Source organism: Mauremys mutica, chromosome 4 (genome assembly GCF_020497125.1).
Source record: "Mauremys mutica isolate MM-2020 ecotype Southern chromosome 4, ASM2049712v1, whole genome shotgun sequence".
Taxonomy (NCBI): domain Eukaryota; kingdom Metazoa; phylum Chordata; order Testudines; family Geoemydidae; genus Mauremys; species Mauremys mutica.
The window spans coordinates 136500021-136642841 of record NC_059075.1 but is presented as its reverse complement, the minus strand read 5'-3'; the positions used below and the strand labels follow the sequence as shown (position 1 = coordinate 136642841).

Here is a 142821-nt window from a genome sequence, read left to right as displayed (position 1 = left end):
TTGGCATTCAATATTGGAGGCGTAGCTGGTGGGCCTCAGCTGGTGTAAATCAGTGTAGCGCCACTGAAGTCTAGGAAGCGATGCTGATTTACACCGGCTGAGGATCTAGGCCTGGGCATTTATATTCAGTTAAAAGTTCATGCACAGAGACAAACATTGCATTGTTTGGAAAAACAGCGGCATCAGCCCCGGTGTCCTGGGCCAATTCCAACTCGGGTGATTATTAACTGCCCACTTAAATGCCCCTGGGCGTTTCATTCCCACTGTACAGCATAATGCCGCTTGGTGATCTTAAACAGCTAATGCATTTCATCCCAGCTCTGCCCGCCTTTCAGCAGCAGGTAAAGCGATTCCTGTGTCTGCATAGAACCAAATCCTCAGCAGTGCTGAGCATTTGCTAAGTACCAGCAACCTTTGCTGAAACCAATCGGACTATGGATGGGAGGCAGGCACTCAGTATCTCCCAGGATTTGGTCTGTGGCTGCTGAAATCCTTTGGGAGGAGAGCCATTGGGGAAAGGGCTGATTATCCTATTGTCATTCTCCTTTAGGGGTGCTGGATTGGCATGGCTGCTGCATGGGCTTGAGTGCCGTCTGAGTGCATCGCCTCCTGAATCCCTGCGCTTGTTTTTGGAATGTTCCTCCCACTCAGTTCTTTGTAATCAAACAGTCCTGGAACATACCTGGAAGAAGCAGCCAAAAGGCATCAAATGTTGATGAGACTGTGCCAGCTAGAGAAGCTGCAATTAAAACAAAATGATTAATTGCAAACAGTGAGTGCGTATAACGTTCCAGTAATAGGAGCGGGGATAGGACATGCATGGGGCCCATAGCGCTTCCGCATGCACCACGGCAGATTCACAGCAGCATTTGTCTCATGGGGAAGGAGGGAATGGATCCCCTATTGAGCTGAGTGCCCTGTTGGCTTCAGAGATATGAGATACTTGGCCAGAGCGTTCCCTGTTGGCCAGGAAATGGAGATGGTTTGCTAGGACTTATCCCTGGTTCCTGGGACGTCTCATCAGCTAGTGTCCCAGGGCAGCTGGATGCCTGGGAGTAATTGCCTTTGTTTAACCATTCCATAGGCAGGAGTGTGGCGCAGTGGACAGGGTGGGGGCCTGATAGTGGAGACCTGAGTTCTAGTCCTGGTTTTGACCAACATGGTCTAGTGGTGGGAGTCCTGAGGTCTGGGTTTTCATTTCAGCTCTACCACGGACCTGCTGGCTGCCCTTGAGCAAGTCATGTCTCTGCTTGGTGCCTCGGTTTCCCTATCTGCAGGATGGGGATAATCATAGAATATCAGGGTTGGAAGGGACCGCAGGAGGTCACCTAGTCCAACCCCCTGCTCAAAGCAGGACCAATCCCCCACTAAATCCCTAAATGGCCCCCTCAAGGATTGAGCTCACAACCCTGGGTCTAAGAGGCCAATGCTCAAACTACTGAGCTATCCCTGGTACTGATGTTTTTTGGAAAGCGCTTTGAACTTTAAGGATTTCTCCAGCTTCCATGTAGCTTCCCTTGTGGTAGAGAAGAGACAGGGCTGGGTTGTCACAAATATAAAGGGGATTTTTTATTGAGGTTGCCGGACACAAAACAGACCCTGGAGTTCTCACTGGCTCTCCAGTGCCTGGACTTAACAGCCTGTGCTGTCTGGTGTCACCTCACAGGGTCTCCTTAAGTCTGGACCTGAATTCAGCAGTCAGAGTGAGGACTGGGGACTGCACTGCTCCCCTTGGCCAAAGAAACTCCCACCTCTCCCCTCGGGCTACCATATTGGGCAGGAGCTTGAGTTCTGCACCTATCCCAAAGCTCGGCAAACCTGAGCTCTGTCGGAGCAGTGGGGGAGGCAAGTTGCAATGCCCTGAGGGAGCATCACCCAGAATGCCTTGCTCCGGGGGTGCCTGCAAGAGAACCACGGCTCTTCGGGAGGTGGGAAGTCGCTTGTGGGGCAGCCAAAATGTAAGTCTGCAGACCCCAGCCAGCATCTGCAGAGGGCACATTGCTAGGAGCCGTGAAAAGCTCCCAGCCACTCCCTTCTCACCTGCAATAGACACTTCAGCCTGTAAAGAAACAGAGCCAGGCTATTCCCCACGGCAGTGTGAGGCACATCTTCTCAGGAGTGCCTCCATTTTATCCTTGGCAGTTCCTTGTCTGTCCTCTCCTAAAGGGCTGTCTTTCCGTATCCTTCTCTGGAACCCTGCCTGTGTCTCGTGAAGTCCGGTCACCTCCCACACTACTGCGCTAGTCCCCTGTGCACCAGGATTGACGAGGGAAAGCCAGGACTTAATCAGGAAGTTTTTATTCCCTGGCAAGTATAAAAAACCCCAGCCCCAAAAGAACCCTTTGTGCCACATCTCACTGCACTCCCAGCTCCAGGAATCCCGAATGCAGCACAGACGATTGGATCTTCAGCTGGTTCTATTCTATTTTCTCTACTTTCCTAGTGCCCCTTCTCTGCTCCTCTGCCAGATCTCACAGCAGGGCTTTAAGAAGGTTCGGGGACACTCCTTTCTATCTTAGCTACTTACATGGCCTTCATTGCCATGCTATGTGATTGCCTCCCCATTTTTAATATAGCTAGACTCGCAATACCCCTGGGAGACAGGGCAATATTATCGGCATTTTGCAGCTGGGGAACACAGTGACTGGCCCCAGGTCAGACAGGACGCCTGCAGCAAAACCGTCTTGGATCCAGGTCTGCCAAGTCTTAGGCTAGTGCTCTGGTTACGGGCACATCCTACCTCTCTCGAACGCCCTCTGTGTGCTGCGTACCGCCTGTGTCTCATTCATGCCAGACACTGGGCAGTGTTCTAGGTCACTATGGATTCCCTTGATTCTCCTGGCAGGGAGAAGAGGTGGGGAAAGAGACTATAAAGCCATTGCTAGTAAAATTTGCAGGTGACACAAAGGGGGTGTGTGCGGAGCTGTAAATAATGACAAGTCCATTATACAGATGGGTAATGTGGTCAGGCTCTAACCAGCAGCCCCGATTCAACCCCTTGCTAAACTGTGCAGCCTGGGCCTTTCTCTCCAGCAAAGATACCCGAAAACACTGAAATAAAACTGTGGGGCAGAAAGGGTTTGGTGGTAAGGAAGAAAACCACGAGAGTTGCCTGAAAGGGAATGGGATGTGAAGGGTTAAACGGGTGGCAGCCCATGGGGGATTTTCTCCATGTAACCTTGCAGCTCCAACCAATCAGAAGCTAGATCGCCCCGCAATTCTCGTCATCAGGGAAGTGACCTCTGCTATCTTGCCATCTGCTGAGGTGAATCAGGCTTCTCAGAGCAGTGAAAGGAAAAGAATCCAGACTGATGAGCAGTGGACTGGAAGGAGCAGGGGCTTGGATAGAATGCCTGGCCCAATCTGCAGTCTGGACAGTCCATGGCTCACTGGAGACGTTCCCTGATGGTCACGTTATTTTCCTCCCTCAGTTCAGTTCCTCCGGGTGAATTCTCACATGCAGTTTCCCCACACACCAATGCAGCGCTGCTTGAGAACTCTGGAGGCTAAATTTTCAGAAGGGCTTGGGACCCAAAGCTAGGGCCAGCTTGTCCAATATACCCGAACAAACAGGAGAGCTCAGCCCATTGGGTGCATGCTGAGCACCGGACTCTTTGGGAAATCTGTTGGCCAGTCCCAGCTTCTGGCAGTCAGAGGTTTCGGGACACCTAGAGCATGGGGTTGTGCCCCAGACCATCTTGGCTAATAGTTGTTGATGGACCTTGTCCTCCCTCCTCATAGTACTTGAGTAACCCAGTTAATCCCTTGATCACTTTACTACACCGGCCCCAAGAGTGGGTGCTGTGTACCTGAAAACCTGGCCTTGAAAACCCCCACAGAGCAGCTATTGCAATGGGGAAAATCCCCCCCCCCCCCCACGGCTACACCCATATACCTCAATTTTGACCTTCAGGTGACTGCCTGTGAGGTGAGAGATCATCTAGTCTCCATGATCTCTCAACAGCTTCCCTGCTGACATCACCAACAAGGAAGCCAATCACCTATGCTCCTGCATCTGTTATCCTCCTCCTTCCCTGCACTTCACCCCCCTCGTTTGTTTGGGGCATCCACTGGTTGTCCCTCATCAGATGTTAATTTTGTGACCTCTGTCAGGACAGAGACCATCTTTTTTATTATGGTTCTCCATTGTTCTCAATGGAGCAGAGAAGGAGGGATTCTCCATTGCTCTCAATGGAGCAGGGAAGGAGGGATTCTCCATTGTTCTCAGTGGGAGCTGTTGGGTGCTGAGCTCTCTTGCAAACCAGCCACTTCACGTGGGAGGCTAAACAGGATCCAATCTTCCGCTCTAGTCCTCCCTCCCAAAGGTGTGCGTGAACTGAACGCACTCCCAGGAGTATCTTTGAAAAGTGACCTCCCCTTCCCACCACTCAAACCCTTTAAACAAAACTCAGGGATCTAACAAGAAGTGTGCTAAGCACCACCTCCTCCATGCTCGGTCGCTTCCCTGTTGTTGCATCCCATTCCCCTACCTCTTGTCTGATTGTTGTCTGCTTAGCTTATAAGCCCTGTACACTTGTCGGTAAGGCACCTGGTTCATTATAAGTACATAATAATAATAATTAATGATCATCGTCTCAGTCTAACGAGGCTGGTTCTCGTGAGTCCTCTTGGAAATGCAGATAAGAGGCGACTTCCCTCCCCCACTCCCAACAGAATTTATTTTGCCTTTCTTCTGCAGACACTATGCTAGTGGAGTAGTGTGTGGGCGTGTGAGCTTGTGTGTGTGCATATGTGTGCGTAGGAAGGCTCACAGCACAGAGATGAAAGTACCTAGGAATGCTGCTGACTCCAGTAGCCAGGTACTAAAACACCCACTGAACTGAAGCACTAAGTTTCTTCCCTTTGAAGAAAGCGAACCCGAGAATTAGACAGGCTGTTCCGTTGCCATGACCACCCTAAAACATTTATCAGCAGTAATTGCTAAGTTGCCCAGACCTAAAGGAACCTAGTCGGGGTAAAATACCGCATCAGAGTTGCTTTTTATCTATATCGCAGCCAGTTGGCTTTTTAAAGCATTTATTTTGAGCGTTAAGATTCTCCGGTGCAAATTCCCCATCTCTCAGAATTTGAGAAGGGTAGAATGGCAGTTTGTCTGAAAATGCAAATGGATAGTCATAGAAACTGTTTGCAGTATTCATTCTGTCCTAGTTCCTGGGGAGAATGGTCGAATGGTTACACTAGAAACACGACAGCAGCATGGCTACATCACTGAAACTGTCCCACCAGAGTGTAGACACTCCCTACAGCAACAGAAAGGGTCCTTCTGCCTCTATAGTCAATCCACCTCTCTGAGAGGCAGCAGCTAAATCAATGGAAGAATTCTTCCATTGACCTAGCAGTGTCTACACTGGGGCTTAACCATGTTGCGCAAAGCGTGAATTTTTTCCAGCATTCAGTTGGCTTAAACTGAAGTTATGAGTGGTCAGTGTGACAGAGTGGGATATGTCTGCATCAAACGGGGAGCTCCACTTTGCATTAGGAACTCCATGGATCATGCGTTGAACACATCTAACCTGGCCCAAAGCAAACCTACTGAAATGCATTCCAGATAGCTGCCCTGTCCAGGAAAGGGTCTTGAGGGGCCATCATGGAGAAGCCACCGGGAGTAAAATCTAGGGCCATCAACATGTAATGACTCTGTAATTGCTCTCATAGAGCAATGGGTTTTCTGCACAGGTTCCTGACTGGGTGCAGATGCTAGAGCTTCCAAGCAGCGCACCTAGCAAAGGGAGCCAGGCTGTACTTAGGAACATAAGAACGGCCATACGGTGTCAGACCAAAGGTTCATCCAGCCCAGTATCCTGTCTACCGACAGTGGCCAATGCCAGGTGCCCCAGAGGGAGTGAACCTAACAGGTAATGATCAAGTGATCTCTCTCCTGCCATCCATCTCCACCCTCTGACAAACAGAGGCTAGGGACACCTTTCCTTACCCATCCTGGCTAATAGTCATTAATAGACTTAACCTCCATGAATTTATCTAGTTCTCTTTTAAACCCTGTTATAGTCCTATTATAGGAGTGGGGTGCTGCTCTAAGCAAGGGATCAGACAATCGCCACATGTGAGCAGGACTGCCTGGAGAGAGAGAAGGCAGGAGGGTCTAGCCAGAAGCTTTGACAAACCTCAGACTCATCGTTGCGGTGAGCTAAGACTAGGGGAGGGTGCATCTCAGGGCTTTTGTTGCTTTCAAAGACCTGTAACTCTCCAGTGCTGTCAGAGTAAAGTGAGTGTGGTTAAGAGATTCCTTGGCTAAGCCTGTGTTCTTAACTTTCCTGCCACATTGTCCTTGAAGGGGTTAAACTAGAAGCCAAAAGTGACCTCAGCCTAGGTGGAGCTCTGGGGGAGCGTGTGTAAGCGACATGGGAGAAGCGGGGGCTCAGAAGGTCAGAGGCCCTGGTTTCAGGGTGGTTTCACTGGGCAGGTCTACACTAAGGGCGGGGGTCGAACTAGGGTACGCAAGTTCAGCTACGTGAATAGCGTAGCTGAACTCGAAGTACCCTAGTTCGAACTACTCACCCGTCCAGACGCCGCGGGATCGAAGTCCGCGGCTCCAAGGTCAACTCCGCCACCGCCTTTTGCAGTGGTGGAGTACCGGAGTCGACCGCGGCGCTTCCGGAGTTCGAACTATCACGTCTAGATCAGACGCGATAGTTCGAACTCCGAGAAGTCGAACTCACCGCGTCGACCCGGCAGGTAAGTGTAGACTAGCCCACTGTCCCACATCCCTAGGAAGGGTTCAGGCAAGAATCTGAAGTCATGAGGTTGCTCCAGGGACCCAGAGCTAGAAACTTTGACTAGACATTACTGAGACCCATGTGGTTTGGAAACACGTGAGACCCTGTGACTGAGTCCACTTGCAACAGACTGGTGACAGCACACGGGGACTCTGGGCCAGGTTGTAACACTCAGCACTAGGGGTAGCAAGGCCCTGGCGAGGGGGTGGGAGTGGGGGTGTCTCTATTTGGGCATTCAAGAAGTGAGCCAACCAAAATCAGAGCTACTTTTGAAAACATCGGCCTTCCCGTCTGTGCATCCTCCAGGACCCTGACCTACATGCCCCTCACTCATGTCTCCAGCCTTCTGAGCTCCTGTCCAGGGCTGACACCATTTCCCATGTCAGTGCATACCCTGCACCTCAGCCTCCTGGACTTATTTTACAGTGTTTGGGGGTGGCAACACCACTTGCCGTGAGGTCCAGATCTGGAGAATGAGGGCATACTGCATGGGACGCGCCTGCTGTTGTAGAGAGGGCCTGGCGACCTCCATGCTGGATAATATACTAATGACAGTGGTGCAGGTCTTCTGTGGAGGAAAGGGAGGTTCCCGCTCATTGGCGGATTCAAGCCGTACATCAGAGAAGACACCAGTCTCTGCCTTGCCATGCTCCCCGGCTTTCCATATGTCAATGTGCACATATTTCACCACTCTCCCCGCTTTGGGGAGAAGGCAGGAAGGCTTAACTGGTTCTGATGAAGACCTAAAGCCTCCCTTGGCTGCTTTGGGTTCCACATGGGAGAAGAGCCGGTCTTATGCTCCTATGGATATACTGTATTGGCCTCCTCCACGGGGTTCAGCGAACCCAGCTGCTTTTTTGAGCAGACCCACTGGCAGGGAGTGGCCTTTCCAGGAATGCATCCTCCGCCAAGATGAATACTTGGCATTTCTGTAGGAGCCTCTCACCTGAGAATCTCGAAGCACTTTGCAAACCTTAATGAATCAAGCCTCCTTACGGCCCTGTGAAGGAAGAATGATTATCCCCACAGTGCAGATAGGGAAACTGAGGAACAGAGACACGTTTTAAATTACTTGCCATGGGCCAAGGAGGGATCCTGTGGCCGAAGGGGGCAGTCACCTACACTGGTCCATCCTTCCCCTGGATCACAGATTTGGCCATGCCCACAGCTCTCTAGCCTTTCAGGAAACAGAGGGAAGAAATTCAAGCATTTGGGTGAACCATGTTTGACCTAAGGGACAATCCAAAACTCACTGTCTCTAGTCTATCACCGTACATAGTCATCTGTGTGCTTAGCATGGAGATTAGTATTTGTTGTTTGTATTGTGGTAGCTAGGAGCCCCAGTCATGGGCCAGGACCCCTTTGTGCCAGGTGCTATCCAAACACAGGGGTGCCCTGGCCCACCCCGGAGCATGACTGGCTGTCGGAACTTCCAAGCCACTTCTTGCATCCTCTCCTTGAAATGCCAGAAGTGACTCTGCTTCTTTCTAGTTCCAGCTGGAAAGAAACAATCTTCCCCTGCCCCTTCTGGGTGCTGCGTGTACACAGCTTTACGCTACGGGGCTGGGTGGGGAAAAGTACTGGCCATTGGAATTTTCCGGCTCAAGGATCTTGCAATATCTTTTCCCTGGGATGCTTCCCGTGTCTGTGGGTTTAGCTCCCGTGCAGAAATATCTGCAGCCACGGGAGAGGAAGGAGAAGTGGCCCCTTCTCCAGCCCAGGAGCACTCATCCAGGAAATATGGAAAGCAAACTCATTAAAATAGAGGCATCTGATTAGAGAACCCAGAGGCACTTATTAGTAATTAATGAAACCGCCTGATGTCGCTTCACAGGCCGTTGCACTTCCCTCCCTTCGGGCCCAGAGGAGAATTCTGTGTGGGCCCTGGTAGGAGGCTCTTTCTGAGCAGGGCCGGCTCCACGGGTTTTGTCGCCCCAAGCAGCCAAAAAAACAAACAAACAAAAAAAAAACAAGAAAAAAAAGCCGCGATCGCGATCTGCGGCAATTCAGCGGGAGGTCCTTCGCTCCGAGCGGGAGTGAGGGACCCTCCGCCGAATTGCCGCCGAATAGCTGAAAGTGTCGCCCCCCCTCCGGAGTTGCCCCCCCAAGCACCTGCTTGATAAGCTGGTGCCTGGAGCCGGCCCTGTTTCTGAGCAAGACTGAATGCCAGAAGTGACGGCCTGCATGCAAGTGCGCACACACACTCGAACAGGGACTCTTCCCTCCACCCTGATGAAGCAGGGCCGGCTCTTGTCCTCAGGGATCCCTCTCTGTCTGGTGTGCTGGCTAGAAGTGCGCAGTCCCCCAGCCAGCCAGCTAGCCATGATGCCAACTTTGTAGCCACTCTTGACTCCACGGCTTGCCCTAAGTCAGGCTGGCTCTAGCACCACATATCCACAGGGAAGGGTTCCACTCGGGGCTGGGTTCCTTGGTCCCTTGTTTGAGGTTACGCTGACCCTTCTCTCCCCAGTTGTTCTTTAGAGTTATGGGCAAGGAGGTGGTAGGGAAGGGAATCCCTTTGGATACATCCTGTGTAGGGAGGTGAGGCCTGCTGGCTCATATAAGAATGCTCCCCACCCTCAAATCTTTGCCCCAGATTGATTGTGGGTGATTCTCATTCCCCAGTCATGGGGCACAAAGAGAGTGGAGACTCAATGTAATGCCCCTGCTGGTCGGAGGAATACCCAGATAGCACACAACCAGCTCCTGTTCTCCTGCGCCGCTGGCACAGGGGTTGTGTTGGGTTAAGGAAAGGGCCTGGCCAGACCATGACGCACTCCTGCAGTCCTCAGCTGGCAGGTGTCCCTTAGAGATTATGGGCAGCTGGCCCAGGTCAGAGCTGCTCTCAGGTTGTTCTTACCTGTACTCAGGGCCAAGCAGAGAATCGGTGGGAGCCAACTAGTTCCCTGATGGCTTGCTCCCTGCTTCACCAAGCATGAGCTGGAGACAGCCAAGAATCAGGCCTGAGACTTTTTGGCAATTAAAAAAAGTTCAGCCCAGCCCAGCCCCCTCAAGTAAGGGCCAGAGGACCCAAGAGGGATCCTGTATATGGGTTCAGACCTGAGCCCAGCTTCAACAGAGGCAGAGTTTGTCCCGTCTCTCTAGCAGGTAGGAATTACTTGAGGGGAGGCAGCCAGGTGGATCCACCTACCCCCAGGGGTTCCTGCTGATGATCCCAATTCAGTTCAGCACAGCAACACTCCACTCAGCCTCCCTGACCGAGGCATCTGATGACGCGCTTAGCTGCTGAGTGCAGCTGTTTAATATTACAACTGCTCCTGCATTCCCCTCCTCTGCGCATCCCCTTCTGTTCCAGCACACCAGGAGGCAGGCACAGGGAGGAGACTGAGGGGAGGAGGGGACCTCAAACCATCAGTCAGACACCATCTCCTCCAATTCCCAGACAGCCTGTCTGTCAGGTTGGAGATCTGTGCCTGAAAGCTGCAGGCTTCCCTGCTGCCCAGGGGACGGGGTAGAGGAGTCAGAGCTCTGCTGCCTTTATTACTGAGATACATCAGGCCTTCTTAAAAGGAAACACGGGCCAGATTCTGCTCCCCCGGCACACCGACGGTGCAAAGATGGCTTAAAAAGCCAGCACCTCCCCCACTGCCTCTATCCTTTATCGACCCCGAGCACAGGGATGAGTGGAACGAGAATCAGGCTCAGTAGCACCCTGTCTGAGAGCTAGGGACAAGTTTTCTCTCTGTGCCGATTTCCAAACAAAAATCAGCCGAGTCGCCCAAAGAAACACCTGAAAAATTGGACTGGGCGTGGGGAGGCGGGAACCGACATCTGTGCTGCCGGATGTCTCTTGCGGTGATTCAAGTTCCAGGCAGGATGGATGAAACTAGCAATTTGTCTGGCTAATGCGAAGGGCATTAATTCTCCTGGAAGAGGCCCTGTGCATACCAATTGGAATCACAGCCCGCATTTAAAAAAAATTCCACGCCGCACACGTTATTATTAAACTATATATTTATTTATATTTACATTGGCTTAAACCAGGGACCGTGCCCTTGGTACAGTGTGTGTTCTAGGTATTCATGCTCAGTGGGGGTTAGTGGGGTCTTTGGATGAATCTCAAGTCATTAACCCTTTCTAGCTGGTCACTAATCCCCAGGAAATGCCTTGGGGACTTGGCTCACTGCTGCTTAATTCATACAAGTTCCCAGCCCTGAGCACCAGGTCAAACCCTGAAGTCATGATTCAGGGGCTCATTGGCTTTGAAGGGAAGAGTCCCATTGATCTGAATGGGTTTTGCATTGGGACCTTTTTGGTCCTTGCTCCCATTAAGTCAATGGCCGTTCTGCCAGAGCAAAGACTAAATAAGCCCTCCATGATCTGAATGAACAGAGGTGGAACATGCGTAAAGGTTAACACAGAGGCTGGTAGATTCTTACTTCTGGATTATAAGATCTGTGGGATAGGGATCGGCTGGATGCTCTGCTCCTGGCAGAGTGGGGTTCTGGTCTGTGATTGAGGTTCCTGGGTGTTATCACAATACAAATAAGAAATAATGGTGATAACAATGCAGCCATCCATATAGAAAGCCCAGAGAGCAGCCCACATTCAGACTATGGAGAAGAAGGCTGAGGGTGGTACCTGATGATAGCAGCATCCAAACACTACAGGAATGTAAGGAAGAAGACCAGAGCAATGGTTCTCCTTAGTCAGAAGGACATAGGAAGGGGTATGTAGGCTTGGGGGCTGGATCCAACTCGCACTGAAGTCAGTGGAAGCCTCTGGAGCTCAGAGCCTCTGAAAATCAAGTCCTATTTTTTCCAGGGAGTTTTATATGTATCATGTTTTGACATCCACTGTGCAAGGTCAAAGGAACACACACACACACACATACTCTCTCTCTCTCTCTCTCTCTCTCTCTCTCTCTCAAAAGGCCTGCTGCTCCAACACATGATAAACAACAAACAGTTGTTTTCTTCCCCTGGCTCTTTAAAAGAGCTGTCATGTGATTAATTTATCCCTCTAACTTGCTGAATGGAAACCACATCATTTCCTCCTCCATTCCCCCGCCCTCCCCTTTCAGGATCCCTCACGTCTCAAAAAGAGAGAGAAAAAAAAACAACCCCCCCGCCCCCGCAATGTATCACAATAATGATTTTTATTTCCAAAAGTCCCAGGTGATTGATGGACCTGCTACCCAAAGTCATATTTTTCAATAGGAGAAATAGCTGAATGGTATCTAGAGTTGGATTGCTGGTGTTGGTGTAGAACAGAGGTGGGCAAACTACGGCCTGGGGGCTTCATCTGGCCCTCCAGACATTTTAATCTGGCCCTCGAGCTCCTGCTGGGGAGCGGGGTCCAGGCTTGCCCCCACTCTAGTGCTCCAGCCAGAGAGCAGGGTCTGGGGCTTGCCCTGCTCTGCTTGTGCTGTGGCTCCGCGTGGCCCCTGGAAGCAGTGGCATGTCCCCCCCCCGCCCAGCTCCTATATGTAGGTGCACACAGGGGGTTCTGCACGCTGCCCCCGCCCCAAGCGCCACCTCCACAGCTCCCATTGGCTGGGGACCACAACCAGTGGGAGCTGCAGGGGCGGTGCTTGCGGACGGGGCAGCACACAGAGCCGCCTGGCCACGCCTCCGTGTAGGAGCCATATGGGGGGACATGCTGCTGCTTCTGGGAACTGCTTGAGATAAGTGCTGCCCGGAGCACCCTCCTGCACTCCCAACCCCTCATCCTGAGCCACACTCCAGGTGGAGCCCGCACCCTCTACACACACTCCAACCCCCTGCCCCAGTCCAGAGCCCCTTCCCACACCCTGAACTCCTCATTTCTGGCCCCACTCCAGAGCCTGCACCCCCAGCTGGAGCTCTCACCCCCTTCCACACCCCAATCCCCAATTTCATGAGCATTCATGGCCTGCCATACAATTTCCATACCCAGATGTGGCCCTTGGGCCAAAAAGTTTGCCCACCCCTGGTGTAGAAGGATGGAAAAGGGTAAGAGAGACAGAGAGAGATCAATCCTGGGAAATTTGGGGCTGGTTTTTTTTTGTTTTTTTTTGAGAGTTAAAGTCCTGAGATTTAAGGCCTGAGAGTGAAAAATGAAAGAATGGTTTAAATCAGCCAGTAGGCAGAGGCGCATTAAGGTCTCCTGGGGCCCTGGACTGGAGCAAGTGGGGGTGCCCCAACACCAGAATCATGGCCCCGCACCTATTCTGCCCCTTCTGTCTGCGGCCCCGCACCCCGCTCGCCCCTTCCGCCAGCTGTGGCCCCAAGATCGGAGAAGCTCTGTGCCCCCACTGTGGCCTACCTCCAGCCCCGGGGCCACAGTCGGGGGGAGATTTTTCTGGGGCCCCCAAATTGACTGGGGCCCCTGGGCACAGGCCCCATGCAGTAATCCACCACTGCCTGTATGCCGGTGCTTGCTGTTCATCCAGCACGACTAAAAAACAACCCTTTGCGTTATGATTTATTGGTTATTTGTAGTACAGTAGCGCCCTAGGTACCCTGCTCATGGACTAGAATCCCATTGTGCAAGGCGCTGTACGAACACAGGACCAAAAGATGATCCCTGCCCCAAGGAGCTTAAGGCGTGTAAGACAAGAACAATGCAGATTGGGGGAGTGAAAGGAACCAGTGAGACAATATTGGTCAGTGTGGTGGGCAGTGGTCTCAGCACACCAACACCCTGCCCGGGGTCAGGGTTTTTTCAGGCCTCACAGAAAAGGCGGAGTTTTGAGGAGGATTGGGAAGGGGTCTAATGAGTTCGTTTTGCATGCTGATAATGAGTTAGCTTATAGCATGCTGGAGGTGGGCAGATAAACTGGTAAAAAGCGAGGCAGATTTCTGTTGGAAACCTGCCTAGTTTCCGTCCAAAGATTAGTGGAAATGGACACATTCCTGTGGACTGGTTTTTTCCCCCATGAATCAGCATTTTCCGATGGAAAAATGTGGTGCTGGAAAATTTCCCACCAGCTCTGCTCACCTTCCTTTCTCCCATCCTATGTCTTATCTGCTTAGCCTGCTGAGCTATTGGGTGAGGGACTGACTCTTGTGATGTATACGTACAGCACCTTGCACAACAGGGCCCATGTGTCACCTGCGGCCTTTGGGTGCTACAGTAATACCAATGCTCAACAGACAATGAATGCCCCAGGTCTTTGGCATTCCCGTCCCTAAAATGGCTCCCGCTGTTCTGCTCCCACCCACACAGCACTAGGGAATGCTTCCTAGACCCATTTTGACAGTTGAGGCAGTTGGGATAAATGGAGCTATAAAAATGTGAAGGATGCTGGTGAATAAATCCCCTGAATGAATCCAGGTAGGAGTCATTAAAGCTCACTGAGAAAGGTCACTTCTTGTGCCATTTTTCACTCAGCCATAATTAACGGAGGACAGGAGGTTTTCTGGCTTAAATATCAGAGAGGTTTTTATAGGGGCGCAATCCTCACGGGCGACGTCTGGATTTTTATGCCGGAGAGACACTTAGAAAAGCTCTGATGTAGCCCCGGGGGGCAAGGGGAGAGCAGTGGCCAGACCTCTCAGTCACCCTCACTGGGTCATTCAATACATTTTGGCTGGAGCTGAGATATACGCTCTTGGCAGTGCAGTCCAATGAGATTTTCAAAATCATCTGAGCAGGATAGGTGCCAAACGCCCACTGACAAGCTTTAATCAGTCCTACTAGGTGCCTATAGGCCTCCTTAAATGTCTAAATACCTTTGTATATCTGCCCTGGGCTCAATATATGGCAGATGTTTAGTAAAAAATGGGCCAGATCCTCAGCTGGTGTAAATCAGGATGAGGCTCTAAGTCTCCCCTTTTATGGTCTAAATTTCCCAACATGACCAGTAATGTTCAGAGATCCAACCTGAGATGCTGTAAAAGGACCTGATTGTCAGACAGTGCAGAGCACCTGCCCCTCTGCAAATCAGGCCTGAGCTATTCAAAGGCTACTCATGGATTTAGCATCTTGTTGAAAGGCAGGAGAGAAGTGTGGCTAACTCTCCTAACCGGCTTTAAACATTTCCACTCCAGTCCCTTCAAAGTGTATTAAGTTGGGTGCCCCAAAAATCCTGCCCTCCCCCAAATCACTAGTCACTTTTGCAAATGTAGGTCATGATATATTTATTCTCCCTCCCCCCACGTTATTTGCATACCTCTCTTTTTCTTTTGTGTTTCTAAGTTACGGCTCATTTTTAGGAGTAAAAATAGGCAGTTTAGAAATCATTTTAGAAAACATTGCTTTCCAGGAATGATGTAAACTAAGATCAACCCTCGGGAAGCAAACTTTATCAGTGAGGATTTTATGTTATTTTCCCGGTCGTTGATAAAAATGTTAAATAACATAGGGCCAAGGACTGATCTCAGCAGGATCCCACTAGAAACACACACACTTGGATGATGAGTCCTCGTTCGCAGCTGCATTTTGAGTCCTGTCAGTTAGCCAGTTCTTAATCCATTTAATGTGTGCCGTGTTCTAGTTTCTGCATCAGAATGTTGTGCAATATCAAGACAATGCCTTACAGAAGCCGAAGTCTATTATAGCAACACAATTATCTTTATCAACCAAACTTGTCATCTTAGAATCCTGGGTTTGCCTAGCATGAGGCTGACACGAAGCTACCTGCAATCCACCCAAGAGGTGGGGCAATTCCTGCGCAGCATCGTTTTGTAACATGGCTTGTTGCATTTAGAAAAGTGCAGTGCAATGCCCTCCCACATGGTGGTGCAGTTTATGCTGCACTAGTGAGTACAAACAGTTATGTGTAGCCTAGCCTTCCATGACTGCTAAATCCAGGCTCAGATTTAGGGATATTTTAGGCAGCGATGGTCAGTCTGTGAGTTAGGAAGCCACAGAGAAACCCCGCTCTGTCTATGTCCAAAAGCCTCAATAAAGACTCTGCTACATAATCTTTACAACTAGTTTCTTTTTTACCATGAGGAATGCATGCTATATTATGTGCCCACTGTATTGTTAATGTTTATGCTGGGAATAAGACTCCCGAGTCCCCGTCCTGCACTTTAAAAGAGTCTCCCTGTTATAACACTAGTATGAGAAACCACAGCAGTTAGAAGACTTCCAGTGGCTTGGCTCCCAAGGCTGGTGTTATTGAGGGGAGGTAGAACGCGGAACCTCCTAGGGAAATGCTGAGGGGAGCAGGTGGAATAGACCCAGTCGAGAAATTTTCGACTAAATGTTTCTGTGATGCTGGCAAACCAGGTGCCAGCTCTTGCTAAGGCTTTATTGCTAGAAACCAGTCTGTTTCACCTGTGTTGGTTAAGATATTGAACTTAGAACAATGTATTTGGTGTTCAGAGTTTATGAACTGCTTGTAAGTTGCTGCATGCATTAATCTCACTTATAATAGCACAAGCACATGACATAAGGTAATATTTAAGTTTTTGCTTTATATCTGTAAAAAATGTTTTGCTGTGAAACTGTGAACCCCGCCAGGAGGGATGGTCTCCTGCCCATCATATATCATATTGCCTCTATATAAATCCATGGTACACCCACATCTTGAATACTGTGTGCAGAAGTGGTTGCCCCATCTCAAAAAAAATATATTGGAATTGGAAAAGCTTCAGAAAAGGGCAACAAAAATGATTAGGGGTATGGAACAGCTGCCATATGAGGAGAGATTAATAAAACTGGGGCTTTGCAGCTTGGAAAAGAGATGACTAAGGGAGGATGTGATAGAAGCCTATAAAATCATGACTGGTGTGTAGAAAATAAATAAGGAAGTGTTATTTACTCCTTCTTATAACACAAGAACTAGAGGCCATCAAATGAAATTAATAGACAGTAGGTTTAAAACAAACAAAAGTAAGTATTTCTTCACACAACACACAGTCAACCTGTGGAACTCCTTGCCAGAGGATGTTGTCATGGCCAAGACTATAACAGGGTTCAAAAAAGAACTAGATAAGTTCATGGAGGACAGGTCCATCAATGGCTATTAGCCAGGATGGGCAGGGATGGTGTCCCTAGCCTCTGTTTGCCAGAAGCTGGGAATGGGCAACAGGGGATGGATCACTTGATGATTCCCTGTTCTGTTCATTCTCTCAGGGGCACCTGGCACTGTCCACTGTCAGAAGACAGGATACTGGGCTAAATGGACCTTTGGTCTGAGCCAGTATGGCCGCTCTTATGTTCATCAAGAAGGGCTATCAGCACTAAATGGGCCATTGTGGAACATCACAATACAAAGCCTTTGTTCGTTGCCCCCTCACACCATGAAGAGGCTAGGTGCGAAAGGGCTCATCCCATCAGCTTGAATTCTGGAGGAAGGAAATTTTCATCTCTTTTGCTCTTTGGACTCTCACAGGGCTGGAGCTATGAAACAGAAGCAGAGATCCCCAGAGTCAGCCTGGCTTAGCCCTAAAAGTCATTCAGAGCTGACAGAGTGCTTCAGCTCTGTCATCGTTTGAAACCATAGACTGTAACTCATTTGCGTATATGTCTTTGCTTGCTGTGACCTTGTGATAACTCGCTCATTTCTTTCCTTAGTTAATAAATCCTTAGATAGTTTACTATAGGATTGGCTGCAAGCAACGTTGTCTTTGGTGTGAGATCTAAGGCATAAATTGACGTGGGGTAAGTGACTGGCCTCTTGGGACTGGGAACAATCTGAATATTGTTGTGATTTTTGGAGTAAAGTGACCATCTATCACTAAATCCAGCTTGCCTGGATGATGAGATAGACCGGAGTGCCCAAGGGGACTGTCTGTGGTTCCATAGTAAGACTGTTCTAGTGCTTTATGAGATCACACCTGTTACTGGGTTGGTGAAATCTAGTTATAGAGCACACAGCCAGTTTCGGGTCTCTGCCCTGCTTCTTGACGGCCTGCTCTGAGCTTGGCACTTCTGGGCATGAGCCACTCCAGACAGCGTGACAACTGTTTCTTCACTGGAAAATGCTGATTTGTCAAACCCAAAACTTGTTACAGAAATGTATCGGGTTTGACAAAAATTTTGTCAGGAAGGTTTTTCAGATCCAGGGTGGAATTTCTGGTCAAAACAACAGGGAGACACACCACACCCCAGAATAGCCAATAGCCCAGTGTTAGGTCGCTCATCTGGGAGGTGAAGAACCCAGATTTAAGTCTTGAAGGTGGGTATCTTACATCCCAGGTGAGTTCCCTAATCACTGGGTTATTGGCTATTCAGGGGTGAGAGGGCGTGTGTGTCTCTCTCATTTTTTCATGACATATTTTGAGAGGTCTCAGTTTTGTTCCAATGCAGAATAAAAATGTATTTTAAAAGCTGTACACTTTTTGCAAAACAGACTTTTTATTTTCCCATCAGCCCCGTGTGGATCTGTCTGAGAGAGTGTGCACTGCAGCAGAAGGCAAAATAAAAGTAACAGTCTGGCTGTCTTTGCACCTTGCAGCAGAGAGTATATTTCATGTGCACCTCTTAGTATTCTACAGTCACAACTTGAGCAGATATTCCAGACACGTGAACTGGCTGTTTGGTGAGTGAAGAGCCATATTCCTGAGATCCCCAGGATTGTCCACGCTCATCCCAAACTCTGCAGTGGGGCTCACGAAGAGCTGCTGATTTCTCTGCTGCACCCTGAATACCCTCTGCAGAGCCATTATAGATGGAATCCCTACAGGAACCACGGTCAATCTCAGGCTTGTCTACCTCTGGGATTTGTCATGATTCCAGCCATTGAGGGCTGTGCCAGTGCAACCCCCTAGCATCTGCACTGGATCAGTCTTATTAATGGCTCGAATGAGGATGAATCCCTAGTGTAGACAAAGCCTGAGAGGTGTCGCTCCAGGAAGCTCTGCCCTGAAGACATGTCAGACTAAGACCAAAAAAGTCCCAGTGGCCACATCACACGAACCCCATCAGTGTAACCGGCCTGATTAGCTAGCTCAGCAGAGAAGCCTGAGGCTGTGTGAGCTACAAAGGCCGAGCTGTCTTCTCTGCCTGAGAGCTTCATCAGCATGCGGAGAGCAATTTGCCCTACAGGACCTTACAACTATAATCCCCAGCTCTACTTTTGGGGGTTTTGGTTTGTGTTCACATCGCTCCTTTTGGACTTTGCCCAGTGCATGCTAGAAGGTTTAGAAAACCAGCCCTACGAGGACAGGTTGAAAAGAAAGGGGGGCCATGCTTAGTCTTGAGAAAAAAAGACTGAGGGGGGACCTGGGCATGGTCTTCCAATATGTTAAGGGCTGTTACAAAGAAGATGGGGATCAATTGTTCTCCACAATTGTTCGCCACTGGAGGTAGGACAAGAAGTAATGGGCGTCACCTGCAGTTTTCAGGGAGTTTTCAGTTAGTTGGAAAAACTTTCTAACTCTAAGGCTAGTTAAGCTCTGGACTAGCAGAATCCCCATCCCTGGAGGTTTTTAAGGACAGGGTGCATGCTAGCTCATGGGTTCTCTGTGAAGGGGGGTTGCAGTCAAGTCTAGGAAGCTGGCCTGAGTGTGCTGAGTGAGGGGCTCTGCATGAGGGAAACATTGCCAATGCCTTCTGTTGTATCATGATAATATAAATATAACATAGAAACTTCCTAGCCCACATGGGTATTGGATATTAGGAAAAACTTTTTCACTAGGAGGGTGGTGAAGCACTGGAATGGGTTACCTAGGGAGGTGGTGGAATCTCCTTCCTTAGAAGTTTTTAAGGTCAGGCTTGACAAAGCCCTGGGTGGGATGATTTAGTTGGGGATTGATCCTGCTTTGAGCAGGGGGTTGGACTAGATCAGTGGTTCTCAAAGCCAGTCCACTGCTTGTTCAGGGAAAGCCCCCGGAGGGCTTGTTTACCTGTTGCGTCTGCAGGTTCAGCTGATCGCGGCTCCCACTGGCCGCGGTTCGCCGCTCCAGGCCAATGGGGGCTGTGGGAAGTGGTGCAGGTCAAGGGATGTGCTGGCTGCCCTTCCCACAGCCCCCATTGGCTTGGAGCGACAAACTGCGGCCAGTGGGAGCCGCAATCGGCCGAACCTGCGGATGCGGCAGGTAAACAAAGTGGTCCGGCCCGCCAGGGGCTTTCCCTGAAGAAGTGGCAGACCGGCTTTGAGAACCACTGGACTAGATGACCTCCTGAGGTCCCTTCCAACCCTGATAGTCTATGATTCTATGGCAGAATGCTGGAAAACATGACCTGAATGGCCCCGGAAGGCCTACAGCTAGAACGCCAATAAAGAGAACCCCCAAATTATTACTTTTTAAAATCTCATGATTTTTAAGCCAGTCTCACGATTGGGGGGCAGTTCTGAATGATTGGAGGGAGTTGGCAATACTACATTTAGTTTTTTTCTCACCATCTAGCTACAGTTTCGACAAGCTTCCTGTAACTAGAGTCTCTAAGTGCCCTGCTGGGGATACCCTTGTCTGAAACAATTGCTTTGCTTTCTCCGTTGTAATCAGCACCACTTATTTCCATCTCTCTTGCATAGGTACCTCCTATCTACTAAAGCTAATGGGAGGCTATAATGCTTTCTGCCTGCTTGAATTCCTTTTCCGTTTGGTTCATCTTACATTCCATTCATTCCCGTCAGACAAGGTAACAAAGGGAGCTCTCAGACCTACTCCAGTGGTTCAGACTTGAAATTATTATAATGTCAGACAGGTGGGGAGCTTCGTGTGAATGATTTGTCCCTGATTATTTTAAGATCTCAAACTGGCCTTCCAATTTTGTGAGCATATGCGTACACAAACACACACACAAACACACACACACACACACACAACTGCAGCACAAGATCACGAGCGCATATAATCAAGTACACATTTTATAGCCCTGAAGACATCTAATTGCCTGCAGATCAGGCGGTTAGATGCCTACATGCTGTGACAGATATTGCAACTGCATGCACTATCTCTGGGGACCAGAGATATGTTAAGCGTATGGATGGTTTATGTAACACTGTGGAGCAGTGATTGTAGGTTACTCCAAGGAGGAAGAGTTGCCACAGCTCTGCCAGGAACTAAAAACTGTAGGGGATGATTAAGATGAATCTCTTAAATTGCAAACTCCTCCAGAGAGGTCCCATGCCTGAGGAGGCTTCCGTACACTGGTTCAAACGTTTTTTCTAGAAACCAACAGACAAAGAACAGGCATCTGGTATAAAAAGGCTGGGTTTAAACTGACTTAGGACCTTCTTTCTGATCCAGCAAATAGACCAAGTGGGTTCCCCAACCCTTGTGGAAGGACTGGAAAGCTTTGACCTATTTTTAGCTTTTACCGTGCATATAGGAACTTGTTTTCAGATGTTTTCTCTGTAGTGCTTTTACCTTAAGAATACAGGTGCTTGCTTAGAAGGAGTTGTGTGGTAACTTGAAATTGCTGGCCATACATCGTGCACAGCGCTCAGAGAGAAAACAAAGCACAGGTGCTGGGCTTTAGGCAGACTGGCTTGCTGGGGATATCACAGCATAAGGGAGGGAGTTCGGCAGCTTTAAATTCGCCCCCACCCCCAGTCAGGAGGGAGAGAGACCTGGGTCTCCTCTGCACCCAAGAGAGGTGGAGCTGGAAATCTTAAGTGTGTGCCCTTGAGGGACAATGGAGGAGGAATACAGGTGGAGTTTCCCTGAAACTGACATGCTATGAAATGCACCCACATATACTAGTGCCTGCAAAAGTGTGTAAGAATGTGAATGCAAAATTTTGAGCCGCTTTTCCAAACCAGACCTTTGAAGGCCAGCAAAGAGGAGGTTTCTGATTCAGAATGGGCAACATTTGTGCCTCTTTAGAGAACCGTCATGAAACGTAGGCACCACTTATCCTTAAAATAGGGTTAAAATGGGACCTAAGTGGGGCATAGATTTCTCCGAAATTTCACCCAAAGCAAAAGGATCATGTAGCACCTATTGGTCAGAGAGCTAGCTATGTTAATAAAGATCAAAGAAAGCTCTGTTCCTTCTCATACACATCGAAAAAAACCCTTGCAGACAGATGGACAAGGGATAGTAAATCCAGACCTATTGCAGGCAGGAAATTAGCTTCTCCCAAGTCAACTTTGTTGGGTTTGCTTTGAATTCTGTTTACTCTGGGCTTGATTTTATCACCGTTATTCCCCAAGTAAAGACTCATGTAAGGATGCCAGGATCTGACCCTCAGCAGTCAGATTCAAAAGGCATCTGAATTTGCAGAGAGAGCTGCACAGGCCTTAGAGCTTAGACCAGGATCCACCACAAAAGCAGCTGTTCTTTGCCCAATTTTATTTGTTTCTTGTCCCAGGTGAAATCTGGAAACAGCAAAACGAGCCAAAATTTTTTTTTGCACCTAAATCACACCGCTCAGATCAATTTTTAAGAACAGGAAAAGCTGGGGCTGTTCTGGGCGGATGAGAAAGACACCACGTGAGAGAGATTTATGCCAGAGTGACTAACGGGAACAATAACCAGAAAGCAAGGGATGAAGCATTTAGCAGGCGCAGGCCAAGGGCACAATTGGTAGGAGGAACCTGTAGCATAGGTGGGGTTTTTTTTGTTTTTTTTTATTAGAAACAACATACAGAGAAACCAATTCATTTAGCCAAGGAAGGAGACGTGGCCTTCACAAGCACGGGTAGTTCTTGACTGGACCTGGAGAGCAAAGTTGGTGGCTGATGCGCAGATCTGTGTTCTAATTTGCACCTGAGCATTAGAGATTGACAGCTAATTATAGTAGACCTCCAGCTCTTCTAGATGAAGGCCCCCTCTTCTCCAAGGTATCAAAGGTAAGCTACTTATCTTCCCTTTCAAGGGACCTTTCTGGCCTGCCTCCACCCCGCATGTCCTCTCTCATTCAATACCAATGACAGCCTCCCATCACCCATTTGGTAAATGTTCCAACAGGTGCCTCTGTGCTTTCTTCCATGCTGCCCCTCGCTGTTCAGAGGCGCTCCCCCTAAACGCCCACAAAGCTTCCTCCTTATCCTCCATCCAATCCCTTCTCAAAACTCTCCTTTGCTGGGAAGCCTACAAAAAAAACATTCATCTGAGACCGCTGCCTGCATCCTGGCCAATACGATCTCCTTTTTCCCCTTGTACCACCCCACTGGTCTGTCTGTGCCCATCTGTTGTATCATCTTTTATACGTAGATTGAAAGCTTTTTGGGGCAGGGACTGTCTTCTGTTCTGTGTTTGTACCGCACTAGCACAATGGGGTTCTGGGCTCCTGTACACTATGGTAATACAAACAATAATAAATAGTTTGCTGCTCTCTGTTAATAGCCAACTGGACCTATGCACAGGTGGGTGAGGCACTGGACTGAAAGTATTTTATTTGTTTCCTGAATGGTGACAATTTTCTTTCTAATTTCCTTTGCTTTCTCCCATTAACTGTATATCTAGGTGCCAGACTGTCAGCTCTGGAGATCAAAAGAATGAGCACCATCCTGGTACAAGCCACCCACAAGAAATGTATCCAATCCCTGACCCGAGAGCACCACGTAGGTGGTCGCCCATTCAGTCCTTGGCCTCTGTTGAGGCTGCCATCATGTGTGTCAATCCATGCCAAGTGACCCACTAACCAATCCACGCCAACTGAGCAGCTGGGCTTTGTGGGGGTGAGTGGACTCATTCTAGGAGACAGGGCCCTGGATTCTAATCTTGGCTCAGCTCTGCCACCGTGGCCAGGTTGCTTCCCTTCTCTGTGCCTCTCTTTTGCTTTGCTTTTGTCTTTCTCATCTATTTAGATTGTAAGATCTCCTGGGTAGGGCCTGTCACTCACTATATGGACGTACTGCCCCTTGCACAATGGGGCCCCAGGCTTGATTAGGGTTTCTAGGTGCTACAGTCATACAAACAGTATAATAGTAGTAATAATTAGAATTGCTGTATGCATGGCAGTGCTTTCTGGGGTGATGCTGGGCTGCCTGAGACTCACAGCCTTGTAGCCTACTGGGAGTCATGTGTTACTCAGAATGTAAAAGCCAGATGAGCATCTTTCTGATCTTCATGAACTCCCGCGCTTGGAACAAGAGTGGATTATTGTGAGCATCTAAGGAATATGGTTCTTAATGCACCAAAGCACCACTTTGCATGACTGGAATATATTAACTCAGGTAGCAACCCTGGAATACTGATGGGGGCAAATCAAACATCCTGACTAAATAGGTTAGAGAATCCACTTGGAAACACACAGCCCAGCCAGGAGATTTTGGTTCTCCCACATCTTTAAAATGTGGCTTTTGAATGCCAACTGCATCCTCCCCTGTCTATCCCATAGCTGCTACCAGAGCATTTCCGACGCCTCTCTTAAGCTCCAGTCTTGTGTAGCAAAGGATCTGGAGGGCATTATGGGATTGAAACAAAATCCTGGATATGAACATCCACCCAAACTTTGGATCAGAGCTATGCAGCTTGTCTCTAAAGCAAATTCCCAGGAGTTATTGTGTTTTCAGATGCAGTCCGGTGCCCTATCTACAACATCATCCTTCCTCTTTAAAGGTTCTAAGGGGAAGACACCCATTTGCCCGAGGTCCTCGGAAGCTGGAATGAATGGATTGGTGTCTACAGAACTGGGATGGACCATCAATTTTTCTAACTCTTGCTATTTTAACATGTGGTCTCATGATAGTTCATGTTTTCTTAAAGCCCCAGGTTCTGGAGTCCTGTGATTTCATGAGAATCTGGGTTTATTTATGTATTTTTAAATGGAAGTTTCTAGCCCTTGTGTTTGCAGAGAAAAGCTTAGCAAAAGAATCCTCTAAAGTCCTCAAAAGCAGACGGCCAATAAAAAGCCTCTACATATTTTATTTTATAAAGTCTCATGATTTTGAAGCCAGTCTCACGAATTTGGGGGGCCTGGCTCATGACTTTTAAAGGCTTGAAGTTGGCAGTGCTGGAGCATTCCTTTTGCTTCATCCCAGGAGTCCTGACAATGTGGGATCAGCCAGGCAATGTGGGATTCCCCTCCTGCAAACTTAACAGGAAAAAAAAAATTGTTGCCTACAGAAATATTCCTCCCTGCTTCCTTCTGCAAGTGGAAGTTCCATCCACTCTGCAGTGGCTACAGCTATGTCCTAGTTCTGACAGATGCCTGCATCTGCTCTTGTTTAAAAGCACACTAAGTCAAACCTGCTAGTTTGTTCCAAAATGGAGAAGGGCGGGGGGAGCCCATTTTTCTTCAGAGGGTTCATTACTTCTCTGTCTCTCTCTGTTCCTTCGTGGTATGCAAAGTTTTGCTTCAGCTCACCCTTGTGACTGGAAAAAGAGCCAGTTAATCAAAGCAGAACAAGGGATTTTTTTCAAGAGTTATTAAGAAGGCATTTTCGCAGGGAGGGCTGGAGGGAGTGGCATGGAACCGGCTCTTGTGCAACTCTTTTGAGCAAATTGTGAAGGCCAAGCTTTGGGTGGGATGCCTGCTGCTGCTCAGAGGCTACATGAAAGGGGGCGTGTGAGAGAGACAAGACCATGGAAGGAGAATACAGATTGTAACCTGTCGAAGGCAGAGCTGCAAAGGCAAAGGTGAGCAGCGAAGGAGTCAGCAGACCAACTTGCCTTCTTTAAGATCATTTCCCTTTCAAAGCCGCTGTCTTGAGAAACGGCCATGGTGAGGCCTGGAAAAAGATCTACATCTACACTGCGCTCAAATACCCGCACTGGCCTGGGTCAGCTGACTCCAGCTGAAGGGCTGGCTATAAAATTGAAGTGTAGACATTCAGGGTCAGCTTGGAGCCCTGGCTGTGAGACCCCAGAAGTGGGGAGGGTCACAGAGTCTGGGCTTCACCCCAAGCCCCAACCTCCATACTGTAATTTTACGGCCCCATAGCCTGAGCCCCGCAAGCTGTTGGTGTTTTATTGCAGTGCAGGCATACGGAAAGAGGCCTAAGCATTATATTTAGGATACTTAGATTCTCTGGATGCACTGGTTCAAATTCCACCCCTGGGGCTGATTGCTCCGAGATGCATTGAGTACAATGCTCTTGATTCTGGGGAGTGGGGTCTTTCAAATCAGTCCATGAGCAATTAAACAAGTAACCTTGTCCTCCCCTCCCCATCCTCAAATCAAATGACTGCACACAAATAAGTAATGTTCAAAGGCCAGATTTCCAAAGTGGGGAACAACAAGCCAGAAAACAGCTAGAGACACCAAGCCCAGGGTTGGGAGGCAGAAAGTTCTGAGCTCTAATGCAGGCATGACAAGTCAATTTCACCTCTATTATTGTTATTATAGGTGATTTGCCTCACGGTAGCAGGATCAGGGCCCCATTGTGCTAGGTGCTGTACACACTCTCACACACACACACACACGAGACAATCCCTGCTCTGATAAGCTGACAGTTTATATAGACAAGACAGACAAGGCTGGGCGAGAGGAATGGCTAGTCTCATTTTCAGATGGGGGCCACGGCACAGAGCAATTAAGTGCCTTGCCTAAGGTCACACAGAGAATCTGTGTCACAGCTGTGAACTGAAGCTATATCTTCTGTGTGTTACTCTAGTGCCTGAACCACAAGACCATCCTTTCCTTGAAGATGCCAGGGCAATTTTGATAAGGGGATGGGCTCTGCTATTTTCATATTTTTTCACACATCTCCTCCCTCCTGCACTGAGTGGTAGCAGGTTGGTGTGAGAGGTGGCTCTAGGGAGGTGGCCGATGCAAGACAGATTTTGGGAAGACAATAGCAAATTTTGCACAGAAGAAGAATTTCATTCTTGCAGCTTCTAGCTCCTTTTTCACAACAAGGGCACCCTGGCTCGGTAAGAAAGTCAGCATGGTACGTCCTCCATCTCCCCTGGTCACGTAGTGACTGCGGAGGAAGTCCGGCTGCCTTTGCTAGTGACCTCAGCCAGGGATTTGTAGTCACTCTCCTCTTCACGGCCGCAGTTTCTTTTCGCCTTGTACGTTCCCCCTCCTCCCTCCCTCCCTCATCGTGTTGCGATCGTGCTTGTGTGTCAGCCAGCTTCCTTCTGCACAAACAGATGCTACTGCCCCAGGTTCCAACTTGTGTGGAGTCTGAGCTGCTGGTGATGGTGAGCGTTGCAGGACAGGCTGTTATACAGGGGCCCTGGGAGCTTGCTGGGAATGGTGACATCTCTGCGTCACAGATGATAAGACAGAATGGGCTCAACGCCGCTGATCAGACCCCCCATCCCTCCGCCTTGTTGGAAAATACCCCAGTGTCTACTACGAGCTACTTTATCCTTGTCACACATCCAGCTCTCCCTTTTACTTGGTGAAGAGAACAAATGAAGGGCAAGATTAAGCTTGGAAATAAAGGGACCCAGTGTATTCAGTCCTAGCTATCAGGAATGCATAACAAATACAGTGGCTATTCAGGATGCTCATCTTGCTGCACACCATGGCTTCACAGTGACATGGGGACAGAAGTCCGAGACACTCCTCTACCATGGGGACCAAAAGAGAATCTCCATTCGCTGCGAGCAGTGTAGGGACTATGACATACAGTTGAGCAGTTCTGATTCCATCCAGTAAAGATTGATGGTGTTCTCTCTCTCTCTCTCTCTCTCTCTCTCTCTCTCTCTCTCTCACACACACACACACACACACACACACACACACACGCAGATTGCTGCAGTCTATTCAGCCAGTTGTTCCACCCACATCACACAATAAGCAATTGCTCAGTCTCAGCCTGAGACCCTGCGAGGTGCCGACCACTCAAATGCTTTCTCAGGAGATGACCTAACGAGGTCAGGCTCTTGAACAAGGATGGATGGGCTGGGCTGTTCCGTGTAAAAGTAAAGACAAAATCAGTGGCAGCACAAGAATTTTGGATGGTGAGATGCATCTTACAGCAGAACTCAGGGAAAATCCCCGTTCTTCTATTCCCCTCACCCCCCAATTCCTCCCAGGCACATTCCCTTCATGCTGAAGGTTTGGGGATGGAGGGTTTGCCACTGTGGGTCACGCCATTCAGCCAGCAAGCCCCTAGGAGTCCGTAGTCTCACGCGTCAGACTGAATTTAAACCAGCATATGAGCTCAGCCAGGCTGCTGGGCCTGAGCTGGTGGGTTTTCCCCTGGGAAAGCAGACAGATGTGATTAAACCTCTAGGCGCTTTTTCAGCTAGTCCCAGGTCAGCGGCAGGCTGTCCCTGTGTGGGCCTGGAGGACAGGAGCTCATTGCCCAAAAGGGGCCTATACGCAGCTCTCCTCCTCTTCGCCTTATCTCCGCTGTTGACAGCCAAAGCTGTCCCCCTGTGTGCAGCCACAGCTGGATTAGGCCAGCAGGGAAGAAGGAGACAGACAGCATAGACAGTGCTGCAAGCAACACACAGACAGGGTGCTGGAGGCCGCTCTGTTCTTACACCCCACCCTCTCCACCTCCCAGAAGAGCAGTGGGATGCATTTCCCATTCCTGTCACCCTGGGGGGATGCTAACATTGTCCCCTACCCCAGCCTGCTCCGTATAAAGAGAGGAAATGAGACGAAGCACATTTATCGTGGGTAAGCTAGCGTGGGCTGCCTGGGGCAGTGGCAGTGCGCTCAGCAAACAGGCAAAACTTCAAGTGTGTCTAAGGCTGAGCTGGGCATAGTCCCAGTGATCAGACAGCATGAGTGCCACTCCCTCAGCCTGCTCAGACAATACTCCTGGGAATGCCCAGGTTCCCTTCTTGCCTGCTCAACTTCCAAAGCATGCAGAGTGAACAGACAGGGCATTTTCCCAGGGAGCAGGAGGTTACATTGGGGCTGAGGCTGGTGTTTCGAGGGGCAAGGAGGAACCAAGATGCTGGGGCTCCATTCCCAGGTCTGCCAATGATTTGCTGTGTGACCTCTGGCAAGTCACATGCGCAGAAATCTTTGCAAAGTCGCCACTGATTCTGGCTGCCTCCGGTGTGCACGTCCCAATTCGATACACCCTCGGGCCTGATTTTTTCAGGGGTGCTGAGCCCCTGCCACTCCCCTTGGATTTCAGCTGGAGCTGTGGTGTTCAGCACATCTGATAATCCGGCCAAAGCATGGGATACCAAATCAGGGGTAATTCTAGAAAATGTTGGCCTTAGCTTTTCTGCAGCTTAAGTTTGCCTTCCATAAAAGGGAGATTTTAATACTTCTGCTTCCAGGGGTGCTGGGGAGCCTAATGAATGTCTGAAAAGTGTTTGGAGAGTGTGATGGGGTGTTTATACCACATCAGCCGAGAAGGGGTTAATGAGGCAGCGGAGAGGCCACAGCTGAGGGCAATTAGCTGTCCTAAGTAACTCCTGAATGATGATGGAGCCCTGCTGGGAAGGAACAGGCAGGGCTAGGATAAAACCAGGAAGCTGGGGGCAGACTGGGGCTATAGTGAGAAAGCCTGTAGCTGCTCTCTGGACAGGAGTGGGGGGGAGATAACTAGGTAGAGGGGATGTTGGAAAAGGCAGCGAGGTTTAAAAGGGTGCAGACATTGTTTGCTGAATAGAGGGTCCCTTAGGTGGAGCTGAGGGTGGGCCCAGTCTCCCCTACCAGCCACTGGGGAAGTGGCACAGTTTGGGCAGTGAAGGGGAAACTGCCAGCTTGGATGAAGAGACTTTGATACCCTGGAAGAGGAAAACATGCAGTGACCTGGCTGGAAGGCTGAGCCACGGTGATAGAGCACCTTGGGTTGCAAAGAGTGAGAGGCAGGGCATGCAGAGAGCGGCAGATGGCGGTGCTGGACCTGGGAAGAATTAATCCCCAGAGTGGCCAGGAGGAGGCGCCCTTGTGGTGAGTAGAGCACCCCATGACTGAGATCCTCAGCTGAGGGGCTATAAAAACACACAATAGGCCAAATCCTGCAATGGGATGACTTTCACCAATGCCATGCAGGCTCCTCATCTTCTGAATGTGTGAGCCCCATTCAGGAAATATCATTCCATCCCTGGAATGCGAAACACATTGCTCTATTGGTGGCATTTATATAGTCCACTGACTCCATAGGGTTGGTCCCTAGCTAAAGCTGATCATAGCCTTAGTCACATGCCTTCTTTGACCATCACCAGACCCAAACCAGGTCAGGCAAAGGCAGGGTCACCTACTGAATCCAATTTCTCCCACCCCAGTCACATTCCTGCCTGGCTTGGCCACTGGGAATAACCTAACTTCAGGAGAAGCAGCATCCAGAGTGGCTTTATTCTTCTCCAGTGCTCAGAGATGGGTGTGTGCATATGCAATGTAGCAGCCAGCTCTGAAATATCCTTCCCAAGTGGGTATTGTATTGAGAAAACCAGTCGTCTGTCTGGTAGCAGATGCTTCCAAGACCCATCTCTGATGGCATGAGGCAGGGATAATATACTCTGTTGGGGATGTCATCAATCGGAGCAGTTCCAGCCCTGCTTTTTCATTAGCGGTGAGCACTAGCAGATGATGGGGGGTCATTTGGGTCACACTGGCATGAGTTGTCCCTGGCAATTGGCAATTGTCCTTCTCCTTTTCCCTGCTGTTGGTGACTGATCTCCACATCTCCTGTTGGCCGTTGGCAAGGCCTCTGAGCTGGAGCAGTTGGCCAGGTTCTTGTCACTGAAATGATGCGTCAGAACCTCAGTCTCCGTTCCCTGTTTGAAGGGAGAATGGCTCCAGAGAGGCAGTTAGGGTATGTCTATGCAGCCATTAAGGGCCAAGGCTGGCCTGGGTCAGCTGACTCTGACTTGTAGGTCTCAGGCTGTGGGGCTCACCATTGAGCTCTGGCTCCCTCCTGCACTCACTCTGCATGGCTGACCGCAATGGGGTGTTTCCTGGTGTAGTGGGAGAAGACTCCCGCTCCTAGGGTCAGTAATGTGCTGCAGAGTTGTGAGCCAGCAGTGGAGTAAGGGGGGTTGTAAGGAGACACTGACTCCCCAGCAGGGACTACCTACATCTGGGAAAGCTGCCTCTCTGAGGGGTGCTCAGGCCCCACTTGCATAGCTGGGCAAGGAGCCTTTCTGCCCCCTGCTGTGCAGACTAGAACTGCACAGCCGGTGTGGAGGGTAACACGAGTGGTGGCGTTCTGCCCAGCGGGGCTGGGGAAGGGCAGAGCTTTAGCTCCACCTACTCTCGCACACCTGTGCAGGTGAAAGTATAGCATTAGCCATTGCCACAAAATGGGCCAATGCCTCTTACTTCCCCTAGGGAAAAAGGAGGAAGCAAGGAGCAAATGGGGATTCATTTTGGTCTCAGCCCTGCTGCTGGACCAGCACAGCCTGGCAGTGCCCCTTAATGAGGCTGGATTGCAAGATGCCAATCTGGCCCCTGTCTGCTTCATTAATAGCCTTGGTCGTTTTACTCATGCACATGGTATTGTTAGGTCCTCCCACCATGTAAAGCACCTTTTGTTTTTCTCTGTGCAAGCACCTTCCATTACTGCCCTGTCTGTATTTCCTTCCTCTTTTCTAAAAACCCTTTGCACTTCATCAGCAGATCTTCTGACCATTAAGGCATTAATCCTCCCTAGCCTCCCTCACCCAGGGAGGGAAGTAAGTCATGTTGTATCTATTTCACAGACTGGCAAACTGAGGCACACTATTTCCAAAGCAAGGAAGAGGGAGAATCTAGTACAATGATTCAATCCAACAGGAGTCAGCAAAAGTTACACTAACCAGAAGCACACGTATTTATGCCAGCCTCTTTGTGCTCCTTGTTCAATGAACCATCCAGCCGCTCTTAATGTGGTGAATCTGCACCCGCTGTTCTCTTCCTCCTTCTACTCCAGATACCAAAGGGGAGGATGTGCCCATGCTGGGCAGCCTGAGTAGTGTTGGCAGAGCTCCCTGCAAACCGTTTGTTACCAGCTGAGTTGGTAACAGCATGGGTAGGGGGAGGTGGCATAATTGGCTGAAATGCCCCTCTAGCTGGGAACTGGAAGTTGCTGAGTAGCCACTCTCATAATGGGTACAAAGGAAGAGTTACTTGGGGACCGACAGGGTTGAGGGGAGCAAATCTTTGCACCTTCCATTGTGGGAAAAGAGATTTCCACTCAGTGTCGTTGTTCTCCTTGTATAGCGCTGTACCCTTCTCCCGGGGGGTTAAATTTTCCATCTTGAGCTGACTCAGAGGCAACATGCAGCTGTTGACATAGTTCTGGGAACTCCTGGCCTTTTTGCCCAGTATACTGGCATTTCCTGCTCAGAAAGATAGTGGCTGTCAGGTTGTTTTTTTCATTGTTCTAGGCCAAAGTGAGCTTTGGCTCAAAGGTCTCTATTGATTCTCTTATTTACATTTTAACTAGCTAGATTCACCTTTGGTAAATATGTTGAGTTTGCCTGGCACAGACGGGGGATGATTGGACTCCCTTCGATTAAGCCCCTTAAGGCATGGGTAGGATTATTATTACTTGCATTGTTATAGCTCCTAGGAGGCTCCAGTTGTGGGCCATAGCCAGGGGTGGCTCTAGGCCCCAGCATGCCAAGCGCGTGCTTGGGGCGGCAAGCAGCGGGGGGCGCTCTGCTGGCACCGCGGGGACAGCAGGCAGGCTGCCTCCGGCGGCGTGCCTGCGGAGGATCTGCTGGTCCTGCGGCTTTGGCGGACCTCCCGCAGGCCTGCAGGAGGTCTGCCAAAGCTGCGGGACTAGCGGACCCTCTGCAGGCAAACTGCCGGAGGCAGCCTGCCTGCTGTGCTTGGGGCTGCAAAATCCCTAGAGCTGCCCCTGGCCATAGCTCCACAGTGCTAGGCAGACCCTTAATGCGGGTGAAATGGTGTCTCTGGAACCCATGTTTTCAAATAAGGCTCTGATTGGACGGTGAATATTTGAAAGGTGTAACAATGGCTACTGGTTAAAAAGATGATGTGCTCTCTGTGTGTGTGAATGTTGGACTAGGGCTCAACAGGTCTGGAACTTGGATCCCAGCTCTGTCCATCTTGGCCACATCATATGCCCCTCTGTGACCCAGTTTCCTCATCTGTAAAATGAGGGTGGTGATATACTGGGTGGTTGGCTAGTGTCTGTGCAGAGATGTGAATGCAGGAAGCACTGTATAAACGTTCAAAGGATTTATTAACATCTCTGTGCAAGCTTCGACTCCAGAAACTTCATGGAAAATACTTGGCTTTCTTTGCAAAAATACTCAGTGGTGCTGAGCAAATACAAAGACCCTGCTTGTGCTCAGATTCCAGTTCAGCTACCAACCATCTAGTGTGCAGTGTAGACATACCCTAAGATAGCTCTGTCGCTCCCATGTGGCCTTGGGTGGGTGAGTCTATTGACTTCTCTGTGACAGTGTGCCCATCTAGAAAATGGAGGGAATGGCCCTTGGCATGCTCACCTGTGCTCGTTAATGTATGCACACTGCCTCTAAAGCAGAAAGCTCTGTGTGTACATATGAAGGATTTTCATCATAGAATATCAGGGTTAGAAGGGACCTCAGGAGGTCATCTAGTCCAACCCCCTGCTCAAAGCAGGGCCAATCCACAGGCAGATTTTTACCCCAGTTTCCTAAATGGCCCCCTCAAGGATTGAACTCACAAACCCTGGGTTTAGCAGGCCAAGGCTCAAACCACTGAGCTATCCCTCCCCCTCTCCAGTGTTTCTCAAACTGGGGTTGCTGCCTGTCATATGGCCTCTGTGCAAGAACCCTGCATTTCATAGGAGGAGCTGTGGATCAGATGAGTGCAAGCTACTCCTATGCCCTTCAATGGATGCATATCATGTTGTGGGATTTGAGCCCTCTCTCTTCTGATTTATTCTTGGATCAAAATAGTGTCCTCTATAATAATATTATCATCGAGCTCTTATCTAGAGCTTTGCAGAGGAGGTCAGCATCACTAGGAGATGTAGGTCTAAACTTTTTTTCTTAAATGTACTGCTTTTCCAAAATATTTCAGCTTCTAAGCCAGGGTCTTCTGCCATAAATTCTCATGAGACCAAAGGCTTAAAGATCCTTCTCTGTACAAGCTGATGGGGCAAGTCTTGTTTGTTTTGTGACACTGTCAGGATTCTTCTTCACTGAGCCCTTAGCTAATAGCTCTAAGAGGCTCTGGGGTGGGACCCTGCTAGAGAAGATCAACATGCCTAGGGTGGGTCAAAGATAATTGTTGCAGGGCCCAAGTGGTAAACAGAAAACCAAGGGAACTCTCCTTTTGTCCTCTGGCTTCATTCCTTATCTCCCATACCCAGGTGACGCTCACCCGGATTTGTTTTGCATGGGTGCCATATAAATAAGAAGAAAACAAAGAAGTGGGACCGCTAAACACTGAGGATGGAGTGGAGGTTAAGGATAATCTAGGCATGGCCCGATATCTAAACAAATACTTTGCCTCAGTCTTTAATGAGGAGCTTAGGGATAATGGCAGGATGACAAATGGGAATGAGGATATGGAAGTAGATATTACCACATCCGAGGTAGAAGCCAAACTTGAACAGCTTAATGGAACTAAATCCGGGCTGGGAGGAGGGGGCAGATAATCTTCATCCAAGAATATTAAAGGAACTGGTACATGAAATTGCAAGCCCATTAGCAAGAGTTTTTAATGAATCGGTAAACTCAGGGGTTGTACCGTATGACTGGAGAATTGCTAACATAGTTCCTATTTTTAAGAAACGGGGGGGAAAGTGATCTGGGTAACTACAGGCCTGTTTGACATCTGCAGTATGCAAGGTCTTGGGAAAAAGAATTGAAAGAGAAAGTAGTTAAGGACATTGAGAGCAATGGTAATTGGGACAAAATACAACAAAAGGTAGATTGTGCCAAACCAGCCTGATCTCCTTCTTTGAGAAGGTAACTGATTTTTTAGACAAAGGAAATGCAGTGGATCTGGTTTATCTTGATTTCAGTAAGGCATTTGATACGGTTCCACATGGGGCATTATTAGCTAACTTGGAAAAGATGGGGATCAATATGAAAATTGAAAGGTGGATAAGGAACTCGTTAAAGGGGAGACTACAATGGGTCGTACTGAAAGGTGAACTGTCAGGCTGGAAGGAGGTTACTAGTGGAGTTCCTCAGGGATCGGTTTTGGGACCAATCTTATTTAATCTTTTTATTACTGACCTTGGCACAAAGTGGGAATGTGCTAATGAAGTTTGCGGATGACAAAGCTGGGAGGTATTGCCAATACAGAGAAGGACCGGGATATCATACAGGAAGATCTGAATGATCTTGTAAACTGGAGTAATAGTAATAGAAGGATGATTTTTAATAGTGAAAAGTGCAAGGTCATGCATTTAGGGATTAATAACAAGAATGTTTGTTATAAGATGGGGACACATGAGTTGGAAGTAACAGAGGAGGAGAAGGACCTCGACGTATTGGTTGATCACTGGATGACTGAGCTGCCAATGTGATATGGCCGTGGAAAAAGTTAATGCAGTCTTGGGATGCATCAGGCGAGGTATTTCCAGTAGAGATGAGGAGGTGTTAGTACTATTATACAAGGCACTGGTGAGACCTCATCTGGAATATTGTGTGCAGTTCTGGTCTCCCATGTTTAAGAAGGATGAATTCAAACTGGAACAGGTACAGAGAAGGGCTACTAGGACGATCCGAGGAATGGAAAACCTGTCTTATGAAAGGAGACTCAGAGCTTGGCTTTTTTAGCCTAACCAAAAAAGGCTGAGGGGAGATGATTGCTCTCTATAAATATCAGAGGAATAAATACCAGGGAGGGAGAGGAATTATTTAAGATCAGTACCAATGTGGACACAAGAACAGATGGATATAAATTGGCCATTAGGAAGTTTAGACTTGAAATTAGACGAAGGTTTCTAACCATCAGAGGAGTGAAGTTCTGGAACAGCCATCCAAGGGGAGTAGTGGGGGCAAAAGATATCTGGCTTCAAGACTAAGCTTGAAAATTTTATGGAGGGGATGGTATAATGGGATAGCCTAATCTTGGCAATAAATTGATCTTTGACTATTAGCGGTAAATATGCCCAATAGCCTGTGATGGAATATTAGATGGGGTGGGATCCGAGTTACTAGAGAGAATTCTTTCCTGGGTGTCTGGCTGGTGAGTCTTGCCCACATGCTCAGGGTTTAGCTGATCACCATATTTGGGGTCGGGAAGGAATTTTCCTCCAGGGCAGATTGGCAGAGGCTGTGGGGATTTTTTGCCTTCCTTTGCAGTGTGGGGCACGGGTCACTTGCTGGAGGATTCTCTGCACCTTGAAGTCTTTAAACCACTATTTGAGGACTTTAATAGCTCAGACATAGGTTAGGGGTTTGATACAGGAGTGGGTGGGTGAGATTCTGTGGCCTGCGTTGTGCAGGAGGTCAGACTAGACAATCATAATGGTCCCTTCTGACCTTAAAGTCTATGATTCTAAAGTTTCCCTAAGTTTTCTGTTGGCTTTTGGGGTTGTGAACCCCTCCAGATTCTAAAATAAGCTCACTTGGCACCTATTTGCTTTTGCCTGGTTTCATGATGACCGCGTAAACGGGTTCCCGGTTCACTGGTAAACAGGGCGCAGGTCTGCACACAAAGGTAATGAACCGTTCGACAAAGCCATGCTAATACCTGAGTTTGCGTCAAGATCTCTAACTAGGTGGGCTTCAGTCTTTATTGCCAACTTTTTGCATTGCTTGAAAGTTTAGGGGCCCAGATCCAAAGTCCAGTGAAGACAATAGACATCTTTCCATTGACTCCAGTGGGCCTTGGATTAGTCTTTTGAGTGTCCTGGTATTTCTCGTCTAACCCAAGGTCCTTCTAGTTCTGAGACCAGCCTTGACTGTGCACCTTATAACGTGGGGGATGGAGAGGCTAACAGCTGAAAGCAGCTCTGAATCTTGATCCCATTTCCTACTTGTTCTGATGTTTTCATCCCCCTTACTTGGTGATTTGTTATTGCAGGGTTGCTCTCGCAAATGCCAGGCTGCTGGCTTTGATTTTATTTATTACTATTCTTTTTCATGAAAAGCCACATCTGAACACCCCTGGAATAAGTAGGAGTTTGGTCCAGAATAAATGGCTCAAGGCCCATCTATACTTTTTAATATTGCGGGGCGCTGAAGTATTTGATTAAAAAAACTACATGGGATTTGCAAGTGGATTAAAATAAAGAGAAAAGTGGGTCAGGTTTTGGCCTCTTACCTACACTGCCACCATCTCTAAGTCTAGCCATGAGCGTAACTAAAGGGAATCTGGCAATGCTGGTAGGTTCAAAACTGAATGTACCCCTCCTCCCCCCACTCTGCCTGCAGCTGCAAAATCCAAATACTACTTGTGTGTGAAAAGGAGTGGGAGAGCTGGGTTTCGAAGAGGGATAAGTCCCAGCTCAGATGTGTAAAATGTTCTTATTTAAAAAAAGCAATCCCTGCCAGTGGCCTAGCACTTTGGAACACTGCAGTAGGTGTGCATACAAGATGGGAGGAAAAAATGTGGGTAAGGAAATTGAGTTCAGTTTCTGGCTTCCAAGTGGCAACAAACTACAGGGAGGGTTGTTTTTTTTTAAAGAAAGTTGTGCGCCATGGTGGAGTTATTCTGCATGTCAAACCATGTTTCTCCATGGCAGCATCCATGCTGTTACAGAGCATTTGTGCGGAGTTTTTTTTGAGGCTGTGCCTTTCCACCTCCTTAGGGTCTATTTCAGAGCTGTTACTCATGGCTCACTAATTGTGAGAAAAATCAAATTCCATTTTGTTCCACCCATAGGAAGAAAAGGCAACAGAAAACTGTTTGGAGATCTACAGATGAAAAGGGGTGTGTGTGTGTGTGGTTATTTTTATAAAATAAACCCAACATGATAGTTTTTCACATTGAGATAGCACCTGTGCCCCAGAGCATATAAATACAAGAGACTCATCACCTACCACTGGCAAGTTGTTTTCTCTGGCATAGAACCTGGCAGCAGTTTGGGGCAGGAAGTGCAGAACACCTTAATATCCAGTTGAAATTGCTGTAGGACTTCACCCAAACCGAAAACTTGACCAAGACCCAGTAGTCAAGCCCTCTCCTCATGTGGAAAGTGTTAAAGGATCTTTAAGAACCATGGGTGGTCAAGGGCCTCAGTTTTATGTCTTACCCAGAAGACAACACCTCCAGCAGTGCCTTGGTCCCACCACTGTGGCTTTGGTCCTGTGCTGAATCGAAGAAGATCAAGCCTCTGATTGAATCACTGCCACTTCCTGAAGAACCTAGGTGTTCTTTGAAGGCTTCCCCAGCTGATGCTGCAATAAAATACCCACGGCTGTCCCATGTCTCTGGACTCGCCCAGACTCCAGCCTGAGCTGAAATGTTTACACTGAAATTGTATAGCCCCCGAGCCCAAGTCAGCTGAAATGGGCCAGCTGCTTAACTGCCGTGTAGACGTAATCTTCAGTGAGCTGAACTGGCCTGCCCCTGCTTTGAGTTTTGACAAGATCTCAACCTGAGGTGGCTAGGCTGCAGAAATGATACGTTCTCTCCTTCAAGACCTGCTGTCTGCCAGCGGCAAGATCCAGCACTGGAGGAAGAAGAGTGGAGACAGGGAGGTGACTGACTTCTCATTCTGTTCCAGGGGTGCTAGAACAATTTGTATAGTGGAGGGCAGCTGAGAGCCCTTGAACCAAACTGTAAACCCTGGCTATGATGGAAACCACTTCAAGCCAGGGGGTGCTGCTGTCCCAGCATCTCTGTTCTGTTCTCCATAATTTCAGTCTGAAAAATCTACCCATACATACATTAGCTCTATTATCAACAAGAGAACACTGGCATGATTCACTCTACGCCTGTAATTTACACCTGCTGCCCCAGTGGCCCATGAAATCAATAAGCACCCTACGTAAATTACAACCTGGAATTGTTTTCCCTTGCCCATCTAGCCTACCACGCTATATCATCCAGCTTGCTCGGCTCTAGTGCTGGGGAGCAGACATTTTATCACTGGGACCATTAAAACTCAGGATGAACTTATTAATTTTTGTGTGTTCAACATCTACAGCGAAGTCTCTTAAATAAAAAGAATAAATCTAGTGTTGCTGTATGTTATCCTATTGTGTATACTGACTAGTTCCTACAACGTCTGTTGTAACCAAAGGAAGTCAGGCTGTAGCCCATTACTCTCGGCTGCAATAATGCCCCAAAAGAAAATTGCGTTGGCGTCAATGCTTTCCAAGGCCTGAAGCTATAAATGAGAGAGGCTGGCTTAGGGGTTGGGGTGCTACCCTGGGACGTGGGTTTGATTCCCTGCTCCATCACAGGCCTCATCTCTCTGATACTGCAGTAATGGGGGCTGGATAAGTACTTTAGATAGGAAAATGAATCAAAGGACAGGGCCTCTATCTGTCCACCTTAACCATTCCATTGGAGGCTAGATACCAACTTTGGCTGAATCCGTGTGATAATCCAAGTTTCTATTAATCTGTCCAGCCAACGTTACGCAGCTCTGGCCCGTAAGAGGGGAATTACTAGACCCTAACCTTGCTCTCCCTAGTCCAATATAATGCCCCTGACAATGGCCAGTGCCAAATGCCTCAGAGGAAAGTACAAGAACTCTACAGAGGCAGATGGAGGATCATCTACTGACCACAGAGCAGATCCTGCCTAAACCCCAGAGTTACTGGCTTGAGCTGGGTGGGAAACAGCTTCCCCTTCCTGTGAGAATTTCAGAGACTTTGAAGATTTTTCTCAACCTAAGTCAGGGTGAAAAGTCAAAACCTTTTGCAAGCTGGAAATCTGAGGTGGGGGGATTCAGATGAGGTCGATCAAAATGTTTTGTTAATTTCAAAACCACTGGTTTCAACTTCAATTTTTTTTACTGTAAATTGACTTAAATTTCAAAACAAAGTCCATCTAAAGCAAAAAAGGAAAATTTTCATTTAAAAAAGTCAAAATGGGATGTTTTGACAATATCTAACCTTTTTTCCTCAACCTTTTTTGAAATGGGAAATTCATCAAAACTTACGCTTTCTGTGAACAGTTTTTAGTTTTGAAAAACTGGCATTTTCTGATGAAAAATCTTTTAAATGAAAAATTCCCAACCAGCTGTGCTAATAGTTGTCTTAAGCACTGAAGAATTAGGTTTTATATCTCTTCTAAACCTTTAATATTTACTTTTATAAACTCTGGATATTCTTGTTATCCATCTAAACATCCAAGCCCTCTATAAAACTTGCTAAATTCTTGGCCTCAACCTCCTGTGGCAATGAGTTCCACAGTTTGTTTCCATTGTATGAAAATAGATTTTCTTTGATCAATGTTGGATTTGCCACCTTGAATGTCCCTTTGTTCTTGCGTTATGGAACTTGGAGAATAATTATAAGTGACACTCTCGTATAGCTCATTCCAATTGCTGTAGCCAGTGATTCCAGTTGCAGTGCTTAATGTATGCCAGGGCTCGCTGGGGCTGACCCCGGCACCACTAGGCTCGGGAGCTTATAGCCCTGGCACCTCAGGGCTTGCCGCTTCTGTTATAAATGTGTAAAAAAAAAAAAAAAAAAATATTGCTTGAGGCCCGGCATCTTTTTCATTACAAATTAAGCACTGCATACAACTCCCTGGATTTGTGTTAGCCAATCAATCTGTTAAAACCTAATCACAGAACCCTTTTATTTCATGAGGAAGGAGTCAGAACAGCTTATCTGGGTGATCCTGAACCGTCGGCCTTTTACGTAATGCACTAGACCAGTAGGAAGTTTTCCAAGTGAAATTTTCAACTGAAGGGGGGGGAAGTGTCAATGGTGGGGGATGGAGCATTATGTGCCTATAGGAAATCCCATCAGCAGGTGCTAACATGTTTCCTGCTAACAGGCTGTTCCGTTCTGTGGTGGGGCCATTCCCCCCATACACACATGCACATTTTCTTTTTATTTAAGAAAAAGTCCTATATTTTTTTCACCTTAAATGCATTTGGTGTCATTTAATATAGCTATCCTCTGTTGCACACAGCCAGAACTCTCCAATCTGTGGCCATAAAATCTGATCAAAACAAAACGAATAGCTGGAAAGTCTGAATCACAAATCAATCTGGCCAGAATTAAATATTGATTTTTTTTTCTGGGCAGCTACTTTGCTGTAATTAGCATTTCTTCCTCCTCCTCTTGCTTTCCCCTCCCATGCCCAACCCTTAAAACACTCTCTATCTAAAAGACTAATTGCCAGGGCATGTCACCTCAGGAATTCCACTCTTACTCCTCCCACTCATCTGTCTTTAAACTTCCTTTGCGTGATAACCGTAGAGAAGGGGTCTATTGACTCCGGTACTCCGTACCCTCCTCTCCTCTCCCAACCCCGAGTCAAAGGTACTGTGATATTGAGCAACACATTTCTGGATCCTGATAAATATGTTCAGGCCAAATTTCCAAAGGAGGGTACAACAAGCCAGCCAATGGCCGTGTAGTCTAGGGACACCAAGCCCAGCAGGAGGCAGGCGCTTCTGAGCTCTAATGCACTTTGCCTCTTGTTGTTGTGGTCACAGATGATTTGCATTATAGTAGCGGGATCAAGGGCCGCACTGCGCCCACCTAGAGACAGTCTTGCCCCGAAGAGCTTCCAAGTTAAATAAACAAGACAAAGGGTGAGCCAGATGAGAAGTAGTCTCCTGATTTCACAGATGGGGAACCAGAGGCCCACAGTCTCGCATGGATCCCAGAGCAGAGCTGGGAATTGAAGTCTGCTCTCCTGAGTTTCAGTCCTGTGCTTTAGCCAGCAGGCCAGCCTGCCTCTCTCTGCCTCAGTTTCCCCATCTACAGAGGGGGAATAATGATTTACTGCCCCTGGCTCACCGGAGGGTTGAGAATTGATCTGTGAACAGCCAGGGCAGTGAACATGTAGACTAGTATGTGGTGCAGCTGCTAAGTGCCATTATCAACAAGAGGCCCCAGGCTCCCAATGTGTTTGCATTTGTGTGTGCAAACGGACCCCCAGAATGCATTGCTGTGGGTATGAAAAGGGGCTCTTGAGTCCGGCAAACACCAGTTTTTGAGAATGGAACCGGTGCTGGAAAGAGGAAGGGGCTCTGGAGACCCAGCTTCAACTCTCAGCGCTACCACAGGCTCCTGCAGGTGGCAAAGGTTTTAGACCAAACCCAGCCCTAATGCAGACAGAACTCCACTACATGCCAGTGGGGAGCCTGGAGTGGGGAAACAGTGATCCCAGAGCAAGTTACTACTAGACATGAGTGAAGGTGGCAGAGACTTGCCCGTTATTTGGAGTTGGAGACCAGAATGAAATGGTGGAAAGAAAAGAGAGATAAAAAGGGCCTCTGAGTCTGCAGAGGTGCTGTCTGGGGGGGAGTTTGCCAGTGTGCAGCATTTGTGCAGGGGGGTAGGTGTAGGTGTGTAATGTTCAATAGTGTGCTTGAGGGGGTGCATCAGCTGTGTGCACGCACTCGTATGCATGAGAAAGCGTAGGAAATTGTGTAGGAGAGAAACTGGTTTCTTTCAACTCGGAGACCATGCATCTTCTATTCCTGCTGAGAGAGGAGGGGGCCGACGCTGTGATGCTGAAGCTGCAGTTGATCGAAGCAGATTCATATAATTACGATATTAGCAGCCCCGCGCTCTCTTCCCCCACTTGTTAACCTAATGGCAATTATTATACTTATTACAGCCTCAGCCGCCAATGCTTATTGATTCTGCCATTGCAGTGTTTTTAATAAGGGATCTGAAACATGTTATTATTGGTTCCATGGGGGTCACCATTGTTCCAACAAGGACAGGAAGACAAAGGAACAATAAAAAGAACAACAGTAAAATGCAGGCAGACAAAAACCCAAATACAAAGGGAACCCATTTGCAGTGCAGCCTGCTGACAAGGAGCGAGGGGCTTACCTTGCTGGGAGGAGCCAAGCCCCACACTTAGTTTTCTGAGTCTCCAAAAAGTTTGATCGGATGGTTTCACGTTGTTCGGTTTTATCAGCGAGCTCCCGTGCCTCCTGGTTTCAAATCAAGATAGCTCTGAGCAGCAAGTCAGAAGACTTGGGACTTTTCAGCTTGGAAAAGAGATGACTAAGGGAGGAGATGACAGAGGTCTATAAAATCATGACCGGTGTAGAGAAGGTAAATCAGGAAGTGTTATTTATGCCGTCTCATAACACCAGAACTAGGGGTCACCAAATGAAATTAATTGGCAGCAGGTTTAAAACAAACACAAGAAATTTTTCTTCATACAATGCACCGTCAACCTGTGGAACTCTTTGCCAGGGGATGTTGTGAAGGCCAAGACTATAACAGGGTTCAAAAAAGAACTAGATAAGTTCATGGAGGACAGGTTAGGGTGATCAGATAGCAGGTGTGAAAAATTGGGACGGGGTTGGGGGGTAATAGGTGCCTGTATAAGAAAAAGCCCGAAATATTAGGACTGTCCTTATAAAATCAAGACATCTGGTTACCTTAGATAGGTACATGGATGTTCTATTAGTCAGAATGGGCAGGGATGGTGTCCCTAGCCACTGATTGCCATAAGCTGGGAGTGGATGACAAGGGATGGATCACTTGGTGATTGCCTGTCATTCCCTCTGAAGCACTTGCCATTGGCCACTGTCAGAAGACCGGATACTGGGCTAGATGGACTTTTGATCTGACCCAGTATGGCCGTTCTTATGTTATGGGTTCTATTTCCAGTTCTGCCACTGATCAGCACTCAGCTTCACTCCAGCTGTCCCGCCTTCCCCTCTCTCCGGCTTGTGATGCTCCTTTGCAATACCCATGGCTCCTCGTGAATGACAGCTCCTCCCCCAGAGAGCCACCCCCATGTCCCAGGTGCCCAAATCGTCTCCCACTGTCAGTGCCCCAACGGGCAGAGCTCTGTGCCCCTCGTGGTGAGCTCCTTGCACCCGGCGGTTCATGGTCCAGCTTCCTCAGCAAATCTCCTTTTCAACCAGTGCTGCCTCTGTCTGCCACCTCCTTCTTTAACTGCCTTCCCGCAGCCCCCTTCGGGCCATTTCCAAGCCCCCTCCCCAGCTTGAGCTGCCTTCTCCTTGGCTGTCTCCCCCACAGGACAGCGTTCTCTGCTGCCCCCAGCTGCAGCAGGGACTAGTGTCAAGGCCAGGGTTACTAAATAGCAGTAGCCACTGGTGCTAGTGAAAGTCCTGTATCCGCAGGACAGAGGACGCATAGGCATCGCTCGCACACTGCCCTGCAACCTGGCTGTATTGACCTCTAGGGAGGAGAGTGGAGTTGAGTCCCTATGGCCCAACCAGCCCTTGGCCTCTGTGCAGTCACGTTAGAGCCAGCAGCAGGGGTGGCTTCTGCAACATGCTCCCGAGGCCCTACAGCTCATTTTCATAGGCGGCGAGGCCCAAGAGGGTAGCGATACGTAGTCACTTCCAACCTGGGCTGGATCTGAACCAGCAATGTAGGAGTGAAAAGCTCTATAATGCAATCCCCCTTCACTGCACATGGCCCTTTGCTAGTCAGGCTCAATTACCCCGGAGATCCCATTGTTTTCATTGTAGGCGCAGAGAGGGCCGGCTCCAAACCCCACTGAAGTCAATGGAAAAGGCTCACTGTGGTGTCAGGGCGTCCCAAGCTCTGCCGGCTTCAGTGAAGCCGTTGCAGAAAGCGGTAGTACACTCCAGTAAAGTCTGGCTGGGAGCAGTTCAAAAGCACAAAGCACCTGGTAAGTAGCCTGAGATTAATATTGGCCCACATCTCTGCCTCCGAGACAGTCGTTTCCCACTCTAGTTGGCTTGTCTTTTCTTTCTCTCTCTCTCCCGGTTACCGGTGAGTCACCGAGAGGCTATTATGCGATTGTGGGGAAGTGTTGTAAGTGCGGAGATAATGCCGAGAGAATGACACATGCCCGTGCCAAATGCTGCGGAGTTCGATTACAATTACCCCCATCCATATTTATAGCCTGGGCCGCTGAATGAAAACCCTCCCAGCAGGGGCCTAATGAACACCCCGTTCAAAGAAAAGCAGCCTCGCCACTTCCACATGCCCAATTTTGTCTCGTTCATAGAAACCGTCTGATCTCTCTCAAGCAGCTCGAATGGAGCTTGTGAAAGAAAAAGGAAAAAAAAAAGATAGAGATGTATCTTGGTTGCAAAAATAAATCGCTGGCCCGCGCTCCCACTGCTAATGTTCATTATAAGTACAGCACGCGCAGGGCTTGGCTGGGATTGATTCTCTGAGCAATCATTAATTCATAAGCACAATAATTGATTTTTTTTTGCACAGGTTCTCATGAATGTTTTATCAACGGAGCCGCGTCACTGGCTGGCGGTCCCAGGCCTCGGCTTTTGGGGCTGTTTTACTATCTGCCACGGGACCCGGCCCAGCTGTCTGCTCATTCAGCGGTGCCTCTGGTGGATCGCTGCCCTGCCTCCCCCTTCACCTGCTGTTGCTCTCCAGGGGTCTGCCCATCATCCTGTCTGCTTCTCCCTCTACACTCACCCCAGGGCCACGGGTTGCTTCATCTGCTCCCCTAGTCTTTGTGCTGCCTTTCTACCCTTGAGCCTTGCCCCAGCCTGGTGGATGTTCCTGGTGGAAAATCAGCAGAGGCTGATTTTCAAATTGCTCACCCCTGCCCCAGCCTTCTCCCAGCCCTATGGAGAACTCCAGTCTCCCCCTGCCACTCAACCTCATCACCTCAGGCTCTTCCCTTTCCTTCTCTCCCCTCCCCATCCAGACTCCCACCAGTCACTTCTCCCCTTGCCTCCACTGCCAAACCTCTGCTTCACACCAGGTTCCCTTTGGTGTCCCATTCACGTCACCCCCTCCTCTCCAGCCTCCCTGGCTCTGTGATCTGCCCAGCTAAAAGAATCTCCCTCGCCCACCTCTGTGAGCTGCATTAGACCCATGGGGATGTCCTTTGGCCTGTGCTGGCATAGAACAGCCGTGTCCGGTACCATATGCTTAGCAAGCTGGAGAGTGTGGTGTAGTGGGAGGCTGGGAGAGTGGAGGAGGACAAGGATGTGGCAGGAAGGGGGTCTGTTGCCAGCTGTTCTCTCTCCGAGGTCCCTGCAGGGTGCGAGCGTGCAGGTATGTGCCTGAGCCGGCCAGCAGGCCAGATCCTCAGCTGGTGGCGGTGGAGCAAGGCTGACTTGCAATCTAAACCGTGGCGCAAAAGGGTTAAGAAGCGAGCAGGGGCCAGCTCCTGTTCTGAGTCCCAACCCCCCTGCAGTCCTATTCCCTTCAGTGTGATTTCACAGGCCCCCTGAGGCTTTTCTCAGTTCGCCACCATTCACCCTCCTGCCATATTTGCCCCGTGCCTTGTAATCCATCACATTCCCTCCCTCCCACGTGGGCTCCTCCCCTCCCTCCATCCGCAGCACCGCAGTGCGAGATTTCCCTGGCTGTGGGTTGATCACAGGGTAGTTTGGCTTCTGTTCCCTGACGGTGAATGACAGAGTGAGCAAGCTGCCAGCCTGTGTCTGTTGCCTTATACATCAGCGCGCTGACAGTGCAAGTGATCTAGGATGCTGGTGGTAACCCCAGTAATGGCAGAAGAGGCAGGGAGCTAAGATTTTATAACTGTGCTAATTGCAGGTGCCATCTAGGATTCTCACTGCAGGGTGTTAATTATATCTTGGGACATTTAGCAGCACTCCCAGGGCCCTGGTACAGGAGTTAAGGGACCAGTGGCTGACTCTGCTGCTGACTCTGTGAAGACCTCTCCCCCTCTCTATGACTCAGTTTCCCCATCAGCAAAAAGGGGATAATGACACTTAAAGAGGGAGTTAAGTATCTTTAGATCCTTTGAAAAAATTAACTAGAATTGCTTGGCTGCATACATGGTCACTAGACATCCACAGCACTTTTAGCGAGGGTGTCAGGGGATGCAATTCTTCACTCATTGATGCTGGTGTAAATCAGGAGTAACTCCTCTGAGGTCAATGAAATTGCATTGGTGTAAAAGTGTTGTAAGTTTGAGGACAATTAGGCCTGAGATGGTAATCCCACTGTCCAGGTACATTCCATTTTGCATTGCTAAATTTCCCCTGCCAGTTCCAATGGGGGCCTGTATTCTTTCTTGCTTCCTAGCCCCATATTGCTGTGTGCAGTTAATCAGCTGCTGCATTCCACCCCAGAGGTGGCTGCATTTAACTGGTGGGCCAGGGATCCCTGCATTCCATCACAGCCTGGGCTAACGTTTCAGTAATAGGTCAGGGATTCCTGCAGAACCAGCTGCTGTACCCCACCCCAGAGGGGGCTGTATTTGATGGGTGGGACAGGGATTCCTGCAGAACCAGCTGCTGCACTCCACACCAGAAGCAGCCACAAGTGGAGTGTGATTGCTGTGTCTCCAGCCTCCTGGCCCTTCCCAGTGATGCATTTGGGATGCGGTGCCCATCGCTTCTCTCGCAGGGGTAATTTCTCTCCCTGCCTGGCTGGACCACGTTGATGTTTATCACCCTCTCCAGCTGCCCCTGTCTAGTACTCTGCTCCCCAGGTGCCTCTGAGTGCAGTGCTCATGTCTCTGGAATGAGCTTTTCACTACAATTCATCTCTGGGAAGGGCAGTGGGAGGGTGAAGGGGGGAATCGCCTGGCAGGTGAGGGATGGACCCTCTGCACTGAATGATAAATACAGCCCTCTGGGCGTGGCTGTGACCCAGCGAGGCGCTGCCATAAAACACTGATCCCATCACCGGGGACTGCAGGCCATTCACTCTGCCTGGGCTCGCGCTCTCACTGGGTGAGGGGCCTGCCCCATTTCCTATGGGGCAGGTAGGGCATAGACAGACAGGCAAAGCAGAGCAAGTATAAAACCGCTTCCCATTCAGCGAGGGTCACAGAGCTTTGCAAGCAGAGAGAAAAACCCTTGGCTGCTTTATTAGCACGAATAACTCTTCTCCATATACCAGGCAACCCCGTCCTTGCTCTGGAAAGGCAGGGCTGGTGGGGAGGGAGAGCAGGAGAGGTGGAGGAAGCGAGAGCAAGCCGTTTGCTATGTGCATTGATTACTAATGTGCAGGGCAGCCTCGCTAGCTCTTTGGGGAAGCATTAGGAGATGTTTAGAAAAGCTGGCCACGGTCTACTGCAGTAAAACCCTCGATTATCTCAGCAGCTAGGGAGGGGGGACCCAGAGAGCGATGGATTCCTGACCCTCCTCTCTGCAAACTGGGCCACGGAGCAGTGCAAGGAGGGAGGGAATGAAATGAGATAGGAGAACTTCACTCCACTCTGCTTCCTGCCTCCGAGTCCTGCCTCATCCATTACTCTGCTCATTTTGTGGGCATCTGTGAGGGCTGGGTGCTTAAGGTGTTGGCAAGAGTCCTGCCCACCCAGCTCAGCCCTTAAAGTCACAGTCCCCAGTATCTAGGGCAGGGCCGGCTTTAGGCCTATTCCACCAATTCCCCCGAATTGGGCCCCGCGTCTAAGAGGGCCCCATGCCCAGTGAGAATCTCTTCCCTGGCTAGAAGCACCTTTCTAATTTTTACTCACCTGGCAGTGCTCTGGGTCTTCGGCGGCACTTCGGCGGTGGGTCCTTCAGTGCCGCCGAAGACCTGGAGTGAGTGAAGGACCCGCCGCCGAAGTGCCCCCGAAGACTCGGAGCACTGTCCGGTGAGTACAAGCCCCATGTGTTTTTTAGCGTGTCTGTGTGTGTGTGTGTTTTTGTTTTAGTCATCCCTGCCGGGGCCCCGTCAAAACTGTTCGAATTGGGCCCCGCACTTCCTAAAGCTGGCACTGATCTAGGGTGACCAGATGTCCTGTTTTTAAAGGGACAGTCCCATTTTTTGGACTTTTTCTTATACAGGTGCCTATTACCCCCCGCTCACTGTCCCATTTTTTCACAGTTGCTGTCTGGTCACCCTACCAATATCCAAAGTGCTCCTTTTGTATTTCAGTAACACCAAGATCGGGGCCACATTGTGTTGTGTGCTCTCCAGACAAACAGCTTACAGGCTGTCTAGACAAGCCAGACAAAGCACTGGAGAAGGTCACCCAGCAGCTCTGGAGCAGGGCTGAGAACGGAACTGGATCTCCCGAACTCCCAGGTGAGTGCCCTACCCACTGGACCATGCTACCTCTAGATAGCACCAGCATTCCTTGCAAGGACCACTCTTCTTCCAGATGGATGACCTCAGCTATGGAATATTATGCCTGCCAGTCTGCATGGGCCTGGCAGTTCTCGGGAGCTATGAGGTGACTGAACCACAAAATTTGCATCCAGATCTTTATGCCACACTAACTGTTCCCAAGTGCTGGGAATGTTTGGATCCAGGGCTTAGATCCGGGTGTCTCTCTCCTTGTGTGAACATGAACACCTGCCTAGGAGTCCTGATACTTTCTCCACGGTTGTGACAATCCACTGCTAAGGAAACTTAGCTGTGGAGCAGCAAGATCCCAGTGTTGATGCCTTGGGATGCAATCAGCATGATTTTTTACTGTGTTGGCAGTGTGTCGTTGTAACAATGGACCTTGATAGGGTGACCAGATGTCCCAATTTTTGCATCTTTTTCTTATATAGGCTCCTATTACCCCCTACCCCTGTCCCAATTTTTCACATTTACTGTCTGGTCACCCTAGACCCTGAAGCTCTTTTGACAAGCTCTGCATAGCCTATTACTGAAATGCAGCCATCTCTGGGGTGGATTGCGGCAGCTGGTTAAGCGGAGCACAACAACACTCTACAACAGGCTTTTTTCTTTCAAAGAGGAGGAAGCGAAAAGCACTGCAGCCAGCTGACAGCATCCAGGGAATGTTAGGTAGGCAGAAGGTAATTACTCAAATTGGAATTTTGGGTAATTATGTTCTGCTTTCCTACAATTCTCCCCCAGGAGAAGCCTTTTCACAAAATCCCTATAAAACAGATTTATCAGCTGCAGAACACCGAGCCCTTTCCTGTAATCTTCAAACTCAAACATATTTCCCTAATCATAAATTAATTGACACACTTTCTCTCAAAGCTTTTCTCACCCCCCTCCCCCTGGATTTTTCACATCCTACAGAAACAGGAGAGCCAGAGTGTGTGTTTGGGGGGGTATTTTAAAAGAATAGAATCCATCAGGACGGCCAAACGGCATTCATGGTGGAAGGTGCTAGGTACCATCCCTCCTGCCCCATATTGTCCCCCACTGACATGCCAGCTGTTATGATCCAAGCGTCTCTTGGGGACCCTGACGCCGAAGTCTACGGATGGCAGCTTCTTTTTAGACTTAATGAAGCTTTTAATGAGTTAGGATTTTAAAAAAATGTTTAGAGAGTCGGTGCTGGCAAGTCATGGTACTTGCAGGGTGGAGGCAGCGTGGTCTAATGGTTGGAATGTGGTGAGGCGGGGGATGCTGGGGATTATTATTTATAATTTGTAGTCCTGAGAAGCCCCAGTGCCAAACTAGAGCTTACAATCTTGAGACAGACTTGCGTTCATTCCCAGCTCAGCCACCAGTTATGAGTGGGGCTTGGGCAAATCACTGCCTCGGTTTCCCCATCTGCAGAATGGGGGAGGGGTAGTGATATGAACTGCCTCTGTAGGCCCTCAAGTAAAAGGTAGGGCTCCTGACTCTCTTGTGCTCTTGCACAGCTAAGCCTCGGACGGGGAGGGAAGGGGGGAGCTGGGAGAGAGGAAGTGCCAGCCGTGCAGCGCACCCTGACCGTATCACGTTGTGTATTTCCGCGTTGCTGCACAAGACGCCACCAGCGAGAAACCTGGAGAGCCCAGGAATCGATACAGCAGTGGCAGCTGTTAGGAGTGTTTGCTGACATGCACCCTAGAGGGCTTGCCTGCAGTGCAGGCTCGCCTTGAATTTATACTAGCTGCAAATAATCCATCACTCCTCAGAGGAGAGGCAGGGAAGAGGCAGCTCACAATGAGTCATAAAGGAGGGATGGAGTGAAGCACCCATCCACAGGCGAGCCAGCTTCCACCATAACCGCCTTGTCCAAAGCCCTGGCAGTCTGGGAATCCTTGCTTGCCAGCTTGCTGGCTGCTTTGAACTCCATGACAATGCTGGAGGCAGAACACAGATCTTCTTGCGCCACAAACTATAGGTCATTGCCCCTTGAACTAAGAGAGAATCTCTATTAGCTGTGCAGGGCCTACGGGACACAGTTGAATAGTTCTGATGCTGATCAGTAGAGGGCAGCAGTATACATACCCGCAGAGCTCATTGGCAATCTTGTGTCGGTAGCAGAGGTGGGGCCCAGCCAGCTGCATGAACCAAGCTTGGCTCTGGCACCTCTTTCATTCGTGTAGGACCCAAGGATCCCATAGCCAGCCTGCTCTGAAGCATGGCTCGCTTCAGCCAGCTTTCCAAGAGGAAGGAAAAGCCCTTGGCTACCTTCTTGCTCAGCTCCCTCCGCACAGAGCTCCAACTCTCACTGCCAGCCCTACCCCAGCCCATCCCTTTTATATTCTTCTGGGCTTCCCAGCACTGCTGCCCTCTAAATCTTGTCCTCGACATAGGACTCTGTGGTTCTTCCACTACCCAGAGGAACAATGTTAGCCCCTTCCCTGCTAACGTCTGGGAAGGATCCGTGCTCCCTGTCAGTGACGTGTGGCATTTTCTATGCCATGAGTGTTGTGCTTTAGGTTTCTAATAGACCTAATGCAATGCTGCTGCTAATACCTTCCCTTTCGATAGCATCATCCATCCTGAGGCTATTCGTTGTATTGAATCAAGGAGTCATTTCACTTCCGGGATCGAAAGGTAGCTGCTGTTTAGCAGTGAACAGTAGCACTATGACACCGTTCAGGACAAGAAGCAAAGAATAGTGTATCCAGCTGAACATACCTGGTGGATTTTTGGTAGGTGGCACGTAATCCTCTGAAGTGGAGTTTGGACAGGAGGCTGCTGGAGCATTGGTCAAAAAATTGTAAATGTTCTTCACAAAAAGGAAAAATTCAAGATTTTGTAAAAAGCCACAATTTTATTTGATTAAAAATGAAATTTGTTTGTTTTTTCCTTTTCTCTTCCCTTTTTTTTTTTGGTTTCTCCCTGGAAGAGCAAGGGAGGAAAAGACCAGAAATGTTTCAATTTGTGGCTTTTTCATTGAAAACCTGGAACATTGTCATGAAACAATTTTTTCATGAAAATAAAATAATGAAATAAAGGACATTTCATTTAAAAAACCCACACCCTTTCAAATGAAATATGTTGTCCAGATCTATACCAGGCATAATAATAATTAAGCATTTTTCATCTTCCATGTCCTTGCAAAGGTTACGTTATGAACCCCAGGATAAAGCTCAGTATTTTGACTGCTTTTTACAGATCAGGGAGCAAGGCACCAAGAAGGGAAGCGACTAGGTTATTATTAAATGTTATTAATTATTTGCATTTCCTAGGAACCCCAGTCACGGACCAGGATCTCATGGTGGTACACCTACAGCCCACAAAGATAGTCCCTGCCCAACCGTCACAGATTCCAAGGCTGAAAAGGACCCTTGTGATTGTCTAGTCTGACCTCTGGCATAACCCAGGCCCAGGACTGTCCCCACAATAATTCCTGTTTGAATTAGAGCAGATCTTTCAGAAAATCATCCTGTCTTGATTTAAAAATTGCCCTTTGTGGAGAATCCACCACAACCCCTGGCAATTGTTCCAATGATTAATTCTCACCCTCAGTGTTACAAAGTTGCACCTTCTTTCCAGTCTGAATTTGTCTAGCTCTAACTCCAGCTATTGGATCCTGTTAGACCTTTGTCCACTAGACTGAAGATCCCATTGTCAAATGTTTGTTCCCTAGAACAGGGTCAGAGAAGGGAATAGAACCCACAAGTCCTGGCTCCCGGTCTAGTATTCTGCCTTCCTGGGCGATGCCTTTCTCACACCCCAGGGGCCTATGGAAAAAGCCATGGATTAGGAGTGGAAAGATGTATAAACAAGGCAAAACACTGCCCTGGCGGAAACCAATGGAAGTTAGCCAGTGACTTCAACAGGGATGGGATTTGACTTTGTATGGGGAGCGTACTCCGGCTGTTGGCAGCACTAGCAACCGCTATAGACAAACACACGCTAAACCATCATGAACCCCTCATCCACAGCCCTCACCGCACATTCCAAACCTCTGCCCTAGCCCTGAGCCCCCTCCTGCATCATGAACCCCTCATCCACAGCCCTCACCCCACAGCCCAACCCTCTTCCCTAGCCCTGAGCCCCCTCGCATCATGAACCCCTCATCCACAGCCCTCACCCCACAGCCCAACCCTCTTCCCTAGCCCTGAGCCCCCTCGCATCATGAACCCCTCATCCACAGCCCTCACCCCACAGCCCAACCCTCTTCCCTAGCCCTGAGCCCCCTCCTGCATCATGTACCCCTCGCCCTCAGCCCCACAACCCTCACCCCTGCACTCCCTCCTATCCCCAAACTCCGTCCCAAAGCCTGCACCCCCACCCCCTGCCGCAGCCTGGAGCCTGCATCGAGCACAGAGCCTGCATCCAGACCCCCTCCCCCACCCAAACTCCCTCCCAGAGCCTTAGGCAGTAAATCTAAGTGCGTGTTTTGTCCTTTGAGTGAGGTGCATTACTGAGTGTATATATTTATTAAAACCGCGCGCTTAGGGGAGGAGGTGGAGAAGAGACAGGGCAGGGGTGGGGCCTCATGGAAGGGGTGGATTGGGGGTGGGGCCAGGGGCAGCAAGGGGGCGTGTCAGTGATGCGGCCCTCGGGCCAATGCACTAGTCCTCATGCGGCCCTCGGGGTCATTTGAGTTTGAGACCCCTGCGCTAAACCAAACTGGTGCCGTGAGCCAGGAACCAGTTAAGCGCTATAAATAAAGCTGTTATCAGCGGCCTGCTCAGCACCCTGGGGCAGGGACGTGGCCCATCCTCTGTGGCAGCATTTAGAGGCAATTTCTAAGCCGGAGGGCTTTGGCGAGGGCCATCCAGCCCATCAGCCACAGTAACTCAGCTCTGATTTTTCCATCCAGCCATTGATTTTCATTTGACCAATATTTCCAGCTGATTACATCTGTGCTCGGGATAGGGTGGGGAGGGGGCTGCAGCCACATGCTGGGTGTCAAGGGATGGGGGTGCAGGAAGTGGTAGCTACTGATCAAGGACCACTTCTGTAGTACTCCCTTTTTTTTTCTGCATCTTGATCGTGGCTTTGCAGGCAAGGCTCAGAGCCTGCCGCCCTGTTTCTCCAGTACCTATCCCAGGACGCTTGTCAATCCAAACAGCCTCTGCTCTGCTCCGGGCCAGGGTATTCTGTGGGCCACACTCCAGGATTGAACAAAGGGAATGCAGCTTGGCAATCCTGCAGCCTCTCCTTCCTCTCTAACCACCCTTTCCAGCTCCTGCCATCTTCAATGGAGCTACATGAGTGACAGCAGGGGAAGAGCTGGCCCTGAGAGATACACTAGTCAGAGCTGATTAGAGAAGGAGGGGCAGATTTCGAGGGATGTAGCCAAGAGAACACTGAAGTCACGCCAGATTCCCACCTGTGTGTAACTAAGAGCAGAATCAGGCCCTCTGTTTGCACATCTGTTGAATCCCAAATGGCCAGTCCTCCCTTCCTGGGCATTGAATATTGGGAGTGACGCTTGTCCTGTGATGGCAAAATCAGGTCCTCAGTCTGCATGAGCACAGACACTGAATCCCCTTCACTGCTCAGGAGAGAGAAGTGGGCCTGATTCTGAGTCCCCTGCCCACCGCAGAACCAGATCGAATCCCACTGATCTCAAGGGAGTTATTCCAGCCCTTTGCCAGCGGGAGTGAGAACAGCACCGGGCCTGGTGTCTCCAGGCCACAGCTCGGTCACGCTGGACTATGCTGACCCAAGAGGGGAGAGAGCCAAAAGACAGGGGCAGGGCTGAGGATCACAGGCCAGAATGAACATACACTGAGCTCCCCCCCGCTGCCCCTGCTGTTTTAATGCATTGTCACCCTGACGGTCTCTGAGCAGGAGTCCTGGTCTGGAGGGCATTGCGCTCACTCTGGTCTCAGAAGGGCAATGACCAGCAGGACCTGCATCACATTACAGCTGTGGCTCTCAGCCTGGGGGCGTGTCACAGGGTAGCTGGGCCCTGGACAGAGACCAAGCCCAGCCCCCTAGGCCAGAGCAGGTGAACCCAATCCAGCCAATACAAGAGGGCAGGGCTACACCTGGGCTCATAAAAGGCTGCTAGGGGGCAGCTGTGTGTGTGGAAGTGCTAAGCTCTGGGTAGGGGAAGCCATGCTGGAGTGGTGCTAGTGTGGGGTCCCTGCCTGGAGCAAGGGGTCTGTGGCTGCAGCTGCAGGAAGGGAGCGGTGCTGACTGGAGCTGGAATGCCAGAGACCCCCTGGGAGTGGTGGTCCTGAAGCCAAGCACTGAGTTAAGGCTGTTTTCTGTTTGTTTGATAACCTCTGTTGAAGAAATAAAGCTGCTTGAGTGAGACTGGGTGTGGCTGTGCATGCTTTGGAGTGGGGGAGAAGCCTGGTTAGTGACAGGGAGTTATGAGCAGGTGTCAGTGACCCCCCCAGCTCTTGCTGCATAGTTGGGTCTCTACTGGGTAGGAGGGAGGGGCTTGGTGTGGAACTGGTGGAGACCCACTGCACTAGGACCAGGCCTAATATGCCTTTCCCCAGCAGCAACTCCAAGAGGAGGAGTCATTTGTGCCTGATGAAGGCATGTAGTGATTGGTGCCTGGGGCAGGGACTCCTGATGCGGCCACTGACTCCCTGTGTGACCTTGGGTAAGTCACTTCCCCTCTGTGCCTTAGTTTCCCTGTAATGGGGGGCTAATCCTCCTCTCCTCCACTAGATAAAGTGTTGCAAGGCCCCTGGCTGGAGGGCAGCATGAGCTAAGGACAAACTCCACTTTCCTCCCTGGCTTCTGGACATGCTTCTTGCTGCTTTGGAGGCTCTGGGGTTTAATGATGTGTTGGGGGGGGTGGTAGTTAGGTGGAGAGGAGAGAGTGGGGTGGATGCTAAGGGGCCCATATGGAGATCCTTCTTCCAGAGAGTGACAGGATGCTGAGCTGGCATGAGACTGGAAGTTCACTGAGACATCGGCTGTTCGAGCCAAGCAATCAATATGTGAAAATGCAGCCCAGGCGAGGAAGGTGACCTTGAGAGGCAGTGAGAGAGGGAGAGGAGAGTTGTGTGAAATGCAAAAGGAGATGGTTTATGGGGGAGGGGGGGAGTGAGAGAGAGACAGAGACACACAGAGCCCCTGTTCTCTGCACATCTGCCTCCTGCATACACATGAGTGCAAGGGGGTGAGGGGCTGGGAGGCCTGGGGAGAGGAGAGAGCAAAGCAGGGCTGAGGGGAGGGGGTGCATAGTGGTAAATCTGGCCCCATATGTTTCTGCATGTGTACAGCTTCACCGACTGTGTATGTGCCCCATGCATATTTCCCTGTGTCTGTACGTACATCCACAGGCTTGCATGCCTCTTTGTGCCTCCCTGAAGTGAGGGATGGACTAATACCTGCAGGTCCTGTCTAGCCTATCCCCTGCCAGTGCACAATTGCTCCCTGGAGTCTACTTTCTAGAGTTCTGTCCACTTTAATTTCAAAGGGCTGAAGCGATGGGCCCTGTTTCCCACGGGGGAGACTATTCTGCAGCCTGATAGCTGTAGCTGTTAGCAAATGTTTCCTGAGATCCGTGCTACTGTTTCCTTTGCTCAGGTCATCCCCGTTACTTTTAATTATGTGCCCCTTAAACCCTCTCCCTCCTTGATGATGGCATCCACCCAGGGCTGGTAAGGTCCCACACTGAGTGGCTGTTTGGCCTAGCTAGACACCTGCAGTTCTTTCAGTCTTCTTCCCCCAGTCAAGCCCTCTGGATACTTAATTGTTTTCTGCTGGTCACTTGGGATGATTAGTGTGTGTGTTCCTGACTCTGTAGGCACGTGTGTTTGAGCATTTCTAGATGCGTGTATCTTGTATGTATGTGTCCTTGTGTGGTGTGAATGCATGTGTGTCTGTCTCCCTGTACGGGCTGTGCCACCAGGGTGACTCACATCCAAGGCAGCACCGAGGCCCAAGATGTGAGGTCATTTCGAGAGCAGCGTGCGCCCTGGGGTCTAGTGGTAGGAGTGGGTCCCTTCAAGCCAAGAACTGAGTGGGAAATGGATGAGCGGTGATTCGAGCACTGTCCAGCCTAGGGGAGCAGCAGCCAGCATGAAGCCATTCTTCAGAGGAGGTGTCTGAGTCCAGGCATTGAACTGGCCCAGGAGCGAGCAGCTCGGCAGACTAGGTCTGAGGTTAGGTCCCCAGGTCTGGGTGCAGAAGCAGAGCAGGGGGTGAGCATGGATCCAGTCTAGATGGGGAGGAAGCACCTTGGTGCTGAACACGAGCCAGAGTTTTCTCTCTCATGCGTGGAGGCAGCTGGGTGGGTGACCCGCTGTCGCCAGCTCCCTGGCAGATCCCAGCGTACGTTGTCCTGGCACCAAGGAGCCTGAGACTGGGGTGGGAATTCAGAGTCCCCATTTCCAGCATGGAGACTCCCTGACTCGGGCTGTGCTGTATCCCCCTGAAACTGTCATCAAAAAAATTCCTTGGGGGCTGCTGCCCAGTGCTTCCCCGATTCAGCCCCGGGGGGAATCTCTCCACGTTCTGCTGGGTCTGTACCCTGGGTTCCACCCCTTTGATTGTGCCTCCCCAGATCAGACTCTGGGCACCACACCTGGATCAAGCTCCTGTTTTCCTTTCTGCAGGGTTTGGTGCTAGAGAGGACTCCCTACCCCAGCCCATCTCCGTGGCGTTCCGTGTTCATTTTCATGCCTCTATGATCCTGCTTCTCTTGTCCTTTGGCAGGATTAAGCCACCTGTATTTGGGCATCTGGGGAAAGGCTGGAGGAATCTGACCCATGAGGGGTGGAAATGAGAAGAGCAGCCTGCTGCTGGTGCTTCCATCTCGTGGGGGGATGGGTCCATCCTGAATGCACAGGAAAAGCCAGCATCAACAGAGAGCTCCATCCCCCTCACCCAGCTCCCAGGCAGCTTGGCAGCATCCACAGTCCGTTCATCTCTCAAGCACCCTCCCATCCTCTGCATTAGGCAAATAATGTCCTCACCCAATCCCAGCAAGAGTAAAATAATGTGTGCAGACATCCAGCAGGGGGTGCTATCCTGTTTATTGCACTGCGTGCAGCAAGTACGATTACCTGCCCTGTGGGAGGTGGCATAGGTGGGCTCCTTAGAGACAAAGTACAAGCTGCTGTGACCAGAGTGGCCAAACTGAAGGAGCTACGGAAGACAGAGACAGGGGCGTGGCGGAACAGGGGAGGCCAGGGGGCCATGGCCCCTTCACTTTTATAATTTGCCTCCTTTTTACTGGTTGTAAGGATGAGTGATGGGGCAGAAGGGGTGGAGAAGAGCAAGAGGAGGGTGAGGCTTTGGGGAGAAGGGGTGGCCTGGGGGTGCGGCCTTGGGGAGGAGGGAGGGTGTGAGGGCAGGGGCTTGGGGAGAAAGGATGGCATGAAGATGGGGCCTCAGGGGCGAAGGGGAAGCATGGGAAAGTGGGGCCATGGTTTGGGTGTCAGTGGCCCCCCCACTTTTAGGGACCTTCTGCCACCCCCGGACAGAGAGGTATATAGACAAGACTTTCCGGGACACAGCAGAGTGGTCCCACTCCCCTCTGACTGTCTGTGCTACTGAGGAGGATGACGGTCTCAGAGAAGGAGGGTATCAAGCTGCAGTGGAGGGAAATGATCCGGGATATCCCCTGGCTCTGAGGAAACACAGAGAGTTGGGTTTGTGGGGACTGGGAGGACTGCATGGTGAATTGCCTGCCTGGTGTGAAGATTGCAGACCTCTTAAGACATCTGGACAGACTATTCTGCAGGGCTGGGGAGCAGCTGGTGGTCGTGGTACGTCCTGGAAGTCAAATTTAGGCTGCTAGGTAAAAGATTAAAGTCCAGGAGCTCCCTGATAGCATTCTCTGAAATGTATCCAGTTCCATGCACAGAGCTAGTTAGGCGCAGCCGCAGGATCTCAATACGTGGATGAGATGATGGTGTTTGGAGAAGACATTTAGGTTTATTAGGAACTGTGGAACCTTTTGGGAAAGGAGGAGCTGTACAGGAAGGATGGGCTTCATCTAAACCCGAACAGGCCCAGATTGCTGGCATGTAAAATTAAAAAGGTGGTAGAGGAGTTTTTAAACTAAGTGCTGGGGAAAGCCGACAGGTGCAGAGGAGCCCATGGTTTGGACAGAGACATCCCTTAGGGGAGGATTTGTTAAAGGAGCTGCTCTGTGTATCAATGGCTCGCAACCTTTCCAGACTACTATACCCCCCTCAGGAGCCTGATTTGTCTTGTGTATCCCCAAGTTTAACCTGATTTTAAAAAAAACCAGACATAAAAATACAAGTGTGTCACAGCACACGGTTACTGAAAAATTGCCGAGGTTCTCATTTTCCCCATATAATTATAAAATAAATCAACTGGAATATAACTATTATACTTACATTTCAGTGTATAGTACATAGAGCAGGATAAACAAGTCATTGTCTGTATGAAATGTTAGTTTGTCCTGACTTCACTAGGGCTTTTTATGTAGCCTGCTATAAAACTAGGCAAATATTCAGGCAAGTTGATGTTCCCCCTGGAAGACCTCTGAGTACCCCCAGGGGTACACGTACCCCTGGTTGAGAACCACTGCTCTGATACCTTAGTAAAGAGGAGAGGATAGAAGTGGATAACGTACAGGTGGGAACTGAAGAGAAACAGTCAAATGTAATCCATTCAATTGCATCACAGGAAGGCAGACAACTAAATATCGACAAATTTTCCGAGTGCTTGTATACAAATGCAAGAAGTCTAAATACTAAGATGGGTGAACTTGAATGCCTGGTATTAAATGAGGATACTGATATAGGCAGCAGAGAAACTTGGTGGAACAATGATAATGTATGGGATATGGTAATACTGGGGTCCAAAATGCATAGGAATGTCAGAGGAGGTTGCACTGTGGCATGGGTGACTGTACAGTCATAAATATAGGACCGGAAGGGACCTTGATAGGACATTGAGTCCAGCCCCCTGCATTGAGGCAGCACTAAGTATTATCTAGCCCATCCCTGACAGGTGTTTGTCTAACCTGCTCTTAAAAACATCCAAGGACAGAGATTTCACAGCCTCCCTAGGCAATTTGTTCCAGTGCTTAACTACCCTGACTGCTAGGAAGCTTTTTCTAATGTCCAACCTAAACCACCCTTGCTGCATTTTAAGCCCATTAGCTCTTGTCCTGTCCTCAGTGGGTAAGGAGAACACATGATAAATCGATCCCCGATAGATCAATTACTACCCGCCGATCCGGCAGGTAGTGTAGACGTACCCTTAGAGTAGTACTTTGCATTTGTCCTTATTGAATTTCAGTCTCTTTATTTCAGACCATTTCTCCGGCTTGTCAAAACATCTTGAATTTTAATCCTGTCCTCCAAAGTGCTTACGACCTCGCCCTGCTTGGTGTCCGCTGCAAACTTTATAAGTGTACTCTCGATGCCTTATCATTTGTGAAGATATTGACCAGACCTGGAGCCAGGCCAGATCCCCCATGGCACTCCACTGGATGTACTTTTCCGGCTTGACTATGATCCACTGATAACTACCCTGTAAGTACATTTGTCCAACCAGTTGTGCACCCACCTTTATAGTAGGTTTGTCTGTTGCTCTAGTTTGCTTATGAGAAGGTCACGTGAGACAGTATCAAAAGCTTTGCTAAAGTGAAATATGGGAAAGAAATCAGTGTAAAATAGAGTAAAAATTTTAAATGAATCAACAGTACCATAGAATCTGTATGGATAAAAACGTCAGCATTTGAGTGCTACGAGTAAAGCAGTAGGAATGACTGTGAAATGCACAGGTTGATTAGAGCAGCTACAGAAACTCAAAACTCAGTAACAATGGGGGATTTCAACTATCCCCATATTAACTGGGTACATGTCACCTCAGGAGTAAACGGTGAGGTGGTAAAGTTTGAAGATGATACAAAATTACTCAGGATAGTTAAGTCCAAAGCTGACTGTGAAGAGTTACAAAGGGATCTCACAAAACTGGTTGACTGGGAAACAAAATGTCCTTTGTCTACTAGAGGTGGTGATGCCAGCTGAGTTTGGAGCTTCTGCAAACTTTCCTGTTGAAGCAGTTCCACTTAATTATTTGTTGGGGCACCTTTAGGCTTAGGATCACTCTGTAGTCCAGTGGTTGGGTGCTTGCTCAGGAAGTGGGAGATCCCTGAAATTTCTGGTTCAAATCCTGCCTCTGCCCTTTAAGAAGGGGTTGGAATGAGGCTGTCCTATCTCCCAGGTGACCAGTGAGGTGGGAAATTCCTGTTTAAGTCCCCTCTCCTTTGCAGGAGGCCCTTGTCTTCCAGGCAAAAGGAGGAGGCTTGAACAGGCGTCTCTCACCTCTTAGGGGGTTGGTTGGGTGGGGCTGGGAGGGGGGTTGGTGGGGTGGTTGGGTGGGTGGGGTAGGGGGTGGGGCTGGGAGGGGGGTTGGTGGGGTGGTCCCTGGGATGTAGGAGGTCCTCGTTCCAGTCCCTTCGCAGAGAAAGGATTGGAACTGGGATCTCCTACAGCCTGGGTGGGTGTCTGACCAGCGGGGGCGAAAGAGTGATTCAGTTTTTGCTTGGGGGGGGGGGGGGAGCCACTAAAAATATAAGTAAAAGTCACTGCTCAGACAGCAGAGCCTTCTTCAAAGATTTCTTCCATCTCAGGCCCTGAAGAGGAATTGAACCAAGGACTCCAGCATCCCAGCAGAGCACCCTCACCACTAGGCTGCAGAGGGCTTCTTGTGCTGGGCTTTTCGTTTGGCCCAATTACTATTGAATTAAAGTGGAACAGCTTCAAGAGGAAAGCTGAGCACCCTCCCAACTGGGTAGCTCTCCTCTCAGCAGCCCAAGGAGTGGCTTAAACCAAGCACTCCAACATCCCAGCAGAGAGCCCTCACCACTAGACTATAGAGGGCTTCTTGTGATGGGTTTTTCGTTTGGCCCAATTACTATTGAATTAAAGTAGCACTGCTTCAACATGAAAAGTTTCAGTAAGCATCTTATGGAAATCCCTCTTTTCAAGGGGTAGATGGAGGAAGTGAACCCAGCTCATCAGGCTTCTAGGTAGGCACTCTAACCACTAAACTAGAAAGGACTTCACAGAATCATAGAATCTCAGGGTTGGAAGGGACGTCAGGAAGTCATCTAGTCCAACCCCCTGCTCAAAGCAGGATCAAACCCAACTAAATCATCCCAGCCAGGGCTTTGTCAAGCCTGACCTTAAAAACCTCTAAGGAAGGAGATTCCACCACCTCCCTAGGTAACCCATTCCAGTGCTTCACCACCCTACTAGTGAAAAAGTTTTTCCTAATGTCCAACCTAAACCTCCCCCTCTGCAACTTGAGACCATTACTCCTTGTTCTGTCATCTTCTACCACTGAGAACAGTCTAGATCCATCCTCTTTGGAACCCCCTTTCAGGTAGTTGAAAGCAGCTATCAAATCCCCCCTCATTCTTCTCTTCTGCAGGCTAAACAATCTCAGTTCCCTCAGCTTCTCCTCGTAAGTCATGTGCTCCAGCCCCCTAATCATTTTTGTTGCCCTCCGCTGGACATATCCACATCCTTCTTGTAGTGTGGGGCCCAGAACTGGACACAGTACTCCAAATGAGGCCTCACCATTGCTGAATAGAGGGGAATGATCACATCCCTCGATCTGCTGGAAATGCCCCTACTTATACAACCCAAAATGCCATTAGCCTTCTTGGCAACAAGGGCACACTGTTGACTCATATTCAGCTTTTCGTCCACTGTAACCCCTAGGTCCCTTTCTGCAGAACTGCGGCCCAGCCATTTGGTCCCTAGTCTATAACAGTGCATGGGATTCTTCCGTCCTAAATGCAGGACTCTGCACTTGTCCTTGTTGAACCTCATCATATTTCTTTTGGCCCAATCCTCTAATTTGTCTAGGTCCCTCTGTATCCTATCCCTACCCTCCAGCGTATCAACCACTCCTCCCAGTTTAGTGTCATCTGTCATGACTTCTTAGGAGTCATGCTCCCTTTGGCCAAATCCATAGTTATTAAAGTGGAAAGCTGGCCTGAGCTCCCTGCTCAAATCCACTCGCTTTATTAAGAAGGAACAATTGAACCCAGATCTTCAACAGCCCACAAGAGTGCCCTACCCCCTGTCTTCTAAAGGGCTTCTTATGCTCACCTCTTGTTTTGGCCCAATTAATATTTAATTAAAGTGGAATAACTTCAAGAAAACTTGAGGAAGCTCCCTGCTGAAATCTCCTCTCGTCAGCCCATAGTGGGAGCACTTGCATCAGGAGTTCATGGTGGCCTGGTCCCTCAGGGACTATTAGCCAAGAGGGTCAGGGCCATAACTCCATGCTCTGGCCATCCCAGAACCTCTGACTGCTACAAACTGGGCATTAATGACAAGGGATCACCAGAGAATTGCCTTGTTCTGCTCATGCCCGCCGAAGTATCTGTTGGTAGACACAATAGTGGGCTACATGGACCATTGGGCTGACCCAGTATGGCTGTTCTTATGATGCTCCTCTTATCTGTTGCAGAGCTGCCTACATAAACCAGAGCTTAGCTGAGACTAGTAAACTCTTTGCATCAGGGCTGTCACCACAGGATGGTGCTGTGCCTGGGGGGGGTCCCCCTTGAGCACCAGCACCCCTCTTAAGATAAGAAAATACAGACAGTTTTCAGACTCTTTAGCTGTGTCTTCATCAGAGCCTTCCTGTGTGGCCTCAGAGCCTGAGGTCCGCTTGCAGTCGCCAAGCCAGTGCCTTATTGCCCTCTGCTGTCCGTAAACACACCCAGCCCAAAATGCCAGCAGCTCATACAGGCGCAGCGCCGAACGTGATGCTCAGACCAGCATGCGTCCAGAGGCAGGGAGCATCCCCCCCTCAAATGGATCACTGCCTGCCAACGGGAGCCCTTTGAAAAGGATGGGAGCACAATCCCAACGGGCCAGGACAACCAGCCCATGGCCAAGAAACCAGCCTACTCCTTAGTAAAGCCCTGTAGTCCCTTGCCCAACCAGTGGCAAAACTGCTACTGCCCCCTGCTGTCTGATTTTGGAAGGTGCAGGTTTCTGGGCCTGACTCTCCTAATGCAGGTGAAGTTTATTTAGTGTTTGCATCAGTTGTCTTTAGCAGGTGGGTTGGTGCCAGTCCTTCGAATCCCCCTCCAATCCCACTAGGCTGTTCTGAGAAAGGCAGCCAGGCCGTGGTTTGTATAAATTTAGTGGCTGCAATTGGGAAACTACTTTTCTCCAATCACCTCTTTGCCTTCAGCTCTCTTCCCCCCCCCCCCCCCGCCCCTCAGAACACATGATCCATGAGAGCTGCAGGGTTTCCCAGCAACCAGCAGGTAGGAATTTGTGCTCAGCGCTATTAACTGAAGGGCATGTGGGCAGCAGCTCACCAATCTCATTTATGTAGACAGTGGGTTTAAATGATAAGGCAAAGCAGAAGGGAAACAAGGAGCAGAGATTAGGCGAGCAAGGCACAGGGATGGGTGGGTTTTGACACATTCTGTTGCACCCTCTAGTGGGGCGAAAGTGAACGCAGGCGAAAATACAGCTAAAGTTGGATGATTCTATCTTTGCTGGATCTGAGCCTAACTGGTCCCTCTATTCAGCCCTTTGGCTATAAAAGCAAGTAAGATACAAGATGCTTAAGGACAGTGCTTAGATATTATGGTGGTGGATGCTGAAGAAAACCCATAGCTAGATGCTTTCAGAGCACTGCATGACAACATAATCTGCCCACCCTGGCACTTTAGAGAAGAGAACAGCAGCCATTCCTCCAAGTTCCTCTTTTACCCACCCACCAAGAGACTTGGGGTGTCAAAATAGGACTCTCATCTGAGTGGCCCTGCTTTGTGTTTTGCATAATAAGAATGCAGCTGAGGAGGATAATTTTGTACAACCAAAGCCAATTCCCTGGGCTCCTGCCTGCCTGCCATTGGTAAGTGCAAAATGACAGTTTTGAACATACATCGGATAACCGTGCATCTAAGGGGCAAACTTTAAAAAAGCCACAGCCAAACTGTGCATCAAACAGGCATTTTTGCGCATGCTTATGGCAATGTCACATCTTGGGCACGTGTTTTGCGCGCACAGATGAGGAGGGTTTGGCGGGACAACGTGAATTTTTGAAAACTGGGAGTGTGCCGTAAGATTTTTTTTTAAACTTACCAACTTCCCTCCCCTGCCCTGGAGGATGGAGGCTGAGCTCAGAGGTTTCAGTTCAGTGTTTTGGCTTCTCCATGTGCACGTCGTCTCTCTCACGTGACGTGCGTTTATTGCACATGTATAAAAATACAGATGATGAATAAGCTGCATTGAAAGTATTCCTCAAGTGGACAGCTCTCTTCTGATTTCAGAAGTTAGGGACCGCAACACATGCTATATTTTAAATACACTGAAATGATTTAGGCCTCTTTTAAAGGCCTCAAAACTCCCTCCCTGCCTGTTTGGATCAGCGCCGAGACCTAAGCTTTGGGTGGAGCTGTGCACAGGGGAGCCTGTGACTAGAAATGCAGGTCAGGATCCAAGTGACCAAGCTCCAGCCATGAGGGAATCCAGGGTTCATTCCCTCGAAAGCTTTGCCCATCACCACCACACCACAATGCTCATGGAGTAGCTACCGCCTGCCGTTCTGGATGGGGTTGGTTATTTTGTTTTACACAATCCACAGAATAAGTTTTTAACCTTTTTAATTTTATTAGTGCTGCTCTCGGCCTGGGGCATCCTTTGCGCTGGCACACATGGACTGAGAACTCAAGAAGATCCCCGCATCCAGCGCCCCCTGGCCATTTTAAACACATGCCAGGGTATCCTTAGCCTGACTAGACTGCTAAACCCACGTTAGCGCGTATGTGCTCACATCACATCTTAAACCCTAGTCTAGACAAGGCCGGTGGTGCTAAGATGAGCAAGGGAGAAGGGCAAATACCAGATGGCTCAACAGGACAGCCCGGCATGGAGCTCGTAACTTGTGGGTCCAGGGCAGGCCTTGTCCCGAGAGTGGTTCCCATCACAGGTGCTCCCTAGGAGGCTGTCTGGCAGGCTCAGTAGAAGTGGCCAATGGGTAGCCGAGGCAAACAGAAGTAGGCGTCGGGGAAGAGGCTCAGGTTGATGGGGTTGCGGTCGAGGCGGATGTCCTCCAAGGCCCATCGGACGTGACCGTGGTCCTGGCTCTCACAGAACGTGTCTTTGTGCATGGTTCTGATGTTGTTGTTCTAGCCGGGGGGACAAAGCACAAAGCCGACATTAAACGGTGGGGGAAAGGGGTAAGGCGGGGTGATGGGTTTGTGCGCTAATTGTCCCTGGCTAGTATGAGCCTTTGCTTCTATTAGACTGAGGCTCAAACTAGAGGCAGAGGCAGGAAGGGGCCTAGGACTAGAATAGCAGAGGGGGCATCAGTCGGGACTGAGGGGCACTGGCAGAGCTGGGTGTGCACAGGGGGCCCAGCATTGGACTAGTTGTGGGGAGAATGAGGTGCACGGTGAGATCCATGCAGGGGACATTAGGACTGGGGCATTGTGAGAGAGAGGATCTCGCCCCACACCCACCTGCACTCTACCTGTGTCTAGCCAGAGCTCTCCGTCCCTCAATTGCAAGGGCAGCAAAATTCAAAAGCAAATGCAAAAATCAAAGAGTGGCCGTATCTTTAAGGGACCATCACGCAGGCTGGCTGGGTCCCCTTGCTTGACTCAGTCACTGCCTCACCTGCAGGTGCAGGGATCGCAGGCCCTCAGGCAGGGGCACTGGGATATAGTCCAGCTTGTTATCAGACAGGTGGAGGAACTGCAGCTTCTTCAGCTCCTGCAGAAACACAGGCAAATGCATCAGCCCTCGCCCTGGCTGAGAGTCTGGAACAAATGCACCGAGGCTCAGCGGGACGGGGCAGAACTCACAGCTTTGCTGAACAGAACATGCTGCTCTCATGCTTGCATGGGACTGTCCCACCCCAGCAAACACTGGAAAAGCTGGGGGTGGCACTTTGGGCTTTGGCTGTTCCCAAGCCCCCGTCAGCTTCTTTATACAGAACATCCGGGTTATTTCTGTGGTACAAAGGGGTAGGAATCAGAGCCAGGTAGGCCTAGAAGGGGGTTGAATTCACCAAGGGTATGTCTACACTGCAGAGTAACCCCAGGGCTATAGAACTCAAGACCCTGGGTTTGTTAATCTAGGGCTTGAGTGTCTACACTTATTATATGGGCCCAAATCCTACCCCAGGTTAGGAATTGTTGAACCCTGGGTCCCAACCTGGGCTGATGTGTCTACACTGCATTATATGGACCCAAATGCAATGTGGGAAAACTTGACAGTCCAGGGGCTAAAGAAAGTCAGTCGTGGGACTGTGGGCTACTGCTGGTGGACTCCCAGAGCATGACTCCAGTGGGGTTGCGTCTATACTGCAAAGCAATAGGGCATGAACCCTGGATCCCGGTTTGACTCAGGCTCAGACCTTCCACCCCCATACAGTCCTGAAACCCTGGGTCCGAGCCCTGGGTTAGTGTGACTTGTGTGGAGATAGGAGGGAGGTGAGGCTTGAGCCTGAGTTCAAACCCTGAGCTCATCTTGCAATGTAGACATACCCCAAGAGAACCCCAGCCCTCTTGGAGGGTGAAACAGAAGCTGTGACATGTAGGGACCCCTTTTGGAATCTTGGGGCAGCCACCGGCCGTTGGGCACAGACTCACCCTGAAGGCTTCAGGTCTGACACCGGAGCTCTGGATCCTGTTGAGCCGGGCATCGAGCCGCACGATGCTGCTGGGCAATGCGGGCAGCGCCGTCAGCCTGTTCTCAGCGAGGATGAGCTCTTGCAGGGTGCTCAGCAGCCGGAAGGAATCCTCGTCCACCCAGGAGATGAAGTTGCTAGTCAGGTCTATTCGCTTCAGCTTCTCTGATGGAGGGGAGGGGAGAGATTTCACCTTCACACCCCCCTGCCATCGCTCACAACGGTGCTGAGCAATAATTAGGGGCTAGGCCTGGCCAGAGCCCTAGGAGAAAAAGCCAGCACTCCAGCAAACAGAACTAGAATGAACCAGGTCCTCCGCTGGTGTAAATGAACACAGCTCCATTGAACTCAATGAAACGATGCCAGTCTACACCAGCCAAGCCTAATCTAGCATCTAACACAACAGGCCAATATCCTGACTATGGTGACTGGATGCAGCTCCAATAGAAAAGTGAACTACATTTACATCTTTGTTATTATTATTCCTCCAAGGGCCAGATTTTCAAGACCTTGGCATCCCCTCTCAGGGACAGGTTTCCAGAGGAGCTCAGCATCCATTTAAGGGCCTAAATCAGAGCAAGGTTTTAAAATATGCACAGCACCCAGCAGGTCCCATTTTAACAGAGCCCAGCCCCCAAACATGCACCTACTGTATTGAGAGCCTCTGCAAGTCCCAGCTCACAGTTCTCTAGCTAGTCCTGCAATCTCAAGGCTCCATCTGCCTTGGCAGGGTGCATTCCATTGACTATCACCAGCTGCAATTCCTTCCTGCACGGGAGAAGGGACTTTTAAAGCTACAGGGCTCCTATTCCAGCCAGCCAAGGGGGAAGGATTGTGCAACACCACCAACCTGCCCCTGGAGGGACCCACTAGGAGATCTCCAGAGCTGGGCAAAACCCAGTGAGTTTGGAACGGAGTCACATGCTGTGCAAGCTGTCAGGGAGGCTGGAACAATCTGAACAGTGGGGGTGCTGAGAGCCACTGAACCAAACTGTAAACCCTGCATATGATGGAAACCACTTCAAGCCAGGGGGTCCAGCAGCACCCCCGTTCCAGCACCTATGAATCCATGCTGTAAATGGGGGCACCTGGCTTGGCACTTATTGCACAGTCCTGTACTCACCCTCCCCACCCCCAGGCAGATGAGCATGACAGGACCTAACCAGGCTTTTCTATCTCCAACACCTCTGAGCCCTGCCACGTTATGATGTTACAGTCAGCGAGTTCTTGGCCCCTCAGTTCCTAGAGCCGACCAGGACTTGCTGTACTGGGACTTTAATAAAGAGCAGCATTGTTGCAGAGCAGGGATATGCGCTCCCATTCACCCTCCTGGGAACGGTCTGCTTTTGGCTCCCTGATTGTGCACCTGGGTGTGATGGGTGGGGCCGTGTGTGTGAGATGCAGCCATGTCCCGGCCTGGCTCTTCCCCGCAGGGATGCCCTTACATGCCACTCAGCAGGAAGGCAGAAGCCCTGATCTAAATTGTGTAGAGGGGTGTGGACGAACCGGTGACCTGACTTGGGCTTGTGTGCCCAGGACTCAGGGCTAAAGCCAGGGCTGGTATCCATCGGCCTGGCTCCCATTAGTGCCATGGGGAGTGGCATCTGCGTACACCTGCAGTTGTAGCTGATGCCCAAGGAGCAGGTCTGAGCCCTCTGCTGTGGCTTGGGAGGAGTCTAAACCTGCCTAGGGAGGATTCAGTGTCAGACTGGATCTGGACTCAGCCTAAACATTGTACAAATCCAGAACAGGATCCAGTGTGACAGCTGAACAGGACTCTGGACAGCACAGCAAGGGGCATCCTCCTCCCTCAGGCAGCTCTGCAATGGGCCCACTTTGCATTGGCTCACAGGGAGCTGGGGCCAGGGGCTAAGTTTCCCCATCCCCCATGTCCCTCAGCAGAGCACAGTGATGCCCAGATGGCACTCTCCGTGGGGGGGGGGCAGGGCCCCAGCTCCACATACTCAGCCTGGCAAAGTCGCTGGCTCGGATGCAGCTGATGCGGTTGAAGCGGGCGTAGAGGTACGTGGTCTCCAGGGGCAGCGGCGGGATCTGTTCCAGCTCAGCATCATCGCAGTACACGGAGGTGCTAAGGCACACGCAGACCAGGCAGGTGGGCAGACCTGGGGCAGGGAGAGACGGAGCAGTCAGCCAGCAGCAACGAGCAGGGATCGGGGCTTGGGGGTATTAAATGTAACCTCCGACCGGTGCCCTCAGGGAGGATGGGGGGCCAGATTCTCAGCTGGCCTAGTTCCACTAAAGACAATGGGACTCAGCTGGCTTATCGCAGTGGAGGATCTGGCCCGACACCCCATGCTGTGGGTTAGGAGCAGAGCTCAAGGGAATGTTTTTGACAGAACCTGGAGCCTTTTGAAACTCCCCTGCTTCTGGGGTTCGTTGCAAACCCCGAGGCCAGACCACATGCAACTAGCGGGACCAGATGTCCTGATTTTAGGGGCTCTGTCTTATATACGCAACTATCCCCGCCCCCCCCTAACCCCCCCCCCCCAAAACAACAACAACAACAACAAAAAAACCCGTGTCCTGATTTTTCACACTTGCTATCTGGTCACACTACATGCAGCATAAGACTAGCTCGGGCCCAGGAACCTTTCTGACTGAGATGGACCCAAAGCCAAGCCCTGGAGCCAACCCCCGTAGAATTCCAGGTGACCCAAAATCAACCAGCAGCAGTGCAGAGCTGGAGCCTGGGGAACCCCCCCTTCCCAATCCCAGACCAGGACTTCAGAGGAGTCAAAGAAGAGCCCAGCCCTGGGAATTCAGGCCTGGACTTTGGGAGTTCAGCAGGTGCTGTGCTGTTATCCAGGCAGCACTGGAAGGGTCCCTAAAGCTCAGAGTCTGTTCCGGGCTTTGACATCTGGGACTCAACCCTCTACTTTCAAGTGAACTGGGATGGCTGGGCATTGTGGGATGGGTTGGTGCACCCTGGGGGAGGGCAGCCTGGACAGGGACTGCCCATCCCCTACCCGTGCTGTACCAGCTATGTAGATACACAGAGGGCTTTGGTCCAGGGCTGTCAGCTCCTTCCACCAACCGCTAAATTCAAAGGAAAACAAAACAAGCAAAAAGCAAACCACGAGAAAGGCCAGGAACAACCAGCCAAAAGAGCTGCTTAAAAACAAATCAGCTCAGGCCAAATCTCTCCCTGGGGGGTGCAACTCCACCAAGCACAGCAGCCAAGTACGCCAGGGGTCTGTTTGGCCCTTCTGCACGGTCAGAAACTAAACAAAAGGAAATCGTTTGCATCAAGCAAACATCTGATTCCCCAATGTCTGGAACTAGACGCTGCTCAGCCAGGCAAAGTGGCAGTGGCAGCGTGACAAGATTTCTGGCACCAATTAAAACTGCGTTGGGTTTTTTTTTGTTTTTCCTCTTTTCCCTCTTCTCCCCCAGAGCGCGTGTGAGACTCTGAATCTATTAGTGGGGGAGTTCAAAGCATAAAGGCAACCATTTCCCTGAGCCTACTACGTAATTTGTCCCAGTTCGGAGTGACAGAAAATGAATAAAGATATTTATCCCTCGCTGCAGGATTTTAATTGTCACTAATCTAATTGCTACTCTGTCCGACTGTCGCAACATCTCTGCTTGTTAAAGCGTCTCTACTGCTTTGCTGGTGTTCTCGTTGCTGTGAGGCGATTCCTTTCTGAAACCCTCTCGCCTGCCACCATGTTCCTCATGCAGGGCAAAGACTGGACTCCTGGACAGAGGATGGTCTGTGCACCCTCGTGTCCTTCCACCAGCGCCTCTAAGCTCCCAGGCTTACTCACTGCTTCTCTCTCTCTCCTCCCATCAGTCCCGCGGCCCATGCAGGGACGGGTCTGCCTCTGGGCGAGAGGCCTCAGAGATTGCTGCCCCATGCCACGCTGGGAAGGGAGCGCCTCCGTCTCGCTCATTTCCAAAGCCCCCTCTGCCCTGCATGGGTACAGAGAAAGCCCCTCCTACTTGGAGACCTATTCAGCTGCATCTCCTGTGAGCAAATCCCCCATGTTGCACCATTACCCCGGAAGAACAGGTGACGAGGGCTGGTCTCTTACTCACCCTGTTTGGTTATGGACCCGAGCAGACCGGGCCCAAAGGGCTTGGTCGTGGGGGATGTCGGGGGCGGCCTTCTGGGTGCTTCGGTTGGCATCGCTCTCGTGCTCCCAACGCCCTCTAGACGCTTGGTTGGAGGAGCCAATGTACCAACCTCAATCTGCAAATACAGGGCAAGAGGCATCATGGCATTGAGCACAGGCTGTGGAGCTGCCCTCACGTTAACGCACTGACCAGTCACTGACTCCTCCCTTGCCCTGCCCAGCTCACACCTCCATGGGGAGGGGTAGAAGGTGCCACAGGGCAGGTTGGAGGGCTACAGCAGTGATATACCTGATATAGCCAATGTCTAGGGTAGGCAGGCACCCAATCCCATTGAAACACACCTAACTCCCTTAGGCTCCACTGAAGACCCCCCACTGCCAGCTGCACCAGGTAACAGAGGGTTCCTAGACATGGCATGCTCCATGCAGCAACAATACCAGGCATGTCTCGCATTCATACGGCGCCTTCCTCTCCATGGCTGCCATGCTGGGAGCCAACTTCAGCGGGAATGGGTATGGGGTGAGGGCAAGTGGGTGTGTGTAAGAGAGGCTAACACTGTCTCATGGCAGCTCTTTCCTAACTCCAAGCTGATGTAACGTCCATGCTGCAGGGCCCTGGTGCACACGGCCTCAGTTTAGCCTCTGCCCTTATTTTGGCCCTGCTGATCAGCTCAGTAACGTCAGTGGGAGTTTTGCAGAGGACTCCAGCAAGAGCAGGGTCAGCCCCTGTACACTGGAACGATCGCACCGCTGCAGAAATGCGGCCACCCCCTGTGAGGGAGCAGCCTGCCCTGGTCGTCTGACACCCAGCAACGAACCACAGCAGCACAGGGCAGGGAGTGAACTGAAGGAGAATGCCACATGCAAGTGAACATACAGGGACCAGGTGAGCGTCTCAGCTAGGGTTAATCCGCATAGCTCTGTAGACTCTGGCTCAGGGACTTAGGGAAGCAGGGTAGAATTACCCAACCGCTAGGTTAACTCCCCTACGCTGGAGCACTCTGCCATGGATAACAGGGTTAAAAAAAGAACTAGATAAGTTCATGGAGAATAAGTCCATCAATGGCTATTAGCCAGGATGGGCAGGGATGGTGTCCCTAGCCTCTGTTTGCCAGAAGCTGGGAATGGGCAACAGGGGATGGATCACTTGATAATTACCTGTTCTGTTCATTCCCTCTGAAGCACCTGGCACTGTCCACTGTCAGAAGATGGGATACTGGGCTAGATGGACCTTTGGTCTGACCCAGTATGGCCGTTCTTATGGATCTTTCCCAGTGCCACTGCTTCACTCTGCCACAGCCTCTTGAAGCCAAGTACATTTGATAATGAAGCCTCACAACCCCTCTGTGAACATGATTATTTCCAGCTTACACAGGGGCAAGCTGAAACATGGAGAGGGTTATGTGACCTGCCCAAGGCCATGCAATAAGTCATTGGCAGAGCTAGGCATTGGCAATAGGATTGCTGCTAACCAGGATCAGGATCTAACTACCAGACAATGCTATATCCTAGCGACCACATGTGGTCAAGACCTCAGTGCTAAGTGTCAGGGGAAAGCTGGTTCTCCCTCCTGACTCAAGACTTTAAAGACATCGTAGACAGTGTTATACCCCTGTTTCCCTCTGGATCCTACACTGCTGCAAGCCTCCCTATCAACTAGCTGACTAGGAGATCAGACTAGATAATCATGATGGTCCCTTCTGACATTATAATCTGTGTGAATCAATTAATGCTCTTCTTCATGGCTTGCAAACTGTACCAGGGAAGCACCTAGGAGAAGAGAGTGAAGTACCTAAACTGGGGAAAGTGGGGTTGTACTCACAGCTAGACTCCTGAATCCCAGAGGAAAGCATTTCCATCCACCAAGTGCTGTGGGTGGAAGAGGGGCCAGAATGCCCCAGCCCTGGAGAGAGAGAGCGAGGAGCAGGAGGGATGCCCGGCTCAGCAAGGGTGGTAGCACAGAACCTACCCTGGGAATCCTAGAGAAAGGAGCTGCCTTAGGACTCCCCACAGGCGCCTGGAGAAGAGTTGGCCCATGTTTCTGCTGCTCTGCTGTCTCCATCTTACCTTTGGTGCCAGGTCATTATAGTCATAGAGCTCTTCATAGAGGCTTGGGTCAATGATCTCTCCATAGCTGTCTAGGCTGAGGTCGTAGTTGGGCAGGTCCAGGTTGTCATCGGTTGCAATGTCAGCTCTGGGCTTCTCTTCCTTCTTCTTGCCTTCTTCTTTAGGCGAGGCGGCCAAGGCCAGCCCCAGAGCCAGAGTGGTGACCCCCAGCAAGGCTATGCTCCGCATCCCGCACCTGTGCCGAGAAAAGGGAAGCAATGAAGCATTTTTGTCATTCGGTCGGCTCAGTTCTTCCGCTTACAGGGCTGAGCTCAGGGCTGCTGGGTCTGAGGGATGTGTCCTACCTGCCCAGCACAGGGCTCTGATCCCCCAGGAACACCTGCCTGAGGTGCGCTTGGTGGATTAACACTCACTGGGTGCAGGGAACCCAGGAAGGGGGTGCCACGGTCTGGGAGTGAAGTGGATAGGCAGAGCCGGGTATGGGGAGCCCAGGACTGGGAGGAGTATGGCCAGCCAGGAGTGAGGGGCATCGGCAGAGCTGCTGAGGGTGGAGCAGTGGGGCTAGGGCTAGCATAGCAGAGCTTGGAACCGATCAGATTTGAGGGGCACTGTGTTGGGCAAAGGGGGTTCAGCAGTGGCAGGAGATGGGATGCATGGGGAATCCAGGAATACCACAGCCAGGTATATTGCAGGCCAGGGTAGCGGAGTTCTGTCAGGGAGGTGAGCGGAGGTTCCCCTTTGTAAACAATAACATTTACCACATTTATCTAAGTATTTTGCAAACCCCATTGTCTGGCATCCCCTGCTGTGCAGCAAAGACTGGGGCCGGACAGCAAGCCCTGCTCACTTGTGCTCAGATTTCCAAGTGCTCCGCTCCCACAGACTCTTTTCCATGAGGGCTTAGCACCTATTTAAACACCTCCAGGAGGGTTGGGTTTGCAGTTCTCAGGGTGACCCAGATATTCAGGAGGGCTGAGCCCCCAGCCAGATGAGCTCTCTTGAGCCTGCGTGGGGGTGCTGAGCTATTTGGGAAACCTAGCCCAGCAAGCACTAGTTGATGTTTCCTCCAAGTGCTGGCCACCGGCTTTACCCCCCACCCAACCCTTCACTTTAGCTCCTTCTACTGCACCTTTTGTCGCTCTCCCCAAGTCTCCCTGGCCTTGTCCTGGAGCGCTTTAAACAGGCTTCCTCTGCAGCGGCAGAAGTCAGTGTACTTGGCTTTCCTGTTGGAGAGAACCAATGGATTGTGCCTAGCGCCCCAGAGGAAATCATTACTCTCCTTTTCTTTTCAGGCTGTTTCGTGCTTGAGTACCCTGCGGCGAGGGGAGAGGCCTAGAGCTGCTATACGGAGCTTCATCCCCCACCCACTCACACGCCACATCCAGCCGTACAAACAGCCTGCAAAGAACTTGGAGAATAGCTCCCCAAGTGTGGGGGGGGGGTTTAAGACTTTTTGCTCTGTCCTGAACTCCTTGGCGGCAGGATGGAGAGAGGGTGTATCATGCGAGTAACTCTGCTCTTATGTGCTACTTGAGCCTGAGATCCCAAAGCTCGTTACAGAGTTGGGGCAGCGATATCCTTCCCATTGCACAGAGGGGGGAAAATGACCTGCCCAAAGTCACACAGTAGATCAGTGGCAGAGCTGGGGAGAGAACCCAGGAGTCTTGATTCTCAATCTCTCCTGCTCTAACCACTAGGTCCCAGTCCCTTTCAAGGCTAGGATACAAACTAGGACTTTGATGATTACTCCCTAGCGAGGCTCTTCTCAGATGGACTAATGAGAACCTGCCCCTAGCCCAGTGGGCAGGACCAGAGCTTGTCTCGGCTGGAAATTGCTCTTTGTATATCTTACAGAGTACAGTCACCCCCACCAGCTCGACAAGTGGTTCATATTACTGTCAGAGCACTCTCTTCCTCAGAGCAGCGTCCGTTACCTGAGATGCTGGCTCATTACTGGAATGAACACGGTAGTGTATGTTTATGGGTGTGCACGCACTGGGGTATGTCCCGCAGCCTGCACATCTGTGTAGATCCACACCTTGGGCTAGATCTGTGTGAAGTGCGTGAGAGTGAGCGCCCGTGCACGTAGGGCCGGGTAAAACAGCTTGTGAATGACAGTCTGCCCTTCTCCCCTGAATAGACACACCGGGGGCCACGTTTTCAGTTCAGTGGACGGTCGCACACCCAAACGCCCGTCTGCCTGCTCAGTTTGCACATGCAGTTGCAGTAGTGAGGTGAGCAGTTGAGCACCTGCACTGAAATCCATTTTAAGAGACTGCTCCGGGAAGCAACAAAACTCAATTACCTAGGGAAGGTCTTCAGAGACCAGAGGAACGGAGTTGCACTATGCACCTTCAATGACACTCTAGAGGCTACACTAACACAGGGATTTCCCGCACAGGGTTCGTTCGGCAAACTAAGGGCAGGACGCATGATGGCAAGGATGACATCCAAACTCGATTAGCTCCCCTGGAAAGGGGATTCGTTCCATTCAGAAGCGGCGCCTGCTTGGCTACCAGCCCCTATTCTGAGCATGACTCAAAGCGTCTGGCCCATCTGTGTGTACACACAAACACACAAGTGCACACACATGCACAAACAAACATGTCCGCACGCCCATGCACTCACAAACCCAGCATCCACACCAACACCCCCTCAAACACCCATACTCCCATGCGTTCGCAAACCCAGCATCCACCCAACACCCCCCCAAACACCCATACTCCCATGCATTCGCAAACTCACCATCCACACCAACACCCCCCCCAAACACCCATACTCCCATGCATTCGCAAACTCAGCCAAGTCACATAGACACACAAACACATATGCAACAAACCTGGGAAAACACACACACACACACGCTTATTTGGCACAGCTCTCTCCAGTCTATAAAAGACAGCATTGAATTTCAAATGTCCTGAAGTGAGGCATCTGGCCCTTAATCTCAGCCAGTTTCCCACAGATCAAACCCAGCATTAAGAGAGTAATAAAAAAGCCTTTGAAATGCACACTGCAGGCAGCCCTCATGCATTCTGCATAAAGCCCAATCCCCAGGAACCTCCCACTCCCACAACGCCTCTGAACTGAGCATCAAAGCCCCTGAGCTCAGCTCACTCAAGAGAAAGAGAGAGAAGGGGAGAGAGAGGCACAAGTCACAGACGTACCCCCTGGTCCCTCGGGCTGCCCTGGAAGAGCGCGAACCTCCCAGCTCCTGCAAAGCTGATGTGCTGGGACCCAATGGGCTGCAGCGGTTTTAACGAGGGCGAGGGGAGGGCAACCCTGCCTGGTTGGGGGTGGGAGTGTGCAGGGGATAAGCAGGAAGTGCAGCCAATCAGGGTGATGATTATTCCAGCTGTCACCTGCCCCCCTCCCATGGTGCCCCCCAGGGGCTAGCAGCCATGCTCGCTTATTGCTTTCCTCCAAGAGGCTGGGCTTGATTTTAGGGCCTGCATGCTGGGATGGGGGAGGTGGGCCTGGGAGCACTGTTCTTCCCCCCTCCCCCAGACTTTACAGCCTGCCAGCACATAACCTGGGGGAGGGGGAGGCAGAGGAGTCCTAGGGTGACATGCAGCTTGTGCGGGGGGTGGGTGGGGAGATGGGGAAACACTGCCCAATGCCCCACTTAAACCCATCAGGTCTAATGCTGGTCCCACCAAAGCCAGCCGGAGTTTCACCGTAAACTCCCCAGTGTACGTGTTGCAAAGGGTCCGCGGCACCTCCCCCACTTTGCTGGGCTGAGTTTCACCCCTAGCTGCACGGGTCACTTGCTGAAGGATTCTCTGCACCTTGAAGTCTTTAAACGATGATGTGAGGACTTCAGTAACTCAGACATAGGTTAGGGGTTTGTTACAGGGGTGGGTGGGTGAGATTCTGAGGCCTGCATTGTGCAGAAAGTCAGACTAGATGATCATAATGGTCCCTTCTGACCTTAAAGTCTATGATTCTATAGCTGGGAAACATGCCTACAGGTTGGGTGCCCGTTAGGTCTCCCCTTGGCTTAGGGGCGTGCGTGATGTTCATGCATGATAACGTGGGAACAAGCAGAACCGTGTGGGGAAAGGTACATGCAGGGCGTGCTCAGCCTGTAAAAACCCTGGCCAGGAGGGCAGAATTCACTGAGAAATACCTGGGTAGGAGCTCTCTTTCCAAAGGGCTAGGTGTGCCCTGTGTTATGCAGGAGGGGAGGCGAGCTGATCACAGTGGCTTTAGCATCTATGAATCAGTGGTCCCCACACTGTGGCGGAACACATGCTGGGGGTGTGCAGAGAGCGGGAGCCGACTCCATCTCCTCCTTCCCCGCTGCTGAATCCCATCCAATGCACAGGAAGCCACAGCTTGGAGGTGCTGTGTTGCCCTGCAATGGCCAGTGGGAAGGGAAGTGTCCGCACGCCACTCTGCGGAGATAGGGGCCACACGTTGAAAAGGCTGAGGTTTCCCCTGGGCTTGGATACGTTTTGGAATTGTGACAATCCAGTATTTCATGTGAATTTAGCACTGGGGCAGGAAAGGGGTGGGCCGGAAATGTGCCTTCAGGAGGTAGGATCTCACCAGACAGATCCTTCTTCGGTGGGTGCCACCCTCTGTTCTTAGCAGGGTCCTTGTTGGTTGGGTGCCACTCCCCCATCCACAGCCAGGAGCTCACTGGCAGTGGTCTGATCGCCATTACGGCCAGGATGGGCCCACGTCCCAGCAGCCGGATGGCTGTTTAAATTCAACGCCTCAGAAAAAAAAGCTGTCTTTGTAGCCAAAGCTCTGACTGGAAGCAGCCACCCCCACTCCCACCCCCGCAAGAAATTAGTGCCGGCTTGCACCTCAGCAGTGCTGTTGCTTTGGAAACCTGGAGGGGGGGGCACATTGTTTGTTGATGCTGGACATACAGTGCTGACGTCAGGGCCGCTCCCCTCTGGGTGGGACAGCGGCTCCTCCACATCTGTGTGCCACGGGGATCAACAAACCCCCTTACCTCCCCTTCCCCAGGGCAGAGGAGTGGCAGCGTGGCTGCCAGGCATGCAGGCCGGCTGCACTGGAGCCTGCTGCAGCAGTTGCATTCGAGCCGCAGCCTGCGAGGGGCCCTGGCCTGCTCCACCGTCCTCCTGGGTGGGGGGTGTTGTTGCAGGGCTGCCCAGCTGGTGGCTGCTTGGAACCAGGAACGGCCGCAGCCGCGCGCTCTAATGCTGGAGCTGGCAAGCCCAGAATAGCACCAGATGGTGGCAGAGACCCCTCCTGTGCCGTGTGCTACTCACATCCTAAACGGGCTGTCTTTGCACGACCCCATTGCCCGAGAGGTGGCAAGGGGCACCAGCTGGAGAACAAGGCTTAACCATGGTTTGGCCGCTCCTTCCCTGTGCACAGGGGTTCAGGAGAAAGGCTCAAAACCTGGTAGCTTGGGAGCAGAGGAGGAGGATGCTCCATGCCCAGGGCCATAGGGCTGGGCCGAACCCAAGGCCAGGGAATTCTGCATTCCCCTTCCTTTTACAAACATTGTCCCGGCCGTGAGGAAAGGCGCTTGCTGACTGCAGCTGTTGTCTCTGCTGAGCTATCCCACGTCCCCAACCACCTGGAGAATGAGTGAATGCAGGTGCCCCAGAGATGGAGCCCGTTCCCTCCTCTGGATCCCTGGGAACTCTTCCACCACCCTCCCATAGGGGGGCTTGGAGGAGCCGACTTTCTGAGCCTGTCAATGCTGTTCCTCGATTGCTAAGCAATGCAGGGATACTGACCCTCACCCCCCCACCCGCCCCGGGCTGAGTGTGCACATTCCTAACCCTTCCCAACCACCGGAGAGAGACCCCACAACTAGGACTCGAACCCAGAGGCTGGGCCAACTTGGTACAAAGCTCTTTGCATGGACACCGGCAGCCCATCCTTCCAGCAGATCCGCCTGCCGGTGCTATTCCTGCATCCCTTTCAGCCTGTGAGCCCCTGAGCCAGCTCCCTGCGGCCTAGAGCCAGCACTACGTGGTCTCCACACAGGAGGGGGCCTGAGCTGATGGCCTCTCGCTCCCCAGCTTGGAAGCATTGGAGAGGCAGCGAGCTGAGCCCGCAGGCAGCGGGCGACCCTGCCAGCTGAGCAGGGAGTGACGCTGACTGGTTTTGAAAGGAGTCCCATCTGATCCTTCCCTCCCAGCTGGAAGATGCACCTTAGCTGCATCTGATGAGCAGAGTCTGTCGCAGTGCAGAGGAGGGAAAGCTCTGCTTGGGGGTGGGGTGCAAAGAGGAAAAGGTCCCTCGCAATGTTTGTATTGCAACCTGTCTGGGAGTGCCGGTGGGTGAGTTCCTCACTCCCCACGTGTCATACAGCAGCCGGGGAATACTTTCATCCCTCTCCAGCATGCAAGCCTGGAAAGTAGGGCAGAAGCCTGGCTGGATCACCCACCTCTGTGCTCAGAGGAGGAAGCGCAGACTGGCTGAAAGGGACAACATGGGAAACACACATGATTACTGAGTGGCAGTGTGGCCTCGTGGAGAGAGTGTTGGACGGGTACTCGGGAGTCAATTCCCAGCTCAGCCATGCTTGCTGGATGACCTTAGGCAATCACTTCACTGCTCTGAGCTTCAGTTTCCCCATCTGTAAAATGGGCATAATGTACTGGTCAGTGTAGACAGCACCTCCACCAACAGATCGTTACCTTAGTGTTAAGCTGTTCTCTTGAACGTTGTTATGTTGTGTTGTATGTGAAGCTGTTGTGTTGTATGTTGTTATCGGTGGGGGTAGGGGAGTAGTAGGAACTTAAGTCCTGTCCATGGTTCTGGAGTTGTTACTTGCAGTGTTCCAATAAATCTCTGTCCTTCTAGAGCAATGCTGACCTTTGTAAAGCGCTTTGAGATCTAGGGGTGAAAAACACTAGATAAAACTAGGCGTTATTATTCCAGGGGGAGGGGAGTTCTGTGCTGCTACAGTGCTGGGGAGCCGGGGAGACCCGCATCCTAACCTCCCTTAACAGGGCACTGAGGGGAGAGGGAGCTGAGAATTTTAAAGAACAGCTGATTTTTAAAGGTAAATATTTGCCGTGTGTGTGTGTCTGTGCCAGGCTGCACCCACAGCTGGAGGTGGGTAGCTGCAATTTACTCTCCTCTCTCATCCTTTCATTAGTTTAATGAAAACAAGGGGCTGAGAAGCACTGTCTACAACCAGGCATTGCACAGGAAAGCTTCCTTCCGCCCCAGCAAATGATCCTCAGCTACAGCCTTCCCAGCGTCTCCAGCCCTGTGGGTACCACAGCTCCGCCAATGCACCTCAATACTGCCCTGCAGCCCTCCCTCCTAGTCCAGTCCTGTGCATTCCACAGCCACCGGCTGCCCAAGCCAATCTACCACCCTAGGCAAAACATCAGTGTGCTGCTGCCCCTGCTCCTCTCAGAGACCCTTTCTCCATCTGCCCCCTCACACACCCCTTCTTTGGCCTCCTCTGCCCCCCTGGGGGCGGGAACTTGCTCCCCATCCATCCCTGCCCTGGCTTCTCTCCCCCCTCCAAGGCTGGGGACCCCTACTCCCTGCAATCCTTCCCCAGGAGCCACTTAGCTCAACCACAGTGCCATCTAGGCACCCTCCCGCATCCAGCCTCTCACACTGCGCACCGCCAGGCCACACCCTCAGCCTGCCGGTGGGTGTGCTTCCCAGGATCCTGCTCCTCGGAGTCTCAGCTGGCAGCCGCTCCTTCCCCTGGGCAGCTCTGCCAGCCTTATCCCCCGCCATCCATGGCAGGAACACGGGGGTGTAAATCCCCAAATCTGCCACCCCCAGAAATCCACCACCCTAGGCAGCTGCCTAGCTTTCGTATGCCTAGAACGGCTTCTGCCCACAGCTTTACCAATGCACCTTAAGCCCGACCTGCAGGCCTCCCTGCTGTTCCATTCCTGGATCCCTACACACAGCTCTGCCAATGCCCTTCAGCCCTGACCTATAGTGGCACTGCTCCCTGGCCCAGCCCTCTCCATGGCAGATGGCCGGAGAGTCAGTTTTGTGCCTTGTGACTTGCACAGATTCCCTCTAGGGGTTACTTCCTAGCTTGATGCTTTCGGTTCACGTCAGCCTCTGAGCATCGGTGTCTGTCGGAGGGACTGAACATCACCGTCTCTTGGAGGACATGTATCCGGATTACGAACGTCCCGGCACTGAATGGGCCACCTCGCCTGGAGCCTGGGCCTGGAACCAGAATCTGAGCCAGAGAAAGGTCATTAATCGTGCACCTCTCGGAACACCCACGCGTGCCTCGCATCTGCAAGGCACAGTGCCCGGTGCTCATGCCTGTAAAGCCCTCATGTGCCCCCACTTCCCCCGACCACACACACTCATCACACGTATGCAGCCCTCTGCAGAGACCCTCACTTACAAACACACAATCCCATCACACGTACGCACGCACACACAGCTTCTGTTCTTTTTCAAACGCACAGCCTCCTCCCACACACGCTCCCACCTTCAGAGATTCTAATGCCATACACCACAAGGCACGCGCCGGCTCACCCAGCCATACACACAGCGTTGAGGGCTCAGAACCATCGCAGGGACTGCACCGAGGTACCTGCGTCATGCGCTTCCTTGACCACACGCACAGGCCCATGCGGGGCAGCTGGGAGGGCTACATCTGAGGAGATGATTATGGAAAGCAGGGGAGGGTGGGGGTGGAGTGATGGGGAGGTGCTAAGAATCCTGGACAAACCCAAGCTGTGTTCTAGCTTGGAGGGCAGCCATGCCCTGCAGCCCCATCCCCGCTAGGCACAGAAAAGTGCCGAGGGCCTGCAGGAATCCGGTTTAAGCCCTCATTAGAGGGCTCGCTAGTGCTGGAGGTGGCGTGGCAGCCCGGAGCGGCGCATTCCAGCTGACTCGGCGGGTCCGCTCCTTTGAAGGGCCCAGCGGCATTTGGCTGCTTTTCAGGGGTCGCCCGGGTGCTGTGCTGCCCGCTCGCTGGATGAAACGGACTCGGTTCACGGAGAAGTCAGGAGTGAAGCACTGATCGCGGGGACTGGGTCAGAGAGAGAGAGGCTTGCAGTTCGGAGAGCACTGCTGTAGCCAGCTGAGGCTAAGTGGAGGGAGATACTATGAAGATGCATTAAAGGCAGACAGCTGGGCATGCTCCCCCTTCTTTCCCTGTCCCGCTCCAGCCCAGGAAAGACCAGGCACAATTCATTCCCTGTAGGTTGGACGATTTTAAACCGCTGCCAGACAAAGGGCTAGATGTGGGCTGAAAGCCACAGCCCAAGCCACGGGAGCGGGGAACTGGAGAAGGCCCAGGATGCAGCAAGAACTCTCCGGAGGAATTCTAGCTGAATTCAAACCCATGACAGCTCTGCTATGCCCTGTTGCTTTCCCAAAGGAGTCGAGGTTTCCCCAGGCCCATCTCTTTCCCCCCCTTGGCTGCTGCTTGACTGCCACCCACCACCCCAGAGATGGCTGCATTACACTGGTGGGAGATAATGGAGATAAGGCCCCAGACAGTGAGAGGCACTGGGGCTCCATGCTTGTGCAGCCACTGATGAGATGGGGGCTGCGGTCTGTAATTAGTCTCGTTACAGACCTTGCACCAGGCCCCATATTTTAGCGTCTCTCTCTTCTCCTCTCTGTAGGATTGATGACTCCCCTCCCCGTATATCAAATGCCCTGTGAGCCCTGGGAACGCCTTCGATATTCCCATCCCCATGCGGCATGCCCACATCCCCTGGATCATCAGCAATCCACTAGGGCTAATTAGGAGATTTCCCGCATTCCCATTGTTGCCTGCTAACACGGCTGGAGAGCTCACAAGTTACCACCCCACTTTCTTCTGAGCCCCGAGAGAGCTGCTGTTTGCAGGGGGGGGGAGGGAAAGAAATGATCCCCCTCCTTTTTTTTTTTTTTTAACGGTGTTGATATCCTGCAGGAGACAGAGCTGTCCTGCCTAGATGGCAAGGTAATTCTCCCTCTGTCTCTCTCACATTCGCACACCAGACAGTTTACGATTCATGCGCTGATCACAATCTAAAACAACTCCGATTTTATCCTGCGGCGATCAGCATGAGGCTAGCTTGCTCCCTGCCCCCACTCTGCATACACGGACACGCCTCCCTGCCAACACACACGTGAATGAAGCGCCATGTCTAGGCACATGCGTTCAACCACACACACTCACCCACGGACCCCCGCCTACCCCTTTATGATTCATGCCTCCATGACAATCTCTGATGAGCTTTGAGTCTATAGCAATGGGCAGAAAGATAAACTGCAGCCCACACCCATTCTGTTCCCATGCTCATACCCCCCACACATACGCACACACAGCCAGTCACAACCACTTACCCTACAAGTATCCATATCATTTATGAGCTGACACATACACCTAGACACCCAGACACAATCTCTCCTCCCAACACCCATTCCACATACCCCTAGACACAGAGACTGTGTATTCCCCAGTAGGGGTGTGATCATGAACTGAGGGCAGCTCCGCCCTGACTTTCACAACCACACAGGCATTCGCACCCCGAACTGGCAAGTGTTGCACGCTTGGAAAGTGCATGTGTTCTCCCCCGTCAGCATGTGGCCCACGGAGAGGACAACAAACTCCTACCAGCTAGCAGAGTTAGTCCTTTAGTTCAAGTGGTAGAAGTCTTTGCTTCAGTGTAGGGTGACCAGATGTCCCGATTTTAGAGGGACAGTCCCGATTTTGGGGTCTTTTTCTTATATAGGCTCCTATTACCCCACCCATCCACCCCCTGTGCCGATTTTTCACATTTGCTGTCTGGTCACCCTACTTCAATGCTGAAGGTCCCTGCACTTCCCTGAGATTGTCTGTGGTAATTGCATGCGCAAATGGGCCAGACAACGAGTGTATTTCTAAAGATGGAGGCCCAGATTCTCCGCTGGGCAGAGCAGAAAGGAGGGGCCCACCCGGGAGCTGGTTACAACTCACTGATTCTCTGTCCAACCCTGGCCCAGCTGAGAACAGCCTAGGGTGGCTGCTGTAATTTGCATCAGCTGGCTGCGCCCTGAGGACCCATCCACCAGCTAAGGATCCCTTGAGCAAATCATGGTCTGGCCGCACCTCTGCCTGCCCTGCAGAGATGGTTGCTTAGGCTATGCCAGCTCCTGTGCCTGCTGGGACCTTCTTACCCTGGGGATATCCTCAGTTTGGGGGTTAGGGTTAGATTTCTTTCTCTTACCTCTGGCAGCATGGCCCAAAGGAAGCAGAGGAAGGCAGGGCAGAAGATCTGACCCTGAACTTCATAGCGGTGCCCAGACACCAGTACAATGGGCACCATCCCAGAGAACCCTTGGAGTGAATAAATAATCAGTACATCAGTTGCTAACAGGCCCCTAGGCAGCATTTTCTGACCGCACTTCCAGGTTTCTTTTTGAATTGTTTTATTTTCACTGCCACGGGCGAGGAGAAGTGAAAATACCATTGAGCTAGAATCAGTTGAGAGCTACTGTATGTATATAGCTATACATGTACAGTGTACCGGTATATATACACATATAGATATATAAATATATACATAGGGTTTCCAGGTTTAATGTTGAAATCAGTCAAACCCAATAAATCCCACTGAGGAACATTTGGAGATGAGGGTTTTGATCAAAAATACCTGCCTGGAATTTGCAATTTTCACAGTGTTTGCGGAGGGAATGAGTAGATCTTAACAGTCTCTCTACTGCTTCCTGGGAGCCCATCCCTGGAGCGTGGCAGGTAGATTTTGAAAGGCACAAAGGAGAGTTAAGGCATCTAGTTCCCGCTGATTTTCATGGATCACTCCTATTGATTTGCAATGGAAGCTGGACATCAAACTCCCATTTGTGCCTTTAAAAACCTCCTCCTCTCACACAGGGTTCATATTTTGTTGAATTCAAGGGAGACAATTGCTGGTGGGTTTATTTGTTTATAAACACCGATTTAAAACAGATTCTTTTTCCTTTAAAAAACAATCCTCAATTGGTCCAGAACATAAACATGGAAAATCAGAAAGAAACGAAACCCAGACCCCTATGTATGCAGTGGCGAAGGAGGAGGGAGCCGTACATATAAGAACTGGGGGTAGACTAAAAAAATAAGCTCCTCAAAAAAAATTTTTTTTTTTTTCAAAATGAAAAAGGTACAAGCGGTGTTTGGTTCTGTAAAGCGACCGAGAATGAAACATAACGCAAGGTAGGCTAGGAGAGAGACCAGGAGATCACATTCTACATGTCACAATCCAAAGCAACTCAACTGAGATCAACGGAGTGACTGTGGAGTTACCCCTGCGTCACTGAGATCTGAATCTGGCCCCACGGACATAAGTAGGAGAGCATGTTTCACGCCTGCATTGCTGTTAAAATAATTGACTCCGAGCGTACACCTCCAACAGGAGCTCCTGGGAGGACGTGTCCAGGGGACAATGGGGCTGTCTGGTCACTGAGGACGTGGTCAAAGCCCATTGATGTAAATGGGAGTCCATTGGCTTTGAGGGCCATAGTGGGGGGTTTGGGATGGAAGAGGGGGGTTGCACATATACCGTCAGCTACTGTGTTCAATCTGTGCAGCTCCACGGGGCCGTATAGGCCTACAGAGAGAGCCAAAGGGGAACCAGACCGAGAGCAGGGCAGGATAGGAAGAGAAGAGATGGTGGGAGGGTTAGCATAATGGGCACGTCTTACCCAGCAATGCCAAAGCTAGAGACCTGGTTGGAGGTAAAGGAAAGGGGTGTATGTGGCAGGGGTCAAGGAGAGTATTGGAGAGAGAGAGAGACGCTTCTTGGGAATGATATGAAGGTGTTGTGTTGCTGTGTGCAATACAGAAAGAGACACACACACTGGCGGCTCATGACACCCCAGCTCCTTCCAGCTGCTAAAATGGAGGCAATGCAGCTGTAAGTCAAAAGCAGTCCCAGTGTGAAGGGGGAAAGACCGATCAGCCAGAACCTCCGCTAGCCTAGCTCCACTGAAGTCCATGGAGCTTTGCCGATTCACATCCAAAGATCTGCCAAGACGAGGAGCCCAAATGGATTCACAGGAGGAGAGAGGGGGGAAAGTCAAGACTTAGGGACGTCTCCTACAGCCACCAAGCCCAATTTTGCTCTCAGTTACCCCACACAGAATCCTGCTGAGTTCAAAGTGAGCTGCACAGGGGTAAGGGAGAGAAACACTGGACTTGTTTTGCTGTGCATGCTTGGATCATGCCGAGGAGGCTAATACCGGAGGCAGAGCAAATCACAGGGATCCAGAGGGATTTGAGTCACTGAGGTGAGCAGGCCACTGAGATGGTGAATGCACTTCGTTGCTGAGATGTGTAAAGGGATTCGCCTGTGGGAGAGAGGAACCAGGCCACAAGATCCGAGCTGAGCGTGTGTCACCCAGCAGCACACTGATGGAGTCCCAGAGGGCAGAATCATTAAAAACCTAAGTCCTGTGCAGAGCAGAACAGCAAAACCACTCAGGACACAGTAATGCCTCATTCTGCCCATTGGGCCACATGCAATAGTTGGCACTAGGTTGTGGCAATACTGCTACTGTGCCTGACGCATGTTAGATACCTGCTGAGCTTCAGCAGGCAGCGCTGGATGCTGCCCCACATAGCTGGAGAGGATGCAATGTGTGCTACCAAAGATCAAAGCATCCGTTACCCAGAGGGGAAGAGAGCTCGATGGAGTCTCCAGGAACAAAGAGGGCACTATTCTCAGCTGGCGTCCATGGGTGCAGCTCCATTGAAGTCAGAGCCAATTTACACCAGCTGAAGGATCTGGCCCTGGGACTTAAGGCTTGAAGTTGGCGAACAGGATCAACAAACTAAGAGAGAATTTTTCACGCTGCTTCAAAATCTCAGAGGAATCAAGGGGGCACGCAGGGACTTTGAGCAGAGCTCTCACCCAACCAGGGCAGGAGAGAATAAGTGACGGGGGAAGGCGAGCGAAGGGTCTGAAGAAAGGCGATAGAGACCTTCGTTGGGATGCTGGAGGAGCGTGAAGGGCAGCAGGAGGTGGTGACAAGAGGAAGCTAAAGCAAGCCGCGCCAGTGGGCTGGGCAGCTTCTTCTGTTCTTCACATCTCTCTTCTCTCCTCTTGCTCCCCCCGCAAGTGGATTTCTGGCGGGCGAGGGGGATGGGCAGAGGGTGTTTCATTCTGATGGGGGAGCGCCCAGGGAAGCTGCAGTTTTCTCACCATCGTTCTGGTCCCCCAAGAGATCCAGGCCCGTCTCAGGGTGTAACGACATCGCTTGTGCTTAAATCCGCTCCCAAGTGCACAGTTGGGGGGAACTGTAGTTTATGACAATTCTCCCTTCTGCCAGACTAAATTCGGATTTACGCCTCTGAATGTGAAGCAGAGATCCCCACAATGCACCTGGCATTACTCTAACCTGCCACCTTTAAATAAGACAAATGGCTCAGGTCAGATACATCCAAAGGGAATGAAAGGGATTAACGTAACCAGCTACCTTTAAACAGGAACAATGTCGATCTTTGGGACATCTAGGACTGCCCGCCAACGTCACCCTATCTGGCCACTGGGTGTCACTGTGGTGCCCCATAAATGGAACAGAGGAAGCATTTGTCTGCTTGCAAAAAGGTGGTGCTTTCAAGACAGATCTCCCCTATTGTTCCTGTTCCCCAGAATGAGGATCTCTCTGCTCTACCAGTGCAAAATCCAGGGCCCTAGCAATGTCCAGCCTTCAGCACCAGCTCCTGGACTTGACCCCATCATGCAGGAGTGCTGCAGTGCCATGACAGCTCAAGCTGTCCCTAATGCGTAGAGCCACAGTTAATCCATCTCCCCTCACCTTGAGATGTCTCTCTATCTAGCCCCATTGCAGACCCTAGCCTCACAAACTACTCTAAGCTCTGGGTTCGAGGAGTTACTCTTCGTCTCGAAACCATCTTTTGGAATCAAAGTAGCCGCATGTATTAGGAAGGACCCAGCTGCAGGTCACCAGCCAGAGCAAAGACCACCCTCTTTGTGGTTTTTCATAGATTCACCGATTCCAAGGCCAGAAGGGACCATTGTGATCATCTAGTCAGACCTCCTGGGTAATACAGGCCCAAGAACTGCCCCAAAGTAATTCCTAGAGCAGAGCTTTTAGAAAACCATCCAATCTTGATTTAAAAGTTCTCAGTGATGGTTGATGCCCATACTACTCTGACACAAGGGCAGACTGGTGGGTGCGTACATGAAAGGGATACTCCATCAGGATTCTTATAATCCACAGGGTTTTAATGTGGGACCTTATGGGGACTCCTTATGGGATCTATCTGATTTGGCGATGGGGACCTGCTGGTAACCCTGGCTACCATGAATTGTGATAGAATCCAGCATGGTGCAGCAAGAAGCTGCCATGTGGGTGAGGAAGTTGCTTGTTTGCATGAATTTTCTTCCATGTGAATACATTCAACCCACCCAAGGGCTCTGCATGCCTGCCACATGCTTATATGGTGTCTGTACCCAGAATCTTCTGCTCAGTGGGGAACCTCTGAGGTTTCATCAGATTTCATTGGTATGAAGTTGGTGGGTGAGTCCAGCACCAATGTCACCCGAAGACACAATGGCTGAGCAAACCCACTGGGTTTCCTTAGGATCGTCCAAAGTGAAGTGTGAGCTGCACCAGTTTGGGCCAAGGAGAGGACTTGAGGACTTGGAAAGAAGTAGAACCTGACCTGGATTCCCAACGCCCACCTCGAATGAATTCTGTGCCCTTGGAAGAGAAGCACCTGAACTAGATCTTGGTGCCCAAGACAACTTGGGTTATTTTGCCGGATATTGCAGCTTTGGGGATGAAATCGCCTTGTCTCATAAAACAGCTATAATTGCCTCGGATCATTGTCCGGTTCCAGGCCCCCTGCCCCTCCCATCTGCCAGATAGCCCCTCCATCACTGGGCGCTCCCAAAACAAAGCTGACGTACCACTGTCTGCTGGAGTTGGGAGGAGATGCTGATAGACCTACAAAGACCAGGTCCACCTGAAGATGGTTCCTATGGCTGGAAGATGTACAGACCTGGGAAAGAAAGGCAGTTGCATGCTAGGTATAAGTGGGTGGCATTTGAGCAGGCACCTCTTCTCTGACTTTGACCTAAAGAGTAGGCGTGAAAGGGCCCCATTTACACAAAGGCCTTGGATGCTTATTGTGGCATAGTGCCATTGTGTGGGCACTACAGGTATCTGACAGGAAGTGCACTCCTATAAGATACATGCAGCATCCACAGGGCGGTACTGTGCTGCACCTAACGGTGGCGGGGCTCCTTGCAGCTGAGGAAGGAGGAAAGAGAGGGGAGAGGAAGAGGAGACAGAGCATTGAGGGGTGAGTGGGGTGGGTTGAATGGGGGAACAAGATATTTTCCAAGTGTCTGACATAGACTGGAGTCAATTGTCTGCGCAAAGCCAAAGTCCCGGGAGAGTGGCACTGCTGGGAGAGTTAAAACACGACTGACTGTAGGAGCCGGAAGCACATCATGAGGTCCAAGGGGATGGGAGGTTTCAGTTGGTTGCCGTCCAGGCGCAGGTAGCGGAGCCGGGGCGAATTTTCTAGATCTGAGGAGAAGTCTTGGAAGGTGACCAGGGAGGTGGGGCAAATCTGGGTCCCGTTGATTTCTGCAGGGGAAGAGAGAGCATGGCATGGGTTGGAAGAGCTCATCTGATTCCAGGCGAGAGATGCTGAGAGTTTATCTACTCTACATCACACCCATCCATCCACCCATCTATGGTGTTCAGTGATCACTTAGTGCTTAAGGGGCTTGCAAGAGATCTGCTTTGTTGTCTCTGGTGCATACCACCCCATCCCATAGTTAAAGTAGATTGAAACAGAAGAGGGAGTTCTCACTGCATCAAAGGAAGAGGAGGGTTCCGGTGCCCCTCACTTTACTCCTGTATCTCCTTGGGTATGTCCGTTCTCTTGGGACGAGCTAGCTATGCATCTGTTTTATTGACAGAGCACATCACTGCAGTACCTAGGTGCTGATGCTACAGTGGAAATACGTATTGGTTTAGGTACAAATGGGGGCACACTTTCTCCTTTGTTGTGGGTGCATTTTTGCACCTAGAGTGTTGCACCCATCGATGGATTTTGAGTGCAACTCTAAGTCCTTGTTGTTCTAGCTAGCTGACTCTAGGGGCATATCAGGTGGCAGAGGTGCAATGACTCACATTTGCACCCGGGATTCATTCCGTGGGTGGGAATTGTGCCTCTGAACTAGGAGACAGGACCTCAGCCTATCTGAAAACATACCTCTCTATCGATGGAGAGCAAGAGAGCAGAGTTGCCTGTCCTTCTATCAGCGGGGATCTGCAAGCAGTGAGCCGCACGTCACTCTAACTCTAGCCATGTGGGCATCCCAAGTCCCCTTTTGTCTACCAAAATATAGGGATCCCTGGGCCACTGTTGTTGAATTCAATGTCCCAGGTGGTGGATCACCTTGCCAAGCTCCATGTGTCAAACCAACCAACAGGCTTACCCAATCTGTTAGCTTCTGCATGACATGGCTTCCCTCATGTGGCACCTCCTCCCCCTACAGACACAGCAGGGTTCATCAGTCCAGCGTGCTTGGATTTACTAAAGGGAATGTGGGATTTCACCTATCCTGACTATCCAGATGCAAACTCCAGTCCTTCTGCCCTTCAGCTCCCACAGCTTTTACGATTCTACCAGAGGAATCTTACATTGGCCTTTGGCGTCACCAAATCATCTGAGCACACACAGCCCCAGCAGAGCTCCAAAGCCAGCCTTCAAAACATCAGCCAGGCATTGGAGATTCCACTCTGTCATTAACTCCAGCAAACAATGAGAAGTCCTTGCAACAAGTGAGCACTCCAGCAGGCCACCGAGAAGGTGTAGTCACCACCCCCATGCCTTCTAATTGGCTATAGCAGCTGGGGACTCACTCACATCAGCCTAAGAATATTCCTGATTGGGTGATTTTCCAGGAAACAGCAAGCTATAATTCCTCCCGTCCCTGTAGGTAGCTATAAAAATAGCCCAAAGTATTGCTAATCATTGCTGCCATTATGAAGCCATCACAAGAGGCAGGAAAACCCTGGAGCTAGAGAGAGCATTAGCCATGAGTAGTTATTCTGGGGCTTATTTTCATGTCTATTTTTCTTATGCTGTGTGTGCGGTGCTCCCAGGGCTCTGCTGCGATTTCAGAGTGTCTGGGGTGCTCTCAGGTTGCATCTGCACTTCCTAACATCTTCTACAGTGTCTCTATCAGTGATGTGGGGCAGAGAGAAGGGTGCTACGGTGGGGTGGCCTTGGATGCAGAGTTCTGCCAGTAATCTGTGCTTAACAAGAGAAAGGTGAGAAATACTGTGGCACTTTATGAAAGGGAGAAAAATACTTTACAATGGGAAATCGGTATTGCCAACCCCAGGCTTTCAAAAATTTTGATCTAGGACGCCCAGTGTCAGAAGACTGGCTTAAAAACCAGGACATCAAAAAAAAGAGGCTGGGTTCTTTCTGTTCGCCTTCTGTTTGCAAGCCCTTTAGGGGAGCATATTTCAGGCTTTTCTCTGCCACCACGAGGGCTAGAAACTTGCTTTTAAAGAAAATAAAAGCAGAGATTCTCACTGAATACATGACTCCAGAAGCTGAAGACTTAAAAAAGCCACCAAATGTCCCAAGGCTCAAGATAAAATGCAGACAATTGGCAGCACAGGGGAATGGAACATGGGTCTCTCTCTAACCTGCAGCATATACCTCCTTAACTAGCATACCATAGCCGTGCTGAATAACTACATCACAGATCTGTCAGCAACTTGACCCCGAATTCCCGCTTAGTTCAAACTTGGCCCAAATTGGCCCTTATTTGGCCTTTTGGGGTTCCTGTCGGTTGCTGCTGGTTCTTTAGTCCCCTGTGGGCCAGTCCAGCTACTTAAGCAAGGCCTAGATTGAGCCCTTCTGTCTCCTTGTCCTTTTCTCCCGGCACTGCTGACCTTCAGTGATGACAACTTAGTTCCACTAGGATTCTTCACCTTGAAACTGCTTGCCCCTCTCTTCGTTTTTTGGATCAAACCCCAGTGTATTCATAAGCTGGATGCCCGTGCTCTACTGCCACCTCCTTTGACCACTACAGTTGTCATGTTCCACCTCAGAGGTGGCTGCTCTTCAGTGGTGGACCATTTTGGCATATAAGGGCCCAATCTAGAAGCCCTTACTCAGACAAAACTCTCATTTAAGTTAAGGGGGAGATTTTCCTAAGTAAGGACTTTGGGGTTACATCCTTCATTGCTATTATCAATGGGTTCCCCTGGTCCTTTCACTGATGTGACAGTCTATGGGCATAGCTGTCAAACTGCCAGCCATAAAGGTATTTAGATTTTAACTACAGTTTTGGGACTACTGATTTACAGGTGTATAATCGCCCATACTGCTCTGCTACCAAAACTCCATCAGCCCAATCTCTGCAGCCACAATATTAGGAGTTGGGCTGGTTTCTGTGTGTGTCCCTCCTTTGCATGCAGAGAATTTCTGGAAGGAGCTCTGCATTCTTGCTTCCCTGCAGATGTTTTCAACCAGGGCAGCAGGTGGTGAGAGCTCCAATAGCACAAACATCTGGGTCTGCTGGGAACAGGCCTTTGTTATTCCTACATCTGCTGTGTTTATGCATTTCATTGCCTGGCACCTGTCCCATGAAATCTCTGTTCTTTGCCTAAATCCGTGTGAAGCTGTCTCTGATGGATTTGCAGAGGTGCTCACCAGCATGGCCCTGATCTCCCTTCATCCCTCTCTGCATCCCCTAGCCCTGCTAGCCTCAACACCCAGAAAGTTAAGCTGTATTGTTTCCATCTATCTTAGGTACACATATGAGCCCCCAACATCACTGTAGTATCTGAGCACCTCACAGTTCCCTGTGAGGTAGGGAAGTATGATCCCCGTTTTACAGATGGAAAGACTAAGTGAGTTGTCCAGGATCATATGGGAAAAATCTGTGGCAGAGCAGGAAATGGAACCCAGGTCTCCTGAGTAGTGCTTTGGACCATCCTTTTCCTAAGTACAGGCCCTTCCACCACCTGGCCCCATGCACCCATGTAAAAGGGCCCCCAACCCATTCTAAACATCAAGTCCTGTTTTGAAGGGAGTGGAACCCTGTGGTTGGGTTTCACACTGAAAGAAACAATCTCCGGATGCAAAGAATTCTGTCCCCAGGGGACGTCTGCTCCCTCTAGGCCCAGCCACAGCCACGTAGGCCTGCCGACCTGCTACCCCCAACTCACTTTCAATGGAATTGTCGTTTAGGTAGAGGTGCTCCAGTTTGGGGTTGATGAAGGGCATAGTGGTGAGCTTATTATGCGCCAGTTGCAGCACCAGCAGGTTACTGAGGTTGAAGGAGTTCTTGGGCAGCCCTTTGTCAGAAATCTGATTGTAGTTAAGCCTGAGAAAGGCCAGATTGGGGAATTCTTTGAAGTAGTCATCAGGGATGTCCTCAATGTTGTTCCTGTCTAGGAAGAGCTGGTGGACAGCACTGGGCAGCCCAGGAGGCAACTTCCGCAGAATGTTGTGGGCTAGGTTGAGCTGCATGAGGTTCTTGAGCCCCCTGAAGGTGTTTTTGTTGAAGACTCCATCACTCAGCTTGTTGTGGTGCAGGTCCAGGAGGACCAGGTGCTCCAGCTTGTTGAAAACCCCAGAGGGGATCTTGGAGATCTGATTCCTGCTCAGACGCAGCTGCTCCAGGTTGGCTGGCAGGAAGGATGGCACCTCCTTGAGCTGGTTCTTCTCCAGGTACAGAAAGACTAGGCTGTCCAACTGCTCCATCACCCGCCGGTCCAACTTCTTGATGCGGTTGTTGTCCAGGTTGACCCACCTCAGCTCCGTGGCATTCTTGAAGGACTCTTCTGGGAGGCTGTCAATGAAGTTGTTCTGGAGATAGAGGTAGTGGATCCTGGGAGGGATGAGGGGCACCTTCCTCAGGTTGCGGCTGTCACAGTAGAGGGCTGAGGGGAAGTCTGGAGGACAAAAGCATTCTCTGGGGCAATCCGGGAAGACAGAGGGGGGGCCCGGCGGCAGAGGTGGAGGCAGCTCTGTTGGCTCGACCGGCTCGGGAGTCAGGCGGGCGGGCTTCCACTCGGGAGTCGGGCGGGCGGGCTTCCGCTCGGATGTCGGGCGGGCGGGCTTCCGCCCAGGCTTCCGCCTCTGCCCGTTCACTTCAGAGATCAACACAAGGATGAGGAGGAGAAGCAATCTGAATGCTGCCTTCATGGTCCAGCAATTCACCTGCAGGGGGCACAACGAGGTTTGTTAAAAAGAGACTTGTCTAGGCACTATGTATCTCCCATCACAGCTGTATCAGCCCCTCATGAACACTAACCAGTTTACCCTCACCATGCCCCGCCATGCAGGGAAGAGTAATTATCTCTCATGTCCAGACCGGGAACCGTGGCAATGACTGATCAAGGGGCTTGCCCAAGGTCACACAGGAAGTCATAGGGTCACAGACTTTAAGGCCAGAAGGAATCACCAAATAGTCTAATCTGACCTCCTGTATATCCCAGGTCACCAACACCAGCTTCACACCAACCCAACAACCAAAATGAGACCCAAGGAGCCCCCAGGAGGCTAGACCATTATGTGCTGCAGGCCAAGAACTGGTAGGACCAAGACTCACCAGTGCCCACTGCCCTGGAATGGCAGGGAAATGAAAAGTTTGTGAGAGATGTGGGAATTGACTCTAGATCTCCCGAGTCCCAGACCAGTGCCTCAGCAACAAGACTATCCTCCCTTCCTCCTTACGCAGGGTCCGCTATCGTGCTGGTTAGACAATTAGTGGGGCAGCACTGATGACAGAACAAGGAGTAATGGTCTCAAGTTGCCATGAGGGAGGTTTAGGTTGGATATTAGGAAAAACTTTTTCACTAGGAGAGTGGTGAAGCACTGGAATGGGTTACCTAGGGAGGTGGTGGAATCTCCTTCTTTAGAGGTTTTTAAGGACAGGCTTGACAAAGCCCTGGCTGGGATGATTTAGTTGGGAATTGGCCCCGCTTTGAGCAGGGGGTTGGACTAGATGACCTCCTGAGGTCCCTTCCAACCCTGATATTCTATGATTTCATACTTCATTATATAAAGGCCCCTTCCTCCCCCTCAGACACATGTATTGGAGGGTATGTGTGTAGGGATTAACACACAATGTGTGTGTGTGTGGTGGAGGGAGTGGGGTGAGGAGGAGGTGAAAAGAAAGGGTGGGGAACTAATGCAGAGATGCACACACACAATATATATAAAACATAAGATGAGATGGGCTTGAACAGATTTCCCTGGGCAGTACAGCAGTCTGTTCCGGTGAGATGCCCCTGGATTACCCAGCCCCGTATTACAGACCCAAAAGGTTCGGCGAAGACAAGCGTGTGAAATTGGGGGGTGTTTACCTGAACTGGTCCCAAGCAGCGAGCCCCCTGCCCTGCGGCTCACACGTCACCATCCATCACCCCGCTTGGCCTAAATTGCTGCACACTGTCACGAACTCTCATGAGGACAATGCCTCTGAAAGTTAACCCGCCGAGTGGCTTTTCATTGCTTTGTACAGCAGCAGGTTTTCAGGCTACAGCCCCTCCTGCAAGATGCCCGGGGCCTGCAGCTCCCCCCTAGATCTATGGACGAGAAGGCTGTTACTCCCTGGATCAGGCCCCTCATGTTTGTGTGCAGAACCTGTGGAGCAATGAGTGATGGGAATCACGCTTTGTGCAGTTGGCTCTGTAGCTCATTAATCTGTTCCGCTCACTAGGGGCCCATTTCACACAACGGCTTTTTGCTTTGATGTATTTCCCTGGGGTTTACTCCTGGAAGCAGTAATGTGACAGGAGACACTGAAGGGGGAAGGCACAGTTCACTTCACGCTCTGGGTTCACTTTTGTGAACATAGGGGGGAGGGGAGGAAATATGGCTTCAGAGCACTATTCTCATCCATGCCAGTGGGTCACAAATGCGGTTTCATTTGGAACAGAAGCTCCAGGAGAACGGGACCCAGTCCTGTGTCGGTCAAACAGGATGCACAGAGATGGACCCGAATGACAGAGACATTTGCATTCAGCTCCAATATGATTTTACACAGCAGGGCACCTGGAGATTAAGAAAAGGTGCTGCTAGGTTCAGTGCTGAGGTCTTTTGTAGCAGAGATGTGTTATGGTAGCGCTGGCTGGACTGGTAGGTCTGAAGGTGACCCACAAAATATATGGGGCCAGAGTCTCAGCTGGTAATTCAAAGCAGCACCTGCGCTGACTGCAGTGCAGATATACCATTCACACCAGCCATTTTATATTCCAGGAGTGATTTTCTCCTCTGTCTGTTTGCAGATTATTCTTCCCCCCATTCTCCTCCAGCAAATCACTTTGCTCCAGAGAGTATTTTGATTGAGCTGGGTCAGTGTTAACCATTGTTTCACTCTGCTTTGCTCTTATAAAGAGCCAGCAGAGAAGAGAAAGTCCACTGAGGCGCCATTTGGGCAAAGCATTGCCATCAGAGTCACTGGGATTCAAAACAAGCAAGTGTGGATGGCTCAGATTTTTAAAGGTATTCAGAGGCAGCTGTGCTCAGGACAGCCCATCAATGGGCCTCAGTGCCTAAATCCCTTTTGCAAATAAGATTTAGGTTCTTCAGTCAGTTAGGTGTTGTGACACTGACACATCAATGCCAAAACACCTTTACAAATCTGGGCCTAAGTGCGTTGCTGAATTGTGGCTGGAGAGCCGTGAAGGCAGGGGGGTCGATCCGCTCACATGCTTAGCAGGCAAAGGAATATACAAAGATAGGAACTGCCATGCTGGATGTCCCTTCCAGTCTGGTTTCCTGTCTCCAATAGTGGCCATCATCAGCTGTATCTTTGGAAAGTGTGTAACCCTCCCAATGCACAATTATGAATAACCCACCCAAAGGGAAATCATAGAATCATAGAATCATAGGATATCAGGGTTGGAAGGGACCTCAGGAGGTCATCTAGTCCAACCCCCTGCTCAAACCAGGGCCAATTCCCAACTAAATTATCCCAGCCAGGGCTTTGTCAAGCCTGACCTTAAAAACCTCTAAGGAAGGAGATTCCATCACCTCCCTAGGTAACCCATTCCAGTGCTTCACCACTCTCCTAGTGAAATAATATTTCCTAATATCCAACCTAAACCTCCCCCACTGCAACTTGAGACCATTTCTCCTTGTTCTGTCATCTGCCACCACTGAGAACAGTCTAGAAAGTTTATCCTCAAACCCAGGCGGTTTAATGCTTGGCTTGTTCCCTGAAGCACGCGGCTCATCACTCCTAGCAGGATCATCTGTGGCTTTGATCATTAGATCTACGTCTGATAAAGGATGTTCTATGCCACGAGGCCCATCAAAAACCAACTTCTAGTTTACAGGGTTGACTATGAACTGCTGTGTTGAGATGGGTTTGCAGTCATTTCATGTATGAAATATCTAGAGAGGAGGAAGCTAGGTAGAGGTCTCAAAGCAGCAAGCAGCACGGTGTAATCTATTTGGCAAAGGATAATGTAGCATACAGAAGAACAGAGAGGAAGGGAAAAGTATACCCAGTGGCTAGGATGTGAATGACAGATAGAGGGATATTTTCTTGGCTTCCCTGGCCCTCCTACCACAAAAAATCCATGACAGCTTTGAACAATAATTTCACTTCAGTTTTTAAAGATATTTTAACTGCAGTGCCACCAAGTGACAGTACCGAATCCTGCACCATAGATTATATGAATCATAAAGGCACATGGTCATGTGATAATTCACTTATGAGGCTACACTTCCGTCAGTGAACCGTGACGGAACATTATAAGTGTCACCAAAGAGACAGACTGCATCTTCAGAATGCGCTCAGCGGAAATAGCACCTCGATGCATCATGTTTAGCTTTGTGGCTGTGCCAGAAGTCAATGAATCAGTCGCAAATAGGCTAAATGATGATAGCAGCAGACCAGAAGCTGCTGGTGGGATGGTCAGGACGGATGGTCTTGTGTTTCCATACTGGAATAGAATGGAGGAGCTCTGAGAGACAGCAGTGTGATTTCATAGGATCATAGACATGTAGGGCTGGAAAAAATCTTGAGAAATCATCAAGTCCAGTCCCCTGTGCTGTGGCAGGACCGAGAAAATCTCTAGACCATCCCTGACAGGTGCTTGTCCAAGCTTTTAGAAGTGGCTGGAGCACTAGACTGGGACTCAGGAGACCTGGGTTCTATTCCTGGCTCTGCCACTGGTTTACCTGGTGACTCTTAGGCAAGTCACTTCCCTGCTCCGTGCCTCAGTTTCCCCATTGGTAGAATAGGGATGATGACACCGACCTCTTCACTGAAGAGTTTTGATAATCTACTGATGAAAAGGGCTGTAGGAGAGCCAGGTATTATTATTAGGACTTCAGTTTCTACCTCTAACAGAGATTCTTGTGTGACCATGGGCAAGTCCCTTGATCTCTGTGTATCCCCATTATACAATGGGGGTTATAAGCCATCATATTTTACAAGGAGGCTGGGAGCCTGAATTCACTAATGTTTGGGAACTCCTCCGATATTATATGATGGGGCCATGTAAGCACCTCGGTAGGAAAGGAACAGTGTCAATAATAACACTATACTTAGCACTTATATAACATTTTCTATTTGCATAGCTCTTTACAAACATTAAGCGTGCGATTTTCAAAAGCGCTCAGCGTTGGCTCAGCTCTGCTCCACTGACTTCAATGGGAGCTGAATTAGGCCAATGCCCTTTAAAAATCCCACCTGTACAATTCTCGCAGACCTGCTCCCCACCTCTAAGCAGGTGGGCACATATCAGTATATCCCCATTTTACAGAGGAAGCCACTGCAACATAGCAAGGTCAAGTGACTTGGCCAAAGGTCACACAGAGGGTCACTGGCAGAGCCAAGAAGAGGCCCCAGGAGTCCCTACTCCCCACTCTTGCAGTCAGTCCATCAGACCACACTGTCTTTCTCCACCATGTCCCATCTTTTACAGCTAGCATTAGCCCAGGGTGCTATCGTTAAGGTGATGTATAGAAGGGCTGAAGAGGCCCAATGATTATGGCTGACAAGTATCAACCTATGAATAATGGTTTTGCACAGAGACCTAATTGACAATGTAGACAGAGACAACGTAGATCAGACCAGGGGTCCATCTATCTCCGTAGCAATGAGCAGCCAGTATCATCCGCTTCAGAGGGAGAATCCCAGGATGGGATAGAAAGAGAAGCTAGGACAAACCGATCAAATTCTCTCCCAGGCTGCCAACTGCAAAGGAAGGAGGTAGCAGCACCTAGGGAAGATCATGTGCATGAAACCAAGCAGCACAGCCTTCCTGAGCCTCAGTCAGCTGGTAGGGCTGGAGGATGTGCAGCTGGGTGGAGTGGTGACCAGAGCGGGAATGGAAAGGAGATCCATTGTGCCACTCCTGCTTACCTGCCCCCTCGCAGCCCAGCTGTCTGTAAGTCAGATGAGGCAGCAACTTGGCCAAGCTACTGCCGATTGTCTGGCATGCGACCAGAGGAAGAAGAGGAGGGCTTTAGAGAGGGCTGAAGGCAGAACCCCTTGTGTAAAGAACGAAAAAAGCAAGATGTGTGCGCCCCATCCTGCTCAGCGCTTTATATCGTGCGTTCAAATGTGCGGCGCTCCCCGCCCGCGTCGGGATCCCACCTCACTTGTTAACCCCAGCCACAGCACCACTGCCACGCAGCCCTGGGCAGGACTTCAGGGGAGCCTTGTAAAGACAAAGGTCAGCGTCTGGGCGCTGGGGGATGTATGCACAGAGACTTCATTTGCCTTTCACAATGAGCCCAGTGCGGGATGGTGCCGGCTACATGCCAACCACGCAGACAGGGGCTGAGACAGGCCCGTCACGTTCCCCTTCGGGCTGCAGCAGGGAAATGTCAACAGCATTAGGCTAACAAGCCAGCAGCGAGGGCTCACGTGGCTGCGAAGTGGAAAGGTCTGTCAGCACTTGTTGAGAAATGGAAAATCCCACTGGTAAACAAGCCCTTCTGCCCCTTTTCTCCAGCAAGGAAATTGCTTCCCAGGCAGCCTGTTAGCTTCTTCACCTCCGCGTGACTCCACCAGAGACAGCTCCCGTGACTGGCAAGACTGGCACTGCATCCTGGCCCAGGCTGAGCCTTAGAGAAGTCGCAGCAAGAACCGTGGAGAACAACCCCCGTGCCGGCAACCTCCACCAAGGGCTCCTGGCACATTGGACCCATGGACAACTTGGCTCCCTTTGAAATACCTCTGCCCAGCTGACTGGATGCATTCCTGGGCTTCTAAATAATTGACTCTCTCCATAAAGAGATTCTGGGCTTTCCCCACCCCCTCTTTTTCCTGATTGTTTCTCTTTGCTTCCATCTGTCTCTCTTTAACCGCAGAACCCTTGCGGCCCTGCTGCTTTCAATCAACCTTCTGGCAGCTCGGGGGTTTCGAGAAGCTGCTGGGTATTAGGTTCACCATAGTCTGAGTAGGGGTGGGGGAGAGGAGAAAACACTGAATGCCACAGAGAACTGACAAATTCATCACAGGGATATTGTCTACATCCGACTACCTCTGGTTTCCCCTGGCCCCCACAGTACACACACTCATTTTTTCAACCCCATTGCCGTGGTCTGAAGCTGTTTCCCGGGACTCCATTCCAAAATTCCGATCTGGATTTAAAAAACCACAAAGGCTGTAGGTGGGTGGAGTGGGGTGGGAAGGAGGGTTGGATTTGGGATTTTGGTTTAGCCCATTATGGAGGGAGGATGCTGGGATGCGTACTTCCTCATTGTGTCTCTTCAGAGCTGGGATTTTGGTTCAGGCCTCTCTCCAATTGTCATGCTTAACAGTTGACATCATTCCATGGCAATTGATTGTGATGTTATGCAAGAGTTAATGATCCCAGGGCAGAACCCAGCAGAGAGAGAGGCAGGCATGAGGTGGGGGACAGGGTTGTCACTCAAGTGAACATACCAGAACTGGCTGAATAACATGGAAAGAAGTTTCCAAATATTTCTGTGAACAAACTCAGTGTGTTTGCTCTGCTCTTATCAAAGGGTCATGTCTGTTGCTCTGTGTGAGGGAGTGTCGGTTTATTTCTGAAATTTTTTAGGAATCCACATTTCTATATAAACAAACAGTTATTGGCCCAGAAATTCAGCCCAGAAAGCAGCATCGTCATTATTTGCTCTATGTCACAGCTGAATAAAAATGTCAGCAAGCAGAACCAATACTATCAACCTACTGTAATCCACTCCACTGTTTATTGAGGGTAACTACTGTGCATCTATCTACTGTATGTATTTCGGATGACCAACACCCTGCTATCTGAGCTGCTACCTGGTGTCTCAGGTGACCAAGCCCACACCATGAAGAGCTTAACAGTTAAACAACCCACTAGATTAAATTTGTTCACATAAACTATTCCAAAAAATTAAACACCTTCATAGAAAACTGGGTCAATCTGCAAACACTTCGCAGGCACAAGAAGGAGCTACATGCACAATAAATGTTATATGGAATGAATACTCCAGTCAGGTCTTAAAAATACCTTCCAAAAGGAAGGCATGTGACAGAAATTTGAGATGTTTCAACAAATTTGAGGCCACTTTGAACTTTCTAGTTGCCTCTAATATGTTTGGATGTTTAAGTCAATTGTCTTTGGCCACCCTTGTGTGTTGGCTTTCCATCCACATTCATGTGATTGCATTTACTGGCTTAAAAGTTAGCAAGGAAGGAATTTCAAGTCACATGCACCAGTTTTCACAAAAACCAAATACTAGATTTGCACTCCCAACGACTGGCATGCAAGTTGCTCCAGTCAGGGAGCAGTAACAATAGCAGGTGACCTTTCTGACCAATCACAAGTAGGCAAAACACCTCGCTTTCTGAATATTTATCATCAATCCCTATAAAAAATATTCAACAGTGCATTGGTTGAATAACAAGTATATTCCAGAAACTTGCCAACTGCCTATGGGAAAGGAGTTAAATTAATTAAATAAAGTAGTTCAAATTGCCATTGAGCTGCATTCCATGGCCATTTAGACCTTCAATGCAACAGTGGGGAAAGATGGCCCGAAACACAGTCCCCAGTCAAATGAGATGAAGCATTTGCTCCATGCGGAATAAGGTCTATGATACACAAACGAGCAGTTCTGATTCTGTCCAGTAGGGGGCAGTGATGTGCACAACCAGCTTGTTACAATAAATGGTGCCAGGGATCATTTTCTATTTGTTTCAGTGAGAAAGTTTCCCTTTACTGCTTCTCCCTCCATTCATTGCTGCTTTGTTGAGATCCCAACTTCCTACCCCTTCTTGTGCGCCTGATGCCTGATGACCACCTCCCTCCCCAACCTACAACTATTTAGCATTTGTGATTAACAGACTAGGACAGAGCACGTGCTTGTCTCTTTAAAACAGAGAGGGTGGCCCAAAATAAGAACAGCAAGCGCTCTCATTGGCCATCCCTTTTTTCTATCAGTTATGGCAGCTAATCAGAGTCATCGGTTGGGTTGACCAAACAGGCCTCCCAGTCAGCTGTTTTGATAACCCTAATATACACAAAACAGGGGTTTCCTTTATTCATCTGGGCTGGAGAGCTGAAATGGCAGAATTGAGTTTATATTAAACATGCATCCGGCATGCCTTTAAAGCAGTGATGGGATGAAGGGGAGTGTGGCAAGTGGTCTGACTCAGATTTCCTCAAAGTATCTTTAAAAACAGAGACCCGATGCTAAGGACCAATTCTCCTCATAGGTTTTGGAGTGAGAATTTAAACAGCAGAGTATCTGTGCTGGGCTGGAGCCATCATACCACTGGCTAATCCAATCCTGGGGACTCAACCACAGCAGCTTTTTTCGCAGGGAAGGTTTTATACTCATGCATATGGATGGGGTGTGTCCTGGGTGGAAACTAGCTAGGATCAGCTGGCTGGATAATTTCTGGGTTATTGTAACAGAAAATCCTTGCTTGCGCTCTTCAGCAGCACCAGTGTTGCTCTTTGATCCATCCCTCTCTGCCTGTGTCTCCTTCTGCAAACAAACCATAGCCCCCAGATTTGAAAAGCGGCCGTGTAAACAGCAAGCACAGACCATATATTTCTGTCCGTGCAAATAGGTGTTCGGGGACACAGATCCCCACTTAGATGCCACATAAATTTCTCCCTCATCTTTCCCCATTTAGGTGCAGAGTTTACAGTGGGTGCCATCTCCCCCACCCTGCTGTCTTCAGCAACCCCAGTATCTTCCCATCCTTCTGCCACCACTGCTAAGCAGCACATGTTGAGTGCGAAGGAAGCCCCCTTTGGAATCTGTGCTCCCAGTGGGCCAGGCTCACCCCACACCCTTTCCTTTCACTCTGTCCCTTGGTCGCCCCTGGCCCCACACCAGAACCTCTCTGTCCAGCAGGCTAAATGGCTGGATCCTCTGTGCTGCACACATAGTGTAACTGGCAGAGCAGACACGAGGAGATCATGGAACCGGTGTTTCCAAAGCAAATACAGTGTTAACTCCTGAGCGTCCCTCTTTGTTCCACACTGTAATTCAGATCCTCTGCTTTTTCTCTCTAAGGCATGAGAATTTGCCATCTGATACCTGCCTTATCTGCTCCTCTAGATTCTCCTCTCCCGATCTCTGTTCCAGGCTCTCCCCAAGGAGGAGAAAATCTTCCCCACTGCACTTAGATCTCTCTCCTGACACAATTGCTCCAGTGGGAAGTACAGCATGGACAACACACTGCATGAACCGTACACTCTTGGGTCAGGGCTGGGAAAGCAGCTTTAGTGCAGTTGTGTGGCTAGGACACAATGATCCCAGGCTGGTTGGGATATGGAGTGTCTGTGATTGACAGAGGAGATGAAAACAATGCCTCTAGAGCCATCTTGGGTGGCTTGTCTGCATTGCAGAGCAGGGAGCAGAAGCCAAACATCTGATAAGGGTGGGCTGGGACCTCAGGTTCCTTAGGACACATCTACCCTACAAGGGCTACAGTGGCACAGCTACAATGCTGCTGTAATGTAGCCGCTTCCTGCAGCCGCAGAAAGTTTTTTTTCCATTGATGTAGCAAATTCACCGCTACAGTGGGGATTAGGTCGAGCTAACTACAGGATGCAAAATTGTTCACAGCCCCAAGCGACGTGGCTAATCTCATTTTTTGACGTAGATCAGGCTGAAGAAAACTGCTTCTCTCTCTCGGGCTACCATCCCTACACTGAGTCACAACAAGGCTGAATCTTCCCCCCTCCGCACCACACAAACACACACACTCCCTTTCCCTGGGCCACAGAGTTCTCAGTCCACAGAGGGAGGAGGTTTCTGCACAACATAAGTCTCTGCTCATCACTATACACAGAATCTTTTTCCTAGGGATTCAGTTAGGGTTACAATCTTTACACTTCATTCTCTCATCACCTCTGCCAGAACAGGGACTAAGAACCTTGGTCCTCATGTCTCCATATTGTCCAGGTGCAGTGGCAAATCTACGCAGTGAGGAATGGGTTAAGCCTCTCTGGCTGCCCTGGAGTAGAACTGTCTCGATTTTATATCATTGGGACAATCTGGGTAGGGCAGCCTGGGTTCCTTTCCCTTGGAATGATCCAGATATGAACGCAGCCTGGGTTCTGCCCTCTGCGTGTTGGAGTCACGGATCTAGCTTCTGAAATTCAAGTAAAAAACCCCAGCTGACTGAAGGAAACTGGAACGCAGTGGAGCCCCCCACACCCCTCTCAGAAAAGAATTTGATTCACCTCTTCCCAGAAAAACAAAACAGTGTGTGCTCTTTTTCCATCTATCCATTTGGAAAGGGGGGTTAACACACACGCCCCTCTCCACCCACAACTTGAGATTGCAGCGACTTGTGGAGTGTGTCTCCTCACCCTCCACCCCCTCCCCAGGAAACTGCTACTAAGCACTTCTGAGATCTGATCTGAAACAGCAAATTTATGTTTAACACAGAGGAAGAGGAATTAACAAATGCCAGTGTCTGCTGAGAATAAAAATACAAAAGTTTTGGTTAACTGCCACCCAGTAAAAGTCAAGACTTTGTAGCAGAGGAAATCTTGCCCGCTCTCAGCCTCCACTCCTCCCTATATCCCTTCTACACTTCTTTTCTGACGCAGGGCAACTCCTGTTCTGTGCTTGTATTAAGGTGTGCAGCTTTCATTTAAATAGGCACCTTGGTTTTTGCATTTATAGCTGAGAAACCAGACATGCACATGTGTGTGTGTGTCAGAGAGCGCGAGAAAGAGTGGGTGTGTGAAAGGTAGTGGTCGGGGGGAAGGAGGGAGGAAGGGGTTCCCGAGTTATGCTTCCATGGAAACAAGTCTACAGCATTTGCAACGATCTCACACATGGATTTGTCTTTTTGCTTTGCAGACCTAAAGATATCCTCTTGCCTCCTCTCCCCAACAAGTTTTACTTTTGGAGAAAAAGAAAGAAAGAAAGAAAGAAAGAAAGAAAGAAAGAAAGAAAGAAACAACAGCTGAACTAGAAAAGAAAAGAAACGTTTTCTTTTCTTTTAAGTTTCACAGAAGTTGGAAAGTGAATGGTAATATTAGCCCACTGATAAAGGAGGTGGCTGACTCAGTTGTAACAATCAGTCCAGGTGACAACACTCTCCAGTAGAACATCTGTCCAGAGCTTACCTGTGTGCACCTGCCCCTCCTCCTGCCTCTCTGTTATTAATTCCCAGGAACGTTTCTCTCCGCCCCTCCTCCTCCTCTTCCTCACTGCAGTTCAGCTCTGACACGAGTGAGTCTCCCTCTAAGCTCTGTGTGTGTTTTTTTCCTGGTTCTGTTCCTCCAAGATTCTCTCGCAGAGGGTGGGTGGGAGCAAGGGAAGGAGGAGTGGGAAGGAGGGAAAAATGACAACAATAACGTCTTTATCTGGCAGCCAAGCTCCTCAGGATTTAATCCGCACACACGTCCTGCCTACCGACGGACTCGCGTTTAATAACATTTCCTTCTGCTGCGGAGGCAGTTGAGAACTGTGTTTTTAAACAAAGCTAATTACCAAATAGATGTTTTGGTTTTTTTTAGAAAGACCTCATCTCTCACCATGGCCCGCAGTCAGGAAAGCACTTAAACTAAGCACATGTTTAACTTACAGCACATGCACTGCGTTCAGTGGGAGCCAAGCACATAATCAAGGGTTATGAGGATGCTCTCCTGAATCGGGGCCCTTCAGTTTTCTCTCTGTGCCCTGCCAAAGGCAGCCAAGCAATTGCTGGGGTCTCGGTGCCGGCTCACACACAGCAGGGAAAAGTCCTCCAGATTGTACTGCCTCCCCAATTGTTATTATTTAGCTTAAATCCTCTTGGTATTTAATAAAAAGAACCAAGGGGAAAGGAGGGACTTATAGTGCTTTTTATCTGTAAAGGCAACGGCAGCAGGCAGAGTTTGCACATAGCAACTTAACCTTCCGCCACCATTACCCTGGAGGGGACCCTGTCCATAGACGGTGACAGCCACCCCGGGGGTCCCAGCCCATAGATCAGACGGCCCCCCCACGTGGACCCGGTCCCCAGTGCAGGGGACAGTTCTGAAGGGCATGTAATTGATAGACTGCAACAGTCCCATCGGGGAACCAAACACTAGTATAGACCAGACAGCCCCCCATGGGGACCCAGCCCATAAACTGATATAGCCCCTGCCATGGGGATCCAGCCCTCAGATTGTTACAGCCTCCCCGGGGGACCCAGCCCATAGCTCAGTTCAATCCTACAGGAGGAAGCAGTGCAGAAAGAAGGGGGCCAGTAGGCTGTAGCAGGAGGGCACTGGACTGAGAGTCAGGAGACCTTGTCTCTATTCCCGTCTCTCGCCAGCCCCTTTGCCTCTCTGCACCTCACCTTCTCCATCTGCACAATGGGGCTAATGATGCTGCCGCTCCTTCCTAGGGTGCTTGGAGAGCTAGAGATGGAAAGAACTAAGTGTTCCCAAGAAAGGGGTCCTAATCAACAGAGCATGGCAGTCCCAAGAGGGAGCTGGCTGATAGGGAGTGGAACCTAACCATGCTATGAGTCAGCAGTGTGCCCTTGTTGCCAAGAAGGCTAATGGCATTTTGAGCTGTATAAGTAGGGGCATTGCCAGCAGATCGAGGGACGTGATCATTCCCCTCTATTCGGCATCGGTGAGGCCTCATCTGGAGTGTCCGGTTTTGGGCCCCACACTACAAGAAGGATGTGGAAAAATTGTAAAGAGTCCAGCAGAGGGCAATGAAAATGATTAGGGGGCTGGAGCACATGACTTATGAGGAGAGGCTGAGGGAACTGGGATTGTTTAGTCTGCAGAAGAGAAGAATGAGGGGGGATTTGATAGCTGCTTTCAACTACCTGAAAGGGGGTTCCAAAGAGGATGGATCTAGACTGTTCTCAGTGGCACCAGGTGTCAGAACAAGGAGCAATGGTCTCAAGTTGCAGTGGGGGAGGTTTAGGTTGGATATTAGGGAAACCTTTTTCACTAGGAGGGTGGTGAAGCACTGGAATGGGTTACCTAGGGAGGTGGTAGAATCTCCTTCCTTAGAGGTTTTTAAAGTCAGGCCCATCGGGCCATTCATCCACATCATTTAGGGATCCACATAATAACGTTTATTCTTGCATGTATTTACTAGTTTGAGTCACAGCTTGCCAAGGTTATATCATCATGAATCATAGAATCATAGACTATCAGGGTTGGAAGGGACCTCAGGAGGTCATCTAGTCCAACCCCCTGCTCAAAGAGGACCAACACCAACTAAATCATCCCAGCCAGGGCTTTATCAAGCCGGGCCTTAAAAACCTCTAAGGAAGGAGAGTCCACCACCTCCCTAGGTAACTCATTCCAGTGCTTCACCACCCTCCTAGTGAAATAGTGTTTCCTAATATCCAACCTAGACCTGTAACTTGAGGTATCCAACTGTAACTTGAGACCATTGCTCCTTGTTCTGTCATCTGCAACCGCTGAGAACAGCTGAGCTCCATCCTCTTTGGAACCCCCTTTCAGGTAGTTGAAGGCTGCTATCAAATCCCCCCTCACTCTTCACTTCTGCAAACTAAATAAGCCCAGTTCCCTCAGCCTCTCCTCATGTTGGTTTTTTCTCACCATTTTGAAAGAGGATCAGGGTGGACATTGCCAGATGGACAAAGACAAAAACAATAGGGAAAGAAAATATTATTTTATGCCATGGAGCTTTATATTGAGCACTTCAAAAATGTAAAAGCTCCAAAAAGCAGCCAGGCTGAATCCCTTGCTAAATTCCTCATTGAAGGTCACTTCTGTTTGGAAGCAAAATAGGACAATCTAATGCAATACTATTGTTTGGAAGTACTCCAGGAGCCCCTATGGACCCCATCCAAGATCAGGGCCACATTGTGCTGGGCGCTGAGCTAACATATAGTAAGAAACAGTCCCTGCCCTGAAGCACTGACAGTCTAAACAGACAAGAGGTAAAGGGTGGGTGGGGAAACTGAAGCACAGAGAGGAGAAGTGACTTGCCCAAGGCCAGAGCCAGAGCGGGGAATAGAACCCAGGTCTCATGAGTCCAGTGTCCTAACATTCTCTCATTTAAAATACTACTAACCTCATCACTTGAAAACAGCTGACCTGATTGCTTTGACAATCTTACAGGCACAAATTTTGCTCTTGACCAGAGACTCAGTCTGGATAGTACGTGTGCCTTTCGTTATGGAGGGACGAGGTGATCGCTCTTGCCAAGGTGAAAGGCATGAAGGAAATCAGCTGTTGTGAATCCGCGCGTATGAGTCAGTGGAAGGGAGGGTGGTTCTTTGAGGATCCTCAACTCAGAGGCTTGCTGCAAAGATTCCCAGTGGTTGCCATTGCTTTTCCGTCATTGTGTTTTTCATGCGACTCATTTCATCCTTAAGAGTTGGATGGAAAAAAAGATAAAGGGGCAGGGGTGGGAGAGGGGGTGGAACGAAAAGATGAAAAGTCAGCAAGGTGTGTGTGTGGGGGGGAATCAGCATCTGTCCTTCGTTCAATAAAGTTTGCAGAGCAAATTGCCTTCTTTACAATGTAAACAGCTCCTCAATAACCTGAGCTGGAGAACATAGGCTGGCTGGTGGTGCTGGGGAGAGAGTCCAGCTCCCTGTTGTAACAGCAGCTTTCTCTCTTTCTATTGCACTCACATGCCGTGCACAACTCTAGCTCTCCCACCTCCCTTCGGCAACCCGAATGAGCTCTGTAGCACATCCTCAGTGCAGATGGCGGGCATCCCTGGGGGTCTGTCAGTGCACTGCAGCTGGATGTAATTTGGGGGCTGCCGACTCTGCTGTTCATCCCAGCGCTAATTCCAAGCAGCAACACATCCCCTCTTTGAGCCCCTTTCTAATGGGTTCCAGGACAGGCCACTTCCTCATTAGGAGCCACATGGGAGACCCTTACATTAGTTAGTCCTAGCCAGTCCACCAGTCACTCCCAGTCTTATCCTTAGCGCAGCCCATCCCACTCCACCCCATTCTGGTCTATAGTTATCGGATCCTTTAGCTTAGCTCAGCCAGCCCCCTTCAATTCATTCTAGCCCAGCTGACCCAACCCTCGTTAGCCTAGCCCCGCTCAGGCCAGCTCATAGCCTACCTTAGCCCAGGCCACTTTACTCTAGCTCCCAGTGAAGGCTCAATTTGGTGCCCTCATTCCACCTTCCCCTTTCCTTGAAGCTCCACTTGGTGGGTTATGTCACCTCTACGCACCGTGAACCAGATGTTCTCAAATCTGAACCGTCCCCTGTGCCAGTCCAGTGGTCGTGCCTTGGCAATCATGCTTTGGCCTAGAGAGGAGTCCTGCCTCCGGTAGCCACACAGAATACGTGCGCACACACACACGTCTATTTCAGTATAAATCAGGCAGCTCGAGTCACATAGCCCTGTCATTCAACTCTCTAATCTACAATGCACAGGGGATGTTGCTTCTAGTGAATGCGAAAAGAGCCAAGCGCCATGCAGAACGATGCAGGCTGAAAGCACAACATTGTTACGATGGTCCTGGCTCACTCAGTGATGCGACAGGGCGATCCCTGAGCATGTCTACACTGCAGCTGGGAGCGAGGCCTCCCAGTCCAGACAGAGAGAGATGCACTGGCGGGGCTCAGACTAGCAGGCTAAAAACAGCTGTGGTGTGGAGGGTGTGACTCCAGCAGAGACCTGGGCGAGGCGCGTGAGCTCAGACCTAGGGGTCTGGTGGGCTTGAGCACCTGAGCTGCGACATCCAAACTGCTATTTTGTGGGCCCTAGTGCAAGTCTGTCTGGGCTGGGTGGGTCGGAGCGACCCTGCAGCGTAGTCATGGCCTGTGAGACTCCTGGGCTGCGCAGGAAGCGTTGCTGGTAGTTCAGGAGTTACCGGTTCCCCTCTGGGTCAGTGAACCCATCACTGAGGCGCTGTTCTGCTGCATCAGTAGGGGAGTTAGCTGAACTCCAAACTGGAGAATTCCATTCTGGCTCCCGAAATTCCCCCTCCACTTCCCAGCTGGGAGCACAATTCTTTTTCTCCTCCTAGCCCCAAACTGTTGTACCTGCTAAACAGCTGCCTCATTTGGGCCCAGAGGTGGCTGCATTTCCATGGTGGGTGAAGTGATCCCCATTTATAGCATGTTCTGCAAGGATCCTGTGCACAAAATCAAAGTGCAAAGCTTGGCAACGCGCAGCTCTCTGTTTGGGAGGGAAGATGAACAGTGGAAAAAATATGTTGCTTCATAATAAAAGGATTCCACTGTAATAATTCATAGCACAGAAATGCAGCATGATTTATTTCCTTCCATCTGTTAATCCCCTGGATACTTCACACAGCCTTCTAGAAGCAGAGTGGGGAAGGGAGGGGCTTCCTAGACATGCTCATTTGCATGCTGCTTCCCAGAATGCTTTACACAGCTCACATGGAGTTACCCACCGATGGGGGTTCTCCTGATGTTGGCCAGGAATGTCCCATGTCCAAATATCACGGTATGTAGGAGCATCCCAAAATATCTGCAAAGCCACCATGCCACACCACAAGCTCCTCCGCTGGCCACATTTTTCGAACTGGAGGGCATCAGAAAGCAAAGAAACCTCGAGACTGAGGTTTCTAAAAAATGCAGAGAGGCTTTGGACACCTCAGTCACATGCTCAGATCCCTTTGCTACTGTCAGTCCATGTGCTTGCTGCTTAACTCTGTGTCCTTAGGACTGGAAAAATCTTTAAAGCGGTTTGGCGGGTTGGGTGAAGGAATGGCTGGGTACAGCTCTATGGCTAGGGATATACAGGAGCTCACACTAGATTATTCTAATAGTCCCTTCTGGCTGTAAAATCAATGGTTCTATGACATTATAATACCCAGCCAGTCTCCTCTAAGTAAAACCTATGACACCTTTATTGGAGACTTCCTAGAGAGCTTAGATGACTTACCCTGTGCACCCCATTACTCTACCTCCCTATTAGCAGAATCTTCTCTCTTCTTCCAGCCAGACTCTTTCCTGACATCATTAAAAACATGGGGGGCTTTGTAACGGGTGCGCTTCAGTTCTGGGTGGGGTGTGGGCTCCAAAATGTCCAAACGCGCGGGAAAATCCTCGCAGAATCACCTCGGCGTTCGGAGGCCTCCTGCGCGTTCCATAGACACGACGTTTTGTCCGCTTAGTGAATTGGCCTGGAGAAGGGACACTTTTGTGTTGCTTTTGCTTTGTTTATCCTGGCAATGGATTCCATCGTCTTAAAAGACCCAGCCAAGGAGAGAATGACAGAGGAGGAGGAGGAGGAGGAGAGAGCTTAGTTTGCTACAGCCATTCCCATCCCAAAACACTCGTCCCACCTTCCCAGACTTGGCTAGTCCACTCCATCCATCATCATGCACCTCACTCTGGACAATCAGGCCTTGGCAAGCTCGTTGTCTATGCTTGGACCAGGATGCTCCATTTCACCAGTGCTTTAAAGGACAGGGACGGGGGGGAGGAACTGGAAAGAGAATTCCACTCGCTCTCCTTGCCCCAGCCAGGTCCTTAAAGTAATAAAAGAAAAAAAAAAAGAAAAACATGTTTTGAAATGTTCTCTGGGATGGTTTGGTCATTAAATCCGTGGACAAACATTCCGCAAAGAACAGGCTATGAGAATAAGGGGAATAAATGCACCTTCTCTAGCATCAGGGAAATTAAGCAATGGAAAACTCTGTGCTAGTTACTCAAGGCTTATAAAGCTCCACCTCAGTATACAGCTCTCACTCATTCTCCCCCTCCTGTTGGGTTATTACCTGCTGGAGCTTTCATATTTGGCAGTCCTAGAACAGGAGAGGAAAACCAGATGGGGTGGAGGAATTTAACAAACAAGTAATGCTGCCTGTTTCCCGAAGGAGCTGTAAATTGCCTTCCACTCAGGCCCCGATATTGAGGGATACGTAACAGAAAGATGAAGAGCCAGCAGTGCCTGGGGCCAGACCCACAGCCAGTGTAAATCCGCGCAAGCTGCGTGGGCCTCTATGGTGCTACACCAGTTTACACCAGCTGGGGATCTGGCCCTGCAATCACTTTGTAAAGAGAGGTTTTACAGGAAGCGAGCCAAGAAAAATCCACGTGGGAAGATGCAGGCTCATTATTATGAGTACTGTGGTAGCATCTTGAGACCCTAACCCTATTGTGCTAAGTGTTTGCCATAAACATGGTGAGAGACACTCCCTGCCCAGAAGATCTCACAGTCTGGACAGACAAAGGAAGGACTGGAAGCCCATTTTACAGATGGGGAACTGAGGCACAAAGAGTTCAAGTAAGTTGCCCACCTTCACACAAGGAGTCTGTAGCAAGGTCAACATTTGAACCCAGATCTCCTGAGTCCCACTCCAGTGCCTTAACCTCAAGACTAACCTACTTTTTTCATTAAAAGGGAAAAAATTGGAGTGAATTGTTAGTGCTGGACTGACAGCACTTGTATTCCAGCCCTGAAGTCTTGTATGTATCCATAGAATAGACATCTCTGAGTGGGAGGGATCCCTTCTTGGGGGGAGGGAATAGTTCAAACTCTGTAGCCAATCTAGTCCTTGTGCTCTCTCCTGGGGATGGGGCCAAATCCGCAACAATTATTAGCGCAGTTTCCCAACATGAAAACCAGCCCCTAGAAACTGGTCTGAGACCCATCAAACTCATTCCATCGAGAGACCAAACGGCCACAAGGAGCTTTGATCACTGCCAAAAGGAGCCAGATGGAAAGGGGTGATACTGGAAAGGGGTGAAAATCTCAGTGATCAGACACCCATCCAGCCCCCAGGGCATCTGAATTCCCAGCATGTGGTGACCAAACTTCCCTCTCTCTCTTACATGTCTTTTATGTTATTAAACACTGTGAAAGAACGAAGAAAGAACGAAGGAACGAAAGACGGGCTATTTGTGAGCTGAAGTTCATGGCACTGCAGAGACTTTCTGGGAGGTTTGAGTGACGAGGGAGAATCCCACTAGCTCTGTGCTGTGGCGGCTGCTGACCCCGATTGGCATTCCCTCCCCATCCCCTCTCTGTGCAACCCCCTCCTCCCCATTCCTCCTTCCTCTCCCTGCTCCTTTCTTCTGACTATTCTTCTGATCGCTTTAAGTACAGGGAGGGGACATGAAATTCATTAGACTTCACATTTCTCGGGGATTAAATCATCCAAATTGTTTCTCTGGAGCAGAAACCTTTATAAAAGTCCAAACCCCTTTTCTGCGGGGCTGCGCAGCCGCTCATTAGATCTTGGCAGGCTGGGCACCCTCCCGGGGCCAAGGACTCTGCTGAATATATCAGCTCGCGGTTATTTATTTGGCACGCTGAGTAATATCACAGAGCCCAGTGAAATGCCAAGCATTAGTGATACACCGGTGGCCTGAATATTTAGGAGATTACCCAGGCAGAGAGGGACTCCTGCTGCCAGGACCACCCCTCTCTTGAGGTGATCAGCGCCGGCCAGTACCAGCCTCTTTGGCATTGCCAGGTCACTCCTTTGCTGTGCGGGACTGGCCTGTCCCAGAGCAAGCAGGGGTGGAATCAGGAGCTCCTGGTTGCACTCAGCCCTGGATGGAAGAGAGGGTTCAGGCTCCGTGTTTAGACTGCCTGTGCTGTCAGATATTTTAGGCATGTCAGTTTCAGCTGGGTTAGTGCCTGTGACTGGGGGAAAGGAGGAGTGAGTGCTACATTCAGAGATCCAGACGTCCTGACTCCTTTCCATCTGTTCCTGCTCCTCCCTCTCTCCTAGTGCTTCCTTTGGTCCATTCCCACCCATCCCTGTCTTGTCTCCCCCATCATCTCCCTTCCTTCCTGCCCACCCTCCTTCTGCCTATCCTGCCCCCAACCATCACCTACAGAGGAGACACTCGGCTTTCAACAAAAATGATTAGGGGTATGGAACGGCTTTCGTATGAGGACAGATTAATAAGACTGGGACTTTTCAGCTTGGAAAAGAGATGACTAAAGGGGGATATGATTGAGGTCTATAAAATCATGACTGGTATGGAGAAAGTGAATAAGGAAGTGTTATTTACTCCTTCTCATAACACAAGAACTAGGGGTCACCAAATGAAATCAATAGGCAGTAGATTTAAAACAAACAAAAGGAAGTATTTTTTCACACAACACACCGCCAACCTGTGGAACTCCTTGCCAGAGGATGTTGTGAAGGACAAGACTATAACAGGGTTCCAAAAAGAACTAGATAAGTTCATGGAGGACAGGTCCATCAATGGCTATTAGCCAGGATGGGCAGGGATGGTGTCCCTAGCCTCTGTTTGCCAGAAGCTGGGAATGGGTGACAGGGGATGGATCACTTGGTGATTACCTGTTCTGTTCATTCCCTCTGGGGCACCTGGCACTGTCCACTGTCAGAAGACAGGATACTGGACTAACTGGACCTTTGGTCTGACCCAGTTCTTATGTACCCTGTCTGACCTCCCATCCCATTTGGGTACGCCAGCCAGTCCTATCCTCAGCACACCCACTCCAGGGCTCTGACTTTGCAGCCAAGACGTGCGGGTAGTAGAGTGAATGCTATGGAAGGTGCACAGATACCAGGGCAATCAGAGAGAGAAAGAGATGAGAGATGTGGATGGGGATAGATAGATAGATCGATAGAGAGATAGCCCTTCCCTAGAGACTTTGCAAACACTAATGAATTAAGCCTCACCCCATCTCTGGGAAGTGGGCACTATTGTCCCCTCTCAGTTCAATGCCAATATCAGAGCACAAACCCAACAGCCAGCGAGAAACATGCTGTCTAGCCAGGTGCACAGGAGGAGTGAAGGGACTGGACTCAATCACTTCCTGAGGTCCCTTCCAGCCCTGCATTCTCAGAGAGACACTGCCTGCTGCTGCTGCTGCTCGGCATTGCTCCTCACTGTGCTGCTGGGAAGTAGGTCCTCATCTCGCCACTCCCTGGCAGGGCGACCCCAGGAGCTCCGTAATGGCCTGGTTAATATAACATGCCTGGTTAATATAATATGGCCTGGTTAATATGCATGCACCAGCAGTGGTCTGACTGACCAAACGTGAATTACACAAGGCCCTTTATTTACCTCTTGAAAAGCTTCCAGTCCATTAAGGCTCTCACTAGCACTTGGTTTTTCCCAGACTCTCCTGCCTGCAAACAGTCTCCTTGGGGAGCACCGGGTGGCTTCCACCCTCCCCGCAAAAACAATCCTCTATTATTGCATGCACCATGGCACTCCGCTGGAGTGTGTTATCGTCAGTGCAAAACTAAAATCTCTGTCTTAGTGCAATATTAGAGTTAAGCTTTTTAAACAAGCTAATGCAAAGTGATTCCAAGTTCTGGCTCCCACAGGGACTATCACAAGGCTCATGTTTGGTATTACTTTATAGGGAGTAAATATTTATGCCCCGGTCTAATAATAATTTTTTGTTCTTATGCCTCAATTTTAATCCATGGATCACCAAGCTCTTTGCTGAAGGAGAGTAAGCATCATTATCCCCATTTGATTGATAGGGAAACCGAGGTACATAGATGAGACTCGTGACTCCCAGGGCAGTTCAGTGGAAGAATTAGAACCCAGGTGTCCTGAATCCCTCTGTACTTGGCCCCAGGCCCAAATTCTGCCTGTGAGAACAACTGCGAGACTGAAATGTCTGGAGCACTCAAGTGCGAGTGATAGCTTTGCTCTGCTCCACGTCCCCACGCTTCCGAAAGCAAAGGCTCTCCCCGACTCTAGTTCTTTGGCCTCCCCCTGAACCACTTGGTATCTTCCCAGGGTTTAGCAGCACATTCTATAAATCAAGCTGAGGGTAAAGCTTATCGGAAGTTATTACGGGTGGAATTTTCATGTCCTGCCATCATTTAGATTCTTGCACAAAAAGCCAAAGGTTTCCTTCTCTAACACACAGATGGGAGCAACGATTCTGCTGGACAGATGCCAGCCTCATCCCACCACCACATGGATGGAAACCAGCTGAAAGGGACAGTGGAGCCAGCTTCAGCCGGTGACATAACATGGGCCCCTGCTAAAGAGGAAGGGTCTAGGAGTGACCCAGTGACTCCAGCTTCCTGCAGACCATACTTTATGGATGGGGATGGGCAAACCCAGGGTGGGTTTGGTTCTGCAGAACCCACATCGCTCACACTTTTGTATTGCACAAGCCAAAGCCAGGAAACAAGTCCCATTTTAGTCTATCCACCTGCCCCAAAGTCGAGGGAGGTGTAGATCAGTGGTTCCAGTTTTGGCCCATCTCTGCCCATGGAGCCGGATACTCTTTCATACAACACATACTAAAAGCCTGCTCCCTTTCCTTGGGTGGACTAGGGATGTGATGGGGCAGAACCTGGCTAAGATCCAAGAGTCCTGGCGCCCAGCTCCTCACTCTAACCACTAGCCAAACTCCTGCCCTTTCCATCCAAGGGTGCAGCAAGTCCAGGAGCAGTTCAGCAGCTTATGAATGTGGCTCCGGGCTCCAAACACGGACACCTGTAGGTGAGTGCTGGTGAATCCCCTTTGCAGCGTGTGGAGAGACAGGCCCCACATGGTGCTCTCACACAGGGCTGGTACCAAGCACTCCTCACACTGCAGGCGGCTCTCGGAGCGAATGAGCTTGGAGGCGTTCCGAGACACACACGCCCATGAGCTCACTTCCCCCACTATCTCACAGACACCGGCCTTGCCTCCTGCGATGTGTCTGCGAGCGCCTGTAGGACAACACAGCACCGCACCGCACCACACCACACCACACCGCAATCACCCCAGCAGCTCCCCCGGTGCCAGCTCTTAGCCCAGCGTGCTTCGCCCCCAGCCTTTGCAAACCGTCCCCTCACAATGAGGACCAATCCAGGAGCTGCTGCTGAGTTCTGAGCTCATGCCCAGGGAGCAGAGCCAGCCCGCAGAGGGCATGTGTGTTGGTTTTTGCCCGGAACAGAAGCTTTCTCACGCTGAGGTATATTTTCCACCATCATGATTACGGCTGCTTGGCTGGCATGCTTCCTGTACAGCACACTGTCCGTTTGACTAAGCTGTCGCCGTGGGACGGGTAAACATGGAACAAAATGTAGCAAAAAAATAAACTAAAATAATAGTAATAAGACAACCTTCAGCTCCGAGCCTCCTGTCAGGCATCTGGCATCAATCACACACAGCGCGGAGCCTGCTACGCCTGTTAAAGCCACCTCGGGAATCCCAGAATTCCCTGAGCCAGTCAGCAGCCAAGCTTGCTTCCCAGGTTCAGGGGTGGGGTGGGGGGCTTGCTCTTCTGCCTTCACCATGGGGTGCTGTATCCTGCTGGCTTGGCTTAGCACGGCTCCCCCACAGTGCATGGCTCCCACTCCTGTTTCAATCCCCTTTCACCCACTGCCCTGGGTTGTTCCCACTCTAGTGCCTCCTTTCTCGTGACATGGGCACTAACTACCGGGGGCGGGGGGTGGTGGTGTCTCCTCACAAAGCATGGTATGGGAGGCTATGGAGACGGTGGGTGAAGCATGGTGTTTTGCCAGGAAGGATAGTCTCTTATGCTGCCTTGCCAGCAGCCAAGACCAGCTCCCTCTCAGGCAGGGAAAGCTTGTGCACCAGCACTTCAGAGACGCCCCAGAACTTTGCAAAGCCAAGAGAGCGGAAGAGGATGTGAAACATCACAGTGCTGACGTGCAGAGACAGGCCCTCCATCCAAACGTAACCAGGCTGAGCTGACCCCTCTCTGCTAACCCTCCCCCAGGGTCCGGATCTTGTGCCCCACTAATAACCCCACAGGAAGCTGTGCAGAAAACCACTGCAGCCAGGGCTTGGGCCTGTATATCTCGAGGGGCTCCTGCATTGGCCATCTGTGTCTGTGTGACCATGCGTGTGAGGGCTGGGGACAATGCCTGACTTTAATTAGCTTTCCATTTCCCAGAGCCAATATCAACACCAGACAGGCCCCAGGTCATGTGATCCCATCTTACCCTGGAACAACAGCCAGCAGCGAAGCTCCCAAATATCCCTTATCAACAGGGACTGTTTCCTTAACACCAATGAATTCCTTTGCCCTCTCGGGAAGAGGCCTGTCTGCATGCCTCCAACACGGAGCCCATCTCTTGTCCCACACGAGCAGGGGACTATCTCTGTAACTCTCTGCCCATCATCCCCTCCCTGCCCCACACTGGGAGGGCTCAGGGCTGTCTCTGTCCCTGCCCACCCCATCCCCTCTCTGCCCCTCACTGCATGCTTTGCAGATCGATTAGCAGCAGCTGTGCTCCTCTGACAGACACATTCTTCAGACACTCTTTGCTAGCCAGCCAACAGAGTTTATTTTGTCTTCGATGAAAGGGCGAGAGAGGAGAGATCCCCCACCCTTCTCCAGCCCCCATGGTTTTCATTCATAAACAGAATGTGTTAGGCTATATCCCTGGCACGAATGCTAACTATAATCCTCCATAACAGGCTCGGTACCTTGCCAGACACGTGCATATCAGATTGCGTTGGCTACACAGGACAGCTGGTACCACTCGCTGGAAATTCTTCCAACGGCCACGACAGCAATTTCTGCAACAGATGGGAAGGGATGGCAAATTCTTGGTGTCCCTTCAGTGGTATGAACAGCTGCCAGTGTTGGTTATGCAAGAACAAGGGGACATTCAACGAACATTCAAACGGCAGCAAATTGGAAAGCTATCCAAGGAAATACTTTTTAACCCAATGACCAATTAGCCAGTGGGACTCAGCGCCTTATGACGCCAATGAGGCCAAGAACCTAGCCGGATTGTTTGTTTAAAAGGCTTGGAGATTTGCATAGATAATGAGGTCATTCCAAATTACAATAGGAAGGATGAACAAATACCCCCCTTTCCCCGAAGGAGTATGAAAAGTCAAGAAAGTCTCATGTTTTAGGGATTTGTGATGCAGAAACCTGACCACTGGGAAGTGGACTGAGACCCACCCAACTTGTTTCGTGCAGGCTAAGGAGTGGCTGCTGGTTATGGCTCAGACTCCCACTGAACTGGAGACAAAAGTCTCTTGTATCCCAGAGCTGGGGGGACTCTAAGGATGCTCAGACACCACCCAGCAAAATCCTGCCCCCTTTGAGGTGGCTGGGATTTTGCCATTCATAGATTCCCAGGACAGAAGAGGCTACTGTGATCATCCTGCCTAACACAAGCCATAGAATGACCCTAGGGCAGATTGCTTAGAAAAAACATCCCGTCTTGATTTTAAAACTGCCAGATGAGGACAATCCACCATGACCTTTAATAAATTGTCCCAGTGGTTAATTACCCTGGCTGTTAAACATGTTACTTCAGTGGGACCAGGATTTCACCCATCCTGATCATCTAGTCCGACTACCTCCCTGCCACAGGCCAACAATCCACAGGTAGCAGGAGGAACCCTTAGATAATGGGGTAAACTCCTGCAGCATCTATTCAGGGCAAGCTATTAGACCATCCAACCCATCAGAGGTGGGCAGGTGTCATGTTACTTCCCCATACACAGACCCTTGCTCTGCCGGTCATTTAGAGACGTGTCACAAACCAACTGATTCCATCCCCATGCCTGCCACTTAGTTTGGGCTTCCCTTCCACACTAGTCCTTCCAGCCTGGCCATGGTTTTGGCCTAGGCCTTTCTCCTCCATCCTCTTGCCTAGTATTTTTCCTCTCTGCAAGAAGGAGCCAGGCAGCTGTTTTCCTTGCATGGCGTCAGCTGCTTTTGGAATCCAACAGCCCTTCCTTTAGTTTTCCCCTCTGCTAGACGTTAACGTCCCATGTGGCCTCACTGCCAAAGGCAGGAGGAACTGACAGCACATGCATTTGGCATGTCACTCAAGTCTGCACCAGCATATTTTCTGTGGCTCCGAAGGAATGCTACAGCCCAGGGAGACCGGGGTTTGGTAACAGGAGAAGGAAACGTTTGACTCCAGGTTACCAGTTCAAATCGAGCCCAGTTCAGTGCGGGCCAGAATCTCTTACTCCTAGGAAGGCTGTTTGGTGGCCTTTGAGAAATTAATCAGGATGCTCAGGCCATGTACTAATAGACCATGCCACAAAACGATCTTCATTCCTGGCCACCCCGCTGGCAATCTCAGCAAGGACTCAATGGGCCCTTAACTGCCCTTGTTGTGTGGTCCCTCTGTGTCCAGAAACCTGCATGATTAGCTGGATAAGCAGTGGGCTTAGGTCTCCAGCATAAGTAAAGTTTAGTACCTTCACCGGAACTAAATCCTCATAATAAAGTTCTTGTCTGTCTAGTTTCCCATTGAAAAAGATGAACATGTCTGGATATGCCAAGCACTAGTCCAAAGCTCTTGGCCTATAGACATCAAAGGGACATGTGAGTTTTCAAACTATAGGCCCCGTGGTGTGACTCACGTTATGCAAATTTCTTACCTGGAAAATTGTTTGTTTGTTTGTTTCACACTAGATATCTGGAGCATAAGCTTCCTTAGCAAAGCTACATGACAGCAGCAAGTGCTGTTTAGCAAGTGGAGTTTTCTCTTGACCCTCTTATTCCATTTCCTTGTTTGGGTGGAGACAGATGGAAAGTAATTTCCGTGCAAATTCAAGGAGCTGGCACTCAAATCAATATGTAGGGGCTGGAGAAGCACAACAAGAAATACACAGAAAGCAACTGTATCCTGTTTGAAAGAACAGGAGTACTTGTGGCACCTTAGAGACTAACAAATTTATTTCAGCATAAGCTTTCGTGAGCTGCAGCTCACTTCTTCGGATGCATAGAATGGAACACACAGACAGGAGATATTTATACATACAGAGAACATGAAAAGGCGGAAGTATGCATACCAACTGGAAGAGTCCAATCAATTGAGATGAGCTATCGTCAGCAGGAGAGAAAAAAAACCTTTGAAGTGATAATAGAGATGACCCATAGAAGGTGTGAAGAGAACTTAACATAGGGAAAGATTCAATTAGTGTAATGACCCAACCATTCCCAGTCTCTGTTTAATCCTAAATTAATTGTATCTAATTTGCATATTAATTCGAGTTCAGCAGTCTCTCTTTGGAGTCTGTTTTTGAAGTTTTTTGGGTGCAAAATTGCCACCTTCAAGTCTATCACTGAGTGGTTAGAGAGGTTGAAGTGTTCTCCCACTGGTTTTTGAATGTTATGATTCCTGATGTCAGATTTGTGTCCATTTATTCTTTTGCGTAGAGACTGTCCGGTTTGGCCAATGTACATGCAGAGGGGCATTGCTGGCACATGTTGGCATATATCACGTTGGTAGATGTGCAGGTGAACGAGCCCCTGATGGCGTGGCTGATGTGATTAGGTCCTCTGATGGTGTCACTTGAATAGATATGTGGACAGAGCTGGCATCGGGCTTTGTTGCAAGGATAGGTTCCTGGGTTAGCGTTTATGTTGTATGGTGTGCGGTTGCTGGTGAGTATTTGCTTCAGGTTGGGAGGCTGTCTGTAAGCGAGGACTGGCCTGTCTCCCAAGATTTGTGAGAGTGAGAGATCATCTTTCAGGATAGGTTGTAGATCTTTGATGATGCGCTGGAGAGGTTTTAGTTGGGGGCTGTATCAGTTTGGACTCTGGCGTGTAATGGAGAATAACCCCAGCTGGCACATGACTTACACCCTTTTGTAGGATTGGCCTATATTGCTTGGCAAATATTTTAGGAAGAACGTGGGTTGAGTCAAAGCCCCAGAAAAGTTTGGATTCAGCACCAAACTTTACAGCTATGGCCAGTCTCTAAATTCAGCTTGGTTTTCTACATGCGCCGACCCAACATAAACTTTGACTTTTCTCCTCTATAACTATTCTTCGTGTCAAAGCTTCTGCCTGAGTTCTTTGGGCACCAACCTTTCCTCTGCCTCAGTGCCCCCTGAGCCCTGCACTGGACACAAGTTTAAGACGCTGCAAGCCAAGTGCCTGCTTCCCAATGTTCTGTGCCTCCTGGGTAAAATAAATCATTGTCCTTCCTTTCGGGCCCTGGCTTGTCCACACCACTCATGCCTCATTTCCCCTACCCATGCAGCTGCACTGGGTCTGTTACTTTTGCATACTCTATTTGCCCAACACTGTGGCCTCTCCAGTTCCATTCCCCTTTCCCATTCTATTCCAGACCTTTCCCTGCGCCCATCACCGTGGCATCTGAACACCTTTTTTCCCTCTGCACGTGGTACCATTCCCACTGTATTTCCCCTCTGCAGCCAACCACTCCTGCTCCATTTCGTCCTTTAAACTTCTCCAAGTCTTAATCTCTCTTTGGAACATCTGGCTGTTTGTTTTCTAGGGAGAAGTTGTTGGTTTTTGCCCTCAAATATCTCCTTTTCTAAGGAGTTGTTATGCTATTTTGTACTCATTCTTTGGCATGAATGTTACTGCTCCCCAGGACTGATAGCAAGCTCTTCAAAGACCCTTGGTGTGCATTGGGGGAAATCCAGCCTAATCAACCAACCAACCCATTTTTCTGCGGCAGGGATCCCTGGGCACTGACAGGAAAGCGTTAATGGTTCTCTTCCTCCCAACAGCTGCACACTGGCCAGCTGTGGAGAAGGGAAACGTTGCAAGCAGCATTAGATTTCCAAAACATTCCAGGATCATGTATCAGCCCTCTGAGGACTATATCTCCCCGCACTACCTCTTAAAAAATCTAGCCTTCCATTCTTGCATAAGATAGGAATCATAGCTAATGGCAACTGAGGACAGAGACATCAAGGGTTAACTAAGTAGGTATGCAGAGATTGGAGCGGATAATATAACACACCTCCTTTGACTCTTGCCCCAGCTCCAACCTTTGCTGTGAATTTGAACAGAAACTTTCAGTGAGAGTTGAAAAAGTTTGATCCAACATTTCAATGTGTGACGCTGGCAGACCAGTTGCCAGCTCATGCCAAGGTCCCCAGGCCTCAATGGGACACTGACAGATACACAGCTGGAGTCAATCTGGCTCACCTGTGTGTTACTATTGATGAAATAGGTATTAAAATGATGAGAAAGTGTTTAGTATTTAGACTCTATTGAATGCTTGTGAAGGGCTGCATTCACTAATCTCACTTATAATATCTGGACCCCATATTGAAATGTAATAGCTGACTGGTTGTATTGTATTCACTGTGACCATATGAATCGCCGTACAGGAGCGGGACATTAATTAGTTTAAAGAGCTGCTCTTCTACAGAAATTGTTACACTCCTCCTGAAAGAGAAGACCCATCGATATATCACACGGGCTCTGGTTGTATCTTACAACTGGACACTCCTACATCTGGATTGAGAAACAACAGGACTAAAGATTGTTACTGATGCTCCGCTCTCCTCCACGAGAGGGTGCGTCTGCTGGTGGACTCTTCCTATCAGCTGAGATCTCAGCTCAGAGAACATGGCAGGAGGGGGATAAAATCCCCAAACCAAAGGGCCTAAGTATCTCTAAGTTGCTTGGACCTGGGGGAGGACAAGGTGTTTCTAGGCATAAGCAAGAGATCCCCTAACGGACACACACAACTCACAGATTGTAGAAACCTGTATTACCTTTTGAAACCTAAGACAAACTCATCCATGTTTGCTTGCTTTAACCTTGTAAATAGCTCACTAATTTCCTTTGCCTAGTTTACTATTGCATTGACTACAAACGTTGTCTCTGGCGTGAGACTCAAAGCACAATTGACCTGGGGTAGGTGACTGATCCTTTGGGACTTAGAATAACCTGGTTATTGCTGGGATTCTTGGCATATGGGGCCATCTGTCACAGAGACATGCTCACCTGGGTGACAAGGCAGACCAGAGTACCCGAGGAGACTGACCGTGACTCCATATTAAGGCTGTTAAAGGGCCTGAGGAGTTTGCACTTGGTGCAGTTGGTTGGTAAAAATCTAACTGGTTTTTAAACAGTCTTCCCCGAGGTTGTTACTCACGCTCTTCGGTCACTGTAAGGAGTAGCACACCATGATTTCACTGGGTTGTCTCTATCTTACAGAATTCCAGTAATGGCTCAAAGTGGAAGTGATAACTACTGAGAGAAACAACAAGGAGTCCGGTGGCACCTTAAAGACTAACATTTATTTGGGCATAAGCTTTCGTGGGTAAAAAACCCCCACATCTTCAGATGCATGGAGTGAAAATTACAGATGCAGGCATTATATAACACCACATGAAGAGAAAGGCTGCTCTGATGGTATCTCTGCCTCTCTGGCAGTACCAAGAATCTCATAAGGAAAATGTGTTTTGGTTGAAAATCTCTGCTTAGTTTAATAAAACTACAGAGGCTCTGAGAGTTCAAATAATAATCAGAGTTTGGGATGAGCTTTTTCCTCCAATCAGAACGTCCAGGTAGATCTGGTCAAAATGTATTGGACATTTCTGATTTTTTTTTGAAATGTCAACATATTTTTCAACCAACTAGAGACTTTGTTTAAATTTTTAAAATTTTGAAATTTCCATCAAATTAAAAATTCTCAAATTGTGAATTTTTTTAAAGGGGGAAGGGACATTTGCAATTTTTCCTTCTCCTCAGCGTACGTTTTCACTGCAGAGTTAACTCAGGTAGTCAGCACCCAGGCGTGAGCAGGCACATTGCAAAGCCCTGCCCAAGTAACAGTATCCTCACTGGTTCTGTGCTCCCTGGTGTGTCGCTAGGACTTCTGGGGGCACATCCATGGTTCTTTGAGCTGCAGTGAGCTGAGCGGCTCAGATTCTTTCCTGGTAAATTGTGGGAGAACTTGTCTGTCCTTCTGGGCACATGGCAGGATTGTGGGAAGGCACTGGAGGACTCCCAGCATTCAAGTGGCTCGCTGCAGAGGGGACGGGTTACCAGTCTGAGTGAAAGCCTCACTTGGTGTTCAGGCTATAGCCCCAGGCAAGCCAGCAAGCCTGAGCTGAAAGCATGACTTAACCCAGATCAGAAGGCTTCATGCATGGACAGTAGGAGGGTTAGGGGCAGCACCGAGTTAATTCTGTTCTTCTCGTTCCTGAAGGACAATTGGAGTGATTCAGTCTAACGTCTCCACAGCTAAAACTGTCCATCACCTCATGCCCTCTCCCTGCCTCATCCCTTATCCTCCTGTCCCTCCTCCACTTGCTTCCAGTCCAGTTCATTTCCAGTCACTCTGCTGGCACTACTGCACAGTGGGTTTATCCAAAAGCCTTCACACATTCCCCTGCAGCGTCTCTCTCTCTTCTGCTGTCATCTCTTCCCTTTCACGCTGTGGGGTTTTTTTCCAGGTGACTTTGGTGATAATAATTAGCCATGAAGCTTCACAGCCTGGCCCAGCCATTGGGTGCGCTCCTCTCTCTCTCGGGACAGGCAGCATGGACCAAATGCACTCCTTATCAACTAGGGTTCCCCCCCACCCCAAGCTATGGCTAATGACAAGGAAAGCAATTCAGATCTACTCCCGAGAACCAGGAAACCTCACCAACAAGCTGCTTCTAATTATTCACTGGTACAAGATGTAAAAGAACAAAATAATCACTAGCTCATAAAAGCATTAACCCCTTAGGAAAGGGCAGGGCTCAATATCTCAGGGGAGAACAAGTGGGGAAAGGAGTCAGTTTCCAAAGGGTGCCAACATGAGGGTGCTGCTAGTGGCTGCTTGAACCTGCAATTTTCTAGGGGCGACTCACAGGCTGGCCTTGTTTCTCGCCCCAGTGGAGGAGGGAACGTCTCTGCTGGGCCTTGGCTTTAGGATAGAGGGGAGGCAGGTTGGTCCTCGGCTCAGGCCCCAGGGGAGGAAAAAGGGAGGATTTCTGGCCATTGGCAGGTAGATACTTGTGAGGCCCAAGTCCTGCGAAGCTCCCTGAGGTGGTTCCCCCGACATGACCAGTCTCCTGCTGTTTGTGGCCCCTATTGCCATCCCGCCCCTGCAAGCTCAGAGCCATGGTGAAGAGACAGCCATAGCACAAGGTCCAGCTGCGTCCTGGAAGTGGGAACGTGTCAAAGGGAGGTGCAGTGGCTGTGTGACACGGATGGGGGGTGGGCCAAGAGGAAGAGCCTGGGAGTGGTTCTTGTGCTGCTTGTGGAGGGAGTGAATTGGTGGTGAAGGTAGGAAGGGGTCAGGGCTCCAGAGGGAGAAGAGAGGAACTGAGCACAGAAGCCAAGTATTGTGCTCACTGGAGAATGCTCATATTGACTAGAGCTGGCTGGGAATTTTCCGACAAAACGTCTTTCAGTTGGAAAACGCTGATCTGTTGAAACCAGAACTTTTTGCAGACAGACATTGGTTGCAGCCGAACTCGCAACCAAGCTCCAAAACCGGGCCTGCCTTCTGGTTCCAGCAGTTCTGTTTCTCCCTGGAGGCTCTCCACAGCGAGTCTGGCAGAAGTGCAGACGCCCTGTTCAGAGACTTTTACCTCTTCAGGCACCCGAGTGAGTTTTACAGCGACATCGCTCAGCCTTTTCAGAACAAGGCAGCATTTATTAGTCCCCTGGCATACAGTTTCTAGGTTAGCATGGGAAAGCCAAGCTGAAATCAGAGTCCATACTGGCAGAAGCAACTGCCCCAGCATGCTTTCCTGGATCCATCTTAGCTCTCCATCCCTCTGTCTGTGTGACCCTGCATGTCTCAGTAACAATCTTAAAAACCAGTCTGCTCACCCCATATTCCTTTGGTCCCCATTTGCAGCCTCCCTTGTAGTTCTGAGTTCAGCCCGCCTCAGCCTCCCAGTCACTGAAAGTTAACCTTCAGTCACTGAGGCTCCTATCGTCTCCTCGGGGCCTTCCGTGCGTATGTGCTGATTCCAGCCAGTTCTCGTTAGAGCAGCTGGTCTCAACCCAGACAACATACTTGACACGTGGCCATGCCTCATTCCCCTCTCCATTGACAGCCAGTGCATAGCAATACAGAGTCAGCGGGTAAACTGAGTCACCCATGTTTGTCCTACACACGTTACAAAAATTCCCTCATTTGCCCCAGCTGGGTCTCTCTTGCTCTGCTAATAGTGCTCTAGGCCCAGGGTTCCCAAACTTTTTCAGCATGGGGGACCCCATTGTAGAGACAGGCTATCAGTCTCCTTACTCACAAGCACAGAGGACAACTATGATGTCCCTGTGGCAACCACAGTCATTGCTTACATGGAAGAACCAGGTCGGACAGCGCTGAATGCCCTTTTTAAAGCTTCTTTGGATGCGCAATAGCTGCTGGAAGTAAGGACGAGGAGCCAGTGCCATGTGACCAGGCAGCTCACCACAGACCACCAGTGATCCACAGACCACAGAGTGGGATTCTCTGTTCCAGGGGGTTAAGCCATTCAAATAGCCAGGCTGATGAATCAGAGTCTTGAACCAGCCAGAAAAAGCAGAGTAATTTGTACATCAAGAGAGGTCACATGGGCTTCTCTCGCCTCTTTCTATGTCTCCTCCTTGCTCTCCTGTCTCTCCCCGCTGCTTCCCCTCCACCTCCCTTGTTCCTCACCTTCTCTTTTAATTATTTGTACTGAGGTAGCAGTTGGAAGCCCCAGTCATGGACTAGGGCCCCACTGTGCAAGGGGCTGTACAAACACAAAAAGACAGTCCCTGCCCCAAAGAGCTTCCCATAAGTAATCTGTTGTCTTGGCGTTGCATCTATCTGCTCCTCCCTCTACATTCACCTTTCTCTCTCTCTCTTCATGAAGGGAAGGGTGGCTCTGTGGTTGATGCCCATGTCTGAGTAGAAGAGGTGGTCAGCTCTGCCACTGACTCCCTGTCCAACATTGGTTAAGTCACTTAAACCAAGATTTTTTTTTAAACCTAGGAGCCTAAAGCTAGGAGCCCAAAGAAGTGGTTAGATTTTCAAAAGTGCTAAGCATTCAGCAGCCTCCTTGGAGCTCCACAGGAGCTACTGGGTGCACCTATTTAGGTGCCTAAATTTAGACATCCTGATTTTAAAACAAAAATAAGTCTTACCCTTTCTGTGCCACTGTTTCTCTGTCTATAAAATGGGGCTAATTCACCTATCTATAGCTTCTGAGCTTCAAAGCGGGGCTGGGAGCCTTAACTTGTGAAGTGCTTTCAGACCCTTGAAGAGAAGGTGCTATACCTGTGAAAAGCACTGTTTTTATTCCCCTCTAAGGCATGACAGCTGCCTCCCTTTGTGCTCTGTCCTGAGCTCAGAGTCAGTGACAGCAAGCAGCTTTCAGCTATTTTGACTTCCCCTGTTCATTAATTTGTTTGTCTTGCTGCTGCCGGATCATTTCCGAACAAAATGGAAGAGGGGTAAGCTGACATCAGGCTGGCCAACACAACAGTGCTTCAGCAGTCACGCCAGACAGCAAAACACCACAACTCTGGCTATTGGGGGGGAAAGCAGAATGCAAAGGAGATCAATCAGCATGTCACACATTGACGGCTCTTCCAAACTTTCACCGAGGCAGAGGGAAAAGCTACATGACCCTCTCCAAAGCACTAACTAAGCCAAGCTTTTTGCTAAGCTTGGTCCTCTGGCTGAGCCCAACATCTTGCTGGCAATTCCGTTGTGTTTGGAGAAACTCCACATTGCAGACAATTAGCAGTGCAAACAGCTAGGCAGCCTCCCTCCTCCCCTTCGCCGCTGCATAAGGATGTGCCAAATGCTAGACAAATGTTGACCTTTTATTACCACTGGGCCTATTAATGTCTCCTAATAAATCAGGGCTCTTTGCTGTGGATGGATCTCACCTCCCTTTGCCCCATTTAGTCATTGTTGCACTTTCCACCGTTTCAATATGAAGAGAGGCAGCTTTGGCTCAGAATTGACACCCTGCGAGAGATTTATTGGGGGGGTTTCTGTATGGACTAGGGGCACATGAAAGTGAAAGAACAAAACTCTCAGCAGTGCCGTTCAAACGCTCCTCAGTCCTGCCCTGCAGCATGCCCTGCTATTCCAAGTCCTGAGCCCACCCCACTGATGCTACTCATCCCAACTTCTACCAGCCCTTCCTGTGCCAGTTGTGAGCCCCCCCACAGCTATGCTAATGCACCTCAATCCTGATCTGCAACACCTGCCCGGCCATTCCAGTTCTGGGCTCAGCGAAGGTACCACAGTCCTCAACTGCCACCACTCTTGGTCTTATTCTGTGCAGAGATTTTTCACATCTAGCTGTGCAGTGCGGTGCTTTTGAAAAGGTTCACTCTACACTGGGCTGAGACCATCACACTCGCTGCATCAGTGATGCCATTAGAAGGTCTTCAAATATAATCAATTCATTAACTTTTCTTGTGTCACTCTAGCCTTCAGTGGGTGTAATTTAACACACTTGCTCCCTGCTCCACTAATTCTCTTCTGGGTGACGTTCTTGTGTTCTCTGACAGCTAAATCCCCCCATTGAACCTGTCACACCATCAAATTGTGCCATCTCCTGCACTGCTGGTGCTGCAAACCCTGTATGCGCAATTGCCTTCCTCTATAGAAACATGTACTTTTGTGAGCCCCAAGACTAGGCCCTGGATGCAAACTCAGGAGGACTGGCTTCAATCCCCAGCTCTGCCACAAACTCCTTGTGTTACCTTGGGCAAGTCATTTAGTCTCTCTGTGCCTCGGTTTCCCATCTGTACAACAGAGAAAATAATAATTTACTTTCCACGCCATTCGTCTGTCTGGTCTATTTAGATTGTAAGCTCTCCGGTGCACAGTGTGTCCTTTGCTCTGTGTGAGCACAGCACCTCGCACGACCCCCTATCTTAGCTAGGGCCAGCAATGATTACGTCAATATAAATAATAAAAGCCTTTAATTGAATGTCCCAAATAAGAAAAATTGATTTAGACATCAATTTCAAGTTAATCAAACTCTTTTTGTTCGGTGACTGTACCGTGCTTTACACATGGCAGGGGCTCTAAGGGCTGCCACAGAACAAATAGTGATGAGTAACAATAATGACAATTTAACCACTGTGCAATAAGCAAACATCTATTGCAGGTTTATTATCCCTCAAGTTACTGTTTTGAACAAGCCTCACTCGTTACGAAAGTAACATTTTATGGCCGGGGCAGGCCTGCGCTTAATAAAGATAATTTCATCGGGTTATTTAATGAGCAACAGAAGGAGAAACATTTGGGATTTCGCTGCCCTCTCACACATATTGTTTGCAGAAGGAAGTTATTACAATTCTATGAAGTCTCGATCAATCTGCTTTTAACATTAGTTCGCCTTTACGTCACCTAAAATCAATGTCCTTTTTCTTCCCTCCCCAATTTAAATGATATTTTTAAGGGCTGTTTGGGAGAAAGCGTAACCAGAATTCGTCCTGGCTGCAGTCTGAATAACTCTTCCCCACCCTACTTACCCTCACTAGGGCTCTGCTGATCCCCAGTGAAGGCTCTCGTCCATACGCAGAGTAGGAGTGGGCAGAATTCAGCAGTGCTATATTTTTATACATAGCATCTTCCAGGCGAATGGTGCTGCAGGGCTAAAGAACAGAGGCACTGCATTAAAGTAACCTAGGAAATCACAGGGAGGTGGGGGAGGGAAGATATTGTTGCAGACAAGGTCGGGGAGATGCAAAGGAGAAGGCTCTTGTAGCAGCAGGGGCCAGATGGCAAGAAGGGGGAGAAGTGCTAGGTAAGTGGAGAGCACAGTAGAGAGAGCAGAAGGCCCTGATTCTACACTAAGCCCACCTTTATGCTGCGCTGGCAGTGCAACAGGGCCCTCAAGTCAGTGTAAATGGCCCCTTGATAATCCCATTCCAAGGGAGTGTCCCTGGCCAATGTAGAACTGGTGCAAGAGCACACCACCAGTCCCCTGCTCCCAGCCCCCTGGTAAGCGGCACATTGCTTGAGGGCATGGCACAACAGGCTGTCTATTCTCTGCGGCGTAGGGTCCAGTAGGAAACAGAGGATAAGTTAGAGCAGCCCTCTACTGGGGACCTTTGCCCTCCCCCTTCCTACTCCACATGCAGGAAGGGAATTACTGAGAATCCAGTTCACTGCCTCTAGTGCAGCTGCTCCTGATTCACCCTGTTAGGTGAGAGGAGAATCAGGCCCATATCAGCAGGGCAGTACGGAGCAAAGCCCATGGTGGGCATTTACAGTCAAGGCGAGCGGCTCTGAACCAGATCCTAAGCCAATGGGGAGCCATTTTGGGGCCAAGGGGAATGTGCTGCAGGTAGCAGCCTTCTGCATAAACTGGGAGAAAGGGGCTGCAGGAGTCAGGGTGAGGGGACGGCAGAGCACAATGACCGCTGATCCTGCTGCCCCAACACCCCTGCCTCCGTATCATGAGGGACCTTTGTAGCAATCTTTGCAGAGGTTCCAAGATCACTCCTGAATCTTATACCTGCCCGTCTAGCAGCCCAGCCAACCTGGCCTCTAGAGCGATCTGCTCATTCACCTGCCTCAGGCCTTTCTGCCTAGCCACGCCCTGGCCCTGCCACTCTGCAGTCTCACACACACACTGCCAGCTAGCAGAAAGCCATTGTCCTCTCCTTCAGGCTCCTCTGAAGGCCCCCAAGAGATATGAACTACATGAAGTTACATGGAAGGAGATGGGGGAGGGCAGGGATCTTCACCGTGGAACTTGAAGTAACTACCAGCTGTAATGCACTTGATCCCATAAGCATGGGGCTGCCAGTCCTTCCCCTAGCCCCAGTCCCCATGCATGATGAGCCTGCAGCCCACTCCCAATATCTCCATTGTGGGAACTCCATCCCCACAGAGCACAGCCCCCCTGCAGGATGGTGCCAGTCCTTCTGCTAGCTCCAATCTGCCACCCCCTAAACAAGCTGCTGCAAGACTCAGGCAGCTCCAAACTCTCAGACTAACCCCATGCAGCACAAACACCCAACAGAGCACACTGCAAATCCCTCCCATATCCCCACCCTCAGCAAACCCACCACCTCTCAGTGTAAAAGTCACTGCAGGCTGCTCCAGGCTCCTCCAACACCTCCACTCGCTGTCGGGAGCTCTGCCTCCCACCCCCTTACAGCCTCACCCTTGTGCGCTGGAGAATTACAAAGCACCCATTTGAGTTTCCTTAGCAAAGGATCAGTTTAGACTAAAGACCAAAAGCAATTGCCAAGGTACTAGACGTTGCTGCAGGGGCCTGAGCAGCATCAAAGCCAGCTACTGCTCTGGTCAGCCCTGTGGCCACACCCAGATATCCGTTCCCTAGCAGGTGCTCAGCACCACAGATTGCATCACCCTTGATTGGTCTCAGGGCGGTCACCTTGTGGTCCTGATTAACTGATGTTTCATACCCTGGAGTTAATTTTAACCCTTTGGTTGCCACATGCCTCTTATGCAGCGAGCTCTCAGCCGCTCTGACATTCCACCCCTCTGAATTCCATCCGTTCCCCGAATATCCCCAAGTCAACCAGAATTCATTGAAAGGGTCAGATTTTGCAAGCCACTCCAAACTCTGCCTCTCTCCTCAATGGCGCCATTAAACCTATAGTATAAAGGGCCATTTTTAAGAGCCCGATACCTAGCGTGACAAAACACAAGGGGTTCGTTGGTCTTCTTCAAACTTTGGGAGAAGGCGCTGCAAATTCTGGGGAAGCACGTTCAGCTTAAGCGAGCTGTTGTGTAAACTGGCCGTTCTTTCTGCTAAAACCATTTTAAGTAGCTCAGGCCTCCTGCATGGAGTTAGAGGTCTCCCTGTTTCAATTAACACGTCTGTACCATGCAAGGGTTCTCAAACTTCATTGTACCGGGACCCCCTTCTGATAACAAAAGTTACTACGCGACCCCGGGAAGGGGAACTGAAGCCCAAACCCCACTGCCTGGACAGGGGGAGAAACCAAAACTTGAGGACTTCTACCCTGGGCAGTGGGGCTCAGACTTTGGCTTCAGCCCCAGGCAGTCTAACACCAGCCCTGGCGACCCCATTAAAATGGGGCTGTGACCCATTTTGGGGTCCCAACCCATAGTTTGAGAACCAGGCAGCTACAGCATTTCTAAGGAAATCTGGGTAGTGCCAGTGTACAGGTGCAAAACTCCTCCTGCCTTTGTGGTACAAGTTCCAGAGACCCCGATGCCTTTGTTCACATCTCTTTGAATTTACTAAGGCAGAGACTAGTAGCAAATCGAGAAAATAGTTCAGACACAGATTTGTATTCCTCTGGTCTTGGCTTCCTCCTGGGCTTGCTTCATTTCCTTGGAGAGGGATGAAAAGATCCCTGTAGCTTTACCTGTCTTCCTGGCACCCGCTGACCCACTGAGGGAGGACACAGATCTCTTTAAGCCTTTGATCACTCCAAGGAACCTGCTGGTGGGACTCAAGATGGCAACTTTCACATTTGTCATCTTAGAACGGCTGGCTGCAGCAGCACTGGAACTATCCGGCTTGTTCAGGAGCTGCTGGAGGGTGGCAGGCGACTCATTGTTTAAGTACTGGAGGGGCTTTCTCCCACTGCACTCCTGGAGATCCATCTTGGCCTGGCAATTCCTGACCAGCATGGCACCAGCATCTTCACACCCATGCATGGCGGCGACGTGGGGCGGGGTGTAACCTCCGTAGGACTTTGCGTTCACATCGAGGCAGCTGCCAGATTTCTTGGCCATTTCCGTGAGCTGGCGTGCCATCTCGCAGTCCCCGCTCCTGGCTGCCCAGTGCAGAGCAGCGAACCCAGACAAGAAGTTCCTTTTCCCAGCAAGGTTCTTACCTTTGAGCAGAAGCCCATGAAGCTGGCAGGTCCAGTGGCCAGTGGTGACTTTCACCAGCCAGTCATGCTTACCAGCTTCCAGAGGGATCTCAGCAGAGCACTTGGTTTCTTTGTCCTCCTTCAAAACATTTGATCCCCTTTTCAGGCTGCAGTGCTCACCGCAAGCCTCATGAAACCGCCTTCTCTCCATAGAAAGGGATTTAGGGCACACGGCTGCAGAAGGACAAGACTCCCTACTTTGCTAATGGGTCTCCAGCCACCTTGTCTCCACTTCCAGGCTATGGTTCTGAGGGTGCTAATATAAGTCACAATCCACCAGTCTGAGGTCAGGAGGAGCTAAATAATAAGCCAGCATCCAACAGGCAGTTTAAAGGTATAACCACTGAGTGTTTGGGGAGGCTTACATTGTAAGTAGTAATGCCTGTGCGTTATTACCCAAAGGGCTGGCAGTCTTCGGTACACAAGACAGACAAAGGAAGGGGTATTTTTGTACAGAACTGAGGTGCAGACATATAAAGTAACTTGACCGAGGTCACACAGGCAGCCTGTGGCAGAGCCGAGACTTGAACCCAGGTCTAGAGCTGGTCGGGAACTATTGGATGAAACTTCCTCCCTACCCTGGTTAGGAAAATGCCGATTTGTCGAAACTGAAACTTTTCTCTGGAAAGGGTCTGATTTGAAATGATCAAAACAAAACATTTTGATCAACTCAAACCAACATTTTTATTTTATTTTATTTTATTTTATTTTAATTGTCGGTTCACTCAAAGTTTTCCAATTTTGACGTTTCATCCTGATTTGTGACAGAATATTTTTCTTAAATCTCAAAAATGTCCCCATGGGAACCCCATTTCCTACGCAGCTCTCTGGACTCCCAGAACACCTTTCCTCCCCAGTAGCCACTGGCATCAGTAGCTGCTGAGCATCCCTGCAGCTGGCAAACTAGCTGAGCTGTAGCTTCTGCCTCTGTCAATACTTTCACCTCCACGAGCCCCAATATTTAATAATAAATATCTATTACACGGCTGGAGAATAAACGTCTCTCTGTGCTTGGGGTTTTGCTGCTTTGATTTTGCTAGTTTATTTTGATTTAAACAGAAAGGGACGGAAGGGGGAGATTAGCTGCCAAGGCTGTAAAACTGACTGTCAAGAATATTCTCAGAACGCAGGCCAGGAGCTCAAATCCCCGCTGGCTGGATCCACCGCTGTGTTTGTTGTGGAGTGCTTTATTGAGGGACTGGGCATCAGCCAGCAGCTCAGTGCAAGGAGCAGGCAGCTCTGGAGGGCAAGGTTGATACTAGCTGATCTGAAGGCAGTGAATCTAGAGAGAACCTTAAGATTAAATCTCCTTCCACCGCAGTAACAGCTTCCTCAAGGACCATCCTCTCCTAGGAAGAAAAGACAGTTCACCCCACTGCTGCCCTATAATGATTAAAAGCGCCATGCCTTTTCCCCGGGGGATGCAACTGCTTCCTCTTGCTAGGGACAGCTATCCAGGGCCAGGATGGTTTCTATAGGTCCTACACTTTGCCAGGAGCTTGCAGGGCTAAGAGGAGGCTCTCCTGCAAGTGACATTATCAACCACTCTTTCAGAGCTGTCCAGTGGCGCTCGGGAGTCGAGACCCCACCAGCTCATTCCACTTGTCGGGCTGGTCAAATTCAAAGCTGAGCCTCGACAGCTCAGATGTTGATGTGAGCGGCCAGTGTGTTGCAGGCAACACGCAGAGATGCACTGCGATGGAGAAGAGCTTCCAAAAGCCAACTTCGCTGGCTGGGATAAACACAACACTCCAGTTCTCTTGGCAACGGCCACTGGGGTTTGCTGGAGTAAACTGCCTGCTTCTTGCAATCATGTCATGTAGTTATTCATTATTATTATTATTTTTGTTTTTATGGCTGAGGTTAATAAGAACATGAAGGTCCTGGTGACCCTGCCTTCCCTCCCTACTGAGTCAAACCTCAGCTTTCTAAAACACTGCATGTAGGAGGAGCATGGGGGCAGGGGGTGGAAGCACTGTCACCATGAAAATACCTGTGCCGTGGTTGCAGGAAGATGCAGCCAGCAGACACTTTGGAGGCTTCTCAAAGTAATGACAGGCACTGGGTTCCCAGGGTCTTTGGTATGGTCTAGAATCAAAGGGTTCCAGACTCTTCACCCTCTTCCAGAGCCATTGGTGTGCCTAGAACCAATGGGCTCCAGAGCCTTTGTCATGGTCTTGAATTGTGCTCAGCATCTTTGTCATCTTCCAGAACCAATGGGTTCTAGTACATTTCACGTGTTCTAGAACCAGTGGGTTCCAGCACTTTTGTAATGTTCTAGGAGCAGTGGGTTTCAGAGCCTTTATCATGTTCTAGAAACAATGGGTTTCAGAGCTTTGTTGGAGTCCAGAACCAAACTGGAACCAAACCATTTGTTTCTGAGTTGCTTGTCTGACTTTTTTTTTTAACCTTTTTTTTTTACCCTTTGGCTCCAGGTAGGACCAAACGTACCGAAGCACCACGGAAGAGACTCTAAGTTTACCAGCCTGGCATAAGCAAAGAGGCGGAAATGTGAAGGAGGCTGCCTGAGTTAATGACCCTCACCCCTTTCCTTCTCCCCTCAAATTCTTCGGTCTTGTAGGCCTCGGGCGGCAGCAGGCTCAGGTCCACCAGATCTTTGAAAGTGCCAGCCATCCCCTCTGAGATCTCACCTCAAGGGCTGCTAGTTGGGTGGCTACAGCATCTGGGACTTGTTCTGGGTTGTCACTGGTCATCAGCAACTTCCTCAGCTGGGAAAAGACCAAGAGACCTTCTAGAGAGCTCATCAGTGACCTGATTCTTATCCAGGACAGCACACCCCAGCCTCTGAAAGACACTACTGCTGGGCTCCGCAAGCAGGACACGGGTCTCCGGTGGGAGGGCAGATGACAATACCCTGTGACCACAGGGGAGGGCTACTGGACAGGAGGGCTGTAGCCCAGGGCCAGACCTCCCTGCTGACCTGGCTCTTCTAGCTAGAGGAGCCCCTCCCTGGGAGTGAGTGTGCGACAAGCTCCCCTGCCATGCGCAGCAGGGATCACAAAGTCATTCCCACGCCTGTGCTCCTCAGCCTGGAGGCCAGCGAAACTCGGGAATGTGCGGCCCAGGGCAGACGAACACCCCAAAGGCTTCACTCGCAGCTAGAAAACAAACTGGCCAGAGTCACTTATTTTTGCCCAGCAGAAAACGCAGGGGTGTTCTTCCCTCAGTATCTTGGTGAATTTCAGTGCTTGTGAAAGTGCAAGGTGAATAGTCTGGGCTAAAGGCAGGGACACGGTGAGGGGACACTCTGCAGATTCCCCCCATATAGCTCTGCCCATGCGCCTGAGTGCACCCCTGAGGTCCTGCCTGCTATTCCAGTACTGGGATCCTACACAGCTGAGCCCAGTGCATCTCCTTCCTGGCCTGCAGCATCTCCTGCCACGTCAGTTCTGGGCTCCCCAGAGTTTTTCCAATGCACCGTGATCCCGGCCAGCAGCATCCCTGCTAGTCCTGTTCTGGGCTCTCCCTCAAGCACAACTCTGCCAAAGGGCCTTAATTCTGACCGGCGTACACAGATAACAGGCCAGGGAAGCATGTCATGAACCCCGGACTGGAGCGGGAGGCCAGGCTAGTGGATCAGGCACACAGGGTGGAGGCCAGAAGACGACACACCCTGGATCCATGGGTAGGAGAGTGCAGCCTTGGAAGAAAGGTGTTGCTCACAGATTGTTCTCAGCCAGTAACCAGCAGTTTAGACTTTAACCAAATACTGAACATGGTGCACAAAACAAGGCCCTGAATGGAAGGCCACGGGAATACGTTGAGTGCACAAGGCTGCAAACAGTGCTGGACTGATGTCTGGAGCAGAAAGAACATTTTCTAGCACCAGCATCTCTGATGTCCCTAAATCCCGGTAATAAAAGCAGGGTCGCCCAGAGGATTCTGGGGGCCTGGGGTCTTCGGCGGCGGGGGGCCCCCGCTTCGGTGGTAATTCAGCGGCGGGGGGTCCTTCTGCTCCGGGACCCGCCGCCGAAGTGCCCCAAAGACCCGCAGCGGGGGCCCCCCGCTGCCAAATTACCGCCGAAGACCCGGCACTTCGGCGCGGGTCCCACTTCAGCGGTAATTCAGCAGCGGGGGTTCTTTCCGCCCTGGAGCGGAAGAACCCCCCGCCGCCGAAGACCCGGAGCGGAAGAAGCTCCGGGGCCCTGGGCCCCACGAGAGTTTTCCGGGGCCCCCGGAGCGAGTGAAGGACCCCGCTCCAGGGCCCCCGAAAAGCTCTTGCGGGGGCCCCTGTGGGGCCTGGGGTCTGGGGCAAATTGCCCCATTTGCCCCCCCCCCCGGGCGGCCCTGAATAAAAGCAGGCTAACCGCAGGCTATGGGGGGAGAAGAGGCTGGGGAGAATGTGGGGGTAAAGAGGAGGCTCAGGAGAAAGACGCTGCAATCTGCAGGCTGTTTATTTTTCAGTGCCGACTAGGGCTCTTCTGGAGCTGAAGGAATTCATGTCCCTGAAAGAGCCTTGTTTTTCATGGAGGAAATGAGACAGGGAGCTTTTAATAGGAAATAAAAACACATAAAATACAGAAAAACTGAGACACAGGCCTGGAAAAAAAAAAATCCCGCCAGCCAGCTCTGTCTCGCCAGCAGCCCGGACACTGCCAGCAATCCCAGCAGCCACTTTGCCATCCCTTGCAGTCTAGCTCTATCTGCCCCCTTCCCTCTCATTTCTCCGTCCTCTTCTGACCATGAAAAGCGTTAATTCCAGCCTCCATCATGGCCCGCTCCCTGCACAGCATGTGTGTGTGTGTAGCCTTCATTTCCTCTCTTAAGCCTAGGGCAGATGTAGAACTTCTGCCCTGTCCCACCCAGAGCTGGCCCCAGGCGATGATGAGTGAGATCATCTCTAGAGATGTGGCCAGCATCTGCCTAGGCTTATACCTTGCCCGACTCCAGAGAGCTGCGTGGAACAGAAGTTGGTGCAGAGTTTGACTGAGGTGGCCTGACTGGCCCTTGTTATAAGTGGGCCTAGCGCCACCAAAGTCAAAGGAGCTACATCTATTTACACCAGCTGTCGACCCGATCCAGGGTCTGCCCTGCAGCTGGGATCCAGTAGGATGAAACATTCTATATACATGGAAGGGCTTTCCCACCAGTGGCATGTGAACACCTCCCATTTGAGCCAGTAGAAGTTGTTCCCATGCAACTGGCTAGAAGAATTTAGGTACAATGTAAGGTAGATTTATTCTGTTCTAGATAGATAGATAGATAGATAGATGTGGTGTATGGGGATGGATGGATAGATAGATAGATAGATCTTTTACACTCTCAAGAGTTTAGTGAATCCCTGGAGATCAATCCTTCCTTATTATAATATTTCTGATGATATTAGAGAGGTTTGTACGACGATGACTCACTTCCTATCTATCTAATCTGTCTGTCTGTCTGTCTCTAGGTACTTATATGTCTCATCCCCCATCACCACAGTACATAAGATTGCACTTGATGCTACCTTTGATGTGAGACATTTCACTGATTTGTTTTCTGAGCCTCTTCAGAAAATCAGAAGCAATGTAGTGTCTTCTGATGGGTAAAAAAACAAGAGCAGTAGCAAACGGTGCCAGGGAGTCTGGAATCAGTCGCGGATGAGTTCAGAATGTAAGGGGGTGGGAGGGTGGGGAAGGCCTTGACTGAAAGGGTGGAAGACAGACAGGCAGCAGCAAAGCCCCACGCTAGCTGAAATGAGGCATGTCAGGAAGCGAGGTTCCATCTGGTGCTTGGAAGGAATTGCTAGCTGAACATGGATATGCCAGAGTCCACCCCATTCACAACTATGCTCCATGTAATCACGGCACAAGCCCCATCCTCTTTGAAACCCCAGTGGTCACAGCCACAGATGACTGAGCTCTCCTCAACCAGCCAAAGGTGCTGTTTATTCTTCTGCTCTGCTGATGAGGACGGTTGAGTAATTCTGCTCTCGTAGTGTTGACGATGAAAGGCCCACAAGCAGTCCTCTGCCGAGTCCCTTGGCACTGAGGTTCAAGTTAGCAAATAGCTGACCTGCTTTTTCTGCATGTCTTTCTAGAGTCTACACAGTAGCTCTGCCGCACGGCACCCCAAAGTGCAGCATGCACTGTTACATGCAACCCCAGGATTGGGGCGACCCTAAACCTCTGACTACCAGAAGCTGAATGTGAAAGACGGGTGGATCACTCTGTAGTTGCTCTGTTCTGTACACTCCCCCTAAAGCTCCAGTACAGGCCACTGTCAGAGACAGGATATTGGGCACAATGGACCATGGTTTGACCCAGTATGGCAGCTCTCATGTTCATCAGTGCACATCAGTCCAGATCCTGCCCTGGACTTGGTGAATGGGCAGCACATGCTATGATGTCAGAACACGTTTCAAATGCATCATAGACTCCGTTACACTGATGCACTCGTACAGTGCACTCGTACAGTGCACACCAACACTGGTGGATGCCAACTGCACATGTGCAATCCACGCCATTAGGCTGAAATCTGCTAAACCAGATGGAAAGGCCTGGTATGTCTTCAGAATATGTGGCACACACCTTTATATTTGATTATATCAGGGGTCGGCAACCTCTGGCATGCAGCTTGTTTACCTGCCGTGTCCACAGTTTTGGCTGATCGTAGCTCCCACTGGCCATGGTTCTCCGCTCCAGGCCAATGGGGGCTGTGGGAAGCGGCATGGGCAGAGGGATGTGCTGGCCCTGGCTTCCCACCACCCCCATTGGCCTGGAGCAGCGAACCACAGCCAGTGGGAGCCGAGATTGGCCGAACCTGTGGACACAACAGGTAAACAAACTGGCCCGGCCCACCAGGGTGCTTTCCCTGGCGAGCTGCGTGCCAGAAGTTGCCGACCCCTGGATTATATCAATGTGGGGGACATGCCATTATGCCAGAGAGTACCACTGTGGTACTCATTGCTAAAGTCAAGCACTACTACATGCAGTATGCATGGTTCAACAGAAACCTCCTGATATTTGGTGCTCGATTTCAGCAATAGATGGTACAGGCCATTATGGTGTAATGCTCTGATATGTGGTGCATAGCATCACACCGGGACACATTGGTGCAGGTTATGTGTCACAATGCACGGGGGCATCAGGGCATGGCAGGCTCCATTGCACGCTGAAGTGCACTACCTTTAATTAAACCAGAACATCCAGTTGCAAGGAACAGGCTGCTATTCCAGAGCAGATCAAGAAGAACAATTGCTTTGATCAAAGACAAAGAAAGCCAGGCAAAAAACAGGGTAGAACCTAGTTCCCAGCTGCACGTGTTATTGCATCTGAGACATTTCTTATGTGATCAGACAATAATTAGTGATAGCCTTCGGGAGAACTTCCTGGCCCACCTGAGGGATGTTTCTAAAGAGCTACGTGCTCTGATGGAGCTGGGACTTGGTCACATCATGTAAAAGGAAGGTTCACAAACAGGGCATTAGCTAACTAGGTATTGGACAGCAAGCACAATGAGAGGAGAGGGATCATTATGGAAGAGAACGGGCCCCAGGGAACAGCTGTGGAAATGCGTTTTGAACAATTCATTGTTTTATGGACCCACAATAAATGCGTTATTAAATCGGAATGAAATGCACATCTGGTGATTGCACTGGGGAGCGCTTGCTCTCATTCATCAAGGACCAGTTAGCATCATTAGTACACCATTGCACACTGCTGCGTCCTTTAGCACACCAAGGCTTTCCCAGTGCTCAGCACAATTGGAGCCAGATTTAGCGTAAGAGTCCAACTCCCACTTCGGCCCCTAAAGAAATGGCTGGAGTTTCCAAAGAGCTGCTGGGTGCGGAACACATCTGAAAATATGGTACCCTAATTCTGGGTGCTGAGCATTTGAAAATCAGCCCCCTAGGATGAGTGTGAAGGAAATGAACTAGCCATTTCACTGAATATATTTAGCCAATCTAACAGACTACCTTGAAAATGACTAACACTCCCCAAATGCCCTGCAATTGCATACAATCAATCCCATGCAAAACTAAGGAGGTGGATTTGTTGTGTCCTAAGTTGCTTCGATCTTTTTAAATCAAAGCATTGAGCTGGGGTAGTAAGGTATGTTGCCAAACTTTACTGAGCTGCTCTGCGCTGCATGAGTATTCACACACCACAAACTATCAGAGTTCTCGCTCATGATAAATAGAACCAAACTCCTTCATAAACAGGCATCTATTAAAGAAAACAGCTGTAGCTACAGACACAAACAGACTTTCACACAGCTCAAGTTCCAGCTCTCTCTCTTGTTTACCAGGTACCACATCCTGTCTGGAAATCTGTGTAGCATACAAAGACATCTAGTGACTGAATGACATAACTGCACAGATCATTACATGAACTGAGCTCTATGCACAGCCTGAGGCTGGTCTCTTCTATGATTTTTCCAAAATCCTGGTCAGGATTGTGGAGCGGATGGTAGTTTCCCCAGGGGCTCTCTCTGTTTTTGGGTTTCCATAGGCTTCATCAGACATCTGGAGTGAATATTTTCCAGGATATTACACACTCATCTGCTCTGATAAACCAATTAAGTATATACAGTATTGATCTATAAGGAGAAGCCGGACATGTGGCGCAGAGTGGATCCCAGCTCCCTGGTGATCTCAGAGAAATGGAGGAAGGTTTTCCATGACACCATTCTGCATTTTGGGAGCATACGCTCTGAAGTGCATCTTAAATCTGGTAGTGGGAGATGGGGGGGGCATAGGTGGGATTTCCTGGCCCCACTGCCCCAGAACAGGGCAGCAGGCAGTCTGGCCTACCCCAGAGGAAGATCCCTGAGTGGATTCAGGTGGAAGGAGAGAAATTAGCCAAAGCTGTCTCTTGCAGTAAAGTGATAATAGATGGGGAGCTGGTGGAGGCAAGACCTGTTGACTCTCTCACAAGAAGTCCCTGATGCTAGA

The 142821-nt window shown here is 50.1% G+C and overlaps 2 protein-coding genes across 3 annotated transcripts; both read right to left on the bottom strand.

The window, feature by feature from the left end:
* Positions 1-63404: 63404 nt before the first annotated feature.
* OPTC (opticin) lies at positions 63405-76465 on the bottom strand. The gene is made up of 8 exons (XM_045012571.1): positions 76314-76465; positions 74276-74369; positions 73147-73381; positions 71042-71195; positions 68947-69105; positions 66945-67147; positions 65968-66063; positions 63405-65477 (listed from the first exon to the last, which is right to left on the bottom strand). Exons 3-8 carry the CDS (start codon positions 73372-73374, stop codon positions 65307-65309), a joined length of 1011 nt encoding a protein of 336 aa, XP_044868506.1. The 5' UTR covers positions 73375-73381; positions 74276-74369; positions 76314-76465; the 3' UTR covers positions 63405-65306.
* Positions 76466-84988: 8523 nt separating this feature from the next.
* Positions 84989-136128, bottom strand: LOC123369672 (proline and arginine rich end leucine rich repeat protein). Of its 2 annotated transcripts, none has more exons than XM_045015536.1 (3): positions 135919-136128; positions 93292-94288; positions 84989-89676 (listed from the first exon to the last, which is right to left on the bottom strand). In XM_045015536.1, exons 2-3 carry the CDS (start codon positions 94271-94273, stop codon positions 89501-89503), a joined length of 1158 nt encoding a protein of 385 aa, XP_044871471.1. In that variant the 5' UTR covers positions 94274-94288; positions 135919-136128; the 3' UTR covers positions 84989-89500. The 2 variants fall into 2 exon arrangements, with proteins under 2 accessions (XP_044871471.1, XP_044871470.1); XM_045015535.1 differs by lacking the exon at positions 135919-136128 and adding an exon at positions 105652-105817.
* Positions 136129-142821: the final 6693 nt, after the last annotated feature.

Coding starts and splice junctions, on each gene's coding strand:
- OPTC (XM_045012571.1), bottom strand. CDS start 73,374: ATGCGGAGCATAGCCTTGCTGGGGGTCACCACTCTGGCTCTGGGGCTG. Junction 69,106..71,041: donor CGGGTCCATAACCAAACAGG/GTGAGTAAGAGA, acceptor TCCCTGCCCCAG/GTCTGCCCACCTGCCTGGTC. Junction 65,478..65,967: donor TGCGATCCCTGCACCTGCAG/GTGAGGCAGTGA, acceptor CCCCCCGGCTAG/AACAACAACATCAGAACCAT.
- LOC123369672 (XM_045015536.1), bottom strand. CDS start 94,273: ATGAAGGCAGCATTCAGATTGCTTCTCCTCCTCATCCTTGTGTTGATC. Junction 89,677..93,291: donor AAACGACAATTCCATTGAAA/GTGAGTTGGGGG, acceptor CTTCCCCTGCAG/AAATCAACGGGACCCAGATT.